The 121,896-nt window shown below is 36.2% G+C and overlaps 2 protein-coding genes across 6 annotated transcripts; both read right to left on the reverse strand.

Moving 5' to 3' along the window:
* Window positions 1-59,644: 59,644 nt before the first annotated feature.
* On the reverse strand, window positions 59,645-98,834 carry LOC131160527 (ultraviolet-B receptor UVR8). 5 transcript variants are annotated; one of them, XM_058116311.1, is made up of 15 exons: window positions 98,382-98,834; window positions 97,456-97,532; window positions 94,244-94,322; window positions 91,983-92,042; window positions 90,640-90,741; window positions 90,418-90,511; window positions 90,189-90,231; window positions 90,045-90,090; window positions 89,910-89,956; window positions 89,696-89,798; window positions 85,700-85,754; window positions 85,504-85,570; window positions 72,796-72,832; window positions 65,047-65,126; window positions 59,645-60,093 (listed from the first exon to the last, which is right to left on the reverse strand). In XM_058116311.1, exons 1-15 carry the CDS (start codon window positions 98,635-98,637, stop codon window positions 59,974-59,976), a joined length of 1,266 nt encoding a protein of 421 aa, XP_057972294.1. In that variant the 5' UTR covers window positions 98,638-98,834; the 3' UTR covers window positions 59,645-59,973. The 5 variants fall into 5 exon arrangements, 3 of the variants coding, with proteins under 3 accessions (XP_057972294.1, XP_057972295.1, XP_057972296.1); XM_058116312.1 differs by having other exon boundaries at window positions 90,418-90,508; window positions 98,382-98,825; XM_058116313.1 differs by having other exon boundaries at window positions 65,047-65,123; window positions 98,382-98,825.
* An 18,591-nt stretch (window positions 98,835-117,425) lies between these two features.
* LOC131160298 (anaphase-promoting complex subunit 8) lies at window positions 117,426-121,696 on the reverse strand. Its single transcript, XM_058115793.1, has 4 exons — window positions 121,451-121,696; window positions 120,963-121,269; window positions 117,883-119,133; window positions 117,426-117,754 (listed from the first exon to the last, which is right to left on the reverse strand). The coding sequence occupies exons 1-4, from the start codon at window positions 121,534-121,536 to the stop codon at window positions 117,665-117,667; spliced, it is 1,734 nt and encodes a 577-aa protein (XP_057971776.1). The 5' UTR covers window positions 121,537-121,696; the 3' UTR covers window positions 117,426-117,664.
* Between the last annotated feature and the right edge of the window lie 200 nt (window positions 121,697-121,896).

Here is a 121,896-nt window from a genome sequence, read left to right on the forward strand (position 1 = left end):
AGGAGCGTCGTGGTGGCTTCAGATCCTCGAACAGGAGGAAATCTGGCCTAAAATTGAAGAGAGAAGGAGGAGGGACCGAAGGGTACGAGAGAGAAGAACTCTGTGTAGAAAATTTCAGCTGAAAATGAACTTTAATCCTATTTAAACCATGGCCTTCGTTGACGAGCCACGTCACCTCGTCGATGAGGTCAATAGAAAATTCATCGATGAACTCTCCCCTTAGTCGATGAAATTCAAAAACCCCAAAGTCATCCCCTCGGTATTTCCTCGTCGATGAGTCACATCACCTCGTCGACGAGTCTTGTAGAAAGTTTGTCTACGAACTCCAACCCTCGTCGACGAGCTCCTATTATAACCTTGTTGACAAGTCCCAAGTATTCGTCGACGAGGAGCTGAAAAATTCTCAGGATTTATCCTTCCATAATGCAACGTCGTCGACTGCCTCCTTCTATTTCCGCTTTTCGTTTCCTTTTCTTTTATTATTTAAATACCATTATTCTTCAGGTCATTATATTCTCCCCTCCTTATAAAATTTTGTCCTCAAGATTTACTATTCATATAACTTATCATCCCTTAACAAGAAAAGGGTTTACTTATTTTATTAGTTACCCTCACTTATGGCAGAGGACAACCGTGGTTACATTCCGAGTCCTTGGAGATTACACATACAAAAGAAAATTCTCCCAAATCTAAAATGTTAGATTAATTAAACCATTACATGTACCTACAAAAGAAATATAACTTAACTACTTAAGTTTCTTGAAATAGTTGTGGGTACTTCTGCTTCATCTGCTCCTCGGACTCCCAAGAAGCCTCTTCTACCGCCTGATTCCTCCACAAAACTTTTACCTGAGGAATCTTCTTGTTACATAGCTCCTGTACTTTCTTATCCAGAATCTGTATTGGTACCTCCTCATACATCAATGAATCACTAAACTCTAATTCATCATAACTGATGATATGAGAAGGATCTGGGACGTATTTCCTCAACATAACAATATGGAATATGTCGTGGATCCTGGACAACACAGGTGGTAAAGCTAGCCTGTAGGCTATCGGCCCTCACTTTATCTAAAATCTCAAATGGACCGATAAACTTAAGACTAAGTTTACCCTTCTTCCCAAATCGCATAACCCCTTTCATTGGAGCTATCTTCAAAGACACATGATTACCCACATCAAATTCCAAATTCCTACAGCGATTATCTACAACTTTTCTGTAAGCTTTGAGATGCATTGATCCTGTCTTTGATAAGTCGAACCTTATCACATGCTTGTTGCACAAGCTCCGGCCCCACGACTCACCGCTCACCCACTTTATCCCAAAACAAGGGAGGTTGACATCTCCTACCGTATAAAACCTCAAATGGTGCCATGCCAATGCTGGTTTGATAACTGTTATTATACGCGAACTCTACCAGCGGCATGAACTGAGTCCAATTACCGCCAAAATCCAGTACGCACCCACGGAGATGAAGAAATTGACTACTTTGGTGTGCTGGACGACATTATAGAGCTTAACTATGGAGCCAACAAACTCGTCCACCTGGTCAAGTGTACCTAGTAGGACATCGCCAATAAAATGACTGGGATAAACACCGATGCCTACTTTACTAGTGTCAATTTTAGCAAGACCTGGTATCAAAATGACCATTTTGTGCTTGTGACGCAGGCAGAACAAGTGTTTTACCTTGAAGACACCAAATTGAAGGGTGAATGACATGTGGCCCAAAAGATTCCTCCTCGAAATTTGTACGCTATTACAGAAGTTGCAGATAGGGAGATGAGTGCCAGTGAGGCTGCATTCCAAGAAGATGAGCCATCTGTCAGTGTAGTAGCACAATCAGCTTTAAATGTTGTTGAAGAAGGCGCCGATGAGTTTATATATAACATAATATTTAACATTTGAAAATCCTTAACATAATTTAATTCTAATCAAACATATGTAAATGTTTAACCCATGAGATTACCCGGGGATAGGGATGATTACCCGCCCATACAAGTAGCACCCCTCTGCTCTGATATTTTTGACAACCCAAAGGTCGCAGCTAAAGCATACTAGGGCACTCACCTTACTCCGTAAGTCCTCAAGTGATAAATTAATCTTGTACTCACACGTTCAACAATAGTTTACCGGCAAATGCCCTAAGAATAGGGAAATCTACCCACCCATACAAGTAGGTTCCCTCTGCCCTAGTACGTTATACAGCTACTGCCACATTTGTAGCTACCAGTGCACTCGCCTTACTCTGCAAGCCCTTAGGCAAAAGGTAGCCTCGCCCAATCGTAACATGTTTTACGTACATACATACTTCTAATATCATAATACATCATTCTTTTCTGTCATTATACATTCATGCACATTCATTCATGTTCATAACTTAACTTTGCATTTCGTTTCACTTTAAGTGACTCTTTCCCATTTACATCATTTTCCTTTGTCGTTTTATTTCATTGTCATTTCATTGCATAACATTTCATTTCATTACTTCGTACTACAGCTGGTCTTTAGCCATCATCAGTTAGTCTACATAGAAACGAATTAGATCTACTAACACAACTCCTTTTAGCTGTCATCAGTTAGTCTACACAGAAGTGTGCTAGATTTGCTAACATGGCTGTCTTTCAGCTGTCTTATATTTGCATGGTTGCATTTAACATACATTTGCAAGCAACATCGTCCATATCATATTTTATTTTCATTGCTTTACTTACTTAGCCTACATCTCATACATTTAACATATATTTGCATAAAATCTCATGCCACACAATTTAGCAATAAAATTCATACACTGTCTATAAAATAAGCCAACCAACATTTAATGTGTATATACTAAAAATATCTTTCATTTCTTACTTAATTATCCTGAAAATATTTCCCATTTTCATCAGTTTATTTTCGCATATACATATATAATAAACAGCCCTAAACTCGAAAAAAATATAATTTAAACGGTTGGCATTTTACCCATACTGAAACATATACACGTACATATAACACAATTTATTTTTTCATTAAATTCATAAAAATTCTGATTTAATATATATTTTTCCCCTTACCTGGTTTCTTGAACTACGCCAATAGGGACTCCGAAAAATACCTGCGGCGCTCACTCGGACCCTAAAATTAAATTCCTAATTTAAATAAATTATTCTTAAATAAAATATTAATTTAATACTTCCTTGGGCCATAATTTCTAAATAAATAATAATACCCTTAAATTTAGCCAAATTCCCAAATCCCACTCTCGCTTTGGAGTAGAGCTTAGAAAATTCTAATTGAAAAATTACCTACACCAAAATGACGATGACGACGACTAGGATCTCGTGGTGGTGTCCGTTCATGAATTTAACCACATATTAACGGAAAAATTGAGAAAATGGGAAAAAATTACCTTTCCCCCGGAGCAATGCCTAAGCCGTTCCATGAAAAATATGCTCCAGTAGAAATGTCGACAGTGGAACCAGGATTCCGATGGCACCTTTCGTTTTCCGATCCGTTGCAAACTCGCCGAGTAATTGAGAGAAGGAGAGAGAAGAAGACGAACGCAGGAAAAAATATTTTATAGGGGGGGCCGTGCAGTTCTTCTCCTACTTCTTCTTTCTTTCTTCTCTTCTTATCTCTTCTGTAAGATACTTTATATATATATATATATATATATATATATATATATATATATATATATATATACATATATATCTAACTATATATATTATAATAACTTACTTATATATATCATTCTAATTAGTTTTTTTTTTTAAAATCTAATGTAAAAATATTTAATTTAATTACTAATTATTTAATTTATTTAATTTATTTTTTTTTCTTTTCCCATGCCATTCTTTTTATTTATTTATCTGTTATTTTATTTATCTTTTTTTTTTTCCAAATATATTTTAATCCTTTTAAATTTTCGGGTCTTTACATTCTTCCCTAAAAAAAAAATTTCGTCTTTGAAATTTGTTACCCGATCTTTCATTTCCATAATTCCATGATTTACCATATCCCACGCCATAATCCCAACAACATAATTATATACTTTAAATTCAATACACATCCTTTAAACTTGGGTCTGGTGCATTATACCTGATCATATCCTCATAAATCATATTCCATAATATACGCAGCAGAAAACATAATCATAATCTCCATATAACATAAAACCAGAGTTTACTAATTCTAACTATAATCCATATTAAATCATCCAACACCTGCATTTCCATAAATCTACATAACTCCCAAAATAATTCAGTATTTTCACAATCATTCCTTACTCAATAGCCTTAAAACATAAAGACATAAAACTTAAATATTTACTTTCTACAAAAACATCATTAAAATGTTTATACCATTTTTCTTATATCTCTGAATAATGCTATAAAAACCTCGAGCTCTCTAAACTCTATCTCGAAGAAATCCTGAAAAAAAAAGATAAATTCATATTCGAGCGAGACACATCTCAGTAAGTGAAGAAACCATATATTTAAACAGTGTGTGGCGAACATGAGTTTATATATAACATAATATTTAACATTTGAAAATCCTTAACATAATTTTCGAAATCATTCCCTGATCCTAATCAAACACATGCAAATGTTTAACCCACGAGATTACCCGGGGATAGGGGTGATGACCCGTCCATACAAGTAACACCCCTCTGCTCTGATATTTTTGACAACCCAAAGGTCGCAGCTAAAGCATACCAGGGCACTCACCTTACTCAGTAAGCCCTCAAGTGATAAATTAATCTTGTACTCACACGTTCAACAATAGTTTACCGACAAATGCCCTAAGAATAGGAAAATCTACCCACCCATACAAGTAGGTTCCATCTACCCTAGTACGTTATGTGGCTACTGCCACATCTGTAGCTACCAGTGCACTCGCCTTACTCAGCAAGCCCTCAGGCGAAAGGTATGTCTCGCCCAATCGTAACATGTTCTACGTACATACATACTTCTAATATCATAATACATCATTCTTTTCTATCATTATACACTCATGCACATTCATTCCTGTTCATAACTTAACTTTGCATTTCGTTTCACTTTAAGTGACTCTTCCCATTTACATCATTTACCTTTGTCATTTCATTTCATTGTCATTTCATCGTCATTTCATTGCATAACATTTCATTTCATTACTTTGTACTATAGTTGGTCTTTAGCCATCATCAGTTAGTCTACGTAAAAATGAGCTAGATCTACTAACACAGCTCCTTTTAGCTATCATCAGTTAGTCTATACAGAAGTGTGCTAGATTTTGCTAACATGGCTGTCTTTCAACTGTCTTACATTTACATGGTTGCATTTAACATACATTTGCGGGCAACATCGTCCATATCATATTTTATTTTCATTACTTTACTTACTTAGCCTACATCTCATACATTTAACATATATTTGCACAAAATCTCATGCTACACAATTTAGCAATAAAATTCATACACTGCCTGTAAAATAAGCCAACCAACATTTAATGTTTGTATACTAAAAATATCTTTCATTTCTTACTTAATTATCCTGAAAATATTTCACACTTTTATCAGTTCATTTTCGCATATACATATAATAAACAGCCCTAAACTTGAAAAAAATATAATTTAAACAGTTGACATTTTACCCATACTGAAACATATACACGTACATATAACATAATTTATTTTTTCATTAAATTCATAAAAATTCTGATTTAGTATATATTTTTCCCCTTACCTAGTTTCTTGAACTACCCCAACAGGGACTCCGAAACTTGCGGCGCTCACCCGGACCCTAAAATTAAATTCCTAGTTCCAATAAATTATTCCTAAATAAAATATTAATTTAATACTTCCTAGGGCCGTAATTCCTAAATAAATAATAATACCCTTAAATTTAGCCCAATTTTCAAATCCCACTCTCGCTTTGGAGTAGGGTCTAGAAAATCCTAACTGAAAAATTACCTACGCCAAAATGACGACGACGACGACTAGGATCCCATGGTGGTGTCCGTTCATCAATTTAACCACATATTAACGACAAAATTGAGAAAATAGGAAAAAATTACCTTTCCCCCGGAGCAGTGCCTAAGCCGTTCCCATAAAAAATCTGCTCCAATAGAAATATCGACAGTGGAACCAGGATTCCAACAGCACCTTCCGTTTCCCGATCCGTCGCAAACTCGCCGAGTAATTGAGAGAAGGAGAGAGACGAAGACGAACGCAGGAAAAAATATTTTACAGGGGGGGGGCGTGCAGTTCTTCTCCTGCTTCTTCTTTCTTTCTTCTCTTCTTATCTCTTCTGTCAGATACTTTATATATATATATATATTATAATAACTTACTTATATATATCATTCTAATTAGTTTTTTTTTTTAAATCCAATGTAAAAATATTTAATTTAATTACTAATTATTGAATTATTTAATTTATCTTAATTTAATTTAATTTCTTTATTTAAATTTTTTTTTTCTTTTCCCACACCATTCCTTTTATTTATTTATCTGTTATTTTATTTATTTTTTTTTCAAATTATTTTAATCCTTTTAAATTTTCGGGTCTTTACAACTATATTATGAATGAAGCATGTTTTCAGGAATATGAAATACACAATACAAAATGATATTGAAAATACATGATAATTGATTTATTATTCAGAATGATATGTATGAAATGTTCGGCACGAGGCCGTATTTATGAAATGTTTGGCACGAGGCCATATTTATGAAATTATAGAAATGCTATCAATCAATTTATGTTAAATGTTATATTATCATGTACTATATGTTACAAGAACTTGGATGTTAGTTTAGTTCAATTTTAGGAGCACAGTATCGTAGCTTATAGATCAGATATCTATGATAAGATTGGTGCTAACCACCCCACGAGGGGGTGAGAGATGGATAGTCGATGTGGTTTTCAGTGTAGAGTGTAAACGTCCAACTGGCAGTCCGAACTAGGGTGTGGCGGGCCCATCATACTTACATACATTTTTGACTCGGCAGTGGTCGGCCAACCATTGTCAAGTCCCTCTTTCGGGCTGCACAACCCGTTATGTGGGGTAATACATAACATCAGCTAGCTATTCATCGTGAGCATGTTTTTAGTATTATTAGCTATACCAGACAGTTATGATTAGTATGATGTATTCGAAATATGAAAGTATACGTTTTTGCAAATATTAAATGATGAATGTTTTCTAGTATGAAGATTGTACTGTATATATATATATATATATATATATATATATATATATATATATATATATCATTAAGTATTCATGTTACCACACAGCTGTATTTAGTTTATTTTCCCTTACTGAGAAGTGTCTCACCCCCGAACATTAAATGATTTTCAGGAAACCCAAAAGGACCGGCAGGTTGTGGCCGCCATTGAGTTTAGTGAGTTATCCCGCTAGAAGGGTAAGTGTTGTGCTAGGATCAATGGTTTTTGTTGTAGGATCCTAGGAAATACTTTTTTTGGAGTTTTTGGGTATTTTTGGAGATTGTATATAAAAACAGAATGTGAAGGATTATAATTAACTCTGGTATTATATATTTTATGGTTTTGAGAATGTGATGTATATTTACTCCTGCGTAGGTTTCCACTGTGAATGACAGGTGTCCCTGTTACCCACGGGTTTGGGTTGGCTATTTTGTTTATTTTAATTATATTATAGAAATTTATAAGCAGGTCATTACAGTTTGGTATCAGAGCCTAGGATAGTAGGTTCTGTAGACTTTAGAGTGCAGCAATAATAATACTATAATACTAGAGTATAGGATAAGGGAATTTGAGGTCTGGTTTTGTAGTCTAGATGCAGGACTTCCATGGTGGTTTGTGTGATTTTCTTGGGGTGACAATTTCAGAAAAGTCATGGTAAACTATCATCGGGTTGGGTATCTAGGTTGTAGGATTGATCCTTGAATTAAGATCAGGAGAGATGAATTAATTAGGAGAATATATTATATGAGTTGGATGATATGTATGGAGAAGGGGGTTTTGAGTTAAGTTATTTATTTTTCAAGATGGACCCTGGTGGCAGTAGTGCCCACGTTAGTGGAAATGAGGGTGCTGGACCCTCAGGCGTTGTTGGCTGTGATTCAAATGTAGTCTTATGCAGTGTGACATAGTAAGTTATGGCTGAAATTTCCAGGAGTTCGAAGGAACAGGGTGGTCCATTGGTAGGCCACAGTAGTTCGATAGAGAAATTCATAAAGATGAATCCTCTAGCTTTCTCACAGGGAACGGATCCTGCAGTCGCTAAAAATTAGGTGCAGGAGATTAAGAAAATATTTGCATTGCTGCAGTGTTAAGAGGAGTAGAAGGTGCTGTTTGCTACCTACAGACTGACTTGGGAGGTTGAGAGACAGTGGTCGGCGATAAAATTATTGGAGCAGCAGAGGACAGTACCTATGGAGATGACATGGGAGCGGTTTAAGGAGACATTCTTCGACAGGTATTTTCCAGCCTCGTCCAGGGAAGCTAAGATAGAGGAGTTTCTGAATTTGAAGCAAAGACAGCAAACCGTATAGCAGTACGCGTCGAGGTTCATCGAATTATCTCGCTTTGACCCGTACATCATACCAGATGAAGCGAAGAAGCTACGACAGCTTAAGAGAGGCCTAAGGAGAGAATTTTATAAGCAGGTGTCCATTCTGAAGTTGCAGGATTTTGCTGAGCTAGTAGATAAAGCTACTATAGCGGAGATTGGGGAGCGGTTGGAGGCTGAGGAGCAAAGACAGAAGAAGGAGTTAACCGTGGTTCATGGAAGAGAGGTGGCTATTACAGAAACCAGAGATAGGAGACCGGGAATCGTGGTTTTTAGGGTGTGCAGCCATCTCCAACTTGCCCGTCTTATGGGAAGAGACACCTGGGGGAGTGTCATGCCAGGCGAGGTGTTTGCTACAGGAGCGGGGTGCCAGGACATATGATGAGGGAGTGTTCGGCACAAATTGGTGCTGTTCTTGCTCCTAGACCTGCTCAAGGAGGCTACCAGGTGCCACGTGGAGGCCAGCAGCGAAATATGGCCCTAGCTAGAGTCTTTGCTTTGACGCTTGGTGATGCTAAGGTAGCCGGCGATGTGGTGACAGGTACGATTAATATGTTTTCATTTAAAGTTATTACCCTTTTTGACTCAGAAGCCACACATTCGTTTGCATCTGTGGAATGTGTTAAATTATGTGGGGCTGAAACACAGACATTAGATGTTAAATTATTAGTAGCTACACTAACTGGGTCAGCAGTGAGGTGTAGTAGGGTACTCCGTGGTTGTCCAGCTGATGTTTAGGGGAGGATTTTATCTGCTGATTTGGTGGTGCTGGATATGCACAGGTTTGACATCATTTTCGGCATGGATTGGCTAGCAGCTAATTCTGCTATTATAGACTGTCGTGCCAAAGAGGTGATATTCAGACCTCCAGGGAAACCAAAATTTAGATTTACAAGGTCACAAGTGCAATCTTTACCTCAGATGGTTTCAACTGTTCAGGCGAGGAGATTGCTCCTGAGTGGTTGCTAGGGATTTGTGGCCTTCGTGAAGGAAACAACAGGGAATGAAGTGAAGCTCACTAGTACCCCAGAAGTAAAGGAGTTTATTGATGTGCTTCCAGATGAATTGCTTGGTTTGCCGCCTGATCATGAGGTGGATTTCCCTATTGATCTACTTCCAGGTACAGCGCCGATCTCTAAAGCACCGTACCGAATGGTGCCAGCAGAGTTGGCAAAATTGAAAGATCAATTGCAAGATTTGCTCGATAAGGGCTTCATACGACCTAGTGTATCTTCGTGGGGAGCTCCAGTGCTGTTCGTGAAGAAGAAGGACGGGTCTATGAGGATGTGCATAGACTACAGGGAGATTAATAAAGTGACTATCAAGAACAAGTATCCTCTACCCCGTATCGATGATTTGTTTAACCAGCTCCAGGGTATACGGGTGTATTCCAAGATTGATCTCAGGTCAAGCTACCATCAGGTAAAGGTGAGAGCAGAAGATGTATCGAAGACAGCTTTCAGGACCAGATATGGGCATTACAAGTTCCTTGTTATGCCATTTGGCCTAATGAATGCTCATGTGATATTTATGGATTTGATGAATAGGATTTTTCATCCATATTTAGATCAGTTTGTTGTTGTTTTTTTTGATGTTGTAATGGTCTATTCGAGGATCTATGAGGAGCACGATATACATTTGAGGCAGGTCTTGCAGATGCTCAGGGAAAAGAAGCTATATGCTAAATTTAGTAAATGCGACTTCTAGCTCGAGAAAGTTGTGTTTTTGGGCATGTTATATCAGGAGATGAAATTTCTATGGATCCTAGTAAGATTGAGGCGATAGTGAATTGGGATAGACCAAGGAACGTCCAGAAGATCAGAAGTTTCTTGGGATTAGCTGGTTATTACCATTGTTTCGTTGAGGGATTCTCACCATTATCAGGGCCTCTAACATGATTGACTAGGAAGAATTCCATATTTGAATGGGACGGAAGATGCGAGCAGTGTTTTCAGGAACTGAAGTAGAGGCTAGTCACAATGCCAGTACTGATCATCCCATTTGGGGGTGAGGGGTATACTATCTACACTGATGCGTCCTTGAAGGGACTTGGCTGTGTATTGATGCAGCATGATATGGTAGTGACATATGCGTCTAGAAAGTTGAAAGAATACCAAAAGAACTACCCTATCCATGATCTTGGATTGGTTGCAGTTGTAATGACCCGAATAAAATGGTATTTAAATAATAAAAGAAAGGGGAATGGAATCCAGAAACAGAAGTAAGCAGTCGACTTCGCATTTGTCGACGACATTGAACTTTGGAAAGAATAACAGAAAAGAGGATTAGCATGGCTTCGTCGATGAATACAGGGGATTTTTTGATGAAGGCTTAAGAAAATTCATCGACGAAGACTGAATTTCGTCAACGAAGGAATACCGAGAGGGGGTTTCGAGCCGACTGAATTTTGTCGACGAAGACTGAATTTCGTCGACAAAATTAATGAGAATTCGTTGACGAAGGACGGGCTCATTGACGAAATCCCATGTTCTATAAATATGAAAATCTGGATTTTTAAACTTCCAAACGAAGCTACCTCTTCTCTCTCTCTCTCTCTCTCTCTCCTCTTCGGTTTTCTCTTTCTCTCTCTCTCTCTCTCTCTCTCTCTCTCTCTCTCTCTCTCTCTCGCTCTCTCTTCGATTTTGGCCCCGCCAGTCACCGGATCGAAGATTTGAGGCTACCACGACGCTCCTGGCGAAGTTCTCTACAAGTTTTCTGGAGCGGATCGTCAGGGAAACGAAGTTGGAAATCATCCCTAAGTTGATATAAGACTTTATACTCAATATTTGGATTTTTGACAGTTGAAGAAAGTGATATACGCGTAAAAATACTGAATTTTAATTCTTCGAGTTTTCATTTTCAGGGTGTTGAGTTGGGAACCCTGCGGGTGCGAGGAAGATTTTCTTAGGGGCTTTTCAGGAATCGGGTAAGGGGATAAACTAAGTTAGTTCTTTTTGAGAAAATGCATGTATAAATATATATGTAGCATCTGGTTTCAAGAAAAATAAATATATTTATATATATGATTTATTTTTGGAAAATACTGTTTAAATGATGATATGTTGAATACGTGAAAAATTTGTTCAGTGTGGCATGAGTATAAAAATGTTGTAAAATACTGTTTTTTAGGAATGTGGATGGTACGAATTTTTATGATGGAAAGCCGGCGTACGAGCCGAGATTTTTTATATGATTTTTCGGCGTATGGGCTGTGCTATGTGACTGTGATTTGCCGGCGTACGGGCCGTGCTATGTGACTGTGATTTGCCAACGTACAGGCTGTGCTATGATTTGCCGGCGTACGTGTCGTGCTATGTGGATGTGATTTGCCAGCGTATGGAATGTGCTATGATTTGTCGACGTATGGGCCGAGCTATGATAAAATGTGTAATATCGGCATACGGGCCGATGATTTTCATGATACACGTATATATGTGAAATGATATGATTGATGTGAAAATAAATGATATGAGATATCTATGTATCACAATTTTAGTATATGTTATATGATATCAGAACCTGGTTGGCTTGGTCTAGGCTAGCACTTGCACGGTACCGTTGCTATGTGTCCATGGTCTTCGTGATCATGATATCTGTGTTAACGTTGCTGTACGGAGTGGTGTGAGATTGGATGGTCGATGTGGTTATTTTAAAGAAGTGTGCTGATCGCTCTTGGTGTACGGACCAGGTCTGGCAAACCCATTGAACCTACAAACTACTGTTTGATTTGGCAATGGTCGGCCAACCATTGTCAGGTCCCGCCTTCGGGCCACACAACCCAGTCATGTGGGGGTAATACATGACAACAGCCAGCTAACCTACCAGGATTGTTTTTATGTTATTATTACGATATGAGATGAGATATGCTTATGAAATGTCGTATGTTCTGCCATGTTTTGATATACATATGTTTTTCCCAGATTTGATAAACAGTACTGAATATGATATGTATGGTATATGTAGAACACAAAATACTCATGTTGCCACACACTGGTATTAGTTTATTTTCCTTACTGAGAGGTGTCTCACCCTTAAATTTCATAAACTTTTCAGGAGCCCCAAATAGGAGAGCGGAAAAAGCCCCGCTGACCTAGTGCTGATTATCTACCCTTTTTGAAGGGTAAGTTTTTGGTAGGGACCGTTAGATTTTGTGGGGAATGTCCCTAGTGATGATTTTTGGGATGTATATACGGAGATAGTGATTGTAATAACTCTGGTGTTGTAATGCATGTTATGATGAGATGTATATGATTATATGCTTTCTGCTGCTTAGGCTTTTGCTGTATGTTCTGATGTGTCCTTGATACCCACGGGTCTAGATGGATTGTGACCTGCTGAGTTGGGATATGAGATGTGTGGTATTGGTTATAATATTTAAAAAAAAATGTGGAAAAATGAGTAGGTCGTCACAGTTTGTTATTAGAGCCTAGGTTGTTAGGTTCTGTAGACTTTAAAGTGCAGCAGAAACAATACTAGAGTTTAGGAAATGATTTGAGGTTTTGTTCTACAGTCTGGAAGCAGGACTTCCGTGGTAGTTTCTGTGTTTTTCCTAGGGTGACGATTTCAGGAAAACCATAGTAAGCTATTATTGGGTTGTGTTCCTAGAATGTAGGACTGGGGATTAGGAATGAGTTAGAAATGTTGAGATAAATGATGAGGATAGGTGGGCAAAATATGAGAATATGATTTCTAAGTTATGTTTGTTGTTTCCAGGACGGATCCAGAGGGAAATAGTGCCCATGCGAGTGGCAGTGATGGAGCAGGACCATCAGGTGCAGCTGGGACCGACTCTGACGCTGTATTGCATAGCGTGGCTCAGTAGGTTATGGCTGAGATCCCTAGGAGCTCGAGGGGAGCTGAGTGGTCCATCTGCAAGCCATGGGTGCACCATAGAAAAGTTTACTAAGATGAATCCTCTGACGTTCTCGGGTGGAGTTGATCTTGCAGCCGCTGCGAATTAGATGCAAGAGACTGAGAAGTTCTTGGCCGTGTTGCAGTGTTTAGAGGAACATAAAGTCCTCTTTGCCACCTATAGACTGATAGGAGAGGCTGAGAGGTGGTGGAATGCAGTGAGACTGCTGGAGCAGTAGAGGGCGACTCCGATAGCCATGACATGGGATCAGTTTAAAGATTTGTTCTTTGATAGGTACTTTCCAGCTACTGTCAGGGAGGCTAAAATAGAAGAGTTCCTAAGTCTGAAGCAGGGACAACTATCCGTCCAGCAGTATGCAGCACGTTTCATCGAGCTCTCTCGTTTCGCCCCATACATTGTTCCTGATGAGGTGAGGAAAGCCAGGCAGTTTGAGAGAGGCTTGAGACGGAGCATATTCAAGCAGGTGGTGGTGCTGCGGATCCAGGACTTTACTGAGTTAGTCGACAGGGCAGCTTTAGCAGAGATTGGTGAGCGTTTTGATGCAGAGGAGCAGGGGCAGAGGAAGAGATTTGCATCTATCGGCTACCAACGAGGTCATAGACCGGGCCAAAGGAGGAGAGGTAATCATGGAAGAGGGTGAAGACAAGAGACAAGAGGGCGTGAGGGGCAGACATGGCAGGGTCCTCCTGTTTGTCAGACTTGTGGTAGGAGGCATTGGGGATAGTGTCGAGCTGGTGGTGTAGTGTGCTATCGCTGCGGTAGATTGAGGCATATAGTGCGAGATTGTCCTACCAAACCAGATGCAGCTTCGATGTGCTATCGCTGCGGTAGATCGGGGCACATGGTATGAGACTGCCATACCCCACCAGATGTAGTTCCATCTCCTAGACCATATTGGGGAGGTTATCAGGCGCCATGTGAGGGCCAGCAGAGGAATACGGCTCCAGGCAGGGTGTTTACTATGACGCCAGGTGAGGTTGAGGCATCAAGTGACATTGTGACAGGTATGGTCATTATGCTTTTTTTTTTTTTAAAGTTATTGCAATATTTGATTCAGGAGCTACGCACTCGTTCGTGTCCTTGGGGTGTGTTAAATTATGTGGGGCTGAAATACAGTCTTTAAAAGTTGAATTGTTGGTATCTACACTGACTGGATCAGTAGTGAGGTGTAGTAGGCTGCTCCGAGGTTGTCCAGTTGATATTCAAGGGAAGGCTTTGTCTATTGATTTGATAGTACTGGACATGCACGGGTTTGATGTTATATTTGGCATGGATTGGCTAGCGGCCAATTTTGCCAGCATAGATTGTCGTGCACGAGAAGTGATATTCAGATCTTTGGGGAAAACATAATTCACGTTCGTAGGGTCGCGAGTGCAATCCTCACCTCAGCTCATTTCAGCTATTCAGGCTAAGAGACTACTACTGAGTGGTTGTCAGGGGTTCGTAGCTGTTGTGAAAGAGATGTCAGATAATGAGTCGAAACTTGCTAGCACCCCTGTAGTAAAGGAGTTTACAAATATTTTTCCATATGAGCTACCAGGCTTGCCACCCAATCGTGAGGTAGATTTTCCTATTGATCTACTTCCAAGTACAGCACCTATTTCTAAAATACCTTATCGAATGGCGCCAGTAGAGTTGGCGGAATTGAAGAATCAGTTGCAAGATCTACTTGATAAGGGCATCATAAGACCCAGTGTATCTCCGTGAGGAGCTCCAGTTTTATTTGTGAAGAAAAAGGATGGGACTATGAGGATGTGTATAGACTACAGGGAGATTAATAAAGTGACCATCAAGAACAAATAACCTCTACCTCGTATTGACGATTTGTTTGACCAGCTCCAGGGTACACATGTGTATTCGAAGATTGACCTTAGATCCAGCTACCATAAAGTGAAAGTGAAAGCAGAAGACGTCTTGAAGATGGCCTTCAGGACCAAGTACGGGGATTACGAGTTTCTTGTTATGCCGTTTAATTTGACGAATGCTCCTGCGGTATTTATGGATTTGATGAACAGAGTCTTCCACCAATACCTAGACCAGTTTGTTGTTGTGTTTATTGATGATGTACTGGTCTATTCGAGGAGCTATGAGGAGCATGAGACACATCTAAGGCAGGTTTTGCAGACACTTTAGGAAAAGAAGTTGTACGCCAAGTTCAGTAAATGTGAATTTTGGCTGGAGAAGGTCGTGTTTTTGGGGCATGTTATATCTAAAGATGGTATTTCTGTGGATCTTAGCAAAATTGATGCGGTAGTGAATTGGGCTAGACCGAGAAATGTCCAAGAGATCAAAAGTTTCTTGGGGCTAGCTGGCTATTATTTCCATTTCGTTGAGGGATTCTCAGCTTTGTCAGGACCTTTGACACGACTGACGAAGAAGAATGTCAGGTTTGAGTGGGACGACAGCTGTGAGTAAAGTTTTTAGGAGCTGAAGTAGAGGTTAGTCACAACGCCAGTGTTGATCATCCCATCTGGGGGTGAGGGGTATACCATTTATAGTGATGCGTCCTTGAAGGGACTTGGCTGTGTATTGATGCAGCATGGCAGGGTAGTGGCGTATGCGTCCAGGCAATTGAAAGAATATAAAAAGAACTATCCTACCCACGATCTTGAATTAGCTGCAGTGGTACATGTGTTGAAAATTTGGAGGCATTACCTATATGGCTAGCAGTGTGAGATTTTCTCCGACCACAAGAGTTTAAAATATTTTTTCATGCAGAAGGAACTGAATATAAAACAGAGAAGGTGGTTGGAGCTGATTAAAGATTTTGATTGTACAATCAGTTATCACCCAGGGAAAACAAACGTGGTAGCTGATGCATTGAGTAGGAAATCCAGGGAACCAGTGTTGGCAGCTATGGAGATCTAGTATCTGATCATGATGGATCTAGAGAGACTTGACATAGAGTTGGTGGAGAGTAATCTTCCAGTGTGTATTACCAACTTAGTAGTACAACCTACTCTGTAGGAAAGAATTAAAGCCGCTCAAAAGGAAGATCCAGAATTAGTAGAGGTGATGGATAGAGTACAGAGTGGTCAGGGGGAGGAATTCAATATTGTAGATGATTCCGTTCCAGATTATGTGTTTCTGCCGATATTGAGATTAGGAAGATTATTTTAAAGGAGGCTCACAGATCTTTGTATACAGTTCATCCCGGTAGTAAGAAGATGTACAGAGATCTGCGAGAGTCATATTGGTGGAGTGGTATGAAGAGGGAGATTGCCGAGTATGTAGCCCAGTGTCTGACGTGTCAGCAGGTAAAGGCTGAGCATCAGAGGTCGGCAGGGCAGTTGCAGCCATTATTTATCCCAAAGTGGAAGTGAGATCATATATCTATGGACTTTGTGTTAGGACTGCCGACGACATTACATGGCCTGAATGCCATCTGGGTGATTGTTGACTGTTTGACGAAGACCGCCCACTTTATTCCCATCAAGATCAGCTACTCCCTTAGCCATTTAGTGCAGATTTACATACAGGAGATAGTTCATTCTCATGGGGTGCCTGTATCTATTGTGTCGGACCGAGACCCACGATTCACATCACGATTTTGGAGGAGTTTGTAGGAGGCTATGAAGTCTCAGTTATCGTTTAGTACGACTTCCATCCTCAGTTAGACGTACAGACTGAGAGGACGATACAGATACTAGAGGATATACTCCGAGCGTGTGTGTTAGATTTGGGGGTAGTTGGACTCAGTTTATGCCGCTGGTAGAGTTCGCGTGTAATAATAGTTACTAGTCCAGCATTGGCATGACACCATTTGCGGCTCTATACGGTAGGAGATGTCAATCTCCTTTGTTTTTGGATGAAGTGGGTGAGCGGCGAGTTGTGGGGCCAGAGCTTGTGTAGCAAGCATGTGATAAGGTTCGGCTTATCAGGGACAGGATCAGTGCAGCTCAGAGCCGACAGAAGAGTTATGCATACCATCGCCGCATAAAATTAGAGTTTGACGTGGGTGATCATGTGTTTTTGAAGATAGCTATGATGAAATGGGTTATGCAATTTAGGAAGAAGGGTAAACTTAGTCCTAGGTTTATTAGTCCATTTGAGATTCTAGATAATATGGGACCGGTAACCTACAAGCTTACTTTGCCACCGGTGTTGTCCAGGATCCACGACATATTCCATGTTGCTATGTTAAGAAAATACGTCTTAGACCCTTCTCATGTCATCAATTACGATGAGTTAGAACTTAGTGATTCACTGGTATATGAGGAGGTACCAGTACAGATTCTGGACAGGAAAGTACAGGAGCTACGTAACAAGAAGATTCCTCAGGTAAAAGTTTTGTGGAGGAATCATGAGGTAGAAGAGGCTTCTTGGGAGTCTGAGGAATAGATGAAGCAGAGGTACCCGCATCTATTCCAAGAAGGTTGATTAGATGAAATATAAGTAGTTAGGTAGATTCTTTTGCAGGTACATGTAATGGTTTGAATAGTGTAGTATTTTAGTTTTGGGAGAATTTTTTTTTTCTTTTGTATATGTAATCTCCTAAGACTCAGATTGTAACCACGGTATTCCTTCGCCATAAGTGAGGATAGGTAATAAAATGAGTAGACCTTTTTCTGATTGAGGGATGACAAGATATGTAAATAGGAAATTTTGAGGACGAAATTTTTATAAGGAGGGGAGGATGTAACGACCCGAATAAAATGGTATTTAAATAATAAAAGAAAGGGGAATAGAAGCAGAAAACAGAAGTAAGTAGTCGACTTCGTCGACGACATTGAACTTTGGAAAGAATAACAGAAAAGAGGATCAGCAGGGCTTCATCGACGAATACAAGGGATTCGTCGACGAAGGCTTAAGAAAATTCGTCGACAAAGGCTGAATTTTGTTGACGAAGGAATACCGAGAGGGGGTTCTGAGCCGACTGAATTTCGTCGACGAAGACTGAATTTTGTCGATGAAATTAATGAGAATTTGTCAATGAAGGACGGGTTCGTTGACGAAATCCCCTTTCTATAAATATGAAAATCCGGATTTTTAAACTTCCAAATGAAGCTACCTCTTCTCTCTTTCTCTTTCTCTCTCTCTCTCTCTCTCTCTCTCCTCTTCGATTTTCTCTCTCTCTCTTTTCGATTTTGGCCCCGCCAGTCGCTGGATCGAAGATTTGAGGCTACCATGACGCTCCTGGCGAAGTTATCTACAAGTTTGCCGGAGCGGATCGTCAAGAAAACGAAGTTGGAAATCATCCCTAAGTTGAGGTAAGGCTTTATACTCAATATTTGGATTTCTGATAGTTGAAGAAAGTGATATACGCGTAAAAATATTAAATTTTAATTCTACGAGTTTTCATTTTTAGGATGTTGAGTTGGGAACCCTACGGGTGTGGGGAAGATTTTCTTAGGAGCTTTTCAGGAATTAGGTAAGGGGATAAACTAAACTAGTTCTTTTTGAGAAAATGCATGTATAAATATATATGTAGCATCTGGTTTCGGGAAAAATAAATATATTTATATATATGATTTATGTTTGGAAAATACTGTTTAAATGATGATATGTTGAATACATGAAAAATTTGTTCAGTGTGGCATGAGTATAAAAATGTTGTGAAATATTGTTTTCTAGGAATGTGGATGGTATGAATTTTTATAATGGAAAATCGGTGTACGGGCCGAGATTTTTTATATGATTTGCCAACTTACGGGCCGTGCTATGTGACTGTGATTTGCCGGCGTACGGGCCGTGCTATGTGGATGTGATTTGCTAGCGAACGGATTGTGCTATGATTTCCCGGCATATGGGCCGAGCTATGATAAAATGCGTATACCGGCATACAGGCCGATGATTTTCATGATACACGTATATATTTGAAATGATATGATTGATGTGAAAATAAATGATATGAGATATCTATGTGTCACAATTTTAGTATATGTTATATAATATCAGAACCTGGTTGGCTTGGTCTAGGCTAGCACTTGCACGGTACCGTTGCTATGTGTCCATGATCTTCGTGATCATGATATCTGTGTTAACGTTGCTGTACGGAGTGGTGTGAGATTGGATGGTCGATGTGGTTATTTTAAAGAAGTGTGCTGATCGCTCTTGGTGTACGGACTAGGTCTGGCAAATCCATTGAACCTACAAACTACTATTTGATTTGGCAATGGTCGGCCAACCATTGTCAGGTCCCGCCTTCGGGCCACACAACCCAGTCATGTGGGGGTAATACATGACAACAGCCAGCTAACCTACCAGGATTGTTTTTATGTTATTATTATGATATGAGATGAGATATGCTTATGAAATGTCGTATATTCTGCCATGTTTTGATATACATATGTTTTTCCCAGATTTGATAAACAGTACTGAATATGATATGTATGGTATATGTAGAACACAAAATACTCATGTTGCCACACACTGGTATTAGTTTATTTTCCTTACTGAGAGGTGTCTCACCCCTAAATTTCATAAACTTTTCAGGAGCCCCTAATATGAGAGCGGAAAAAGCCCCGCTGACCTATTGCTGATTATCTGCCCTTTTTGAAGGGTAAGTTTTCGGTAAGGACCGTTAGATTTTGTGGGGAATGTCCCTAGTGATGATTTTTGGGATGTATATACTGAGATATAGTGATTGTAATAACTCTAGTGTTGTAATACATGTTACGATGAGATGTATATGATTATATGCTTTCTACTGCTTAGGCTTCTACTGTATGTTCTGATGTGTCCCTGGTACCCACGGGTCCAGGTGGATTGTGACCTACTGAGTTGGGATATGAGATGTGTGGTATTGGTTATAATATTTAAAAAAAAATGTGGAAAAATGAGCTCGTCATCATAATAGTGGTACACACATTGAAAATTTGGAGGCATTACCTGTGTGACGAGCAGTGCTAGATTTTCTTTGACCATAAGAGTTTAAATTATTTTTTCACCCAGAAGGAATTGACTATGAGGCAGAGAAGGTGATTAGAGTTAATTAAAGATTTTGATTGCACTATTAGTTATCGCCCAGGGAAAGCAAACGTGGTAACTGATGCACTGAGTAGAAAGTCCGTAGAATCAGCATTGACGGCTATAAAGATCCAGCGTCCGATCATAATGGATCTTAAGAGACTTGGCATTGAACTGATCGAGAGTAATACTTCAGTATGTATTTCCAGCCTAGTGGTACAACCTACTCTACAAGAAAGAATTTAAGTAGCCCAGAAAGAAGACCCAGAATTAGTAGAGGTGATGGACAGAGTGCAAAGTGGTCAGGGGGAGGAATTCAGCATTGCAAACGACAAAACTTTACGGTTGTGATGATCTGCTTAATTTTTCACATTTTTTTAAAAGAAAATCAATATCATAAATCCCAACTTAGCTGATCATAATCCACCTGGACCCGTGAGTACCGGGGATACACCAGAACACAAAACGGAAGCCTAAGCAAAAGAAAACATACAATCACAATATTATAAATATGAAAACATCCATCACATTACTATAAATACCAAAGTTACTATATCCACTGTATTTCCATATATACATCCCAAAATTAAGATTTAGGGACATTTCCCACAAAATCTAACTATTTCTACAAAACTTACCCTTCAAAAAGGGCAGATAAACAACACTAAATTAGCGGGGCTTTTCCCGCTCTCTTATCTGGGGCTCCTGAAAAATTTATAAAATTTAGGGGTGAGACACCTCTCAATAAGGGAAATAAACTAATACCAGTGTGTGGTAACATGAGTATTCCGTGTTCTACATATACCATACATAACATATTAAGTAATTGTTTTGTCACATCTGGGAAAACATATATATATCATTAAAACATGGCAAAACATACCGCATTTTCGTAAATATATCTCATATCATATAATAATAATAACACAAAAACATTCTTGGTAGGTTAGCTGGCTGTTGTCATGTATTACCCCCACATGATTGGGTTGTGTGGCGTGAAGGCGGGACCTGACAATGGTTGGCTGACCACTGCCAAGTCAAAAGTACAGTCTGTAAGTCTGATGGGTCTGCCTGACCTAGTCTGTACACCAGAGGCGATCACACACACTTCTTAAAAACCACATCGACCGTCCAATCTTACACCACTCTGTACAGCGGCGTTAACACAAATATCATGATCACGAAGACTATGGACACCTAGCAACGGTTGCAAGTGCTAGCCTAGACCAAGCCAACCAGGTTCTGATATCATATAATATATACTGAAACTGTGATACATGGATATCTCATATCATTAATTATCAATCAATCATGTCATTTTGCAAATATACGTATATCATGAAAATCATCGACCCATACGCCGGTATTACACATTTTATTATAGCTTGGCCCGTACGCCGGCAAATCATAGCAAAGCCCATACGCTGACAAATCACATCCATAGCTTGGCCCGTACGCCGACAAATCATATCATAGCATAGCCCGTACGCTGGTAAATCATACACATAGCACGGCGCGTACGCCGGCAAATCATATATAAAAATCTCGACCCGTATGCCAATTTTCCATTATAAAAATCTGTACCATTAACACATTTCCAGAAAACAGTATTTCAAAGCAATTTCCACTCATACCACACTAACAGATTTTCCCATATTCAACATACGATCATTTTCAGCAGTATTTTCCCAAATATAAATCATATATAAATATATATATTTCCTGAAACCAAATGCGGTATACATATATATACATTTTCTCAAAAAGACTAGCTTAGTTTATCTCCTTACCTGATTCCTGAAAAGCCCTTAAGAAAATCTGCCCCGCACTCACAGGGTTCTCAACTCAACACCTTGGAAACAATATTCCCCAGAATTAAAGTTCAGTATTTCTAAGCGTATAACATTTTCCTCAACTGTCAGAAATCCAAATATTCAGTAGAAAGCCTTATCCTAGATTTGGGATGGTTTCCACTTTACTTTCACCAACGATCTGCTCCGGCAGATTTGGAGAGAACTTCCCCAGGAACGTCGTGGTGGCTTCGGATTGTCGATCCAGCTTAAATTTAGTTCGAAATCGACGAAAGAGAGAGAGAGAGAGAGAGAGAGAGAGAGAGAGAGAGAGAGAGAGAGAGAGAGAGAGATTTCTTAATTGGAAAGTAGAAATCCAAATTTTTGTATATATATAGAACTGGAATCATCGACGAGCCACGTCATTCGTCGACGAATCCTTCATTAATTTCGTCGATGAAATTCAGTCAGTTGGCTCAAACCTCTCTCGGTATTTTTTCGTCGATAAAATTCAGTCTTCGTTGACGAATTCTATTAAGCCCTCGTCAACAAAGCCTTGATGATTTCCCCTCGGTTATTCCTTACAAAGTGTAATGTCATTGACAAAGTCGATTGCCTCCTTCTATTTTCGGTTTCCATTTCCCTTTCTTTTATTATTCTTCGGGTCGTTACAACAGTTTCGTTCCAGATTATGTGTTCCTACCAATACTGACATTAGGAAGACTATTTTGGAGGAGGCCCACAGATCCTTGTATGTAGTTCATCCCGGTAGTACAAAAATGTACAGGGATCTGCGAGAGTTTTATTAGTGGAGTGGTATGAAGAGAGAGATTGCTGAGTATGTAACCCAGTGCCTGACGTGCCAGCTAGTAAAAGCTTAGCACCAGAGGCCAGCGGGTCAGTTGCAGCCATTATTTATCCCAGAGTGGAAGTGGGATCATATATTTATGGACTTTATTTCAGGGCTGCCGTAGACATCGCATGGCCAGAATGCGATTTGGGTGATAGTAGATTGGTTGACTAAGACCGCCCATTTCCTTCCTATTAAGATTAGTTATCCCCTCAGCCGTTTGGCAGAGATTTAGTCCAGTAGATAATTTGTTCTCATGGGGTGCCAGTATCTATAGTGTCATATTAAGATCCACGTTTCATGTCACGGTTCTGGAGAAGCTTGCAGGAAGCTTTAGGGTCTCAGTTATCTTTCAGCATGACATTTCATCCTCAGTCAGATGGGCAGACTGAGAGGACGATACAGATACTAAAAGATATGCTCCGAGCGTGTGTATTAGATTTTTGGGGTAGTTGGACTCAGTTCATGCCGCTGGTAGAGTTCGCGTATAATAATAGTTATTAGTCCAGTATTGGCATGATACCATTTGAAGCATTGTACGGTAGGAGATGTCGATCTCCTTGATCTCCTTTGTATTGGGATGAGATGGGTGAGCGGCGAGTTGTGGGGCTAGAGCTGGTACAGCAGGTGTACGATAAAGTTCGACTTATTAGAGATAGAATCAGTGCAGCTCAGAGCCGACAGAAAAGTTATGCCGACAACAGCCGCTAAAATTTGGAGTTCGATATGGGTGATCATGTATTTTTGAAAATAGTTCCGTTAAAAGGAGTTATGTAATAACCCCAAAAAGAGTTATAGAAGATTAGTAGAGTGATTCCCAAAAAATAAAAAAATAAAAAAATAATTAATTAATTAATTAATCAGAATTATAAAAAAAAGAAAAAAATTAATTAAATTTATTTTATTTTTATTTTTATTAATAAAATATATTATTATTAATTAAATTTATTATTATTATTATTATTATTATTATTATTATTATAACACTCCTGAAGCTAGAAGCTTCAAGAGGTTTGAATCTTTTTCTTTTTCCTGCGCGTGCTGGTTCTCTCTCTCTCTCTCTCTCTCTCTCTCTCTCTCTCTCTCTCTCTCTCTCTCTCTCCTCTCATTCTCTCTACCTCTCTCCTCGATTTCGTGGTGGATTTTTGCTCGATCAAAAATCAGAAGATACCGCTGGACTCCATTCTCCGCTGCCGTCATTTCTACCGGAGTGGATCAGTGGTAGGTGTGGCGTAGACGTATCTCCTAGGGTAAGCTAATTTATCATTTTTCTTTAATTTCTTACAAATTATAAGTCCAATCGATGAACGGACACCACCATGAGAATCTAAGGATGATTCTCTACAAGTCTAGCGGAACAAAATTCTCGTGGGGTCATCGTGGGCAAAACCCCAAATTTGGGGTATGGGGCTTATTTTTAATTAATTAGGATTAATTTAGAAATGCTAAAATATTGAGCATCTGGGGTTAAAGTAGGATTTTTGAAATTTAGGGCTCGGGTGAGCGCCGCAGGTGTAATTTTGGAACCAACAAGCAAAATTTAGAAAATTAAGTGGGGCTGTTAAATGTTAGTTTAAATATTAATTTGAGGTATATAGAACCTGACGAAGGTTAGATGAGTATTATTTTGGAGAAATAGGTTAATTAATCTTGAAAAAATGCAAATTTGCAGGAGTTGAGTTTCTAGTGCCAAAGGCGTAGAATCTGGGTGTTAATGAGTCTCTCAGTAAGCTAGGTAAGGGGAATAAATTATAACAGTATTTTTAGAATTACTATTTAAATTAATATGTGAAAATGTGCTTATGGTATTTTGTCTGAAAATTATTACGATATAAATATCAAATAAATTGTATGACATTTGAGTGATTTTAAATTGTGATATTTTGGAGTGTGAAAATAATATATTTTGAATATTAGATGAAAACTGTATGGCACATGACATGTGTTGAAAAATGTAAAATATAACGATGGATATTTTCTGAGAAAATTTGAAATGAGAATGATTGATGTGATTAGTGGAAACTAATGAAATGTGGTATTTATATGTGAGTGGAAATTATTTGCATGAGAAATGAGTTTGTACAAATTATTGATTTGAGTATTTTGGGAAAAAGTGAAAAATACGTGAAATATGATATATGTTATTAAGAGATGATGAAATGTGCACAGAAAATGATGAGAAAATTTATATTGAACTGAATTTTGATATACTGAAATATGATTGATGAAATGCCAATACCGCATAATGATTGTGGGTATGTGGTAGTGAACCCTGATGGATGGTGATATTGAGCACGGTACCGTTGCTAGTGGTGTTAATGCAACCACACGGACTCTTGGAGCATGTGGCGTGACAGTCGACTGAGCCATTGTGTAGGGTTGCTGGGCATCCTGAGTTCAGATCAAGGTTATAGGCCAGCTAGTCGTACTACAGATGCGATATGTGATATGATACTTTGATCTAACCGGGTCGGCCAACCACGGTTAGATCCAGCCTTCGGGCCGCACAACCTTGACCAGGGGGGAAGCATGGCGTGGATAGAAAGATCCTCATGGTGGTCATGAGTTACAGACGCGATGTTGGTATTTGGTACCAAGGATACTCATGAGCCGGAAAGTAAAATGGAAATGGAAAGTGAAAGAATGATAAAATTGGCTAAAATGAGAAATGAAAGAAAGAATGGAAATTGAGAAACAGAGAATGATAAAATTGAGAAATGGAACTGTGTGAGTTAATAATATAAATAATTGAGGTAAAGTGAAATTCTCCGCCTGAGGGCTTACTGAGTAAGGTGAGTGCCTTGATAGGTATCAGATGTGGTCATACCTGGCTACATAACGTGTTAGGGTAGAGGGAAGCTACCTGTTTGGGTGGGTAATTTTCCCTATTCTCAGGAACTTCACGGATAATTATGTGTTGGAAATCATTAAATTTGAGAAATAGTTTTAAAGCTTATAAAAGCTTGTGTTGTATATCTATATGATTACGAGAATGTGTATATTAGCGTATTTTCTCAGATGAAACGATGGTCTGAAAAGTAAAGTGTATGATAACTGAACTCATATGACCACACACTGTAAATAATTTATTCCTTCTTATTAGATGTATCTCACCCAAATTATCTAAATTTTTTAGGGTACAAGGATAGGCTAGGTGATAGAGCTCCGTGATCATAGGGAGCTGAGACCTTGACACACAGGGTGAGTTTCTGGACTAGGGGAGGTATAATTCCCCTAGTGTTAAGTAGTTTTTGAGTTTGTGATAATGATGTATATGTGCGTATGTAGATACTCTGGATATTGTATTCTGAATGATATAAATACACTGTCCTCCGCTGTTAGGTTTTATAAATAAAATAACTTTTTACCCAGTACCCAATGCGGGTCGGGTCGTATAAATGATAGTAGGATTGTTGACATGGCCAATTTGTGAATGTTGTGGATGATGAGTGATTAGTTATTTATTATTGAGAAAAAAAATTGTACGAAAATCGGGGCGTCACAAGTTATGAGATTTGGTAGGAAGGGTAAATTTAGCCCTAGGTTTATCGGTCTGTTTGAGATTTTAGAGAAAGTGGGACTGGTTGCCTACAGGCTAGCTTTGCCACCTATACTATCCAGGATGCACGATGTATTCCACATATCTATGTTGAGGAAATACGTCCCAGACCCTTCTCATATTATCAGCTATGGTGAGTTAGAGCTTAGTGATTCACTAATGTATGAGGAGGTGCCAGTACAGATTTTGGATAGGAAAGTGCAGGAGTTACGTAATAAGAAGATTCCTCTAGTAAAGGTTCTATGGAGGAATCATGCAGTAGAAGAAGCTTCTTGGGAGGTCGAGGAGCAAATCAGACAGAAGTACCCGCAGTTGTTCCAAGAAGTTCAGAGGTAATTAGGAAATGTAAGTAAATATGTAATATTTCTTTTGCAGGTACATGTAATACTCTAATAGTAAGTGGTATTTTAGTTTTGGGGAAAATTTTCTTTTAGTTTATGTAATCTCCTAGGACTTGAAATGTAACCACGGTATTCCTCCGCCATAAGTGAGGGTAAGTAATAAAATAAGTAGACCATTTTGCTTATTAAAGGATGATGAATTATATGAATAGTCGATGACAAAATTTTATAAGGAGGGGAGAATGTAATGACTCGAATAATAAAAATGGTATTTAAATAGAGAGGAAGGGAAATGGAAACAGAAACAGAAGGATGTAGCAGATTTCGTCAATGACATTACATTTTGGGTATATTAATCGAGGAAAATCATCAGGTCCTCTTCGACAAAGCCAAGTTTCTTCGATGAGAAGATACTGAGAGAGGGTTTTGGAGAAGTCTGAAATTCGTCGATGAAGGTGTAGGTTCATTGACAAACTCTTTACAGGACTTGTCGACGAATCTAACCCTATAAATAGTAGAAACTTGGATTTTTTACGCAGAAATGAAGAAATCTCTCTCACTCTCTCTCTCTCTTTCTCTCCCTTCAGTTTCTCTCTCCTCTCTCTTCGATTCCGGCTCCGTCACTCGTCGGATCGACGATCTGAGGCCACCACGATGCTTCTGGAGAAGTTCTCTACATATCTACAGAAGCGGATCATCGGTGGAACTTCGTTGAAAATCATCCCTGAGTTGACGTAAGACTTTTTATGCCGAATTTGGTCTTACTGTAGTTATAGGAAATGATATTCACGTGAAAATACTAAAGTTTAGTACTGAAAGTTTTCATTTTTAGGGTATTGATCAGGAAATCCTATGGGTGTGAGTCCAGAATTTATAGGGGCTTTTCTCAGTAGCCAGGTAAGCGAATAAACTAAAGCAGTTATTTTTCATACAAATTATTATTATTTATCAGTAAATCAATTTTCAGGAAAGCCTGTATTATATCTATATATTATGAAAGAAATGTACGTTTGGAAAAATACTGCTATTATGTTGAAATATATATATATATATATATATATATATATATGTATGTATGAGATGCTAGAAATTATGATTTTAGAATATGAAGTATGGTTTTATACAGAAAATGTGTGGCATGGATATTATTTTACGCGAGAAGTATTATGATATGACTATGTTATGAATGAAGCATGTTTTTAGGAATTTGAAATATACAGTACAAAATGATGTTGAAAATACATGATAATTGATTTATTATTTAGAATGATATGTATGAAATGTTCGGCATGAGGCCGTATTTATGAAATTTTCGGCACAAGGCCATATTTATGAAATGTTTGGCACGAGGCCATATTTATGAAATTATAGAAATGCTATCAATCGATTTATGTTAAATGTTATATTATCATGTACTATATGTTACCAAAATCCGGATGTTAGTTTAGTTCAATTTCAGGAGCACGGTACCGTAGCTTATAGATCAGATATCTATAATCAAATTGGTGCTAACCACCCCACGAGGGAGTGGGAGATGGATAGTCGATGTGGCTTTCAGTGTAGAGTGTAGACGTCCACTTGGCAGTCCGGACCAGGGTGTGGCGGGCCCATTGTACTTATAGACATTTTTGACTCCGCAGTGGTCGGCCAGCCATTGTCGGGTCCAGCCTTCGGGCTGCACAACCCATCATGGGGGGTAATACATGACATCAACTAGCTATTCATCCTGGGTATGTTTTTAGTATTATTAGCTATACTAGACAGTTACGATTAGTATGATGTATTCGAAATATGAAAGTATACGTTTTTGCAAATATTAAATGATGAATGTTTTCTGGTATGAAGATTGTACTGTATATATATATAATCATTAAGTATTCATGTTGTCACACAGCTGTATTCAGTTTATTTTCCCTTACTGAGAAGTGTCTCACCCTCTAACATTAAATTATTTTCAGGAAATCTAGAAGGACTGACGGGTCGTGGCCACCATTGAGTTTAGTGAGTTACCCCACTAGAAGAGTACGTGTTGTGTTAGGATCAATGGTTTTTGTTGTAGGATCCTAGGAAATACTTTTTTGAGTTTTTGGGTATTTTTAGAGATTGTATATAAAAACAGAATGTGACGAATTATAATTAACTCTGGTATTATATATTTTATGGTTTTTAGAATGTGATTTATATTTACTGCTGTTTAGGTTTCCGCTGTAAATGACAGGTACCCCCGTTACCCACGAATTCGAGTTGCTATTTTGTTTATTTTAATTATATTATAGAAATTTATAAGTAGGTCGTTACAGGATATTGGTTCTCGTGTGCCTTAAACTGAACTATAAATGACTTTTTTTAATATATCAGGTACAGGTTTATGGAAAAATGTCCAATTTACAGATGGCGTGCTGGAGAAACTTTGTTAAAATTTTTCCAAAAAAAAAAAAACTGTGTACAACAGTAATTATGATAAAATGAATGTTAAAATATTTTTGAAAGGATGAGTGAAAGTTAGGAATCATAAGAAATGAGGCAATGTAGGCTTAATTCATTTAAAGAAGCATTTTTTATATATTTTTGGTCCAGTAAGCCTAAAACATTCATTGCTAAGCCTAAATCATTGAAAATATTAGAAACACTTGACTAAGAATTTGAAATTTTAAAAAAGACATAAGTTGAATATATACATAACTCAGAGGGAGCATCATCTTCATAATTCTTTAAATTAAATGCTTTCATCATCTCATAACGTTTATGTTCAAATGCCTAGATGAATAACAATACTACACTGAACTCAATACTATCCACTTTTCTCTGCTATTTATATTTTGAATTTAATGGATAAATTATATGTTGTGAACTGTTGATTGCTATATGATTGCATGCTAATTTAGAATGCCTCCAACATAGGGGATGCAGTTGATGTATATTGTATGCTGATAGTGGATATAGGTTCTCATGTGCCTTAAACTGAACTACAAATGACTTATTTGAACATATCAGGTACATGTTTTATGGAAAAATATCCAATTTACAGATAACATACTGTCCAAATTTCGTTAAAATCCCCCCCCCCCAAAAAAAAAGAACCATCTACAACGATAATTATGATAAAATGAATGTTAAAATATTTTTGCAAGGATGAGTGAAAGTTAGGAATCATAAGAAATGAGGCAATGTAGGCTTAGTTCATTTAAAGAAGCATTCTTTATATATTTTTGGTTCGATAAGCTTAAAGCATTCATTGTTGAGCCTAAATCATTGAAAATATTATAAACGCTTTCCTAAGGATTTGAAAATTTGAAAAGGCATAAGTTGAATATATACATAACTTAGAAGGAGCATCATCTTCATAATTCTTTAAATTAAATGCTCTCATCATCTCATAACGTTCATGTCCAAATGTCTAGATGAATAACAATACTACATTGAACTCAACGCTATCCACTGTTCTCTACTATTTATATTCTGAATTTAATGGATAGATTATGTGTTGTGAATTGTTGATTGCTATATGATTGCATGCTAGTCTATAATGCCTCTTGCATGGCGGATGCAGTTGATGTGTATTGCATGCTGGTAGTGGATATAGGTTCTCGTGTGCCTTGAACTGAATTATAAATTACTTATTTGAACATATCACGTTTTATGGGAAAATGTCCAATTTACAGACAGCATGCTGCCAAAATTTCATTAAAATTTTTCCCAAAAAAAAAAGACCATGTACAACGATAATTATGATAAAATGAATGTTAAAGTAATAACGATTGGATTGACATCTCCATCAGTCCTAATTAAAATATTGCGCAGATACGGTCAAATTCTAAGTTGAATTCGTCTGACAAGTAGATAGGTAAATGTAATCTGCATATCTTTCAATGATTTTATTTGTAATATGCATTTCTTTCATATGCACATTTTCCCTTCTATTCAACTTATTTGATTTTTCTAAAAACTGTTTTATTTTTTAGGATGACAAACTGATTAAGAAGAATACAAATTAAATAATTAATTAATGTAATTTTTGAAGACTTAATTAAAACCTGCTCGTAATCACCTAAGCTTATCAAAAGGACCACAGAGGACCCACATATTAGACATAAATTTATTTAATTAGAGATTAGGGTAGAAGGACAGACTAACCTCATGTCCTAAAAAATTAATCAACTATTTCAAAGGTCTTAAACGACATCATAGAAAAAAATTATAAAATAATTTTTATGACTAAACATGCCTAAAAGACTTTAAACACTATCACACAAAAAAAAAAAAAGAAAAAAAAAAAGAAGAAGATAAAACAACCTCCATAACTAAAGGTGTCTTAATCTTAAGATAATAATTACACGTATGGTTAATGAAAATTATCAAATTCTCGGTGGCCGATTCAGCTGCTTTGACATTTTCTATTATTGGTGTTCTCTTCAGTTTTTCTATTGATTTGTTGGCTGCTCACTGTTTTTATTGCCTTGTTGGTTTCTTGTTTTGGGTCTACCTGCACTTTTGTATCCTCAGGCCTCTGGCTTGAGCTTTGTTTATTAATGAATTCACTCGGTTTTACCTTTCAAAAAATTAAAAGGTAATTACACATAATATATATATAAGTAGTTGCAAGTATAGTTGTGTGTGTGTCTTCTCATGGTTATTCAAAGACCCTTTCATCCCTTCGACTTTATTGGCTACCTTTCAAGTGTGCAACTTAATGGAAATATGTGAACTCAGTGTTTAACTTTAAATACTGACATTATTTTTTTCATTATTGATTGTACAAATTGTGTAATATGCATGATTATGAAATCTTTGCGAATTTGTTATATTATATAATTATTTTTCTTGATTATATTGAGCGCCAGCTCTCCATTTGTATACTAATTTTTTTTAATGACTCTTAATTTGTAGGATTCGCGGCTGTTATAACATTAGCACGATATCATGCATGCATGCACTACAGTCGTCAGATGTAACTTTTGACTATTTCTTTGTAATTTTTATTATTATTTGAACAAATGGAATTTTTGTATTTTAATTTGAATTCGTACTAGTATTTGTATTTGACTTTTGAATATTTTGAAATAATTTTTGTTATTTGAACATATGCTATTTCTTTATTTTAATTAAATTTGTATTTGAATTTGAAATTTTGAATGATTTATAAATTTTGTAGTAATTATGGTTTCAGTTTATGTATTCGAAAATGTAATTACAGATTTTTATATAAGAATTGACGATTAAAAAAATTAGTATTAAATGTTTTTTAATTTTTCTAATTATTAATGAAGGATTCAAATTTGTCTCTAATAGTAGGGTATTAGTGACAAATTACAAATTAGTGACGAATTTGAATCCTTCACTAATGTCCTAGTATTAGTGACAAATTTGTAATTCGTCACTAATACCCTACTATTAGTAACGAATTTGAATCCTTCACTAATGCCCTGGTATTAGTGAAGAATTTGTAATTCGTCACTAATACCCTACTATTAGTGACGAATTATAGTTGAGCCGTTCTAGAATTTATAGTGATGGTATTAGGGTTTTCGTGACGGTTATAATCTGTAACTAATACTCCACTATTAGTGACGAAATTTTTAATTCGTCACTAAAAGTTAGTAGTAACGGTACATATAGCAACTATTTTAAAACCGTCACTAATACTCATAAATTCATCACTAATACTATTAGTGACGAATTTATGAGTATTAGTGGCAGTTTTGATCTTTCACTAATACCCTTATTGTTTGTAGTGATGCATACTTTCATTCAAACTGTGGTAAAAATCGGCTCGTAACCTCTCGGGTTTACCCTTTTCTCATACTTGGCACGGTACCTAACCGACACATGTTTTCTGCATTTTCTAATAATCACTTGGAACCTTAGTCCCCATAGTTCATATACATACATCTCAAATCAGTATAGATTCAATTTATATCATACATCACACTTATTTGGTCAAATATACATTTCATATAAACTGGTTCGTAAAATATCATTTCTGCTGCAATTAAGAGTTTCAAGTATCTCCTACTTTAGTTAGTGCAAATAAAGTAGTTCAAGAAATTTGGAGATCATATGCCAAAAATCTCATTTTTGCCAAAATCGTGAAAATCGTAAGGATCGACATTATACATGGTAAAACTTTGCAAATAGACACTCAACAAGTACATATAAACATAAGAAACATATCCTGTGTTTTCTTTTTCTAAAAATACTGATGTAAACAAATCCCGCTACCTTAATCCCGAAAATCGAAACACAAGCGAATCAATCCAAAACAACGACACGGGATCCCTGAAACCTAAAAATCGAAGAACAATACGTCACTAAAATATCAACTACTACATATCTATCGAACCAAAAATGAAATTAGATCCTTACCTCGATTTTAGAGAAAAACACGAAACTCCTCAAATCAAAAATTTGATTCGCTATAACTGTAGAGATTCTTCTCCTAATCCACGTAGTGATTTCGGATTGTTGATTCTAGTAACAGAAGGCACAAAATCTTAGAGCGAGAGAGAGAGAGAGAGAGAGAGAGAGAGAGAGAGAGAGAGAGAGAGAGAGAGAGAGCGAATTGAGTTTCTTCCTCATTAAGCAACTAAATGATATTTATAAACAAGGTTGTCCCAGCCAGAATCGTCAACGAGTCGGAGTTCTCGTCAACGAGCCGAAGAAGGTCGCTAATGGCTGAGAAGGTGACCTCTTCGACGAGCTTGAGATTTCAGAATCTCTGAAAACCCCTCGGTATCTTCTCATCGACGAGCCTATGCGTTTTGTTGCCAAGCAACAGAAGAGACTTCGTCGACGAGAAAATGAGCCTCTTCGACGAGCTCTAGTGTTTTATCCTTTTTGATTTCCTTCCTCTTTTCTTTATTTATTTTTTCGGATTCGGGTCCTTACAATCTCCCCTCCTTATAAGAATTTCATCCTCGAAATTCACCAACCGATACCAAGTATACTCTGCCTTACGTCGAAAACCTACAGAAAGTCGACTGCTACCCATAAAGAAGATCTGTCTCGAATTTATTACCTACCCTCACTTATGGCGGAGGAACACCGTGGTTACAACATGATGTTTCAGAAGATTACATACACATACTAAACTCTTCCGAAGACCATACTATTTAATCTAGACCACCTATACTACTATACATACTTACGTACCATCAGAAAATAACAGCGGGTACTTCTTGCGTATTTCTAACTCTAGTTCCCATGAAACTTCTTCCACTATATGGTTACGCCATAATACCTTCACTAGAGGTATTTCCTTAGTCTGTAACTGCTGAACTTTTCGATCGAATACTTGTACTAGTACCTCCTCATATGATAAAGCATCACTGATCTCTAGAGGTTCGTAACTCAGCACGTGTGATGGATCTGACATGTACTTCCTCAACACTGACACATGGAACACGTCATGGACTCTGATGATTCTTGATCATTGTTCCAGGAGCATTCTTGCTGAATAAAGTAGCAGTCTTAGTCATCAAAGATGATCCCACCACCTTTCTTTACTTTTATTCTTGTAAAATGAGAGACAAAACTCTATCAATGGATGACAACAGATTCATGAATAGAATTTGTCCTCAAATGTATGTAAAAGAATCATTTAGACCCATCAAAAATTGAACAACATATTCATTTTTATGTTGCTCAATTACTCTTTTTAAAGCTCCACAAGAACATCTTGGATTACAGGAACAAATGGGAATGGGTTTCACAGTAGAAAATTCATCCCATACAACTTTCAACTTTGTGTGATAAGAACAAAAGATTGATCTTGAACTAATGAAGTAAGATCTTTCTTGAGTTGAAATAAGTTAGGACCATTACCTTGTGTGAATCTGATTTTCAAATTCTTCCAAACTTCTTCAGCAATTGAGGAGCTAATAACACTGGCAGCAATCTCTTGTGTGAGAGAATTCAAAATCCTTGAAAGCACCATATTGTTGCAACGAAACCATAGAATGTACAATGGATCAGCCTGATCTTCAGGCTAAGAAAATGTTCCATCTACAAAGCCTATTTTGTTCTTGGCATTGAGAGTTGTCAACATTGATCCGCTCCTTGTATAATAATTCTCACCATTCAAAAGGCTGAGAAACCAAGATTGAACCAGGACTTTCTCCATAATAGAGATATGGATTGGAAAAATCTTCAATCAAAAAACGAGAACCTTGCTTTGATACCATGACAGAATTGAAAGAAGGAATGTATTGCAAGAATCAAAGAAAAAAAACTGAATCTTTGAGAGAAAACTCAAAACTCCAACTTGCATTTATTTCTTGTATATTATTCATGTACATCATAAACCTCCTATATATTCACGAAGATTCTTAACTAACTAAACAATTAACTGCTAAATTAACAAAAAACAAATACTAAAAAAAAAACATACTTTAACAAAAGGAAACCGTTGATAGTTACAGGGCAAATCGTCGATGGTTTGGTGGCAAAGAGCAAACCGTCAATAAATTCATCTGTAACTATTTACGGTTAGTGCGACAGTTTGTGTCCTGAAGCTGCAGACATCACAAATTTAATACACAATCCTTATTCGATAAACGATTTACCCTCTTAGTTAAAAAAAATCTATTTGACTTTTATTTTGTTCACTTTTGAAGGTTATTAAGTGTTCTTCTCTTTTCTTAAAGCAAGTATTTATTGTAATAAAATCATATGACATGACAAAATCTAAAATCATCTCCCCAGTCTCATTTTTGTTTTCATATCCATATCCTCTATCTCTCATAACCTTCATTATCCCTTCCAACATGTCCATTTAGATTTGCTCGTATGAATATTTTCTCAGTCGCTAATATGTCTTACATAACACTATCCCTTCCTAAAATTGTCTTTTAAGGTTTTATTTTAAACCTACTTGTTAAGCACTAATAACATTTATGATCTCTTGGCTTAAGACCATTTTAATTTTTATAATTCTATGTTCTACTCTTTTGACATCTACAAAACTATCTTTAAAATTTTTGTCTACAAAAATTCTTACCCCATTCTTTTGATTTTTTTTTTTTTCCTACTCTACTAAAATTTAAATCTTGATCTTTCAATTTTTCTAACTTTCTCCCCCACACACTTGGTTTTTTGAAGACGTATTAGATTAGTTGTTCTTCTAATCATTGTGCCTACAATTCCATGTTTTTACCCTTAAGTGTTCCTATATTGTAAGTTGTTAATCTAATTCGAGTTTTTTGAACTAAGTTCTTCCTAATCTCCATTTGGTTTGATAAAAAAAAAAAAAATTAGAAGAAAAATAATATTTTTATAGTTTTATTTGAAAAATATAAAGCAAAAAAAAAAAAGGAAAATCTATAGAACAATTAAAATTTGAATTGAGGGAAAGCCAATAAAAGCTGCAGAGAAAAATACAGTAAAAATCATAAATGAAGAAAGACAAACGAGCGTAGAAGATAAAGGGTTTGGAGCATAAAACATATAAAATATTGCATAGTTCCATAAAAAATAAAATCAATTAATCTGCAAAGGGAAAAAAAAAAAATTAAGAAAAAAAAGATGAAAAGATTGATGCATATATAAGTGAAAAATTCTAAAAATCAACCAAATCACAAAAGAGACAAGAAAATTAGTTCAACAACTTTGCATATAGCGTGTGAAATCAAAAATTATAACTGTAGATAGGCATTAAAGGCCGCTAACAATAGTTGCTTAATTATTTGAGTATAACAAATAAATTTCTAGATAGATCTACTCTTGCATCCTATTTAGCTTATTTTCTTTTATATTTTTTCATAATTAGAACTAGCATGAGGTTGTAGATCCTATTTAGCTTATTTTCTTTTATATTTATATCATATGATGATTAATTTCGTAATAACACGTGGTTTGCGCTGTCTTTTTACATTTCCTTAGAGAATGGCGGCAATTCTAGTTAAGAAAATCGTCTGAAAAGTCAGAATACTTGGGCAAAGCGTGTTACTTGAGGCCTATACAAACTAGGAATATCACGTAGCTAATCGCCTAGGCAACAAAAGCCATGCAACCATTGGGTGAAGTTGATCTCTTAGTCCCCGGGCGAGGCAAAATCATAAGTGGTCACCCAAGTGATTAAGATCACCTAGTCACTAGGCGATAAATTTTATTCAGTCATTTAGGATCCCAATTAGAATCTTCAAGTGACAAGTTGGATAAATATTGAGTAAGTAATGTTTAGTAGTTAAGATGTTCTTAATTTAATATGCTAAGGTTTTATGACTTTAGTTTATATATGATTTGTAACCTTATAATTTATGCAGCTTTGACCCCAAGAAATATAAATAAGGGTACAACTATCTTGTAAGTATCTCTAAATCAATTCAAAACACATAATGCAATAACCCAGTGATAGAACAACCCTAGTGCCTTTTATTCTCCTTATCTCTTTCTCTCGTCCGATCTTAATCTATCCCCTCCTATCTCCTCCCTCTTCCCAATCACCCCCCCCCCCCCCCGGGGCCCCCCCCCCCCCCCCCCCCCCCCCCCCCCCCCCCCCCGCCTTCTAATCTAAGTCCTTTCACCTCTTTGTCAATCTCACCATCACCATCAAGGTGTTTGATTTTTAAACAAATACATGTATTTAAAATAATAAAGAAAATTTTTAAAGACTATATATCAATATTGGAAGGCCCTACAAGGTGTTGAGCTAGACTTAAAGACTCATGCTTTGGATTTCTAAATATTCTTAAAAAAAAAATAGAATACTTTTGTGTTCAATTATGGACTTGGAAGATTAAAAAGTTAATTAAATATCATATTATACTAAAAATGGAAGTGAAAAATTCAAAGACAGGTTGAAAATATCATTTCAACAATAATTGGAAAGCCAGATTCCCAAATAGAAAAAACAAGCTTATAGATTTGATGTTGAAATATTGCAGCACCCGAGTCAATGAAGAAAGAAAGTAGAGTTGAATCAATGAGAGTAGTCTGAACTAGAAGAATTTTAGTGCTTCTAAATTGATTTTCATTTTCATTTTCAGTTTACGGTTTTTTTATTCAATCCATTGCTATTATTGATGGATTTGAATTTAGAATGAAATACCTATTGTGCTCAGTTAATTGTGATGATAATTGTTATAAATTCCTATGAACAATAATAACAACAGCAACAGATCTTAAGTCCCATTAGGTGAAGTTGGTTACATAAATCATTTTTCGTCAATTCACCTGACCGAGACCATTTTCTTGATCTATTAGATTAAAGGCTATTAAATCCTTCTTCACTATCTCATTCTAAGTCATTTTAACGCTACCGCTACTTCTTTTCATGTCAAAAACAGTAACTAACGTACTCACTCCTTCTCATAAGTGTTTTACTAAGTCTGGGTTTCAAATCTCCAAAACCATTTAAGTAGTCCTTCCCTTATCTTGTTTTTAACCGATACCATGTCTAAATTATTGCATATATGCTCATAATCTTTTACTATGTATGAACGAAGAGAGTATATAGTTATTTTTATTGATATGAAATGTAGTTGTTATATATAATATCGTCGATCATATATTATCATTGAAAAAGTTTCAAATGATATTGACGTAAAATTAGATGTTATAGAATCCACGTGAAACCACAAAAAAGAATCGCCATTTTTGGATCACATCAAGCATTCTCAATCTCTAGCTACTATCTGATAATGAATAAGTCTAGTCAAGCCCATCACAATTGAAATCATACAATTGGTTTGAAATTTCCAAATGATGCTCTGATTTTGATTGCATTGGCTAGGATCTAAATTTGATCAATCCAATATAAATATAGAACACCATAAATTCCACTATAGCTGCAAACCTTCTTCTTGATTTTGTTAATTGGCTCACATAGAAAGTGGTGTAGAGTTATAATTTAGTTTAAGATAATGTCATTTTGAAATTTCCTATTATCATAATAGTCATTGGTCATAAACTGCATGTGCAATATATTTTCTTAGATTTCTATTAAGTTAATTAATCATTTACATTTTTTACTTATTTGTTCTATAGTATAATTATATTATTTTTCTACGTCTACCTCTAGCATTCTCTAATCCACTATGAATTAGTTTATGGCGCCGATAAGTAAATATGGTCGAATAATATTCAAGTTTACGGGATACAATAATTACCCTCATTGAGATTTTTTGAAAATAAGTTAGTATGATATGTTTATCCTAAGAACGAACTTGGCATCCCGAATGGTAGGTTAAAGAAATCCTAACATTGAAAATTAGCTGCATTGAGATGGAGATGCAAATATTTATTATGGCATTCATTTCTCTAAATTTCATTTTTATAAAATGAAATAATAAAATGGAAGGCGAATGCGAAATTGCATTGGGTTATTACCTAAGTAAATATTAAAAAAAATTTGAGTCAATGTACCAATGTAATATACATAATTGGAGCAAACTATTATTTCGAGTGGATGTAATCTTTGGATGTCGGGAGTTGTGCCGTAGGAATCATTTGAATCAATTTTCAACTATAGTAAGCATTTTTTATTGATAAAAAAAATTATTCATACTTTAAAATATATTAAAAAGATATTCGAAGTCCTAAGCACTTAAAATATTTTCCCAAAAAATAATTTGCATAGATTCCCAATTGAAAAAGCGATCTCAAATCTTCATGTTGAAATTCTGCAAACGCAAGGGTCAACAAAGAAGAAAATTAAGGGACCCTTTTTTTTTTCTTAGCTAGGCAATGGACATTTGAATGAGAGTAAATAATTAATATGCATGCATGTGATTGCAGGACCTGAATAATTAATTAATAATTAATTTCATGCCACATTAAATTAATAATTTCTTAATTATTTTAAGCACATAATTTAAAAGGCATTTAGTTTGCAAGATTCCATAACATGCCAACCCTAAATGTGTTCAAGTATCTTATATTACGAACTGAATAAAATATTTTTAGATATAAAATTTTTAAGCATCTCATTTCTTAGGGCACCTAAAATATGGTGAACAATATGTACATGAGAGTTAGAAATTAATCATGTTGTGCTCACCTTAAAAGGGTTAGAGAGCAATGTATTTTTTTTTTCTTTTTTAGTAAGCAAATAATTATAGAATTAGAAATACAAAAATGTTGGAACCTTCAACAATGTGTGCAAGGGGTGGTGTATATGATTGCATACCCTTCAATCACGAGATGTCATGTTTGCATTTGGACCCGTAGAAGTAATAGGTATTGCTTAGTGTAGATCCGAATGATGAGGGCCTACATCACTTTAGTAGGATCCTTAAAATAATATCTCGTGATTGGAGAGTTTGAAACTCCACACAGAGGGGAAGCCTCTTATGAGTGAAACCTAGAATGGAATCAGTAGGATTGAGAATCCATTTGAGTAATCTTTGGTATCTCCCAAATTAAGATGCGTCATGTAACCAAATAATTGGGCACACGGCAAATGATAAAGAAAATTAGTCTTGTTGTATTTGTGTGTGTGGCTCTTATACTTGTTGGGGCTCATAAACAAAGTAAGAAGAAAAGCATATGGATTCATTGGTGTTGAGCAGCAGAGACTCGTCGACGAGTGTGTCTCGCTCATCGACGTGTAGATATCGAGAGCCTGAGATTTGCAGAAATTCTGAGATACCGAGAGCAAGAAATCAAAAACTCGAAGACTCGTCGACGAGTGGACACACTAGTCTTCCAGTGACCTCTCTCTCGTCGACAAATGTCTTATTCTCGTCAACGAGTATTATGGATTGCGAGGAAGAATTCAAATTTTCAATTTGAACTTTGGGATGGTTGTGTATTTGGAGGGAAGCCTCCGAGGGGTTGTTAAATTGGTCCTTCTGGGCATATTTTGACAAGAGAGATATCATTGTATAAAGTGTATTATAAACTTTCATTTCATAGTGAAATTCTTGGCCGGATTGCTCCCGTGGATGTAGGCATTGCCGAACCATGTTGTTTCTTTATTTTCTTTCATATATAATGGTTGTGTTGTCTTGGTGTTTCATCATTTGCTACAATTTACAAATTTTGCTATGCATCCTATACTCGATTTCCACAACAAATTGGTATTAGAGTGTTGTTGTCATAGCGTTGGTATCTTCTTCTACAAGATTTGGTGTTGTCAAATTTGATGGAACCAGAAATTTCGGTTTATGGCAGAGGAGAGTTAAGGATATACTTGTGCAACAAGGGATGGTGAAGGCTCTACATGGTGTTCAACCGGATGGAATGGATGAAGAGAATTGGAGAGAATTTGAGGCAAAGGTCGTTTCTACAATACGCTTGTGTTTGGCCGATGAAGTACTCTATCTTGTGATGAAGGAGGATTCTCCAGTGGCTATGTGGAAAAAGTTAGAAAGTCGGTACATGTTTAGAAAGTTATTTCTTAAGCAGCGTCTTTATTGGCTTAAGATGGTTGATGGTTCAAACTTAAATCAACGTATCAATGCTTTTAATCAAATCATAAGCAATTTGATGCGTGTTGGTGTTAAGTTTGATGAAGATGATAAGACTTTGATGTTACTAAACTCCTTGCCAGTGACTCATACTTATGAAAATTTAGTTACCACTCTTACTTGGGGAAAAAAATCTCTTAATTTAGGAGAGGTGACAAGTACCTTACTGAATTTTCATCGAAGATTGAAAATATGTGATGAAAGAGAAGGACTAGTGGTGAAAGGTAATAATGAGTGTGGCAAAGGAAAGTTCAAAAGTAGATCAAGTCAAAAATCTCATTCTCAATCTAAGAAGAAAAAGGATATCCAGTGTTATAATTGTGGTAAAAATGGGCATGTGAAACTGAAGTGTCCGAATTGGAAGAAAGGAAATGTTGAAAAGCATGAAGGGACTTCAAAAACAGTGAATGTGGTTCAAGAAGGAAATTCAGTTTGCAATGATGGTGATGTTCTTTCGATTTTTTTGGGGACGAATCACCTTACAGACTCGTGGATACTTGACTCGGTATGTTCATACCATATGACTCCAAACAAGGAGTGGTTCAGCACCTACAAGTTGGTAAATTTAGGTTTAGTTTTTATGGGTAATGGTGTTTCTTGTAAGATCATTGACATAGGAAATGTTAAAATAAAAATGTTTGATGGTGCTGTGAGAACCTTGAGTAATGTAAGACACATATTGGAGTTAAGTAAGAGCATGATTTTACTTGGTACCTTGGAATGTAATGGTTTCAATTACAAATCCGAAGGTGGGGTTATGAAAGTATGGAAAGGTAATCTGGCAGTGACGAAAGGGCAAAAGTTAGATGAGAATATTTACACACTGCAGGGAACTACTATTGTAGGTGGAGCTACAATCATAGATACTAAATCTAATGTAACTGTCTTGTGGCATATGCAACTCAGGCATATGGGGGAACATGGTATGAAGGAACTACACAAGAGGAAACTCTTGAAAGGTATGAAATCATCTCAGCTAGATTTTTACAAGATTTGTGTTCTTGGAAAGCAAAACGGGGCAAAATTTAAGTCATCTGTACACAAGACGAACGGTATTCTTGATTATGTACGTTTTGATGTTTGGGGTCCGGTTAGAGTAGCATCAAGGGGTGGACATTTGTATTATGTGAGTTTTTTTTACGATTACTCACGGAAAGTTTGGGTATACTTCATGCGGTACAAGTTCGATACGTTTATCAGGTTCAAGTTGTGGAAAGCTGAAGTAGAAAACCAGACGGGGAGGAGAATCAAACGTCTAAGGTTAGACAATGAGACCGAGTACGCTAATTGGAGGTTCATGAAATTTTGTGAGAAGCAGGGCATTAAGAGACACTTTACCATTCACCGGACACCTTAGCAAAATGGTGTGGCTGAAAGGATGAACTGAACTCTGGCTGAAAGAACTCGGTGTCTCAGGCATAATGCAGCGCTACCAAAGAACTTTTGGGCTGAGGTAGTTAGTATGGCTTGTTTTCTGAAAAATTGATCACCAAAAGCATCATTAGAGGGTAAAGTGGTAGAAGAGGTGTGGACGAGAAATGCAGTAGACTACTCTGAATTGAAGGTATTCAGGTGTCCAACCTATGTTCATGTGTCTAGTAAGGAGAGATCAAAGCTTAACCCAAAATCTAGAAGTTGAATCTTTTTGGGATATCAAAAGGGTATGAATGGGTACAAGTTGTGGGATCTAGAGGCAAACAATGTGGTAATCAGTAGAGATGTAGTCTTTGATGAGAAGGTTATGGTGAAGAGTACTCAAGATTGTAATGAATAGGAACAGAAGCTAGAAAATTGGGGCAGAGATGAACATGTTGTGCAAGTAGAGTTGGAAGCTCAGGGCAACGTCAATGATCATGTTCCTTTGGTTGCAAGAAGCTCTAACTCGGAAACCATCAAGTTGACATTCTTCCTATACAAAGATCCAGGCGCACTATCAGACCACCGCCAAGGTATGGATTTGAAGTTAGTGTCTTATGCTTTTCTAACTAGTTGCAATGATCCAACTACATTTTAAGAGGCAGTGCACAATCAGGAGAAAAGTAGGTGGATGGGTGCAATGATTGAGGAGATGGAATCACTATATAAAAATCAAACTTAGGATTTTGTGGAGCTTCTAGATGGGAAGAGATCGATAGGTTGAAAATGAGTATATAGGAAGAAGGAAGCAATTTCAGAGAAGGAAAGAGAAAAATTCAAGGCACGTTAGTGGCAAAAAGGTACTCACAAAAGAAAGGAATAGACTATGATGAGATATTTTCACTTGTGGTCTAACACACTTCTATCAGGATAGTGTTGGGGTTGGTAGCTTATTATGATCTTCATTTGGAACAAATGGATGTGAAGACAGTGTTTCTTCATGGTAACTTGGAGAAATAAAATTTATATGGTACAACCAGAGGGATTCAATGAACCAGGGAAAGAAAACTTAGTTTGCAAGTTTAAGAAATCTCTTTACAAGTTGAAATAGTCTCCAAGGTAATGGTATAAAATATTTTATTTATATATGATAAATATTGGCTACAAAAGATGTGAGTATGACTACTTATGTGTATATGAACAAGCTTGATGATGGTTCTCTTATTTTCTTGTTATTGTATGTCGATGACATGTTGATAGCCACAAAAGATTTAATTGAGGTAAATCAATTAAAGAAACTGTTGCATAAAGAGTTTGACATGAAAGATCTTGGTTTAGCCAAGAAGATACTTGGGATGGAGATTCGCCGGGATAGAACTGCAGGGAGGTTATGGTTGTCTCACGACAATTACATGGAGAAGGTGTTGGATAGGTTTAGCATGGCAGATGCAAAACCGGTATGTGAAGTAGAGACCCTAAAAATAGAAGTAATGAAAAATAATTAAGAAAAGAGGAAATTTGATTTGGTGTGGACCAAACCGTCGACGGTTTTAGATGAGCTTAAAAAACCGTCAACGATTTTGCGTTACTACGGATAGGTAAAGGTAAAATAGTGGAAATGGTTTGGTTAAAAACCAAACCATCGATAGTTTTAGGAAACCGTCAACGGTTTTGCTCAGGGACAGTGGCCTGTAAATAGCACTCAAGTTATTTTTTTTTAGAAAATTAAAATACTTCTACTCTCTTTCTTCAATTTTCTCCCCAATTTTAGCCTAGATCAACAAAGAAACATTATTTCGGGATCCCAGCGTCAATTCTCTGCAGTTTAATCGGAGCACATTAGCTGTTTGGGGATCCTAGGCACCACTCCAAGGTTGAGGTAAGGAAGATATTTGTTAGTTGCTTTTAGAAATTAACTGGTTAATGGGAGTGTGTGAGCCTAGGTATGTTGCAATAGTTATTATCCCAGGAATCAACTGATTAAATTAATATATATGACTATAGTATTTTGAGCTCTATACGCTGCAGGCATCGTTATAGGATCCTTGCAGACACATCTTTAGTAATTAGGTAAGGGGAATAGATTATATCAGACATTTTTATAAAGCCAACTGATTAAATTATAGTATGTGATTTCAGAAACAATATATGTGTTTTCCTAAGTATGCAAACTTGTGAAAATGGGAACTTGAAATGATATATGTATGTTTTTTGAAAATTTGGATAATGAGTTGAGTAAAACCTAGGGATGGTTATACCAATATTTTTAGCAATATATTATAGTATGAATTATCACTTAATCTGTGTGGCATGAGTTTGAATGTTATGTGTAGATAAATTTGTCAATTTCTATGGTAATATATATATACTCAGAGATATGGTCTTACGCAACAGTATAGTATGATAGTGCTTTATACAAAGCTATAGTGTAACAGAGTTATGTACAAATCTATAGTATTACAAAGTTCCATAGAGTACTACAGTACAACATATTATATAGAGTACAGTATTACAATAATTTAAATACAGATTTATAGTATGACAATTTTATACTAAATTGTGAATATGAAATCATGTTATTATATTGTTTTAAAAATCACACTATATGGTTTAGGAACCCTGATGGACCATAGCTAAGCACGGTACCATAACTTCACACATACCAATGCAACCACACTTCTCAGATAGAGTGTTGGTGGTACACAATCGATTTCACTATTGAAGTGTAGAGTTACCCCCTAGAGTCTAAACCAACTGGGTAGGCAAATCATACTCACAGTCACAGTTATAGATACAGATACAGTTGACTTAGTCTGGTTAGGCCAACCATGGCTAAGTCCCGCCTTCGAGCCGCACAACCCGATAATGCGGGGTTAATTCATGTCGATGTATGTTTATCCATCTAAGGTAGTTCTTCTACGCAAATATGCGTATTTACTTATACGAAAATATTTATGTGTCAGAGTATGATCTGAAAGGTTAGTAAGTATTTTGAAATGTATATATATACGAGAGTACAGTTTTACATAATTTCACAAAAGGAAAAAGGTCAATAATGGATGTATATTTGGAACACTAAAACTCATGTTGCCACACACTGATAGTAATCTATTCCTTCTTACTGAGAGGTGTTTTACTCCTTTAATCTTTAACATTTCAGAAAACCCAGGTAACCAGGCTTTGAGCTCTCCAGGGCGGGGTTTGAAAGTATTATACAGGGTAAGTAGTGGTGAGGCAATGTGATGTATATGAAAGTATTTTATGTGTTTTCAGGATGGATTATGGATATGTTTTGGGGATTTGTGTATGTATTTTGGAGATGGTAGTACTTTGGTATTGTTTTGGTCGTGTATATGTTTGTTTCGCTGTGCTATATTACACGAGTTATGAGCAAGTGTATCCAATGCCCCACCTTAGGTATCAGGATACTATAGTGTATAATTTACAGGAGATCAGGTTTGGAGTATAGCACTCTAGGCCCCCCAGGGTTCGAGGTATCATAGATTTGATGGTATCGGAGCATAATTTTATTTATATTTATAATAGCGGTTTTATTTTTGGGGGTGTTACAAAGTTTGGTATCAGAGCTTGGGAAAAAAATGGTAGAAATTTTGGGTCGTAACAAAGTTTGGTATCAAAACCTAGTTTGCTAGGTTCTGCAGACTTCAGTGGATAGCAATACCAGAGTATAGGAATGGATCTTGATTAGGGTAGGAAATAGGTAGATTGGGAATTTAGTGAGTCATTATTGGAAGTTAAGATATAATCTTGGGTTTTGGTTTCGAAGCCTAGAAGTTGGAATCTATTGATGGTCTTTCGTGATTTTCCTACGACGACAGTTTCAGGAAAATTACAGCAAGCCATTGATGGTCTTTATTTCATTAGGTAGACTTCCCTATTCTCGGGAATTATCGGTAAAAATAATTATGTATGTGCATATGTGATTGGGTGACTGAGAAGCTGACGATGGTGTGTTTATTAATGTGTTTACTTGGTTGCTATGAATAGTGGAATACAACTATGTATATATTTTAAATATATATATTAAACACTCCAGCCATATACTGTTATAAATTATTTCTTCCTTACTGAGAGGTGTCTCACCCCGGCAATTATTTAATCTTTTCAGGTTTTCCAGGTGATCGAACTTAGGAAGCTCTAGGGCGGGGTAGTTTTGTGAGTAAATAAAAAGAACAGATATGTATAGTTTTATGTTTAATTATTCAGGTCATGTAATATGGATAATGTGGTTGTACTTTATGGGTTTGCATATGTGAATATAGAATTCTGGTATATCATTGAGGTTATTTAATTTAATTCCGTTGTGTGAATGGTATCAGAGACACGTGATTGATCTCATAACACTCTGGGCCCCACGTAGCAGGTCTAGGGCATTACAACATGGCATATCAGTGTCCATTGTTTCTGATTGGGACCCACGGTTCACATCTCAATTCTGGAAGAGTTTACAAGGAGCTTTGGGTTCTCAATTGACATTCATACAACATTTCATCTTCAGACCGATGGACAGACAGAGAAGACCATACAAATATTGGAAAACATGTTACGGGCTTGTGTGTTAGACTTTGGTGATAGCTGGATCCAGTATTTACCACTGGTCAAATTTACTTATAACAACAACTACCAGGCCAATATTGGGATGGCACCTTACGAAGCGTTGTATGGTCAGAGGTGCCGATCTCCGTTATACTGAGGCGAGATTGGAGAAAAGCATATTTTGGGACTAGAAATAGTACAAAATACTTCTGAGAAAATCAAACTAATCCAAGAAAGAATCAAAATAGCTTAGAGTCAACAGAAAGCTATGTTGATACCCACTAACAAGCATTGGAATTTGGTGTAGGAGATAATGTATAATTGAAAATTGCACTAGTGAAAGGGATAGAAGGGTAAGTTAAGCCCTAGGTATATTGAGCCGTTTGAGATACTGGAGAGAATTGGTCCAGTTGCCTACATGATGGCATTACCTCCAGCTCTGTCTAGGATTCATGACGTATTTCACACTTTTATGTTGAGGAAGTACATCCCAGATCCTTCACACGTGATCAGTTATAAATCACTGGAACTTAAAGATACCCTATCATATGAAGAAGTGTCAGTTCAGATTCTGGACCGAAAGGAACAGGAATTACGTACTAAAAAATCCTATTGGTAAAGGTACTCTAGCGCAATCATGCGGTTGAGGAAGTTTCATGGGATTTAGAAAAGAAAATGCATCAGAGATATCCACACCTGTTCAGCGGAGCCCAACGTTGAACCAATTCAGGTAAAGGTAAATAATTATTTTCGACTATTATCCTGTACAATGTAGGGTAGTTAGTTGAGTTAGTGTTTTTGGTTTTAGGTTATGAATGGTTTTGGGAGGGTTTTCTTATTCATGTGATTGAATGTAATCTCTCAGGATCCTCTATTGTAACCACAGTATTCCTCCTCCATAAGTGAGGGTAATTAATAAAGTTCTAGCGATTTTCCTCAGATGTCAGTACAAGCGCTAGGTAGCAAATTTCGAGGATGAAATTTTTATAAGGAGAGGAGGATGTAGAGACCCAGAAAATAGAAGTAATAAAAATAATTAAGAAAATAGAAATTTGGTTTGGTGTGGACCAAACTGTCGACAATTTTGGATGAGCTCAGAAAATCGACGATTTTGTGGTACTGCGGTTAGGTAAAGGTAAAATAGTAGAAATGGATTGGTTAAAAACCAAACCGTCGACGGTTTCAGGAAATCGTCGACGCTCAAGGACAGTGGCCTATAAATAGCACTCAAGTCATTTTTTTTTAGAAAATTAAAATACTCTCTCTATTCAATTTTCTCCCCAATTTTAGCCTAGATCGGCAGAGAAACATTATTCGGGATTCCGGCGTCGATTCTCTACAGTTTAATTAGAGCATATTAGTTGTTTGGGGATCCTAGGCACCACTCCAAGGTTGAGGTAAGGAAGATGAATTTTTCAATTGTTTTTAGAATTTAACTGGTTAACGGGAGTGTGTAAGCCTAGGTATGTTGCGATAGTTAGTATCCTAGGATTCAACTGATTAAATTAAAATATATGACTACAGGATTTTGAGCTCCGCACGCTACAAGCATCATTATAGGATTTTTGCAGGCACAACTTTAGTAATCAGGTAAGAGGAATAGATTATATCAGACATTTTTACAAAGCCAACTGATTAAACTATAGTATGTGATTTCGAAAACAATATATGTGTTTTCCTAAGTATATACAAACTTGTGAAAATGGGAACTTGAAATGATATATATATGTTTTGAGAAAATTGGGATAATGAGTTGAGTAAAACCTAGAGATGGTTATACCAATATTTTCAGCAATATATTATAGTATGAATTATCATTCAATCTGTGTGGCATAAGTTTGAATGTTATGTATAGATAAATTTGTCAATTTCTATGGTAATATATATATACTCAAAGATATGGTCTTATACAGCAGTATAGTATAATAGTGCTTTATACAAAGTGATGTAGGACAATCCTAGGAACCCTAGTCCTACCAAAGACCCTCTCAAAAATGCACACACCAGATACACTTTAAGATGGGAATTTAATTAACCGCAATGACCAATATAAATTATATGCGAGAACTTCAGGTCGTGGAAAATTCAAAAAGTTATAGGATTCATGTAGACTAGTCCTTAAGGACCTAATCAAGTAGGATAAGATAATTACTTGAAAGATGGTAAATTCAAGCCTTAGAATTAAGCCTAAACATGCAAATTATATATCCTTAGAATAAGACACAATCAAGCATTCAAGTATGAAAATCTTTTGAACTTTGAAGAGTTTGTCTGCAGATATTATTCAAAGACATGCAATGGATATTTTGAAAGACTAATGGAAGGTAAATATCATATTGGCTATCTAGGAGTTATTTTGGAAGTAATTGAAATGAGCTTACTAAAATTATTCGGAATGATGATCACAACACACTCGAACCGTGCTCGATATCTCGAATGGTGATTCTCGACTTTCTTGGGGTTGTGATTGATCTGCTTGACTGTTGAAGTACTAATCTCACAAAATATCGATTGGAATGGTAATATGTAAAATGTATAATGATAATCTCGTGGCCTCTCACCACTCAATCTCCAAAGGAGAAGGGATGTGGTCTCTCACCACTCACTCACAAAGAGGGAACAAGCTTAAAGCTTAAACACAAGGCAATAAATCTTGATTCAATTCAAATACTTGATGTTCCTAATAACTTACATGCCCAGCTATATATAGAGGTGTTGGAACAACCCTCCAACCATAAGTAAATAAAATATAACAAGCTTTGAATGGAAAATGATAAAATGACACCAAAAAGTCAAAAATGTAAAATTTTCAAAACAAGTAGTCTCATTCTTCGGCCTTCTAGACGTTCCATACTTTGAATTAGTTTACCTAACATATACCAAATTAAATATATGGAAGTCTTCTTTGCAACACACTTTGAACCACTCCATTTGGACTTTTCTTGGGAAAGTTATGGCATATTTGGTGAGAGGTGTGCAGCTGTCCATGTGATGCAGAATTTCTGGAAGAATGCCTACTGTTATTGGGCTGCCAATCCGTGCACAATTTGAATTACATGGTTTTCCCTATACCCAAAGAAAGGTATGGGAGTCTTCTTTCTAGCCCAATTGGAATCGGGTTTTTTGGGCCTCTGTAGATGAAGTTATGCATTTTCTTATACAGGTGCGCAGTTGCCTTCATCCCAGCGAATGCATCCACGTGACACCATCTTTGCAAATGTTATGTTTGGGGAATGTTGATCCCCATCACAAAGCTATAGTATGACAAAGTTATGTACAAATTTACAGTATTACAGCATTGTATATAGAACCACAATACAACATATTATATACAGTACAATATTATAGTAATTTAAATATAGATTTATAGTATGACAGTTTTATACTGAATTGTGAATATGAAATCATGTTATTATATTGTTTTAGAAATTGCACTATATGATTTAATAACCATGATGGACCATAGCTAAGCACGGTACCGTAGCTTCACATATACCAGTCCAACCACACTTCTCAGATAGAATGTGTGGCTATTTGTGTGTGTGGCTTTTAGACTTGTTGGGGCTCATAAACAAAGTAAGAAGAAAAATATATGGATTCATTGGTGTTAAGGAGCAGGGACTCGTCGACGAGTGTGTCTCACTTGTGGACGAGTAGATACCAAGAGCCCAAGAATTGTAGAAGTTCTAAGATATCGAGAGCAAGAAATAAAAAACTCGAAGACTCGTCGACGAGTGACCTTCTCTCTCTCTCGTTGACGAGTGCCCTATTCTCGTCGACGAGTGTTCTGGGCTGCGAGGAAGAATTCAAATTTTGAATTTGAATGTTGGGACAGTTGGGTATTTGGAGGAAAGCTTGCAAGTAGTTGTTAAATAGGTCCTTCTGGGCATATTTTGACAAAAGAGAGATCATTGTATGAAATGTATTGTAAACTTTCATTTCATAGTAAAATATTTCGCTGAATCGCTCCAGTGGATGTAGGCATTGCCAAACCACATATAATCTCGTGTTGTTTCTTTATTTGCTTTCATATATACCGGTTGTGTTGTATTGGTGTTTCACCATTTGCTGCAATTTACAAATTCTGTTGTGCATCCTATACTCAATTTCCACAAGAAGTTTCAAAAAAGAAGATGAACAGAGTCACTACAATGAAAATTGAGATTAAAGACAAAGAAGTTTACTTTAATTTGTAATAATAGTCTATCAATTAGAAGCAAATTAAGAATAGTTAAGGCCAAATAACTTTAATAAGAACAAGGAATTGAAAAACTATTTGTAACTCAAAGTTTGATATGGAGAAGAAGAGTATAAATATTTGTTTTGCCTATCTTGTAAGTTACACTTCTCAAAATATTTACATAATGTGATCAATACAACAATTTCAATTTTGGACTTTTTGTTCTCTCTCTCTCTCTCCTCAAAATATTTACATGATGTAATCAATACAACAATTTCAATTTTGGTGATCTCTCTCTCTCCTCAAAATATTTACATGATGTAATCAATACAACAATTTCAATTTTGGTGATCTCTCTCTCTCTCTCTCTCTCTCTCTCTCTCTCTCTCTCTCTCTCTCTCTCTACTTACACACCAAAAATAATTTCAAGTTCCAACTTTGGAAACTATATAATGGGAACCATAAATTTGCACGCTTAGAAAAACACATCTTACTGCCAGTTATCTGGGGCATAGAACGAATTATCAGTATGAACACTTTCACTGATGTTAGTTAGACTCACTAATGCAACTTTGACGGTGATTCGATAACACATTATTGAAGAAAATCTTCATTTAGCCTCAAATAAAATAAAATACATTGAATATTGTCTAAGGCCGAAAGGGAATCATTGGCTTTCAGTTCCCCATCAACTAACCAACCTAGCTACTATAATATCATGGTGATCGGTTAGTATACATGTTTTATTTTTTAATTATTATTGTTATATATATATATATATATTTGTCATTCTCTATGGGTAAGTAGATTGAGCTCCCTAGACCATATGGGCAAGGACCAAAATATGATTCAAACAAATTGACAATTGTCCTCTTTTACAAGTAACAATTACCCTCAAAGTTGGTAATTATCGGGAAGAACATTATTTATATAATCTTTGTGCTACCTCCCAATTAAGATGTGATGTGCAGTCAAATAATCAGCCAAAGAAAATTGACCGTGGAAAGAGAGGTGAGCAAAATCAAATGCAATGAATGTTAATTGAGGTTAAAGACATGATTTACCTTTGTAATAAGAGTATATCAGGAAAAGAATAGTTAAGAATAATTTCAATCGAGACAAAGAATTAAGAAGCTATTTGTAACTCTCCAAGATTAACAAGGAGAAAAGAGGGTATAAATATCTATTTTGTGTATTTTATAAGATACGCCTCATAAAATATTCACACAATGTGACCATTTTTTTTTTTTTTTTTTTTTTTGCCTCTATACCACTTTATGCCCTTCCTTCCTTTTTTTGTCTTTTTTTTTTTTTTTTTTTTCCCTCACTTAAATTACTTCTCCTAATCTATTTTCAATCACCTCCCACGATGAAAAAAAAAAATTTCTAATCCATCGTGAGAACTATTATTAAAAATAGAATCCTAGCCTAACCATTCTCATTCCAACCCAATAAATGGAAATAAACCGCTTCTACTCGTGTTTCGATTAATTTATTTAAGATATATGTTTTTGCTATTTATTATTTGTTATTACAATGAACGACAATTTCAGTGCATAAAAAAACTCATTTCACATGTCATACTTGAAGATAACATGTTGAAAAATTATACCATTTCTTGAATAAATTAGCATTCACATTTTCATATTATTGGTAACTATTACATAGGAGATCCCATAAATAAACTTTTATGTTAAATTCTAGATAACCTTGAACTAGTATTTTAATTTCAAAATTGACAGGATAAAAGGTCATGGACTACACATGGGACATTTAATTTACTACCTGTTAACAAAAGATAGAGAGTAAGTCTCTCATTTCATTTCTTTATTTATGTTCTTAAAAAAATTATATAAATTAATATAAAAATTTTAAACTTTTAAGTTTTTCACTAATGAAATGTCCACTAAAAAGACAAGCATAATAATTATTTTTAACATTTGCTCCAATAAAAACATATATATATATATATATATATATATATATATATGATAGAAATCGATCAATTTTTCTTAATCAACTATCACCCTTTTTTCTTTTTTTCTTTTTTTTTTTTATTATATAGCAACTCCAGCCACCAACAAGTCATTGGAATCCATTGTAATCAACCATCACCCTTCTTGGACGGCGACATCTCTCCAAATATTATTAATTCATTTGTTTAGCCTTTATATTTTATTAATCAAGATAGTTAAAACCCCAAAATTGGCCCTTAAGTCGTTCACCCTTAAAACCCTAGATCTATATATATATATATATATAATTTTAAAAGGAAGGTAAGAAAAGGAAGTAGGGCAACAGTTGGGAGTCCATTATTTGAGGAATAGCCGCGGCAAGAACAGTGCCTTCCGCGAAACACGTCTTGGAGAAGACGGTCGATTAGGGAAGGAGGAGATCGGGGCCGTCCAAGCTGCGGAACGAACGGCCGAGATGCCATGACCCGGAGACCGGAATTGTCGGTGTCAGCGGGAGCCGGGGACGGGGAGAGTCCCGAGGAAAAGGCAGCCCGACTCACGAGGGACAAAAATTAATCGCTGACGTGGACCCGTCGAACCCAACTCAACCCACCATCATCATCATTAATTCCAGGCTACACACCCCCCACAGTCAACCCATCGACGGCTCAGATTCCCCGCTCATCGTACGTTGCTGCAGCACCACCCACGTGATCGCATTTAATGCCCCTCCCCCTGCGCTCCGCACTTAATATTTATTTATTTATTTCATTTCTCAGTTCCCTACGACCGAGGGAGGGTGGTGATCTGGTGCGGGGCCGACCACCGGAGCGCGTTGAGTTCTGGTCAGGTTCTGTACGTGCGGGGCTATGATTGGACCAAATACCCTATTTGGGCCCACCGCGTGGCAATTATACGGTAATGATGGTGAATGGGAGTTGGTTTGAATTTTGAAGCCACAGTGCGATAAATTGGGAATTTCTCGGCATATGGGATGAGACATTCAATGCAATTATGGTATTGCCCATATACATATTGCCACATTCCACATTGTTACATGTGGAATATTTGACACTTTCATGCAACACTAGTTTAAAGCATTTTTTTTTTTTTTCTTATGACGTGTAAACTCCAATCACCAAGAGCCTTTTGGACCCCTAGTGCAATACCAAACCCCTGAGGCAACTACCTTCTCCCCTTATACGTAAATCCGAATGCGGTCACAATTTACTCACAACTAAGTTGGACTTTCGACTAACCCACCTCCTGAGATGTTACCAACTGCAGGACACAGGGCTCCTCCGCATCACCGCTGGCTCCTACTGGATTGTCCAACTCCTTTTCACTGCCATGGGAGCTTAGGTAAAAGCACTCTTATTTTACTATTCAACTCTAACCACCACTGTTTCTTGGTAGGTATAGTTTGAATTCTAAATATGTGAGATATCTTTTAGAATACAAAACTATTGAGGTCAATAAATAAATCAACAATATCTAATTAAAGTCAAGCTCGAAATTGGCACATTTAATATTAGGATTATCCTGAGACCACTACCAACTGAGATCCTACACAAAAGTACTCTAAGACGAGAGACATACATTAGATGGAAGACAACATTACAATTTCATATCAAACATGTATTAGGAAAACCTTGAATTTATAAGAATAATAATTTGGACTCTAAATACGAGAAATGTCTTTTATAGGACATAATTGCGAGTTCAATGAATTAAAACGGATAATATCTTAGTAGAATTAAGCCTGAGACTGACAATTATCATATAATAATTTAGCTTAGCCATGCGTTGATCACATGAACAAGTCAGGTCAAGTTAGTTAAATGGCAAACATGTAACTAGGAACCCCCTACCAAGAGGAAAACATGCGTAGCTAATTATGTGTTAACCAACAAAGGAAAGCAAGGTCAATCACGTACTAAGCAATGGCTAGTAGGCCTCTCGGATACATATTATTATAGAGACAATAACTAGGATTGTCCCAAATGGATGCTACAGATAATGTGAGGGAGGAAAATGGAAAAAATGATGAATTAAAAAACCAGTCTCAAATGGCACAACTGAAACAAACTACAAAGGGAAAAGAGAAGACTGAGACTTTTATAACAATAACAAAGAAGAAGAAAGGGAAGGGTGGGTGCTCAATATAATCCTCTGATTTTTGGTAAGGGGCTAAACCCCCCTCCTAAAACGAAATGAAGGTTGCAAGTTGGAATATCAGGGGTTTTAACAAGCCCCTGAAACAAAACGGGTTATTAACCTCGCTAGGAAAAATAATCTAGACCTGCTTGGTATACTGGAGACCAAATTATCGCAAGATAGCCTGAAAGACTTGATGAAGAAGAAATTTAAAAAATGGGAACAAGTCAACAGCTTTGAGCGTCACCAAGCCAGAAGAATTTTGGTGTTGTGGAATCCTCACAAAATTTGCCTGCAAGTAAATAGCAAGAATGTCCAAGTAATCCACTGCTTTGCTATTTGTTTAGTCTCTGCTAACAGATTCAATGTTAGTTTTGTATACAGTTTTAGTTCTATTTAGGAAAGGAGGCCTTTGTGGCTAGATATTACTCAGACAGGAAGAACTTATGCAAGTCCCTAGCTGTTGTTGGGTGACTTTAACTGTATAATGTCAACTGATGAAAAGGAGAATGGCAGACCAGTTTCCTTATATGATTCTAAGGATATATGTCATTATTTTTTTAACTCAGGGCTTAATAATCTGAACTCTTCTGGATTTCAGTTAACCTGGACAAATGGGAGAGTATAGTGTAAGTTAGACCGTGTGGTGGTAAACCATAGATGGTTTCAAGAAGGTTTTAATGTTTATACTAACTTCATGTTCCATGGTAGTCTATCTGACCACTCAGTCTGTATTGTCTCTTTGTTTGAGAAGGAGCCAAAGGCTGGGAAACCTTTCAAATTCTTCAATATGTGGGCTACTCATCACAGGTTTCGGGAAATAGTGAAGAAGGGTTGGGAGATTCAATTATGGGGCTGTGCACAATTTAAATTTGTGAAGAAGTTGAAATCATTAAAAAGACCTTTAAAGGCTCTAAATTCTACGCACTTTTCTCACATTTCGGCCAGAGCTGAAAGGGCTGAATCTGAATTGATAGAGCTACAGAAGAAACTACATGACTCTCCCTCTAATCCTAGCTTACAAATGGAGCTAAGGGAGAAGAAAGGGGAGGCACAGAGGCTTGCAGAGGCAAATCAACTCTTCTTATCTCAGAAATTTAATTTCTTGAAGAAGAGTGATAGAGGTACAACATTCTTCCACGGTATTCTCAAAAGGAATCTAAACAAAAATCACATCTCAACACTAATCAAAGAAAATGGGGAACAAACAAATTCGATTGCACAAGTTGCTGTAGAATTCCTAAAGTTCTACACTCAGATGCTGGGTGTGTTCAGATATTAAGGAACACTACATTATTAATGGGCCACTACTGGAAGAATCTCACAAACAGAAAATGATCTCTCCCATTTATGATGAAGAGGTGAAGGAGGCCCTATTTGACATTGGAGATGACAAATCTTCAGGACTAGATGGTTTCTTTGCTGGTTTTTTTAAGAAGGCCTGGAATATTGTAGGTAAGGATTTTACTCAAGCAGTGAAAGAATTTTTTGATACTGGACAATTACTGAAACAAATAAACCACACAGTCATAACATTGATTCCCAAATCTACTCATGTATCATCTGTTGGGGACTACAGACCCATAGCCTATTGCAATGTTATAAACAAAGTAATAGCTAAGGTTATTGCCTTAAGAATCAAACCTTGCCTTAATGACATCATATGCCCAGCTCAGTCAGCATTTGTAGAACACAGAAGCATGGTTGAAAATATATACTTAGTACAAGAGTTGGTTAGAAAATATGCAAGGAAGAGGATCTCCCCAAGATGCATGCTAAAAATTGATTTGAGAAATGATTTTGTATCCTGGAGTTTTTTGAGATAGATGCTGGTGAAATTAAAATTTCCAGAGCTAATGATCAAGTGGATCATGGAATGCATTTCTATGACCTCCTTTTCCATTTCATTAATTGGAAGGTATTATGGACTCTTCAAAGGTAGAAAGGGTCTCTATCAAGGGGACCCCCTTTCCCCACTACTCTTTGTGATATGCCTTGAATACCAATCAAGAAGGTTGAGGATGCTAGAAAACAATGCAGATTTTAAATACCATCCCAAATGTGAAGCCTTAAAAATTTCTCACCTGACATTCGTAGATGATCTTATACTCTTCTCATGAGGGGATTACAAATCAGTCCAAAGCCTCATGGAATGTGTTAATGATTTTTCAGCTTGCTCGGGGCTTGTAGCGAACCCCCTTAAGTCTAATCTATACCATGCTGGAGTTAAAGAGGAAGTGTTGGAAGGGATTTTGCAGATGACCGGGTTCAATACTAGGGAATTTCCTTTTTGTTACTTGGGAATTCCACTTGCAGCCTCCAGGTTGAATTCTTGTCATTACTCTCTTTTGATCAATAAAATTGCAAATCTATTTATGAGCTGGCCTGGAAATACTTTATCATATGCAAGCAAATTGGAGATTATAAACTCTATAATCCAGGGAATTGGATGTTTTTGGTTTGCGATATTCCCCATACCGAATAATGTTCTAGATCACATTGTGAAATTGTGCAGAGTTTTCCTTTGGGCTAGGAGGAGGAAACCACTAGTGGCATGGAAAGAGGTATGCATACCAAAAGATGAGGGGGGCTTAGGAGTCTTTGATCTAAAAGCTTGGAACGTGACACTCCTTTCAAAAACTTTGTGGAATGTTCAAGCCAAAAAAGACTCTCTATGGTCCAGATGGGTTTACCATGTGTACTTGAGAGGTGTTAATCTATGGGATGCCTCTTCAAAGCATGATGACTCCCCGTTGTTTAAGAAGATGATAATTATCAAGAACTAGATTTTGATGAAATGTGACAATCAACTTGACATAGCAAAAAAACTGGTAGAAGAGTGGGATCTTGAACACAAAAGTTCTACACAATGTTACAATTTCTAGAGGCATAAAGCCTGCAGGGTGCCCTAGTATAATGTGGTTTGGAAGAGTGGGAGCACTCCAAAACATGCCTTCACTTTGTGGCTTGGTATTAAAGGTAAACTCCCCACGTGTGACAACCTAGCTGGGTTTGACGGTAAACCTAAAATGTGACTTTTGCAAGGAACTGGATGAGAGTATTGATCACATTTTCTTCAAATGCAAATATTCCTCCCGTGTTTGGGACTACATCAAGGGTTGGCTTGAAATATCAAGGAGTATGACGTCCTTAAAAGCGGCTGTAAAATGGCTACACAGGGAAGCAAAAGGGAAAGGAGTAAAGGCTAGTGGGAGTAAAATTGTGTTGGCTACAACAATTTACTTCCTTTGGCACTTTAGAAATAGAAAGAGATTTAAAGACAAATCCATTACTCCAGAAGAGCTGATAGGGGTAATTCGGAGACATACTTTCAAAGTGACTTTTGAAAAATTCGGAATACATTCCAAGTAAATATCCATGTGATTAGACATTGTGAATTTACAGACTATGAGTTAATGCTTTAAACTTTAGATTTTATCTTTTGATGTAATGTCATGCATTAGTGATGGGGCAAATGTGCCCCCTATGCCTGAGAATGCCCAGTGTAATTGTAAACATACACTTTGACCAATACATTTACCTTAACGATCAAAAAAAAAAAAAACTAGGATTATCCATATGGTCCGAAAATAACAAAAGCTACAAGTCCTCTCACCAAAATGTGAAAGAAACATCGATCTTGATTAAGGACGACTGAGAGTTAGCTGATGAGTGGTTGACATATAGTGCAAAACTCAACTCCCTATGCTCCTGAATGTATTAGATTTCAATCAAATTGTCATAAGTGCCAAAAAATAAAAATTCCTTGCGCATTAATGTGAAGTAGATTATAGCATCATTTATGAATCTACAAGATTGCAAGATGCCTTCTCGCAAGAAGGAATATTTTAGATCAAACTTCAAACAATTAGATTCAACACAACCCAGTGTATACACACAGAAAGCTCGAGACAAGATGGCTTCCCGGGCGTGTTGATGGTGGCAAACAATCTAAACTGTAGTTGACACCTCTCCCTCTATGCCCTATGATAATGACGCCTTTGGCATTGAGACATTTACCACAAGGTGCTGACCATGGATCAAGTTATTTCGTGAATTGAATTTTATTCTTTGGACTTGAATCTCCAATTGTGATTTCTTAATGACATAAGAAAATCAACAGTGGATATGCTTGGGGAGTTAAAAATGAACAGAGATCTAAAGATTTTTGAGAGGAGAACATAAAAACAATTTACCTTCAAGTTATTGAAGATTTTATTGCTTATACAAGTGTACACATTTGTTTGTAGTCAATATACAAGGACAATTTACAAGTTAAAACAACTTCATTAAGTATATTACTCCACTCCTTGTGCCTTTTGAAATATAAAATTGTACTGCTTTCAGAATTGAGGACTAAAAGAGAGACAGGAAAAATGAAGTTGCTTTGAACCGTTTTTGCACATGAGAAAAGGAGAATGCCATCTCGAAATCATACCCGGAAGCTTAGGTGTATTCAAGTATGGCTCCTGTGTGATTGAATCCACATGACACTTGTAATGACTAGGCATTTAGGTGTATTCAAGTATGGCTCCTGTGTGATTGAATCCACATGACACTTGTAATGCCTTGGCATTCTTTCCAAAGTTAACCACTGTGGGTTCGTAGTAATCGACATCATTTCCCTGACCCTGTACAGAAAATCAAATATTTCCATTTGTTAAACTAGGCTTCACAAAGTAACGAGAAAAATAAAATAAAATTTAGTATATTAAACAAGAATGAGAAGCAATGAACAGTGTGCATTATCATCACTCTGATAACAATGGAATATCTTACATGAATCCAACCTTGCCAAATAGTGAGCATCAGAGTAGAAAATTTTATATTAAAATATTTTTTCTTTCACATTCCAATGCAAACCAATACATAAATTCACTAATCATCTCATGGAAATAATAGAACTCTGGCTTCAGCACAATCACCCTATCAAATTATATGCAGGCAACAAACTGTTTTTGGAATATATAAAGCGTATTGATTGGGACTGGATTCTATTCTCCTGAACCCCTCAGCATCTCTATCTTACCAACAAATGCCTTTTTTCTCACATGGAAAAACAGTTTTCAAGCATTACGCTGCAGCAAAACAATATTGCATTGCTTGCAATCTAGGATGCTGGGTTAACAGAAATAGAGCTGCATCTGTTCAGAGTCAATTTGGGACACCTTCTCCCAACAGAGTTATTTTCAGGATAATGTATTTGTTACATGCTTGTGGAGAGAGTTTAATAGGATATGGCAGTGTATCTTCTCTTAGATTACAATTGGTTCACAAAATGAAATAAAGTGGGAATGGAATAGAATAGTACAAGATGATAACTGACATGAAGGTCAAATTCAAAAGTTAGTGATATTTTATCAAACATAAAATAAGATAATAATATACATTCCATGGTGAAATTTGAGAATAGACATTTCTTATTAATTGCATGTTATAGATGAAAAATTTATACATTGTCATTTGCTTTATAACGACAAGAAGTTTTCTTTTGTAAGATATCAAATCCCTAAATATGACCATTCTTTTCTGTAGACATTCTGAAAATCAAGTGTAACCTTAGTCTGCAGCCTACAATTCAGCAACCTAGCCCCTTAGGAGCCACTCACTGTGGCATTTGACGGGGCTTAGAAAGTAAAGCTAAACTGGCCTGAGACTGCCTTTGCAGGAACAGTGATTCTTATTTTATTTTAAGTCAACAAGAGAGAAAAAGGAAGAGAGGAATAGAAGTGGCTACAAATAAAATTGATCACATTTAGAGCATTTTAGTGCTCTGATACCAGGTTAAAAATCAGAAATATATTGGAATTTCATGAAGAAAATGCAGCCCTTAAGGCTAGAGGGGAGAAGAGAAGAAGAGATTATAAGAAGAGCCAGCCAGCAAATAGTCCCTCAAGCTTACACAATTAATAATAAAAGGATGTGATGGACAGTAACACCTCCCACCCACCCAATTACTAAAATAACAAAAGTTTCTTTTTAACAGTAAGAAAAATAAAAATAAATAATAAATAAATAAAATAAATAAATAAATAACCTAGTGTTTGAGAATTAAGGGGCTAATTGGTATCATTTCTGTTTCCTATTTTTGTTTCTAGAAAGTTCAAAAGCAGATTATGACAATACTTTTTTTTTTTTTTTTAAATTGCTATTTTTCTATTCTTGTTGTCAATTTTCAGCTATTTGGAAAAAATTGGAAATCATATTGAAGGGTTTGTTTGGTATCATTTCTGTTTTCTTTTTGACATTGCATTTTTTTTCATTGCCAGTTTTGTTTTCCTGTGGTCAATTTTAAGCAATTTTCGAAAAAATTCAAAACCAAATGTAATGGTTTTTAATTGTTTTGGCAACTTGCACCATAAGACTTAATATTCAGAATTAAATTTTGTGAACTAAATAATTCATTTTATGCATAATTTTTCATTGAAAATTAAAATAAAATGATTATGTGAATTTAAAATATAATTAAAATAAAAGTATTCATAAAATTTCTAATAATTTGAAGAAAAAAAAATAAGTCATTTAAAAAATAACATTTTAACTGTTTTTCAATTTTTAAGTAGTATAAGATTGTTTTTGTAGCACTAAAAAGTGAGCTCTGAATATAATTACGACATTTATTATAGTATTTTTTAACTTGTATTTTTTGTATATTAGTAATTTAAATTTTCTAATTATGATTTGATTCAAGGAAAAAAATGAGCATTTGTTCAATCAAGTTCTCAATTTGTTTAGTCTTATAATTATAAATCACATAGGTTGCTTGTTTTTAATTTTTAATTTTTGTTTCTAGTTTTCAGTTTTCATTTATGGCTATCATTTTCACAATTTGTAACAATGATATCAAACAAACACTACGTTTTTCAGTTATTTTGGCAGCTTGCAGCCAACATACTTTAATATTTAAAACCAAGTTTTGTGAATTAAATAGTACATTTTATAAATTATTTTTAATTAGACTAAAATGACCATGTGAATTCAAAATATAACTAAAATAAAAATATCCATAAATTTTCCAAAATTTTGAAATAAAAATCATTTTAAAAATATATTTACTATTTTTCAATTTTCATGTATGAATCATGATAAGATTGTTCTTGTAGCAATAAAAAGTGAGCTCTAAAATATAATAATTACATAAAAATTATAATAATTTCTACTTTTCTTTTGTAATTTTTTTATTTTAATCATATTTTTAATTGCTAGTTGATTCAGGGACAAAAATTAGCATTAGTTGTTCAATCAAGTTTTTAAATTGTTTTAACTTCATACAATTTTTGGTTTTTGTTTCTAATTTTTTTTTCATAATTTTTTACACTAATACCAAATGGCCCCTAAGTTACAAATTGAGAACATTAATGGACCTTGTAAAATACTCATTAAGCACCCCGATTTGCATTTTAGTCTTCTTTTTGTCAAATTGTTCTATCCTAAATGCACAATAATTATAATCATAAAACATTTCAATTCATCACATCTAATCTAAACAAACAAGGAGCATCTATTTAAATCATGCTTAGACAATCAAAAGACATGCTTTAAATCAATGTAAACACAATAGAGCCTAATTATTAAGAAGCATGCAAGTAAAAACTTATGAAGAATTGATATAAATCACAACTAGATGCCTATGCCTAAGTTGAGCATGAGGGCGAGCATAAACTTAATGATCAAAATAACTAAAATTAATTAACCAAAGAAAAGCACCCAAGAAATTGTTTTGATTGTGGATTTGAGCTTAGGATGAACCCAAGTTGCCTACCTATACCTATTGTGAATGGAGAATGAAATCCCTAATACTTCATTCTTTTAATGAAGAAGGCGATTGATTCATTCACATGCGCATGAAGAAGAGTTTTCATGCATCATCATATAGCATGAACACACAAATGGAACCAAGCAAGAGGAATTCTTTTCTAGAAACTCAAATCACGACACATGATTCCCTATTGTAATGCCATCTACTCAATGCAAACGTAGTCCAAGAGAAATAGTGAATGAAGGCAACCCGCATACATGCGACCTAGCATCATTAGATAGAGTTCAAGTAATCACAAGCTTAACTCTAGAATAAGTTCCTATAAATTTATTCATGTTGATACTAAAAAATTAATGAAAGTATCTCATTAACAATACTTCTCATGAACTTTAAGATGGACAATAATGCCTCTTGATTTGAGCATGCAGGAATGAGGATTAACTTCAAGAGTTTTTCATTTCTCTCATTTATCTTCACAAGCCCTCTCCAATTTCTCTCACAACTCCTCAATATCCTCACACCTCACTAATTCTTGGTACCCCCCTCTCTTCCCCAATTATCATTTGATCAAGCTCAAACTGCACAAAATGACCAAAGACAGACACCATGCGTGGTGTGGCTGCTATAGACAACTGTCTCTTCAGAGAGAGGTGAGCTCTGCTCTGTGACACATGCTCCATGGATTTGACCTTTTTTCTTGCCCTTCTCTTCCTCCTTGTTCCTATTTTGGGCTTTAGCGGGATAGGACCACATTCAATCATTAAATTCACCATCTTTGGCCTCCAAAATGACCAAAGAAACTCCCATTTAATTACCAATATGCAACTCTCAACAATTTGTGGCTCCCAATTTTGATAAATTGCAGCTGGGACCCAAGAATTTATGAAATTTACAAAAAAGATTTTAGGGTCAAAATGAGGTCTCTAAAGGTGGATTCTTGAAGTTTTCAGTTTTTGCTGGCTGCTAATTCAAGTTGGATTTTTGGTTGTTCACAATTGCTGAAAGTGTGTAGAAAATTGCAAGCATAGTACCTTTTTTGCAGTGTGTTTATTGGTAAGTTTGTGAGAATTCAGCATGTAGGAAAACAAGTACAACCAAGGAAAATAAAGATCACATGGAGCAATGGAAAAAAAAAAAAAAAGAGCATGCCCAGGCCACAAGGCTCCCTGCTTTGCAAGGTTAGGAGGAAGATTGTCAGTGTACACACTACACAGCCTTACCCCTGCTTTTATGAGATTGTTTCCTTGGGCTCAAACCCGTGACCAACCAACCGGTCACAAAGGAGCAGCCTTACCGTTGATCCATGGCCCGCCCTCATGGAAACAACTTACGAAAATAAAATAATAATAAAAAAATCTACAACACAGCTCCAGTGAAGCAAAATACTCCCTCTCTACAGTCCTTAGCGAAACATTTCTAGAAAAGCCATTTGCAGGACACCGTAGCTACACAAAAAAAATCAGTCTGCTCCGACTCCAAACCAAATGATGAGACGTAACAACACCCTTAAAAAATTGCCATTCCTCTCTAACCAAATTTACATAATAAAAAATACAAACTAAATAACACCAAAGCAAAAAAGTAAAAACTCCAAACTCTTACATGCAAATCAAATAATTAATTTGTAACTATGAAATCACAAAGCTGCATTGCTTTAGAACAAACCAAATATAGGATGTGTATAATTTTTACATTATGCAAAGTTCACCAACCAGTTCTTTAGCATTGAAGCATTATGCAAATATCAACATAACATGTTTAGAAATACATTCTAGTATCACATGCAATTAGAAAATAACTCTAAATAAAGGAGATGCACACAAACCAGTTGTCCACCCGACGAGTGTCCATCTTCAGAAAATGTTCCATGTGAACCTCCCCAGCCCCATGTAAATATTTTGCCTTCTGGATGTCAGTCAATTAGTGAAGGTTCATTATGATATTTATTAATTGTACGATATATATATATATATATATATATATATATATCAACACAGGACAACAAATATTGATCAAAGGTAAACACAGATTATAAAGTGTTGAACAAAGTGTTCTCATTTTTACTTTTTATTAGTGTGCAGACAGAGGAGAAACAGAGTTTGGTCTACATGAGCAGGCTACAAGCAAAAATTTGAATAAAAGAATACACATTATAAGAAAAAGAACAATGATGTCTACGAAGATAATAAAGATTTATTGGCAAACTTAGCACGTCAAATACAATCATGATTGCTTAAGGTGCCTTTCACTTATCTGGTGATAAATAATTGACAGGAGAGCAATACAAAAATTTGATTTGGTCCCATGTTGCCTCATTAAGCATAAGAGAGTGACCTAGAATCCTGAACTCATTTGATTGGCCCTTTTGTTACTAGTAACCCATTGTAAATATTTTAAGGTTGGATATTATCAAACACCTGGCCTACTTGGAATTGATTGGCTCTCTTATGGGGGGAAAATTATTGAAATAAAAAAATAGATATTTTTGTTCATGCTTTTATAGATGGAGTAAAGTGGTAGGATAACACAGATATTGAGAAAAATATCAATAAAGAGAGCATTCTTGCTTCTAGAATATAAATACAGTTTCATGTCTTATTAAAGCATCAATAAGCAAGATAGCCCCACAAATCATACACCTAAGGGTTCCCATTAGGGGTGGTCAACCCATGTGACAGAACTAGCTATATTCAGAAAAGGCAGTTTTTCACAATACTACATTGTTTTCGAGGAAAAAAGGAAAAATCTGAATTAACACCCAGTTGTTTTGTGGTTAATTATGTCAACTTATTGGGGCATCATGACCCACTTTAAAAGGGCAGAGGCCTTTATCAAATTAGGACATCATGCCCCACATCATGCTCAACATTATGCCAACTCTCTCTCTCCCTAGTTACACAAACACAAGTGCTGTCACTCATTTGCTTGGAAAAAAATACCCTCAGGACTTATATGCCCACCTGGACTTACTTTCCTGGATATCTTATGCACAGGAACGTGATTTTATCTAGCCAGGATATTTTTGTCTGGTTCACACTCTAAAATGGCTGAAAATAAAGATCATTGTTTTGCTTCAACATGGGAATCTTGGTGATATTTCAACAAGATTACCAAAATGACCTGAAACATACAAACTCATGTGTAATTACAAAACCATGTTCAAAGCTAAAATTACAATAATATGTAAATTCTGGTAATTTACATCTTACAAATAATTATTACAATAAACAAGAACACCAACAACAACAGCCTTTTTTTTTTGGGGAGGGGGGGGGGAGGGGGTGGGTTGCTCAAAAGGAAAGGACAATTTCATCTCAATAAGATGAATAGAAGGGAAACTTTTGTCCTGATCATTTGAATTTGAATAGGAATTTTTTTTAAAAATTGAAATTAGAATTGCAAAAATAAAAATAAAAAATGGAGAGAGAGTTAGTGGCCAAAAAGAGGGAAAATTGGTTACTTAGTTGTGATAACCACTCCCTTTAAGTCATGGTAAATTTAATTTAATTTCATGCAGGGTTGTTTGCATTTCCTTTTGTGTTGAATGAATTTATGTTAAGCACATTGCACATTATTTAAGTGAAAATTAGTGTATGCTCTTTAAAAGGGCAAAGGGCTTTATCAAATTAGGGGGCTAGATTAAAATATATTTTTTTAACACAAACAGCTAACCAAATAGGAGGCTCAATTAGAAATAGGAAATGCTTTTTGTCAAAGTTCTCTCTCTCTCTCTCTCTCTCTCTCTCTCACACACACACACACACACACAAACATGCATACAAGAACTGTAAACATTTGCTTGGACAAAACTACCGTCAGGGGCTGTTTATTTTGAGCTTAGAATTATCCTATATGCCCTCCTGCTTTTACTTTCCTGGGAATCTTATGCACAGGAACATGATTATTGTCTCATTGGAATCTTTTGTTTCGTTGACACTCTAAAATGCCTGAAAATATAGGCTCAAAAGACAAGAAGGGCAATTCCAGCTTTTTCTTTATCTCCTTGATGTACTTCTATGTTTTTGTTATTCTTTCTGTAGTTGCTCTGCATCTCCTTGATGCCCTGCTTTTTTAGAAACATATTTTTCTGATAAAAAAAAAAAAAATGAACAGCAGGGATATTTTTTGTCCTGGTAATTTGAATTCCAAAAGGAACTCAAGATAAACTGAGGGAGAGATGGGTTTAGAAACCCATGTTTTGGGCAACTCTCATTAACTCTTAGCAAGAATTGTAAGAACTAAGACTGCAACAAGTTAATATGAGTTGAATAGGCATGCCGAATTACACACTGTAAGGTTTTGCAATAAAAATTTAAAAATTGGAGGGGAGAGAGAGAGAGAGAGAGAGAGAGAGAGAGGGAAGAACTGGTTACTTAGCTGTAATAATCATATCCTTTAAATCATGGTAAATTTAGTCTAATTTCTTTCATGCAAGGTTATTTGCATGTCCTTTTGTGTTGAACGAATTTATGTTAAACATATTGTGCATTATTTAATGGAAATTAGTGTGTTGTTTAAAGTTAATGGAAAGAGGACCTTTATTAAATTTAATGATGGAATGGGCTTTGATGAGATGAAATTAAGAGAGTACATGTTAAATACAAGAGTTTGGAGAAAAATGTAAAAAAGCATAAGGGTTAGGCACTGCTGAAGAGAGGAATGGACACGTGGCTGAACATGGCAGCACACTTACAGCTCACTAACAGTGAGTAGCTGCTGTCTGGTTTTACTGCTTCCAGCGACAACAATACCAGAAACACTACAGAGAATACCTGTTAGCCCATTATATTGCTGTAAACCTAGTTCTATAAAAAGAAGAAAAGAAGAGAGAAAGAGAAGATGGCGAGAGGAAATTCTGCAGAAGTCAAGAAAATTAAGGGGGAAATCACTTTGTTGGTTTTGGCAAGGAAAAAAGGAAAGGTCACTAGGGCAGCACTCTGGACATGTGCTTTTCTTTGCAATATTCTGGGGGTTCTGGATGGAGCGTAATGCATGCATTTTTCTAGGGAAGAATCTATAACATTTTTGGTTTGGGATACATTATTTGGCTTCTCTTTGGTGTGTGGGGCAGGGGAATTTTAAGGGGGTGAGATTTTCTGATATTCAGCGAGATTAGAATTATGTGTTGGCTGTTAGTTCGTGCTGGTTTTATTTTTCTTTTTTCAGTTTTCCAATTTTTTTCTTTGTTTTTATCTGGATTTTTCCAGACTCTGTCAAGGGAATGTCTTAATCTCCTGGCTGTATTCTTAATCCGCTAATGAAATTCTTTGTTTACTATAAAAAAAGGGCGTAATCAGGACAAGTACAGAGAATTCAGAGGAGCATCAAAATAAATTGGAGAAGCTAATAATCAAGGTAAATTTCTTTAATACTCATTTATTCATCTAAGGATTTTGAGTAAAAATGGAATTCAGATAGGAACTTGTATGTGATTAAATCCTGTTAGGGAAGGATTTGTAAATTTGTTTATTTCCTAATTAATATATACAGCAGCATATGTGTTCTCCTTGTTCTTCACAACTGCATATTTTTTAAGCAGTTGGGAAATTTATTGGCTATAGCTATTGGTTTTCTAAGGAAGATGGTTGCTGTTAATTCACTGTGGAGTGAAAGAGAGGACCAAGACCCACAAAAACTCCTTTAAGGGATGAGAATTAAGAGTATTTTAGGAAAACAGTTGAAGGTGGTTGTTATTCTTAAAGACTTGAGTGGAAAAAAGTGCAAAAAGAGCTGCCCGTATTTTTAAAGATCCAAAAAGGAGTTTTCGTAGTGTTATTTTTCAAAATGAAAACAAGGAATTGTATCATGTATTTTTCAAACTCAAAAATGCATGTGGTTAATGATTTTTGATATTGTTCCCGGAAATAAAAACAATGGAACTGCATTTGGTTAAAGCTTATCCAAGTGGCAATTGTTAATTTTAGATTACCACTTTGCCTAAAAGCAAGCTTAAGCTGTTGAGTTCAGGGCCAACAATGCATATCAAGCCTTGACACTCCCTGGCAACTAACCAAATTGGCACTAAGCTACCTTTTTGAATTATGAAGGGGTTAAGAGCGATAAAAGAGGTAAATGAGTTTCAAGAGATGCGAGAAAGAAGAGACTTTAGAGAAATTTTGAATAGCCATACCCCAGATATTGTTTTACTTCAAGAAACTAAGTAGAAAAGATGATTTTTCATTTTATTTTATTTTTTTGGGTGAGGAGGTGGAGTTGGAAGGGTTGTGTTGGTCCATTATGGAAGCATAGCTGTAAGGAGTAAGGTTCTTCCTTGTTCTTATTATGAGGGATACTCGCTTTATTTTCAAACTTGGTAGCCTTGTGGATTTCCTTCCTTGTCGATTGTTTTAAAAGTTGAAGGCAACATTGGTGGTAGTTTTCATTGATCTATGGTCCTATTAGGCCTGCTCACAGGCCCTATTTTTGGGATAAGTTATATGTTGTTTATGGGTTTTGCTATCGATTTTGATGAGGTGAGATACCTATGGAGAAAGGAGGAAGGAGGTAAGATTAGAAAAGTGGAATACAGAAGTTTTTGGGATATTAGGGTTAAGAAGAATAGCATTCTTCATGAGCTTAAGAAGAAGGGGACCTTTTGGAGTGTGATAAGTCTAAGAGGGTGTCACTGAAAAATGAGTTTGAGGGGAATTGATCTTTAGGGAAATGAAGAGTTGGAGATAGAAACTAAATTTAAATGGGTTAGGGAGGATGATTGTGAATCAAAATTCTTCCATAGGTTTGCTGACAACCAGAGGAGAAAGAACATGACTAGGGAATTGGAAATAAGATGGGGTGAGATTACTACTAATTCTTGATGAGGTTATAGATTTGTTTGCTAAATTTTTCAAAGGAAGATGTGCAAATGTCTACGTTTGATAGGTTTGAGTGGAGTCCTAATACTAGAGATCAGGTAATTTGAATGGAAAGGACTTTAGAGGATAGTGAGGTGAAGGCGGTTGTGTTTGGGATGGAAAGGGATAAGGTGCCCTGTCCAAAATGAGTTTACTAGACCATTCTTTCAGGAATGTTTGGAGGTAGTTAGGGGTAATTAAGGGAAGATTTTTAATGAGTTCTATTTTAGAGGGAGTTTGGGCAAGAGTATTGAGGGTGAGTTTGGACCCCCTTTTTTGCCTTAACTTCTCCTTTTTAAAAGCAAAAGCTAGGTGTAACGTGTTTGGTAAACAGCTTTTCCAACTTCTAAAAGCTAGCTTTTAACCTTTTTGGAAAACTTTTAAAGTTACAAATTTGAAGCTTTTAAAAGCTAAACAATTATGTTTCTCCAAAAAATTATTATGTTCCATTATTGCCCTTAATTTTTTTTTTTTTTCAAATATTACAAAACTATCAATGCATTAATTATATTTCCTAAAAGTACATATCAATTTTAGTCATTTAAATACTTTTAGGCACCTTAGAACTTTTTCACCAAACACTCAAAACACAACTTTTTCTTTCTAACGGCTCCTTTTTGCCCCAAGTGAAACATTTTTAAAACAATTTCAATAGGCTCCTTTTCATCAGCTCCTTTTTAAAAGGTCCTTCTAAAAAGCTGAAAGAGGGGCAGATTTTCAGCCTATTTGTCTAGTTACTAGTGCATAGGATTACTGAGGCTGAATTTTGGGATAGGTGACACTATTTCTGAGACTCAAAAGTGCTTTTTTGACACAGATAGATTGTGGACGCTATTTTAGTATCTAATGAGGCAGTGAAGGATGGTCTAGCAAGGGAGGTGTTTAAAGAGGGTTTTGAGGAGGCTTATGACCAAGTTATTTGGAATTTTCTAGATAAAGTCTTTGTGTGAAAGGAGCTCATTGAGAGGTGGCAGGGTTGAATGAGGGGGGCATTCTCTAGTACATTTTGAGCTTTTGACCCAAGAAAACTCAGAATTTGAAAGGCCAAAGTCACCTCTAAGATTAAAGATCTGATATGGTTTCTTCTTAAAAGAGTTAATGGAGTTTCCTTGATCACATTATTTCTTCCTTTTTGGTTTTGGAGGGTCATACGCCTTAGGAACTTCCATTTCGTAGATCTCTATATGACAGGGAGACTCTTTGTTCATGATGTTGGAGAATTGTTGTCCTTCCTTTGGAGCAGATCGTTGTTCTTGGTCCTTGGATAGATCTTTGGGGGTTTATTCTAGTAGATCTTTCTTTCATTGTTTGACTAGAGCTAATTTCTCTTTTCTGCTCCAGAAAATAGTTTGGAGGGCCAAAGATCCATAAAAATTAAAGCTTCTATCTTGGTTGTTGTTAATAGAGTTAACACCAACAATACTTTGCACAGTAGAACTTTGAAGGCACTTTCTCACACGCTCATTATGTTTTAACAATGCAGAAACAGCTTCCCATCTGTTTCAGCACTGTGATTTTGCTTGGAAGATGTTAAGATATTTGGTCTATTGGGAGAAAGTTGAGTTTGTCCGGAATTGGTGGTAGGATCAGTTGGCCATTTCTTTTTCTGGTTAAAGCTGCAATTGCTTTATAGAGATGTAAGGTTTTATCCAGTAGGGATTATGGCTGGAAAACAATGTTCATACATTTATGGGCAGAAAAGTCAAATCTCTCTTTGTTATGAGATGAGATTCATTATTGGCATCACCTTGGTTTGCTGGTGCTTTAAAGGAGTGAGATTGTCTTACATCCAATGGGATAGGTTGGCAATGTTGGTTCCGTTGTTGATTTATCAGTTTTTTTTTCTTTCTTTATTTTTTTTCCCTCCTGTTTAGGAGGATTTCTTATTCTCCCTTTTGTACATTCTTCCTGATCTACTGAAATCATCTTCATTTGTTATAAAGATCAAAAAATAAACACTAGCAATCTGTTCCAGAGTAGGAGACATTTTACAGCTTTACCTCTGGATGTATGGTCATTGTGTTTTGTTAGCTAAGAATCAGCTTCTCACATGTTCCTTCAATGTTTTTTTTTCTCTGAGGGTCTGAAAGAAATTATTTGGAGTATTTGCAGAGGTGTCCACATTCGTTTGTTATCTATCTCTTTTAAAGAATTTGGAGGGACTAAAGGTGGTTCAGCTTTGGAGGTGCAGGGTTTTGTGGGGTATCTGGTTGGAGAGGAATGCTTGTATTTTCATGGGAAGAATATATACTGCTCTATGTTCTGGGAGAGGATTGGTATTTGGCATCAATATGGGCTTTTGCAGCCAGTTGCTTTAAAAGGTTGTCCTTTTCTTAGCATGATTGGGTGGCAGCACTGTTTTAATGTTTTCTCTGTATTTTCATTTTGGCTTTCATCTCTTTGGAGGATTTTTCATGCTCCTTTGCATTTTTTCTCCTCTTCAATAAAATTTCTTCTTTTTCAATCCCAAAAAAAAAAAAAGAATTACCATATTTTTGACATATTTGAAGTTTGATAAATAAGAAATATTAAGTGCACAAAAGGCTGCAATGCATGCACCCGTCAGTCCCCCAGCCAAGCTCTGGAAGAGCCTGATGCACTGGGCTACACTTTTGATATACAAGCATACATACTTGAGTGTGTGTGCGCACATGCATCGCAAAGAAATGTCAAATGCAAAAACTATATTCCCAAATTTAATTTTACTTCTGAACCAATCTTACCAGAAATTGCAGCTGTATGCTTCCAACCGCAAGATACCTGCGAAGGCAAACATTTTTAATAGAAACAAGTAAAATCTAAAAATTGTATAAGAACTAGAAATTCACTTCAAGTCAAAATCTTCATGCATGGTTTATTGGTTTTAAATTTTCAGGAAATAAACGAAATTTCCATCAAATTCCACCACCTTCATAATTGCAGAGGGTTTCTGTTTATAAATTTACTTTGAAATTTCCTATCACAGGAATTTTGTTGATATTTTAGTACAAATTAAAATTTCTTTGAGAATGAAATTTTGAGTTTCAAAACCCTCAAATAATAAAAAGTAGCATTTCATAAAACCTTGACAGAAATTTTGAGGTTTCAAATAATATGGGCATGAAACTATGACAAAATCAAAGAGCTTTATTAACAAACTCTTGATCTAGGTGGAATTTAAGCACTGGAATTTTGAATGCAGAGTTAAGAATTTTAAGAAAAATTCAACTGTATTACTACTATTTCAAAGTCCAAGTAAAATAAAAGCTGTTCTTTTTAGTTCTAGGTTCCCTGAAACTGTTTTCATTCGTTTGACACCTCAACCATATTGAGATATAATTTATTTTTTTTAATGATAAAATAAGATATATTAGGAGAAGAAAAAAAATTACAATTTGAAAGAGGACAAGCAATCCTCAAGAAAAAGGTGAAGAAGATATGAAAAATTGTTGTAAAGTTAGAGATGGAGAGAAAAAGAGAAAAAGAAAGGAAAGAACTGAGCAGCAGTTTCCTGGAGCGTAAGTAAGGCTCCAGGTCTTGTATAATACTATAAAGTCTTAAGGACAAATATACTCCCATTAACACAACCTAATTATTAAAATAACATATTATCTTCACACTCCCCCTCAAGCTGGAGGTGTATAAATATCACCTAACCCCAGCTTGCAACATTAGACAAGGCGGGCTTAAATAAAGGCTTCATAAAAACATCGCCTAACTGATTGACAGATTTCACAAAGGGAGTCCCCATAACCTTCTTCAACACAGCATCCCTCAAAAAATGACAATCAACTTCTATGTGCTTCGTCTCTCTGGACTGGACTGCTAGCAATATAGATGACAGCTTGATTATCACAAAACACATCTATTGGCTTTGTTACCAAGAATCCCATCTCTGACATAAGAGACTTCAACCACATAAGCCTGCTCACAGTATATAAGCTATAGCTTGATATTCCACTTCAGCACTAGATCTTGCTACAACAGTTTATTTCTTGCTATGCCAAGTAACAAATTACCTCCTGCAAATATACAATATCCAATAGTAGACTTTCGATTATCGACAGATCCAGCCAAATCCGCATTAGTGCATCCCATAATCTCACAATTTGTATTACATTAATATATCAAACCTTTGCTAGGAGAGCCTTTGAGATACTGCAAAATCCTACAAACAGCACCCCAATGTGGCTGTTTGGGATTTTCCATAAACTGAATCACGACCACCACTACCAAAGATATGTCAGGTCTAGTGACAGTCAAATAGATCAACTTGCCAACCAACTGCCTATATCAAAGTTTGTCTTCAAAGTCCGGTCCACATTCCTAGTCAACTTCACATTGGGGTCCATAGGAGAATTAACTGGTTTAGCTCCCAACAAACCAGTCCCACTTAGCAAGTCCAACATAGATTATCGTTGAGAAAGATTCACCCTTTCCTACACCAAACAATCTCAATACCACAAAAGCAAAGCAGAATACCCAAGTCCTTGATTTTAAGTTTTTCTTTAAGGCCCTGTGTTAGGGTGTGACAATGTAATGGGGAAAATGGGGGAGTGAGATACTACTATAATTGTATTCTTCAGGGATTCGGAATGAATATATGAATATCTGTGTTATCGCTTGTATGGTGATTCTCTTGTAGATGAATAATACAAGTAGTTCTTTTCATTGTGGTGTTCTGTTGCCTTGGATTATGATGTCTCTGATTGTTATAGTCTTATTCGGTGTATAAGAATATATTGCTCATGTGAAATCCTATTGTTTCTTATTTTCCTTGAGTATTGAGACTCACCTGGTGCTCGTGCTTGCAGGCTTGAACGTGTGAGAGTTGGCTGACTTGTCGAGGGAGAGCTCTCAACGAGTGCCACACGGCCCTTGCTTGAGTCCTATTTTGGGGGTCTGTGACAGTTGGTATCAGAGCACAGTGTGTGCGAGCACCATGCGTGGGATTAGGAGAAATAAGTCAGGAAGAGTGAAGCGCATTGAGGCGCTTGAGACAAAACTCGCAACCCTAGAGACAACGTGCGGTGACCTCCAAGGGTTGGTGGCAACATTGATAAAAGAGAAAGGCGGGTCAACAGAGCTTGAGGCCGCCGAAGAAAACCCTAGAGAAAATCTCTATGGGGTATCAAAAGTCATAGAGAGACTTGAGGAACTTGAAAAATTCATTCCAAGTGTGAAATCCCTGGAGAAACGGCCAAGAGAGCTTGAGGCCTTCCAGAAGAGTATCGAGCAGTTGGAAGCCTTTGAGAGTAGGCTACAACATATTGAGGGCATATTGCCATCTCTTTCGTCCCAACGGGGAGAGCCAATAGAGCTTGAGGCCTCCTTACGGGAGCTAACGGATAATCTTGATTTCCTTACAGAAGATGTTAAAGTGTCCATTACTGCTTTGAAGGGAGATTTGAAGGAGATGGGCAATGTCCAAAGTGCGGTGGTCCAAGTCCAGAAGGATTTACAAGAGATCACTGCGAAAGTGAATGCAGTGGCATAGTTAGCCCGATGGCCAGTTGCACATCCAAATGAGACTTCTCGATGGAAGGTACCGGAACCTAAAAGTTTTGGGGGTACACGAGATGCAAAGGAGCTAGACAATTTCTTCTTTGATATGGAACACTACTTCACGTGCTCCCGAGTGGATTTAGAAGTGGACCGGGTCAATATGGCAACGGTATACCTGGTTAGGGATGCAAAATTGTGGTGGAGAACTAAATGGAATGATATTCAGCACAATAGATGTGTCATTAACACATGGGAGGGGTTGAAATAGGCGTTGAAGGCCCAATTCTATCCAGAAAATGTGGAGTATATAGCAAAGTGCAAAGTAATGGAATTGCAACAGATGGGCTCGTTAAGGAGTTATGTAAGGGAATACCAAGCCTTGATGTTGGACATTGTAGACATGACTGAATCGGATAAACTGATTCATTTTCTTCGGGGTTTGAAGACATGGCCAAGAAATGAAATACGTCGGCAAGGTGCTGGTGATCTCTCTTCTGCCCTCGCTGCTGCTGAACGGTTGGATGATTTTTCAGATACTTCTGGGAAGCGAAATTTCCCTATATCCGCCAATAATGATTCCCGTCCCAACAAAGTGTATAAGCCCACAAATGGGGGAAGGGATAAGGAGACAAATAGTTCTTGGAAAGATAAAAGAGCGCCCATGAATAGGGAGTGGAGGGGCGGACGAACAGGGGGTGGAGAGCGTCGACCGATCTCTTGTTTTCTTTGCAGTGGACCACATCGAGTGGCGGAGTGCCCCGATCGTAAGGCTTTGAATGCTATGAAGGCCCTTCGAGGGGAAACCGAAACCTCGACAGCAATTCCAGAAGAACAACCAAATATGGTGGGAGCCTTGAGATTTTTGGGGGCATTAGAGCGTCAAGTAATTCACAACAAGTCTCAGGAGAAGGGACTAATGTATGTGGATCTACTTTTGAATGGAAAGAAAATCAGGGCCATGATTGATACAGGGGCCACCCATAATTTCATTGCTGATTCTGAAGCTCAATGGTTAGAATTGCAAGTAGATAAAGATGTGGGCAAGATAAAAGCAGTGAAATCTCCAGCATTAACCACGGTGGGGGTGGTACCTAAAGTGGCATGCCAAATGGGATCATGTTCTGGAACAGTTGATTTCACTGTGGCACCCCTTGACGACTTTGATGTGGTATTGGGGATGGATTTTCTTAAAGTGACACGCTCAATGCCGATCCCAGCTGCGAATTGTCATGTGATAATGGGAAGTGCACCTTGTGCGGTCCCCGCAGCCTACAACAATTTTGATGAGAGGAAGTTGCTCTCAGCCCTCCAATTCAAAAAAGGAGTAAAAATGGGAGAATCTTCTTTCGTGGTTCTACCAATAATCTCAGAAGATGCAGAAGTAGGGAAATATCCACTTGAGATTAAGGAAGTTTTAGAAGAGTTCAAGGAGGTGATCCCGGAACAGCTACCCAGGGTTTTACCACCTCGACGACAGATTGACCACGAAATTGAACTTTTTCCAGGAGTAAAGCCGCCAGCACGTGCCCCTTATCGAATGGCGCCGCCTGAGTTAGCTGAACTTAGAAGGCAACTGAATAATCTTATTGCAGCAGGGTTCATCCGGCCTTCAAAAGCACCTTTTGGGGCCCCAATGTTATTTCAGAAGAAACAAGATGGTAGTTTGCGCTTGTGTATAGATTATCGGCCTCTTAATAAGGTGACCGTGCGCAACAAGTATCCTATTCCACTGATTGCTGATATTTTTGACCAGTTAAGTACAGCTAGATATTTCACGAAACTGGACTTGAGGTCGGGATATCATCAAGTGCGCATTGTTGAGGGAGATGAACCGAAGACCACTTGTGTCACACGGTATGGAGCATTTGAATTCCTTGTCATGCCTTTTGGGCTAACAAATGCACCCGCCACCTTTTGTTCTCTAATGAATCAGGTTTTTCGAGACTACCTTGATCAGTTTGTGGTTGTTTACCTTGATGACATACTGGTTCTCAGCGCATCCTTAGAAGAACATAAAGATCATCTTCGAAAGGTTTTTCAAAAACTCAAAGAAAATCAGTTATATGTAAAAGGGGAGAAGTGTGCTTTCGCTCAAAAGCGTATTAAATTCTTGGGGCATATCATTGAGGAGGGCCAGATTCGGATGGATTCAGCTAAAGTAAAAACTATCAAGGAGTGGCGAGTACCTACATCTGTTAGAGAACTGCGATCTTTCTTGGATCTAGCCAACTACTACCGAAAGTTTATAGAGGGGTACTCTAGAAGAGTTGTATTGTTAACGAATTTATTGAGGAAAGGGGTACCATGGGGGTGGTCAGAAGAGTGCCAATCAGCATTTGTTGAATTAAAGGAAAAGATTGTAGGAAATCCTGTCCTAATCTTTCCTGATGTGACAAAACCGTTTGAAGTGCAAGTAGATGCCTCAGACTTTGCATTAGGGGGAGTTCTCTTGCAGGAAGGGCATCCAGTTGCTTTTGAAAGTAGAAAATTGTCAGGTGCTGAACGAAACTATACAGCACAAGAAAAGGAGCTTCTCGCAGTGGTACATTGTCTTCGGGTGTGGAGGCACTATCTTTTGGGGTCCAAATTTGTGGTAAAAACCGATAATGTAGCAGTTACTCATTTTTTGTCATAACCTGGACTAACGTCAAAACAAGCCCGTTGGCAGGAGAAGCTAGCTAAATTTGATTTTGCTTTTGAATATAAAGTGGGGAAGACGAATGAAGTGGCCGATGCTTTAAGTAGAAAAACTGAATTGGCAGCATTGAAAATCATCAATCATCTATCAACTAGTAGGGTGACGCTACCTTTGAAGAATCTTATCAAGGAACATTTAAGTACAGACCAGCAGGCGCAGTCACTAAGCAAACTAATAAACGAAGGGAAGACACGACAATTCTGGGTAGAAGATGGACTGATAATGACTAAAGGCAGGAGAGTCTATGTGCCTAAAGCTGGAAACTTGAGGAAAACCTTACTGAAAGAGTGTCATGATACGTTGTGGGCTGGTCATCCGAGATGGCGAAGAACTCATGCTTTGATTACACAGGGGTACTATTGGCCAAATATGCAAGATGATGTGATGAGTTATACTAAAACGTGCTTGATCTGTCAACAAGACAAGGTAGAAAGAAAGAAGACCGCAGGTTTATTGGAGCCATTGCTAGTTCCTGCTAGGCCATGGGAGAGTGTCTCTTTGGATTTTATTTCCTCGTTGCCAAAAGTAGAGGAGTTTGACACAATTTTGGTGGTGATTGACCGGTTCTCAAAGTATGCAACTTTCGTACCAGTCTCGAAGCCGTGTTCAGCAGAGAAGACAGCTCAGTTATTCTTCAAGCATGTGGTGAAATATTGGGGTGTTCCAGAAAGCTTAATTAGTGATAGGGATGTTAGATTCACGGGGGGATTTTGGGGTGAACTCTTTCGCTTGATGGGTTCAAACCTTAATCTTTCCACGAGCTATCACCCACAAACAGATGGTCAAACTGAACGTTTTAATGGGATGCTGGAAGAATACTTGCGACATTTTGTTCACTCCAATCAGAAGAATTGGGTTACTTTACTAGACACGGCACAATTATGTTTTAACTCTATGAAATCTTCTGCAACTAATAAAAGCCCTTTTGAGATTGTGACAGGTCAACAATCGACTCTTCCACACACTCTGGATGGTCCATACAAAGGAAATTGCCCAAAAGCCTACCAATTCACGAAAAATTGGTTGCAAAACATCGAAGTCACCCGAGCTCAGTTAGAAAAAGCATCCAAGCTCATGAAGAAATGGGCTGACAAAGGGAGACGACCACAACAATTTGAAGCTGGAGATCTGGTTCTTGTAAAAGTGCCACCGGAGACATTTCGCTTTCTTCGTGGCAAGGATAAAAGGCTGTTACGTCGTTACGAAGGTCCAATCAGAGTAATCGAAAAGGTGGGACATGCATCTTATCGGCTTGAGCAACCCGAGTGGATGAAAAGCCACAGACGTCCAGTTCATCCCGTGTTTCATGTAAGCAATTTAAAGCCATTCCACACAGATGAAGCAGATCCGCACCGACAAAAATTAAGGAGATCAACAATTTCCAGAAGGCATCCTGTCACCAAAGAAGTCCAGGAGATCATTGCAGACAGAGTCGTCAATCTAGAAGGTCGTCAACAACAACAATTTCTGGTTCAGTGGTTAGGACTGGGGGAAGAAGAGAATAGTTGGGAAACAGCAGACAACCTTCAGCATGTCATACAGAAGATTGAAGATTTCAGAAATTCGTAGTCAACAACATCTACATCGACATCAGAAGAGTGAGAAGGCCGTCTACAACACATCGACGAGGACGTCGATAAATTGAGTGGGGGAGGATGTTAGGGTATGACAATGTAATGGGGAAAATGGGGGAGTGAGATACTACTATAATTGTATTCTTCAGGGATTCGGAATGAATATATGAATATCTGTGTTATCGCTTGTATGGTGATTCTCTTGTAGATGAATAATACAAGTAGTTCTTTTCATTGTGGTGTTCTGTTGCCTTGGATTATGATGTCTCTGATTGTTATAGTCTTATTCGGTGTATAAGAATATATTGCTCATGTGAAATCCTATTGTTTCTTATTTTCCTTGAGTATTGAGACTCACCTGGTGCTCGTGCTTGCAGGCTTGAACGTGTAAGAGTTGGCTGACTTGTCGAGGGAGAGCTCTCAACGAGTGCCACACGGCCCTTGCTTGAGTCCCATTTTGGGGGTCCGTGACACCCTGCTTAACATCTGCAGTCCCACTATGGTCACTGCCAGTGATGATGATATCATTAACATAAACTACTAGAAGTACCACACCTATCTATGTTTTGTAGACAAAAACCAAATGATCAGAGTAACACTAAAGCCAAATGCAGAAACTACAACTAAATTTGTCAAACCAGGCTTGAGGAGACTACTTAAGACCATAAATGGCCCTATGCAGCTTGCATACTTTACCATCCTACCCTTGAGCAACATACCCAAGAGGTTGCTCCATGTATACCTCCTTCTACAAATCTTTGTACAAGAAGGCATTCTTCACACAAATAATAGAAGGGCCAATCAAAAACTGCCAATGAGATCAATACACGAACAGAATGTAATCGAGCAACTGGGGAGAAGGTCACAAAATAATCAATACCATATGTTTGGGTCTACCCCTTGGCAACCAACCGAGCCTTAAGTCATTTGATAGAGCTGTAAAGAAGATATTTGATGGTCTAGACCCAACAACACCTAACCAACTCTTTACCAGAATGAAGATCCACCAAGCCCCATATCCCCCAAGTGGTCAAGGCATCCATTTCTACATCCATTGCTTGCTTCCACCAAGGTTAGCAAGTGCATCAACATGCGAGGAAAGGACAAAAATTGAGGAAATAGACGAGGCAAAAGAATGCATAGGACTAGGAAGGTGAAGAACTGAAACATAATGAGCAATAGGATAAGCAACTAAGGATTGTAAACACATGTTTCAGTGCCTTTCTAGTGAGCAATTAGCGAATCTAGGTCACAATGGGATGGATCTCCGGAACCAGAAGTCGAAATAGCATGGTTTTAAATCATGGTAACATGTAATGTTGCGCAATGGTTGCGGAACGCGGGAGACGCGGGTGCTACATAATGGGAAGTGGGTGTAATAGTCGTGAACATTTCTCACGCATGCACAACCATGCCAGAAATGGAGAAAAAAAATACGCATGAAATCCATTAATGCATGATTTTTAATGAATTTTGACTGCTTTTATTCAACCAGCAAATGCTTGTTAATAGGCAATATGACTTTTATATTATTTTAGTGCGCATTTTACTAAAAAAAAAAATCTCACTTGTTTATATTTTGCACTACTTTAATGGGTAAAAAAAAATGTAGGAATTTAATTAAAATGAAGAATCAATTAATTAGAGACATAAATTACTAAAAATGAGTTAATACTCAATATACATATACATGAAATTGAAAAATGATTGGTATCAATAGTTGGATATATGAATACAATATTACAAATTTACAACATAGCACACGTCACCACCAAAAAGAATGACGTGGAGGGACTTCATAATCTGCATCCCTATTTTTTTCTTATTTTATGACTCTTATTTTATTAATAGTCATAATTTTAAATATTTATTACATAAACTAAAATATAATCTTTGGTTAAAAATAATTAGTAGTATTTATTTAAAATGTTTAAATAATTAAAACTTCAAAATATTAGATATTTCATCTATTAATAAAATAAGTCATAAAATAAGAAAAACTATTAATTATTTATATATAATATATTTATTTTAAGATCATTAAACTTAGTTCTCAAATCTTAGCAATTAGGAATTTAGGATTTTAGGTATTTATTCAGCCTAATTTAATTATTAAACTGCCTAAGCCAATCCTATCCCTAAACCTAATATAATATATAAATAACTACTTAAATAACTAAAGCTAAACCTAATATAATATATAAACAATATAAAATAAAAATAAATACTAGCTTAAGAGTTTCAGTAAATAAGAAACAAAAGAGAGAAAAAAAATAAAAAATAAAATAAAGGAACTTGAAGATTCAAAGAATTAAGAGAGAGACAAAGAGTGCACTGGAGGAGTCGTCTCAAAGAGTCCACTCCAAGACTGGAATTCTCGAAGACCAAAAGGGAAGCTGCTGCAGAGGGTCCGCTCCAAGACACTGGAATTCTCGAAGACCAAAAGGGGAGCTGCTGCAGAGGGTCTGCTCCAAGACTGGAACTCTTGAAGACCAAAAGGGAAGCTGCTACAGTGCTAGCAGCGACTTGCGGAGCTGCTGCAGGGCTAGCTGCGACTTCCAAACAGGCTAGGACAGGGCTTCGAGCCTTCAACTGCTCCGGGGGGGGGGGGGGTGATTCTAGGCCTTCGACAGTTCAACTGCTCGAGGGGGGGGGAGATCTTAGCCTTCGAACTCGAAAAAATGGAAGAAATGGAGGAGGGGTAGTGTTGGCCGACTACAAACAAAGGGTTCCCTTTTATTTTTCAGCTTCAAACGATAAATCAAAGGTACTATTTCTTGATTTCAGTCTTTCGAATGGTAGATCTGCCAAGGACGAGTGGTTGGGAGAGGGGGAAGGCAGAAAGTTGGGTGGATTTGAAGGAGAAAATCCGAATCGAAGTGTTGGATGCTATAACGGTCCGTAACAGACTGTAACAGTGTGTAATAGATCGTAACGGCCATTACAAACCACTATGGCCGTGAATTTTTCTCCCCCCCATAATATTGGTCCGTAATGGTTTTGGTGTCTCAATTTTCCGTTATGTAACATTCGTTATGCTACGTAACAGCCATTATTTAAAACCATGGGTTCAAGATAAATTTAGGCACATATAACACAAATAAAATAGAAATAGAAGGAATTAAGAGAATAATGCCAGAACCAGAAACTGGTGTAACCACCGTAACCTAACTATCAGCAGAGTAACCTTAGAGTGTAAAATTGTGTGGTTCAATGACTAAAAAAAATTAGGATTTAGGACTACTGGTCATATGAGAGAGCCAATAGAATCTATAACCCAAGGTGAGAAGGATGAAGAGGCAAGAAGTCCAGTTGTATCAGAATGGGCCATTGTAGCACTAGATGTAAAAGACCCTGGAGTTGTTGAACCATGCAAAAATGATTGTTAAAATCCTCTCAGGACAAGATGGATGATGTACTCAGTTACCCAGTGGAGTGGCTAGGTGCATTTGAAGTGCCAATTGTAGAATCGCCTTTCATAAGAGACTTAATGGCGCAAGCTGGTTTCCCAAGGAGATCTCAACAGTAATTAATGATACAATTTTCCTTGCTAAAATGTGTGCAAATACAAGCATTGCAAACTCCTCGCCGTATTACACAACCGCTGCCACAAACATAATTCAAACCTCGTCCTCATCTTCCAAAACTTTCTTGACTATAGTTAGAGGTACTATCCATGGCTGACTTATAGCAAGAAGGAGATTGAGTAGTCAGGCAGCACACACTAACACAAACAGTACTCTCAGGACTTCAAAAGAAACAGAATTTACAAACTTCAAACTCTCCAAAACCCAGAAAATCGAGAACTTCAATAGGCAGCTATGACTACAGAACTGAGCTTACAATATCCTAGGACGAATTACTCAACCACCAAAAATAAGGCAGACAACAGCAAGGTACTGCAGGCATGTAATATACAACCTGGCAGCAGCTGCAGGCATTACGGCTGGCAGCAACTGGAAACAAATGCAAAGAAGAACAAGAAATAAATATTTGAACACCAATCGAAACAAACCAGAAATCGGTATAAAATTGCAAGCAATCAATCACGAATACTCGTCATCAAAACATAATCATCAGTAAAAAACAGTGACAGACGAACAGCAGCAGCAGCAGCAGCATACAAGAAACAGAATATAACTGAGTTCACATCAGTAAATCACCATGAAAACACACGGCTTCCTGCCAAGGATGCTACACAAACTAACCCTTAGTGGGGGTGTCCTTAAACGACTCTCAATCCAACCAGAAAATCAGATTTGAGAACGACTAGGGGAGGAAAAGGGGAAAAATGAAAAACAGAGTATCAAAACCAAATTCAGATGAACCAGGCTTGAAGGAGATCAATGCTCTGATACCATGTTGTAAAGTTAGAGACGTAGGAAAGAAGAAGAAAAGGAGAGAAGAGAAGAGAAGAAGAGAAAAAGAGAGGAAAGAACTGAGCAGCAGTTTCCTGGAATCTACATACAACTCCAGGTCTGCCCTCTTATATTATATTAAAAGTCTAAAGAACAAAATACCTCGATTAACACAACCTAATTATTAAAATAACATATTCTCTTCTAACAAAGACAGATAAGAAAAAATTAAAGAATTCCAAGCTTTTTCAAATCGAAGTTAAAATTTCCATAGAAATTTTTGTACTTCTGGAGCTTCAAATTTTCAGTCAAAAACGAAATTTAGGACCCTGGTTGAGAGTGGCCCAAGTCAAATTCGTATTTTTCACAAAATTCATCCAATAACAAAAGACCATCAAAGCCCAAAGGAGCAACTACCAACTTGATGCCTCCATTCCAGGAGGACGAATGGAATGATTTCATCCACTCTCCTGAATCTCTCGAGGCACATGACGTGGCACCATTCATTCGCAAGTGGTTTCAGGCTTAGAGATCCCTCTTCAACCCTCAGGAATAGTCCCCCTACACTCATCTCTAACCCGCACCACAAGGTCCAGTCTAGAACAGCTTTGCATGTCTTGATACCCAATTACCAACCAAACTTTTCATTGCTCAGCACTACGACAGATGTCCATATTCCTGCAAATTCTAAAATACATAGTGCTACATTTTCCAAACAATCAATATTAATAGTTCCATCTGCTCTATATGAGAGATGAAAAACCATATTTAACACTAACGAATGCTTCTTGGAGATATCACCAAACATAACAACATAGGACTACTTACTTTGTTCATAGCAGTTCTCCTCTCTCTCCCATTTTTGAGTCAGTAATTTACCAAAATGAGATCAATGAATATGTGCTAATGATCACCACACTTCTGCTTCCCCATGGAGCACTATTTCAGTAGCCAAAGCATGCTCTCTCCGATACCACATCTTTGCCATAGCTCTAAATTATGCATTATTAATTTATTATATCTCTTTACAATTTCCAAAGTTTCATTAAAAAATGCATTTAACAACTAATTTCCATTATTTTTAAGATTAAAATTGACCTAAAAATAAAAATTTTCATTGAAATTTCCTTATTTTTGAAGCCTTGAAATTTTAGTCAAAATCGAGAATTTAAATCTTGGTTCCATGGTAATTTTCTGTCACTACAACTTTTTTTCCTCTACGCTTTTCTCACTACAACAAAATAATGTGAAACACCAGTTAGAAAATATTTTAACACTCATATCTAAATGGTCTACAATGTGGTTCAGAGCACAAACCTTGCAAACAGGATATTTCAAGAATGGACCTTGAACTCTTTCAGGTGAATGAATGACATCTGTACAACTAAAAACAAGAAATGAATCAACTAAAGAAAATATAAAAATGCTAAAAAACCTAATACTATGAAATAAAAAACAAAAAAAAACAGTCCAAAATGCCGCCTTTAAATAAAATATTTGAGAAGAAAAATACCCGATACCAAGACAGCCATTGTCATTTGAACCCCACGTATATAGCTCTCCACCATCTATATATAAGAAACATGGTTTAAAAAAATTGCGCAAGTCTTAAGAGGCAAGCACCGACAATGCTACAAAGAAAAAAAAATAATGAAGCAAAACGAGCTCCAAGAAGTGTACGACAACATTGAATGGTTGCAAAACTCACATTTTCATACAACCTATTGCAAGTGAAACAGGAAGAAACGTGACAAAATGAGACTTTCTAAACATGGTCTAAAACTTTTAGATATTAAGCTATTTGTTCCAAAAGTAGAAGCTACTCCTTTAACTTGGATTGCTCTTATACCACACTGGTTGGAGTCCTTTGGCCACCAGCGAGCTTGCCATAACTTGCTTTTGTATAGTTAAACTGCCATGCGTGCAGTGATGAACATCCATCAGTCTTTAAGATTTTTTTTTCTTGCTCCTAGAAGGGGCTTATCACTCACCCAATCAATTTAGAAAAGAGATGATAGTCAAAGGCAAACCATTTATGCTTGCTCAAAGTGTATTACAAAATTTGCCAGGTTGGCACTTCCTCGGATTTTAAATGGAAGTAAAACCTGGAATGTGATTTGAAGGGTTTATGAATATCTGACAATTTACCTCTATAGATGATCTTATTAAAATTTAAAACATCTATAATAATTTTTATTCCTGTGCAGATGGTCGGGGATCAATATTAAGGTTGCCAGCATAATATGCTGCTAGATATTACTAAATGATGGAGACGCTTTTCAATCACAGGCAGAGACCTACATAATTCAGGACTCCAACAACTTAATTCTCCATTTAAATCTCAATAAAATGAAATAGGATTGTATGAATAAACAAATCATGGAGGTACAACTAACAAAATTATATGGGATCATAAAAACAAATGGTTGGGGATCGAATTCCAATTTTGGGGCATTCACTATTTCCTGCAGTGGTTCTTCAATCTCAATAGCAGCATCCTCAACTACCTCCTTTTTCTGACTACCTCTTATTGAATGGGCTGAAAGGAACATCTCTCTTCTAATTCACAATGTTAGGAACAAAGAATGATATAAGGGTGCAAGGCATAGTGTTGAAGCTTGACATACATAGTTGTCCCACAACCAAACAGCTTAAGCTTTTAGGTAAAGTGGTAATCTAACACATAGAATCAAGCTTGATCATCCTATCATCAAACTTTTACAAGACCAATTCAAGTGTCAATTATTTTGGCTCTCTCGCAGGTTGGGGCAGTTTGACTGACCTGGTTTGATTTGATTTAACTGAACTGGCTTTAAAAGTTAGCTCACTGAATGCAAGGGCCAGCTTCTTCTGAAGCTTTGACAGTTTGAATGGCATTAAAGTTTCAATAGGGCAGCCAATGACAACATGGCTGCCAGGTAGCCTCAATTAATAGAAACTATGACAATGATAATGTTTCAACCACAGTAAGGACCAGCTTCTCATTTGGTTTTGCACAGCTTGTTAGCTTGGAATATATGGAATCAGCTTTTGGTCTTTTGGGAGAAAATTGGGTTTGTCCAGGGTGGGTGGAGTATTTTCTAGCCACTTTTTCTGGTTTTGGTAAAGGACAGATGTTCATGCTTTGGGGATGTGTGTCGTTTTCTGCAGCTCTGTGGGGTTTATGGGAGAAGATTCATTATTTGGCCTCACTTTGGAGTGCTTCTGCTGGTCATTTTAAAGGAGTGAGGTCTTCCGATATCCTACGGGGTTGGTTCGCTTTGTTAGTCCTTTTCTTTTTAATAGCAAAAGAAAAGCTTTCATTAATATACAACAACATCATCATCAAGCCTCAAGTCTCACTAGGTGGAGTTGGCTAATTGCTATATGAGAAGAATTTTTCTATCAAAAAAAAATACAAGAAGAATTTATGAAAAGGAGAATAAGAATATTGTTAGTCTAATTGTTGAGTTTTGTATTATTGTTTCTTTTTTTACTTTCTTTCTTTTGTTATTGAGGATTAAGAATTCTCCTTTTTGAACATTATTCTTACTCTAATCAATTCATCTCCTTTTGCTATCAAAAAATTAAAAGTAAAAATAAAAAAAATAACCAACTTGCGTGTACCCTTAATGTTGATGAAGACTATGGAGATGAGCTCAACAACAGCTATGCCCTGGGGCTTTCATCCGATGACCAGGAGGCTTAATCAGTCCAGCAGCAATGACGTGGCATGATGTTGAGATGACGAAGCTCTATTAAGTTCAGCTATGACAACAGTGGCTCATGAACAAAGGTTAACAATGTTGCACTGTGGCTAATCAAAGGCAAGATGAAACACAGTTGCTTCAAGACTTTGATAGATCTGCAGCAGGGGATTCAAATAGTGTGGGCTGGGGTTGGCTCACTTAGGGAGTTAGGGTTAGAGGGAATCTGGCAATGTACCACATTTTTTCTTTTCTTTTCTTTTCTTTTTTTTTTTCGGTTGATTCAGATCTGATGTGTGGTTGGAATATTTTTTTTTTTTTTCAAAATATCCTTGTGGCTGGTTGGAAGTGGTGGAGGGACTGGAGAGCTCGGCAACAAAATGGTGATGGTGGTGGAGTCAAAGCCGGCAAAGGCAAGTTAAGTCAAAATCATGAACCCTACGAGTTCTAAGTAGAACCTCACAAACAACCCTCTCAAACACTGGTAACTATGACGATTTGAGTTGAAATCGAATACCCAGTAAAAAATAATGACACTTATGTCCAATGAGAGTCTACTCTGGCACCACTCTGACAACTTAATTCTCCATTCAAATCTCAATTGAAACTAATACATAGGGGCATTTTTTGTAGGCTCACAATTCTTGGAAGATAAGGAAAACGAAAAAAAAAAACACTAATCAAGAAAACCTAAATAAACTAAAGAATTGTGCTATTCATCATGGGGAAGGGGCAGCACAGGTATCACCGCTCACAGGAGACAGAAAGGAGAACAGGTGAGGTACACACAAGGTCTTAAATTTCAATTTCGACTCAAATTTCAAAGCTCCAAATGTACGGAAATTTTGATTTCGATGTCAATTTCGATTTCGATTTGAAAAAATAATGGAAACTAGTAGTAAAGCATGAAATTATTTGTGAAACTTTAGAAATGGTTAACAAACATAATAATATAAGTTTTAAGACTAATATTATTACAAATTAAATACATCTATGTTTTGTATGAAGTGGAAAAGTCGTAAAATAGTATGTGCATCAAACATGCTTGTAAGATAATGTACATTAAACATGTTCAGTTAATGCAAATGAAATTCATAAATCATTTAAAAATTATTTATTATAAAAATATTGATAATTTGTACATGAATGGTTAAATAAAATATTACTATAAGTTTATTTTTTCATATAATTTCAAAAGCACTTGTGATAACCTTTTGTTTCAATAAAATAAATTAAAGAGAAATTTCACTTCACTCTTGATTCCCTCATTTGAATTTCGACAAAATTTCATTGCATAGTTAAAATTTCGAGGTTTCGATAAATTTCAGATGATTCATTGAGATTTCGACGAAAATTATGCAAGACGGAAATTGACTGCCATTTCGATTTCGAGGGTGACGGAAATCGGAAATTTCAACAATTTCGTGGAAATTTAAGACCATGGGTACACACACCCATGATTGCCCCACAATGCTCCTCTCCCACGATGAACAGCATTTTTCTAAACTAAAATGCTAGTTCTTAAACAATTAAACCCTAGAATCATGAAGATATAATTGGAAAATAAAAAAAAAATGAAAATAATATAAAATTAGGAAAGTGAAATATGTATTGATTGCAGGCAGCTACACCACTTAGAAAGCTACGGCATCTTTGAAAAGATACCTTCAGAACTATGCGATGTTCATGACGCAAACTTTTATGCCCCTAGTCTGAGAAGTTTTTCTGCCTTTTCCATTCTATGATATACATTATAACTTTTATATTAAATATGTGCATACCAAATGGAAAAATTCGAGAGAAAAACGAACATTAAGAATTACTTGTTATGATACATGTGTGATAACCACCACATGCAACTTCCTCAGAAAATGGAAATCCTCCAATCATCGATGGCATTGATGCATTACTTCCCTCTCCAAATCCCTAGAATTTTTTTCATTCCAAGAACTATCAATATTCAAATGAATAATCATTTATCAATGACCAAAATGAGCAAATGATCTATAAAAATTGAAAATAAATTCAGGCACTTACAAGTTTATTCACTGTTTTTTCACCAAATATGAAGACAGATCCATTTTCTGCAATTTCAGACGAGACAACTAAATTATATAAATGCTGAAGAGACATGCCTCAGAAAATGATCAACCATAAGAAAGATCAACAAACCGTCAAGGCATGCTGTATGTAGCAACCCAGCAGCAACATTTTTAACCTAAATTTACATACAATTTGATCCCAAAAACACCAGAAGAAAAAATAAGTGAGATATCATTGGGCATATCATTTTGAATAAGTTTGCCAATACAGTACCTTGAATTCCTCAAGTTTTTTTACAAGCCTTGGTGTGTACTCACTGCCAGGAAAAAAATAAAAAATAAAAAAAGGCAGAAATATCCAAAGTCAATGCTAAAGAAAAATTGTGGTAAATTCCAAGAACAAATCAGGAGAGTGATAAAAACATAACTGACAAAAAATATTTGTTCTTCTTAAGTTCTAATATGTTATCTGTCAGTAAAACTGTAAAACCATCAGACACAACCTGCTGCTTTTTAGAAACCCAAAAAAACCCGATTCATGACCATGACCAAGTCTTCCAATTCCTCCTCCCCCCCAACTTAGAACCTTGCCTTCTTCTGGAAAAATAAAAGTAAGCATTGGGATTGATCACTCAATTCCTTGGCACTTATACATTATGATGAATAGCTACAACTTTTTGTGATTAAAAGTTAAAACTAAAGTATATATCATAAGGCAAGAAGACCTGTGATAGCAACTGAGTGCTCTGAACCCAAAGCTGTCATTTTGACAGTGATCCCAATCAAGCAGTCAACTTTACTTGGTACCGGAACCACTTTAGCAGCCTCTACAGATCAGTACAAGCATCATTTTATAGCAAATATCATCATATAATTTCTTAAAATGATAATTTCAACAGCTGGAGGGAAAATAAAGAAAAAATATTATTAAAGTTAAGGATAGAAAAAATATTGTAGGTTGACAGTGAAGACAGTAAAGTTAACAGAGAATACAAGCCACTAAATAGCAGAAAGAAATTCATGTTTCCATCAACATAGGAAAATTTTCAGCTATTGTGATGTTTAGGACTAACATTACAGCTGAAACTTAAAGAAGAAAAAAATTCCTATTGTATAAGGAGAACACTTCAAATTGACAGAAGTCAATTCATGGTACATTCTGTGATGAACACAGCAATGACAGCATTATTTTCTGGACTCTTAATAGTTTAAATGACACCATCTAACACAACAAGTTACATGAATCAAATGGAATCAAAAACATTATATTCTTCACAAGTAATTGAATTAACTTAATTACCAATCTGAAATGAAAAGTATCATTACATGAAATGTAATGTATGTAACTAGTGCAACACTATAATAACAACATTTTACAATGAACAAAATAGTTCAGAGATATATAAAAGTCATGGCGGGTTATATGCTCAGCAAATTCAGAATTCTTTCCTGCACGGACCAAAACAGTACTACTATTAAGGCTTAAGGCATATTGTTAGCTCACAAACTTACATCATAACTTTTTTGGTCAAGTGGTGAGCTAACACTGTATGAGAGCCATGGAAATTAGAGGTCCTAGGCTTAATTCTTGTCACCAGCACTCATCTTCTCTTTATTAAATTATTCCATCTTGAATGTTGTCAATCCCTCTTTCTTATAATAAAAAATATATTATCAGAAATTAGGAAGTACAATACAAGGAAATCAAAATGTCCTCCAAAAAAAAAAAACCAAAACAAAAGAATAGCATTATCAATTACAAAAGAGCTGTCCTCCAATCTCTTCAAATGTTATCATTCCCTCAGTGGATGTTATTCATTATTTGTCGTTAAAATTTACCTATCCAAATGTGACCAGCTCACTCAAATGTGACAGCTATTGTTAAGGTTTCAAACATACATATCACCTAACAGCTTGGGGTCATATGGTTACATACTACAAAAATCTGAATCAGCATGAGTTTCAAAAGGGCACATTTGTATTAAAAAAAATGAAAACATCAAAAAATTCCATCAATTATATGGCTATCTATAACAAAATGAATCAGATGCATTCGCATAATAGTTACTTTTTCCAAGGCCAAGCTGCCCATTTGAGTTCTTTCCCCACATATATAGTTCCCCATCAACTGCGCCAAGATACATGAAGAGCCATAAGAAAAAATCTAGAGAAATAAATTCAAACACTTATGAGCACATAAATGCAACTCAATTGAAGAAAAGAAAATTAAAACGTAGGGAGAGCAATATACATCTCAATAAACCACAATGACGAATTTAAACTAATTCCTTGAATTTAAATTTAATGCAAAATGTATGCATGTAGATCAAATATCTTCCAACTAAAAAAGTGCATGCAAGAAATAAATCAAGGCAAATATTAGTTTCAAGAATAGAAAGATAGGCTATAAGGGTCATGGTTTCCAATGTTTTACAGTTTGTTCTAACCTAAACTTGTCTAAGAAACAAACTCAATGCTATTAGAATCACAAGACTCAAGAAATCACAATGCATATTTGCAATTAAAGACATCAAAGTTATAAATGGCATTTTCAAACAATTTCGTCTTTATCATCTTTTAATCTCCCAGACAAAACTCATAAACCATCAAATTTTCTTTGGTAACCAACATGAGGTGAACAACAACAAAAGCAAAGCTTAAGACCCACAATGTGGGACTAGCAATCTTTTCTATCATTCTGCACAATCTGTACCAACGTCCTCAAAAAGTGGGAGTGTTGTCAATCCTTTCTTACTACTTCTGTCCCAGTTGTTCTATGCCTACCCCTCCTCCTATAGCCTTCAATGTCAACTCAATCTCATTGCAGAATTAGTTGACCTACAATGAATATGCCCAAATTATCTTAACTACACTTCCCTTATCTTCTGCAAGTGCTGCTCCCAGTTTCATATAAATGCATTGAAAGTGCAAATTAACTTTCTCATTTGGACACTTCATCTTAACATTCTCAAGTTAACTACATTCACGTTAACTGCATTGTAAACTGCCAACATTCCAATCGAGACAATGTAGGTGTTTTCTCCCAGCTCATAAGTATTTAGCTATAGAAACTAAATAGGTGCAATTGACAGCTAAATCAAAAGAGGAATTAAAATAGATTTTTTAGGCACATATTGTAGCAAGAAGATCAAATGTGCATAGTTAAACTTTATGTAAAATGTCTCAACATCTCAGGCCACAGTAAATGTGGAGCTGCTTTGTCTAATATTGTTAGGTTACCATTTTACCCAAAAGCTTAAGCTGTTAGGTTATGAACCAACAAAGTATATCAAGCTTTAACATTCTCCCACATGTGCAGCCCGATAACACGTGGAGAGATAAAAACAAGATAAATAAAACCCATTACAAGGAACACAACAATTTTTTAAACACCACACAGTAAAAGCGGACAACAAGAGTAGAACCCAGGACTTCCTAGTAACTAGCTCTAATACCATGTTCGATTACCACTTCAGGTAAAAGCTTAAGCTGTTGGCTTGTGGACCAACAATGTATTTCAAGCTTTAACAAAAATAAAAAAATTTAATGTAATATCTTGTTGAGAGGATTTGACTTGCTACAAGAAAAGAGCCAAAGCTTAACGGTTCACAAAATAACCATAAAACAATAAAACCCAGAGGGGGTTTTGGGGGGAGTGCAAGGGCACTTTTAAATGCTTCCAGAGTAAATAACTAACTACAATCCATTTCCAAAACCCCCTTCTCCCCCCCCCCCCCCCCCCCAGGGAGGAGGAGGGAGAAAAAAGTAAGCAGAAAAAGGAAAAACAGTTTATCCAAATTCTACAACAACAGTTGGGACCCATTCAAATTACCCTATCCTCATGTTCACATAACATACTGAGGGCATCATCACGCTGTATTCAGCTGTCAGGTTTACATTCATCATTTCATCAAAATATTTTCACTAAGTTTTCTTTCTTATAATGCAAAGCAAAAATTTACCAAAGATGAGAAAATGAAAGGGATCTACCGATAAACAAGGAAAAAGGAAAAGAACAGTATAAACTATAAAGACTAATCAACAGGAGATGACCAAAGATAAAAGTAAAGTTGAAAGTACTGGGCAATCAAAACTCAAAAGTAGAAGATTAACATTTTATCCCTAGCATCAAAATGATTCAGAGAAAAGAGAAAAGAATCAGAAGCATAACACTAAGAGGTCAAAGAAAACAGTAAAATTTCAAGGACCAATATCCTCACAGACAGCAAGATCCAATGATATAGTTGTTTTCATGATTTAATGAAACAAGTAAATGATCAATTTTTTCTCTTAGGAATCAAGCATCAAACAGAGGGTCCATTTCCAAACCTGTAACAGCGGAAGAGTGATAATAACCAGCTGAAATTTGAATTATTTCCTTGGAAAGCCCAGAGACTTCCACAGGCTCCTACATATAGGGTAAGTGAAACTTTGTAAAAGGAATTTTCCACAATGTAATATGTACGCATAGATGGGTAAACAACCACAAAGAAATTTCACTTCAGCAATTTTTTTATCACAATAAAATAACATAAAAACACTTCAATAAATGAAAGCACAGCAGTAGAGATGAACAAGATATAATGGGAATAAAAAGTTGATATTCTTGTGTGTTCACATGAACATATGTGTGTTGACCAAAGCAACAACAAATGGCAAAATCCAGTCTACCCATCACAGAGTGATCAGGAACATCAGCACAAGATAAAAGGAGCCCCTTTTGGCAGGGCATGCTTAAATCCAGTTGCATATTTTTACTTGTTGAATTTATACAAGAATTGTGTTGAAATTTTTTGTAAACCAAGCAGAAGGCTTAAACTTAGAATTGACAAATAAGGAAAAAGTTTTTTCACAAAATTAGAGTTGATGAATTTAAGTTGACATTAAAGAAGATGAAAAATGGAAAATCTATAGGACTAGATAGCATCCCAATTGAAGTTAGAAATGCCTGGGTGATAGGGAATTATATGGTTAACTAATTTATGTAACACAGTTATAAAAACTAAGAAAATATCAAACAAGTGAAGGAAATACACTTTTTGTTACCTATATACAAAAATAAAGGAGGTATTCAAAATTGTAACAACTATCTTGGAATTAAACTTATGAGTCGATGTGGGAAAAGGTGACTAAACAAAGACTAGTCTTAGAAAATAAATTTGGTTTTTTATATCTGAGAGATGGACTACACAAGTCATATATCTTTTAAGAAGATTAATAGAAAAGTTTAGGGAAAACAATGGGGGTTGACATATAGTTTTTATTAATTTAGAGAATGTCAACAACAAGGAACCTAGGGGAGTTCTATAGTAGGTTTTATTAATTTAAAAAATAAATAAATAAAAGAAGAAGTATATAGCAAGTATATTGATGTCATTAAGTATATGTATGATATAATCATGACTAGTGTTAGGACTAAATGTGGATAGTCTAGAGAAATTTCATTTACAATAGGTGTACATCAAGGATTTGCTTTGAGCTCTTATCTTTGTGCACTAGTTATGGATGAACTTATTTGGAGTACCCAAAACGAGGTTCCATGTTGAATGTTGATTGCAAAGGATATTGTCTTGATTGTATAACTAGGGATGGAGTAGACTATAAGTCAAAATTATGGAAAGAGCTTTAGAATCTATAGGTTTTAGGATAAGTAGAAATAAGACAAAATATATGAAATGTAATTTTAGTCATGGTAGGAAAAATATTAGAGAAAAGATTAAACATGATGGTCAAAAAACTAATAGCACTACTAGATTTCATTACCTTGGATAAATTATGCAAGCTGAAGGAGAAGTTGAATGACATGTTGGGTGAGTAAAATGGAGAAGTGCTTGGGGGATGTTGTGTAATCATTGAATACCCTTAAAATTAAAAGAACTTATAGTATGGCTGTAAGACCAGCTATACTATATGGATTAAAATATTGGGCAACTAAAAAGCAACATATCCAACAAGTGAAAGTTGCCAAAATGAGAATGCTAAGGTGGATGAGTAGTATAACATTAAAAGATAAAATAAGGAATGAACATATACACAATAAGTTATCCATAGCACCAGTAGACGATAATATAAGGAAAGGGTGTCTTAGATGGCTTGGGCACCTACAATGTAGGCCAAATTGTCCCCCCGAAAGGAGTGAACTAGTTACTTTGAGTGACAACAAACGGGTATGGGTAGACTTAAAGTAACTTGAAATGAGATAATAATGTTAAATGCAGAAATTTACGAAGGCTTTACTTAAGGTTTGGTTTGTTGTTGTTGCTGTGGTGATATAACAATGTTAAATGCAGAAATTTACTAAGGCTTTCGGCTGGGAACAATTTCCTGAACCTTACAACAAGGTGGTCAAGGTAGACATCCATGCTGCAGCTTGTGGTAGTGCATTAAGAGTCATAAGAAGGGCATTTTCTGTACCGACACTTGAGGCTCATATCTTTGTGCTTAAGGCACATGCTTGATGTCAATCTAAGTTTCAAGGGGAAAAGGTTACTCTTTTTCCTTACCACAATCTTAAATTTCCAGAAATTCACCGAAATTTCAGTTTAGATTAGGAGGATTCAAAAGGAAATTGGGTTTTAATTCCATTTTACAAAATATTGACCAAAATCAGGAATTTTGACCAAAATTTTGGAAGTATAGGTGAAATTTCAGAATTTAAAAGAGAAACAGAACAAAAAGGAGAAACTTTTGGTGTCAAAACCAAAATTTCCAACAAGATCGTATTTCTATCAAAACTTCTATAGATTGAAACCCTTGAAATTTTTGTCAAGATTGAAATTCTAGACCTTGTTTGTCACTAGGCACATGTTTGTATAGGCAATGAGATTTGGTAAAGGGATGTATATGGATTTCGGGAGCAGTAGTCTTTTAGACCATTTGGGGTAATAGTCAGGAGGGAATTTGTCCCGTAGGGTAGATTACAGGAAGTAAGTGGAGTTTGTAATATCTCCCACCCCTGACTGCATAGAACCTACCCCAAATATACATAACAGATAAGATGCCGTTGAAATTGGTCACCCTAAGTGGGCAGGAAATTAGATTTAGCAATGGGATGGAGAATCATAGAAGGAAGAAGAAATGGAGAAGGGAGTTAGACATTTAAAGAATTTGAAAATTTTAAGATAAGCATTGAAGATGAGGTTCCTGAACAAGCATTGTTGATTTTTATATTTCTCTTCTTCAATTTTTAATTTTTAATTTTTAGTTTTTAAAAGACTCCTTGTCCTTATCTAGGTTGTACCTTCTAATAATAATTCCTTTTCTATTCAAAATGATCTAAACAAACAGTGTCATACTTCTAATGAAGTGGTTACTATGTCATACTTTAGAAGAAAACATTCATGTAAATGAAATCCCACACTTTAAAAAATACATTCAAGTATCAAAAATGAAAAGCCCTAAATTTTAATATGCACACACACACAGTCTCAAGTATCAATTTCAGACCAACAGCTCAAAATATATTTAATTCTTCTCCATGTCAATAAGACGTCAAAAATATTATTTTAAAAAAGATAAAAAATAAGATAACAACATCATACAGTTGTATAACTTTTTTCATCTGATATGCCGAGCTGCCCAAAATCATTGAGGCCAGTGGAATAAACACGCCCAGTCTCTGCCAAAGAACAATGATTAAGCTGTAAGCCTCAACAAGAAGAATGGCAATTTAAATGATTTTCTTCAGTTGAAGTTGTTGAACAATGTAGATTACACAAAGACAAACATAATTCTTCATAAAAACTAACTAGACAATGCAACAAAAACATGAAGGTTAAGATTTTTAAGATAAATTAGCAAAGGAAGTGCAAACAGAAGAATTAAATCTTCTAGGACAATACAAGTCACAAATAGTATCCAATGATGAAAATTTGATATGTATGGTCTTGACCATATGCCGTATGCTTCACAAATACGACAAGTAATGCTTATACAAGGTAAACATATGTCAAACAGGAACTACTTGATGATATGTACAAAGTGCTGTTCACCAGCAGGTACGCAGAAGCAAACGAGTTCAGGTAGCAGCAAAGCTAGAGCTAGTCAATACAATTTCATAGCCGTAATTGCAACAGTATGGCTCATGCAGTGCCAAGACCGAACTATAAATAAAATGAAAATTTGATTAAAAATCCCCGAGTTATTCAGAAAATTAAAAGTTTAAAACTACTATCAATCCAGAAGCACACTGTTCTCATAAAATTCAACTTAAAATGAACAAATATTTAATATTTAGATGGAAAAAGAGGGGGGGGGGGGGGGGGGAGAGAGAGAGAGAGAGAGAGAGAGAGAAAAGCAACCCAATAATCCAAGGCATCAGTTCGTTGGATTTCTAAAATCAAAATTCACCACCATTTCAGCTCTAAAAAGAAGAAGAGCTTTTTCACAACTAGCCAACCAAAAGCTAATTATAATATCAGATATTGCCGTATCATGCGATCAATCAGGAAAACAGCAAGATAAAAACCTGTAAGAAACAATGTGTGAGCACCGCCGCAAGCAATGGCTCGAAGGCTCTCATCGCCAAATGCAGAGCAAACCGCAGGCCTCCACTGAGACTCCAGACCTCTCAACCCCAATCTCCCGTAATCACCGTTTCCCCACAGCGCTGCAAACGTCTTTCCCGAATGCCGGTTCGATGTCGACCTCCCAAAAAACCGGAACCCTAGTTCAGTTCTGAGAGTGCATTTCTTCAGGAATTGAGCACCAATTCTACTCCACATTTTGATATTGCAAACCGATCATGAAGATGGAGAGAATATTGGATGCTGCGAAGATTTGATGATGATCGTGGTTCAACCGTGAAAGGATTTGATGACTTGGAAGAATGGTTTGGGGAAAATGAACGGAAAAGCAGCTGAAGTGATGGCTCACAACACTGCAACGTCTCTGCTTGCTGAACTGAGAGACTCCAACTTTCAATACCAGCTAGAAGTTGGTGGAATTTTATTTCTTCTCTTTCTCACTCCTCCTCTTTTTTTAAAAAAAAAATATTATAAATAATATTAAATATGTGAATAAAATACAACTGATATTTAAGTATATATATATATATATATATATATATATATATAAAAATTATAAAGTAACAAAAAATTAATATACCTAAGATTTTGACTTGTTGAGTCACTTAAATAGCTCATCTCAAAATATAATCAAATCGAATCATGTTATGAGTGAGTAGTTGAATTAGTTAGTTCTCAAGTTATCTCGATTCATTTATAATTGACTCATATATATCGATTTTCCTTTTCTTTCATTGAGCCAACCCCACAGAGTGCGACTAAGGCTTAGTTTTGTTGTTGTTTGTTGATATATCGATTTTCTCTTTCTTTCATTGATTTTTCACCTCATAGTTTTTATTTTTTACTGTTGTTGTTGTTGTGTATTGATACAATTTTTAGTTGAAGAGAGTAGACAGCCAAGGGAGTTGGAGAAATTATATGAGCGAAGAAAGAGAAAAAGGTGTGATAAGAAAAAAAAAAAAAAAGATGAATTTATAGAGAGCCTCGATGTCTCTTTTTATTCTTGCATCTTAATTCCAGTAAAATTAAATAAAGTTATAACTTTAATCTACACAATAATTTAAATTTCACCTAAATAATTTAGTAGCGGTAGACACAAAAAAGAAAAAGAAAAAGAAAAATTACCTAGAAATTGCTAGGGTATGCAAACTTTGAGTTCAGCTCAACTAACATAATCAACATAAAAACCAATCTCAACCGTTCAATTTTACATAGATGGTTCAAGTTTGAATTGAATGTTTATAATTTTTGGTTCTTCAATTTAGACTTAGTTTTTTCTCTTGAAAAACTAACCAAATTGAAAAATGGATTTTTTTTTTCTTTAAAATTGCCATGAATAAATGAAATATATGTTGTATCTTATTGAGCTCTCCCATTGATGGGGATCAACATGTCATACCCCTTTCTTTTGTTGATTTGGTGACACATGGGTGACCTCCCAATGTCCCCTCCTTTACTGACATAGTAACACGTGGATGACCTCTAGATGTCTACCATCATTAAATTTGTTTTGTAGGAACACATGGGATTAATGGAAAATCATATTTAAAGATCATCTAACTATTTGGATGAAAGACCTGTTTTCGAAGAATTTGTTATTTGTATTGATTTATATTGTGCTTGGATATATTATTTCAAGAATAGTAGGTACTTGAAGACTTTCGGCACGAAAAGACCCCAAGTGAAGTATTGAAGCAAAAAGACCTATATGGGCCCCGCACGAGCTTGTGGGCCCCACATGGCTCCATGGGCCCCGCACGGATTTAGCTTTTCTTTGACTTTTATTTAATGTGTAACATTGCAAGACAACCAAGTTTGCAAGTGTGTGTTTAGTGACTTGTAAGAGTCTACTAAGTTGTGTAGTAGTTAATGTGTCTTGTAAGTTGTCATATTTATTAGCTTGTCTCTCATGCTTGTATAGGGAGTGTTAGCTAATTAAAGTCTTGTTTCCCATGCTAGTTTAGTTAGTTAATGCTTTGTCTTTTCCTTCCCCTTACTCAGTCTATATATGTCTTGAATCATTGTAAGAAAGAAGCAGAGTTTTAATATATTGTATATTGAAGAAATTTCCTTTGTTGAAACTTGTTAGCTTGTCAAATTGTTTCGAATGTGTAGTGTAAGGCTACGTGTTCTCTCCAAAGATCAGGTGGTGAGAGATCACTATCTATCCAGCGACTCCATCTCCATCACCTCCCTCTTACCCCACAAGACCTCTATCCAAATACACCCACAAGGCTAGCACCTTCATATCCCCACATGGCCACCATCACTCCATTGCATTGTTGCGTTCGTTGGTATTTCAAAGCTTGTACAAAGAACTTAAGGTGTGGACTACTTGTGTTGAAAAGCGTCAAAATCATCCAAACAACTCTCTTGGTAATTTCAACACTTATTTGAACCATTATTTTATATTGTAAGCCTTTGTTGGAAATCTGAAATTCCATATTTGATAAGCCCTTTGAATCCATAGATTGCAATATTGATACTTACTAGTTTAAATCAATTGTGGGAATTTTGCTTGCTAACAATAGAACTTAAATTCTTGAAACTTTGAAGAACATCTTTGTTTCATATTACTTGATTCTTTTGTGAAAGAACTCTTGGAACTTATTTCTGAACAGCATCATACACCATTTAAAAATTCAACAACATATGAAAATGAAGCTTGATTTATTGTGTTTATGTTTAGTTAATTGAGTGTATTGAGTGTATGTGCTTGTGAGGGTTGAACCGTAGGACTAGGTCGATCATTCCTTTAATGTCCTGCTTTACTTATCACATAATAAACATAAATAATAATAACATCAACCTGAACCCGTGGGTAGCGGGGATAGCCTGACATAGACAACGGAAACCTAAGCAGCAGTAAAAATAATTTACATCCATCAAACCATTAATTACATAATACCAGAGTCTACTATATTCCCAAAATACAGTATTTGAATACAATCTCCAAAACATCAAAATAGACCTAGGATCTTACAACAAAAGCTCCTGATCCTAGATCAAATCTTACCCTTCTAGCAGGGAAGCTCAACTCACTCAACGGCGGCCACGACCTACCGGTCTCTCATGGTCTTCTGAAAAATTAATTAAGTTCGGGGGTGAGACACAGCTCAGTAAGGGAAAATAAACTAAATGCAGTTGTGTGGCAACATGAATATATATGCTATTATACATATACAATACATTTCATATATCTGTAAACATTCGTCATAACATACTGAATCATCATATACTTTCATATTTTTCTAGTAACTCATATCATTTATAAATTGTCTGTTATATCTGATAATACTGAAAATATACTCAGGATGAATAGCTAGCTGATGTCATGTATTACCTCCCATGACGGATTGTGCAGCCCGAAGGCGGGACCCAATAATGGCTAGCCAACCACTGCTGAGTCAAAAATGTCTATAAGTACGATGGGCCCGCTACACCCTGGTCCGAACTACCAGGTGGAAGTTTACAACTCTACACTGAAAGCCACATCGACTATCCATCTCCCACCCCCTCGTGGGATGGTTAGCGCTAATCTGATCATAGATATCTGATCTATAAGCTACAGTACTGTGCTCCTGAACTGAACCAAACTAACATTCGGGTTCTAATAACATATAATACATGATAATATAGCATCTTTCATAATTTCATAAATACACTCTCGTGCCGAAATCATTTCATAAATATGGCCTCGCGCCAAACATTTCATAAATACGGCCTCGCGCCGAACATTTTATAAATACAGCCTCGCGCTGAACATTTTATAAATACGACCTCGTGCTGAAATCATACGTAAAACATGGCCTTGCACCGAATATCTTATACATATAATTTTGAAAATAAATCAATTATCATGTATTTTCAAAGCTATAATGTACTGCATCATTTCATAATTCCTGTAAACATGCTTTACTCGTAAAATCTTCCATATCATAATACTTTTCATAAAAAATAACATTCATGCCACACAAAACTGGGTAAATCATACATTTCATTCTAAAATCATAATTCCCGTACAATAGCAGTATTTTCCCAAATATGCATTTATTCCATAATATTCAAATATTGTACATATTTTTCATAAAATCTATTTGCTCACAAATAAAAGTAATTTGCATGAAAAATAATTGTTTTAGTTTATTCCCTTACCTGACTACTGAGAAAGCCCCTAAAATATCATAGTCTAACACCCGTAGGGTTTCCTAATCAAAGCCCTAAAAACGACACCCCCTAGAACCAAACATCAGTATTTCTTCGTAAATAACCTTTCTTATAACTACGGAAAGACCAAATTTGGCATAAAAAGTATTACCTCAACTTAGGGACGAATTTCAACTCAGCTCCGCTGACGATCCGCTCTGGCAGATATGGAGAGAACTTCTCCAGGAGCGTTGTAGTGACTTCAGATCATCGAACCGACGAAATCCGGCCCAAAATCGAAGAGAGAAGGAGAGGGAGCCGAAGGGGGGAGAAAAATGGAGTTTTTACGCTGAATTTAATCAAAAATCCGAGTTTTTCACTATTTATAGGGCTAGATTCGTCGATGAGCCATGTCATCTCGTATTTCCTCGTCGACGAGACATGTCACCTCGTCGACGTGGCCTACTGCCTCCTTCTCTTCTTGTTTCCATTCTCCACCCTCTTAATCATTATTTAAATACTATTATTCTTAGGGTCATTACAATTCTCATCCTACATCATTTTTGGTATCAGAGCTTAGGTCAAATTAGGCGAGCCCTCTAAGTCCCAACATCTTCAATTTTCTGCCGCAAAATTGATATGTGATTTTCTCTATCAAAACCTTCCCATATTCAAAAATATTGAACAAAAAACTTGTGGGAAATTCTCTTAACTTTCTTTGATACCAAGATCGCCTTATTTGGAGATCTCTAGAAAAAGTTATGTCCCAAATACTGAAGGTCGTTCATAGGTAAAATTGCACATCCATTAGCAGCTTGCAGTATTTCAATACTATCTGAAACAGTCAACGATTTGGCCCTAACAGTCGACGGTTTTGACCAGAACAGCCCACCTATCTTTTGAGTTTTGGATATCTAGATGTTAGCTTAGGTTTACATTTGAGCCTACTTTGTGTGATCAAACACCATTCCAAAGGACTACCCTAGTGTTGTTCAAGTCCTTCCCCAACCCCTAAGATGTCTACTCAAGTTGGGAATCCTTATCTAGGTCATAGGATTGATAGAAAAAGACCTTCCCTCCCTCCACAAAGGCGAGTGAATCGCCAAGATGACTTTGCTAGGAGACCCCTAGGTCATGAGCCCATACCCAACATTGGGATGATAAGGACTATGACGTTGATAACCTTCACGTTAGGAGATCTTACCGAAGGGACCATCGTGATCCTTACAAGGATTTAATGTGTAATAACTCGGAAAAAAAAAATGAAGAAGATGAAAGCATCTTCAGGAAGCCTTCCTGAAACAACAACGCCTCCCCTTTCTTTGTAATTCTCATGATCTCACTCTCGTCTCCGTCTCCACCTCCCTCTCTCTCTTCAATTTCGTCGGCCTAATGAGCACCGATCGAGAAATGGAAGGTGCTATTGGATTCATAACCCCGAGACCAACATTTCTGCTGGAACGGATTTGTTGTGGGAGCGGCATAGGCACAATTCCTAGGGTAAGTCAACTTTCCCCTAATTTGTCAATTTCTTATTAAATTTGCTATTGAATCAACGATCAGGCACCACCATGGGTTCCTAGTCGTGATCGTCGTCATTTTGACACAAGTAAAGTTCCAATTGGGGTTTTTTAGGCCCCACTCCAAAGCGAGGTGGGATTTGGGAAATTTGGTAATTTGGCTATGTTAGCCCCGTCAGCTACACTATCTTAGTTTATATGTTTTGATGATATTAACCTATTTGTTATTTTTAGTATTTTCCATCCTTGCAGATCTTATCTAGTATAGGTACGAAGTGTCGGATACACAGAGGTACCAAATCAGAAGCAAAGATCGGACCTAGTAGACATCAAATAGAAAAGATTGGAAGGACACTGACTCAGAAACATCAAAGCATATCCAGGAGTTTTTATTGTGTATAAATTAATTGTAATAAGGGTTGTGTGAGTGAGTGCGTATTATAACTCTTGCGGTGTGTGTCTTGCATGAGTAAGAGTTAAGCCGTTGCATAAGCATACTAGGACACATGAGCATATAGGATCTGCACAAAAGTAACAAACTCACAATTCATAGTTTTCAAGGTAAAAACAAAGAGGTTGTCAAAATAATCCTATACTCAATTAAGTTTTCAAAATGGGATAAGTGTTAAGTAATATATGAGTTATAAACATTTTCACAACTTGGTCCCGATTTTACAAAACTAGCTCTACGTCCTAAAGTCCTAAAAGTCAAGCATATTTTCAATAAAGGACATACTAAGCATATAAGATATCGAAACGAGTTTTCAAATATGTTTTCATAAAACAAGATATCTTATATTTATGGGGAAACTCACTTGGACAAGTTTTAATCTTCATTAGACTCAATATATTTCATATAATTTTGTCTAAAAATGTTTTAAGTCATTAAAACGCTTTTTGACAAGAAAAAGCAAAGCAATCGTCACTACCGTAGTGCAACCTTGAGTCCTGAACACCTTTCAGTATTTTGTTCATAACTTTTGACAAAAAAAGTCCAAATGGGAAGATCTTAGTGTCCCTGGAAAGCTAAGACAAAATTCCACAACTTTCATTTTGATGACTTTTTCTTATTCCGGGACCTCGTCGACGAACACGGGGGATTCGTCGACGAATCCAACGGGTAGAATGACGCTAACGGGCGGAAAACGGCTAGTTTGCCAAATAAAATATCTTTTCTTCTCCCCAACGGCTAGTTATTGGCTCCTAAGGCTCTTGGGCTATAAATACAAGCTATTAGACTTGTATTAACATGGTTTTGAGCATTGTTGATCATATTTGTGAAAAATATCATTTTATCTAAAACCTAAGCACTTTACACTTTGTATTTTAGGTATTCTTCACAAGTGCTCAATCCTCTCTTGCTCACTTATCTTGTAAGATTCATTCCTTGAGAGAATAGAGTAAGGATTTGGTTGTGTTTCATATTGGCTCATTTAAGAAGCATTAAATTGTATTTCCAATCTCTTGTAAGATTCTTTGTGAACCATTGTTGTAAGGTTCTTTGTGAACCGAAGCGAAGGCTCTTGGTGAGTGCGGTAGGGGTTTGTTCCCGAGTGTAGGGATTTGTTCTCGAGTTGTAAGACTTCTCCGCTAGTGAAGGAGTATCTTTAGTGGATTGTGGAATCCTTGGCTTGGTGCTAAGGCGTGGATGTAGGCTTGGTGCCGAACCACGTAAAAATACCGGTATTGTTCTTTCTCTCCTTTACACTCTTTATTTTATATCTTGTGCATGATTTATATTTATATTGCGACATAATTTCTTGTATCTTGCCAAGAGTTTTTATTTTGTAGAAAAATACGTATTTCGCGAAAAGAGTCTATTCACCCCCCCTCTAGACTATATACTCCGAGTTGGGACTTCCAACAGGCTATATTTAAGGGTATATTTATTTATTTAGAATTTATGGGTTTAGGAAATATTAAAATAATATTTTATTCAGGATTAATTACATGGAACTAGAATTTTTAATTTCAAAGTTCGGGTGAGTGCCGCAGGCATCTTTTTGGGGTCCCTATTAGCGTAGTTCAAGAAACCAGGTAAGGGGAAAAATATATAGTAAGCCAGAATTTTTATGAATTTAATGAAAAAATAAATTGTATTATATATACATGTATATGTTTCAATATGGGTAAAATGTCAACTGTTTAAATTATATTTTTTCGACTGTAAGGTTATTTATTAGATATGTATATGCGAAAATGAACTGATGAAAGTGGGAAATATTTTCAGGATAATTATGTAAGAAATGAAAGGTATTTTAAGTATATAAACATTAAATGTTGGTTGACTTATTTTACAGGCAATGTATAAATTTTATTGTTAAACTGTGTGACATGAGATTCTGTGCAAATATATGTTAAATGTATTAGATGCAGGTTAAGTAAATAATGCATTGTGAATAAAACATGATATGGACTATGCTGCTTGTGTGTGTTAATGCAACCATGTAAACAGCTGAAAAATGTTGGGTAAACAGTTAAAAAATGTTGGGTAAAACAGTTGAAAGATGTTGGGTAAATGTGTCACAACTAAAAAATATTGGGTAAAACAGCTGAAAGATATTGAGTAAATGTATGACAGCTGAAAAATGCTGAGTAAAATAGTTAAAAGATGCTGGGTAAAACAGTTGAAAGATACTGAATATGAAATGAAATGAAATGAAAAAGGAAATAAATGGAATGAAAATGAAATGTGAAATGTGAACAATGTAAAATGGGAAAGAGTTACTTAAAGTAAAATGAAATGCAATGTTTAAGTTATGAACATGAACGGATGTGTATGATTAAATAATGACAGAAAAGAATAATGTATTATGATATTAGAAGTATTTATGTATGCGGAACATGTTACGTTTGGGCAGGTCGCACTCTTCGCCTGAGGGCTTGCTGAGTAAGGCGAGTGCACTAGTAGTTTCAGGTGTGGCAGTAGCTGCATAACGTACTAGGGCAGAGGGACCCTGCTTGTATGGGCGGGTAGATTTCCCTATCCTTAGGGCCTTTGCCGGTAAGCTATTGTTGAACGATGTGAGTACGAGATCAATTTAACACTTGAGGGCTTACTGAATAAGGTGAGTGCCTTGGTATACTTTATTAGTGACCTTAAGGTTACTTAAATATCAGAGTAGAGGGGTGCTACTTGTATGGACGGGCAATCATCCTTATCCTCGGGTAATCTCGTGGGTTAAATCTTTTGCATGTGTTTGATTAAGATCAAAGAATGGTTTCAAAAATTGTGTTAACGATTTTTAAATGTTAAATATTATGTTGTTATATACCTCATGTTAGCCACACGCTGTGTTTAATATATGCTTTCTTCCCTTACTGAGATGTGTTTCACCCGAATATGAATTTATCTTTTTCAGGATTTCCTCGAGATCGAGCTTTGAGAGCTCGAGGTTTTTATAGCATTATTGGGAAATAGAAAAATAAAATGGTATATTTCTATGTTAACTTTGGGGAATGTAAATATTTATGTTTTATGTCTTTATGTTTTAAGTCAGTTATGAAAGGAATGATTGTGAAAATACTGAAATGTTTTGAGAGTTATGTAAATTTATGAAAATGCAGGTGATGGATGATTTATTATGGATTATAGTTAGAATTAATAAACTCTAGTATTATGTTATATGGAGATTATATTTATGTTTTCCGCTTCGTATATGTTGATTATGGATTATCAGGGATTTTATCAGGTATAACGCGTCGGACCCGGGTTTAAGGGTTTGGGGCGTTACATAATGAGAATAGAAGCACCAACTTATGATGTAATAACCCGAAAAAAAAAAGTTATTAAATATTATTAATTAATTAAAATTATTAATCAATTAATTCGTTAAACATTATTAAATTAATGTATTAAATAAACAAATAAAGGAACTAGAAAAAAAGAAGAAGAAAGAATTAAATTAAATTAAAATTATTTATTAGTAATTAGTTAGTTCAACTTTATTAACTTAAATTAATTAAGTTAAGTAAAATGGTGATTATATATATATAAGTTAAGTTAAAGTAAGTAAAAGAAAAAAAAAGAAAGAAAGATAAAAGGAAAATAAAGGAAGCTTACCTGAAGCTTCCTGCGTCTATCTTCTTCTCTCTGTCTGTTCGTCACCTCTTCGTCTTCGACTCTCTCTCTCTCTCCCCTCATTTTTCGACGGATATTCGACCGATTGGGAAATAGAAGGTGTCGTTGGATTCCTAACTCTACCACCGACATTTCTACTAAAGCAAATTTGTCGTGGGAGCGGCGTAGGCACCACTCCTAGGGAAAGGTATATTTTCCCTAATTTCTCAATTTTCGTTAAATCTGCTATTAAATCGATGATCAGGCACCATCACGGGGACCTAGTCGTGATCGTCATCATTTTAACATAAGTAAATTTTCAATCGAGGGTTTTTAGATCCTACTCCAAAGCGAGAGTGAGATTTGGGAAAATTGGCAAATTGGTTATATTTGAGAGTATAACTATTTATTTGGTATTTAAGAGTTTAGGAAATATTAAAATAATATTTTATTTAGGATTAATTTAATGGAATTAGGATTTTTGATTTAAGGTCCGGGTGAGCGCTGCAGATATTTTTCGGGGTCCTTGTTGGCATAGTTCAAGAAATCAGGTAAGAAGAAATTATATATTACATCAGATTTTATGAAATTAAAGGTAATAATTTATGTTATATTATATATATGTTTTGGTGTGAATTATTAAAATGCCAACCATGTAAAACTATGTTTTCTGAGCTTAGGATTGTCGATATAGTTATGTGTATGTGAAAGTAAACAAATGAAAGTGAAAGGAATTTTCTAAGGAATTAAATAAGAAATGAAATGTATTTACAACGTATAAATGTTAATTATGGGTTGACTTATTTTGTAAGGAATGTATATGAATTTTACTGTTAAATTGTGTGGCATGAGATTCTGTGCAAATATATCTTAAATATATGAGATGCAGGTTAAGTAAGAAAAGTATTGAAAATAAAATATGTTATGGACTATGTTGCTTATGTATGCTAAATGTAACCGTGTAAATGTAAGACAGCTGAAAGATAACCATGTTAGCAGATTCTAGCGCATTTATATGTAGACTAACTGTTAGCAGATTTTAGCGCATTTCTATGTGGACTAACTGATGATGGCTAAAGACCAGCTGTGATACGAAGGAATAAAATGAAAACGTTATGCAATGAAATGACAATGCAATGAAATGAAATGTAAAATGTGAACGATACAAATGGAAAAGAGTCACTTAAAGTGAAATGCAATGCAATGTTAAGCTATGAACATGAATGGATGTGTATGATTAAATAAAGACAGAAAGAATGATGTATTATGATATTAGAAGTATTTATGTACGAAGAACATGCTATGATTTGGGCGGGGCGTATTTTTTGCCTGAGGGCTTGCTGAGAAAGGCGAGTGCACTAGTAGCTTTAGATGTGACAGTAGCCGCATAACGTACTAGGGTAGAGGGAACCTACTGGTATGAGCGGGTAGATTTCCTTATCCTTAGAGCATTTGTCGGTAAATTATTGTTAAACTATGTGAGTACAAGATCAATCTAACACTTGAGAGTTTACTGAGTAAGGTGAGTGCCCTGGTATGCTTTAATTATGATCTTAGGGTTGCCTAGGTATCAGGGTAGAGGGGTGCTACTTGTATGGGCGGGTAATCACCCCTATCATTGGGTAATCTCGTGGGTTAAATATTTGCATGTGATTGTTTAGGTTTAGAAACCAATTTCAATGTTATGATAATGATTTGTAAATGTATTTAAAATGATATCTTTATACCTCATGTTAGCCACACATTGTTTTAATATATATGTTTCTTTCCTTACTGAGATGTGTCTCACCCGAATATGAATTTATCTTTTTCAAGATTTCCTCGAGATTGAGTTTTGAGAGCTCGAGGTTTTTATAGTATTATTGGGAAATAGAAAAAGAAAAGGGTATATTTCTATGTTAATTTTGGGGAATGTAAATATTTATGTTTTATATCTTTATGTTTTAAGGCTGTTGAATAAGGAATGATTGTGAAAATACTGAAATGTTTTTGGGAGTTATGTAGATTTATGGAAATGCTGGTGATAGATGATTTATTATGGATTATAGTTAGAATTAGTAAAATCTGGTATTATGTTATATGGAGATTATGTTTATGTTTTTCGCTGCGTATATCATGAATTATGGATTATCAGGGATTTTATCACGTATAACGCGCCGGAACTGGGTTTAAGGGTTTGGGGTGTTACATATGATGGGCAGATGAACCCTAAAGTTTTCCAAGATTAGTTGACTGGGATGGATTCTTATTTTGATTGGTATAAGATGACTGACCCTCATCAGGTTAAGTTTGCAAAAATAAGGTTAACGGGGCAAGCCAAGCTCCATTGTATGAATGTCAAGAGGTAAGAAGCAAGGTTAAATCATAGACCCATTGAGGATTGGGATCTAATGAAGGATAGTTTAAGGGAGAAGTATGAACCCCTTAGCTATAGAGAGCGTCTTATGGATCAACTTTACAACTTCGCCAGGGTAACATGACTGTTTCAGAATACATGAGTCAATTCGATGAGTTGTTTATAAAATGTGGTGTCTATGAGACTGTTAGCCAATAGATCTCCCGATTTCGCATAGGATTAAAGTTTGAACTAAGGAGAGAATTGTTTCCCCATCACATTGAGTCCCTTGAACAAGCCTATAATCTAGCTCATGATTTTGAGCAAATGAATAAAGGGCCTCTAGTAAAACGGTTTAGCCCCCATTCAAATGAGCCACACTCTCAAAGGGTACAGAGCTATAACAAGTCTCGACCAGTGCAATCAGGTCAAGTCGCCTTCCAAGGGAGCAATCCCATAGTCCAACAACCTATGGAAAAAAGAAAAGCACCCATAACTGGATCCTTTCACCAAAGTTCTGACAATGTAGTGTACTTCAAGTGCCATAAACAAAGACACTTTTCCAAAAAAATGTCCCACCATAAACTTGGTGCTTGATAGGGAAGATGATGAGAAAAATAAGAAAGAAAAGAAAGAAACTAGTGGGAAATCCTTGAATATCATAAGTAAAAAGTTGTGTGAGCAGAAAAGTCAAGATACATAGGTAGTGTTGGAGGTTGTTACTAAGGAGATTGAAATACCCCTTCATGAGAAAGAAACACCATTGGACGTATCATCCTTACCTTCTGAGTTTAAGGATGTCATCTCTAAGCCACCTAGTGAGTCATCTCCCATGAGAGACAATCAACATGCCAATGACCTTGTTTTTTATTCTTCTTTGCCTTATTTACTACATCATAGAGTTAACCAGATAGGACATGATGAGTTGACGAAACAAGAGAATGAACTAAGAGAATATGACTTTATTTAGAAGAGTTTTGGTCCACTTGCCTACCCTACTTTCCCTAATCCCAAGGAAGATAACACTTTGAGCACATGCATTGATAATAGAGCAACCAACAAGATTGTCATCGAGAATAGACTTCTCATAACCATTGTTTCCAATAGAGATGTACAACTCATAGGATACTTCTTGAAAGCCTTGTGGACTATGTTAGGCTCATATGTTAGTGCCTATCATCTGCAGATTGATTGGCAAGTTGAAGTAGTGAATAGGAGCCTTAGGGACCTACTGAGATGTAAGGTAGTTGAGAATATCCTAGCTTGGGATTTATGCCTTCCTATGGCCAATTTTGCATTCAGTAGTTTAGTGAAAAAGACCACATACCTTAGCCCATTTCAAATTGTCACCGGATATAGTCCTAGAAAACATGTAGATCTTATTCCACCACCACTTAAGTTCAAATTGAGTGAGCCAACTTATGCTTTTGCAAAGCATATACACAATCTACACTCTAAAATAAGAATGAAGGTTAATTTGAATATTGAACATTATAAATCTCGTGCTAATATACATTGCATGTTGAAATAATTTTCAAAGAGTGATATGGTTGTAGTCCGTATTCGTCCTAAATAGATTCCTGTTGGAAAGGTGAGGAAGTTACATGCTAACAAGATGGATCATTTCAAAATCTTAAAGAAAACTGGTTTTAATGCTTACAGGCTTAATATTCCTGTTGATTTTAGCATAAGCAATGTTTTTAATGTTGAAAATCTAACCCCATTTCTTGTAGCATCTTCTTTTGTAGAACCTTCAAATTCTAACCTTGCAGGTGACCCCACTCCATTTCCCACTCCTTTTGAACCTGAAAAATCAAAATTTCCTTTGTCTCTACCCTTACCCATGCCTAAGAACCTTGATGCAATCTTGGATGACAAGCCAAAGTTCACACAAGTAGGATCATACCGAAAGTTCTTGGTTAAGTGGAGAGGTAAGCCACTTCCCGAGAGGAGCTCGAATTTTACAGAAGACCTCCTTCGTCTTAACCCGAAGTTGTATTCCTTGTACACCACTTTTAATTCTTTGAAGAAGAATTCTTTTGGGCTTGGGAGAGATGATGGGGATCAACATGCCATACCCCTTTCTTTTGTTGATTTGGTGACACGTGGACGACCTCCCGATGTCCACTCCTTTATTAACATGGTAACACGTGGATGACCTCCAGATGTCCACCATCATTAAATCTATTTTATAGGAACACATGAGATTAATGGAAAATCATACTTGAAGACCATCCAATTATTTGGATGGAAGACCTGTTTTGGAAGACTTTGTTATTTGTACAGATTTATATTGTGCTTGGATATATTATTTCAAGAATATTAGGTACTTGAAGACTTTCGGTATGAGAAGACCCCGAGTGAAGTACTGAAATAAGAAGACCCATGTGGGCCCCACACGGCTCCATGGGCCACACACGGATTGAGCCTTTCTTTGAATTTTATTTAATGTGTAATATTACAAGACAGCCAAGCTTGCAAGTGTGTGTGTGTTTAGTAACTTGTAAGAGTCTTGTAAGTTGTGTAGTAGTTAATGTGTCTTATAAGGTGTCATATTTATTAGCTTGTTTCCCATGCTTGTATGGGGAGTGTTAGCTAATTAAAGTCTTGTCCCCCAAGCTAGCTTGCTAGTTAATGCTTTGTCTTCCCCTTTCCCTTGCTAAGTCTATATATGTCTCGAATCATTGCAAGAAAGAACCAGAGTTTCAATATATTGAATATTGAAGAAATTTCCTTTGTTGAAGCTTGTTAGCTTTGTCCAATCGTTTCGATTGTGTAGTATGAGGCTACGCGTTCTCTCCGGAGATCAGGTGGTGAGAGACCACTATCTATCCAGCAACTCCATCTCCATCACCTCCCTCTTACCCCACACGACCTCCACCCATATACACCCACACGACCAGCACCCTCATATCCCCACACGGCCACCATCACTCTATTGCATTACTGCATTCGTTGGTATTTCAAAGCTTCTACGAAGAACTTAAGGCGTGGAGTACTTATGTTGAAAAGCGTTAAAATCATCCAAACAACTCTCTTAGTAATCTCAGCACTTATTTGAACCCTTATTTTATATTATAAGCTTCTGATGGAAATATGAAATTCCATATTTGGTAAGCCCTTTGAATCCATAGATTGCAATATTGATACTTGTTAGTTTAAAATCAATTGTGGGAATATTGCTTACTAACTATAGATCTTAAATTCTTGAAATTTTGAATATCATCTTTATTGCATATAACTTGATTCCTTTGTGAATGAACTCTTGGGACTTATTTCTGAACAACATCATACATCGTTTAAAAATCCAATGACACGTGAAATAAATCTTGATTTTATTGCGTTTATGTTTAATTGATTGAGTTCTTAATTTAAAGTGTATTGAGTGTATGTGCTTGTGAAGGTTGAACTGTAGGACTAGATCGATCATTCCCGTCCCTACATCACCATGGTTTGATTCTAATTTTCTAATGTTGAACTGTATGTGCTTGTGAAGGTTTAACAGAGTGACTCTTATTTTCTAATGTTGCAAAGCAGAATCATTACGTGCTCCACTATATGCCACTGTTTAGATTTTGCATTTTTTTTGGTCTTAATTTACATTGCAGTTGCTCAAGGCCTTAGAAGTATTTTAATGCATTCTTTTTCACGAGTTCTTGTGGCTTGAGATTTAGATTCAAACCCCTAATCAATCCCCTAAGAATACCAGGCTAAAAGCCTAAAGATCACCCATAAAGTGCATCTACAAAGGTTTGAAAACTTTTTAAGAATGTCATAACTAATGCCTAGTAATGCAATGGTTTTGAATAAAAGTGCACCAATAAAGAGTTTGGAGGTGGTCAAGTCTAAATTATCATTGGAGTATGCTTCATAGTAAAAAGGAATTAGATGAGAATAATTTTGGGGCTTTAGGGTATTGCCATCAATTTGGTTGGTTAGATTTTTAAAGGTGTTAAACAGGCGAAGTCATTTGGTTTGATTTCAATCAAACATACAAAGTTCAATTGGTTCAATTTTCCTTTGCGATACGCAAAAAATTTTAGGCTTACAAATTATTTAGTCGAATCAACCAATTGCATACCCATATTTTTGACTTAAAATCAAGTGCCAATGTAGGAATTGAGGCAATTGCCACCAAATGAACACCTCAAGGCATCATAGCACAATCGAGAACTACACATTTAAACAAGAAGTTAGCTTACAAACAAGAAAGAACAATTCAAAAGATAGCGAACAAAATTTTACATATAGCTATAATGTTTTCTCTTTTAAAAGGAATCATCTTGAAGAAGACAATGGAGGTTCCATAAACCAAGAACAAAAAGAAGAACTACATGGTCAAAGGCCTAGTTTGATACGTCTAATTTATTGTTGGGAACCATGAAAGTCTCCTACTAATTCTAAAAATGAGTCGCTTGGGAACATTTTTTTAAAAAAAGAAAAGAAACCAACCAAAATTTACACATCTTAGCATGCATCCTTGTTAGCAATGACCTCCACTATATAGCCTTCATAGAAAAGCAGCTAGAACAAGCTTCATCCAAAGCAACTGAGGGTGGCAAACAAAGTTAGGGCATAAGGCTTTATGCCTCACAGTTATAAGGTCTTAAGCAATAAGAAATATGCTTATGAAGGCAGAGAGTTGAATCATTGACCTCTTTTGTGCATTTTAAGTGAAGTCCAAAAATTTGTGATTACCAATTGAAAGAATAGAAAAAGGCATAACATCCAAACTAGCCATGTGAAGAGAAGGATGTGAACCACTACTCAAACAAGGGAGCATAGCTGGACTTCAAAACAAGTGGTCTTAAAGAATTGGACAACACAACATTAAGGTTGCATGGACGGGACATGCCCTTAAAAGGTGCCAAAACAAGGAAAATGAAAAGTATGCCATTGTTTGAAGAAGCTAGAAGGTTCCACTAATGAAAAAAAGAAAAAGAAGAAATGGAGCCCTCCTTAGGAATAAAAAAAATATAGATTACTATAAAGCAAAGGAGGTAAATGAGTTTGATAGCTAAGATGAGTAATAGAAGTTTACTAATCTCTTCAATGTTGTACAAAACACAAATTTGTAGAACCATCTCCAAGGGAATGCACAGTAGTCCCATTTTGAAACATAAAATATCTAACTTTTACCATTTTATGGTTAAGAAAGATGGTGTAAACCAAATTGTAGGGAGACATATTGAAGAAAGGATCCTTTGACATGAGATTAGGGCATGAAATTATGTCTTGTAGAGAGGTTAGGCACATAATGGTTGCAATAGAAATGGAATGGAAGCCTTCATTAAAGCAAAATCGTTCACGATAGCTATGCAAAAAAGGATGGTAAAATGGCAAATAGATTAAATTTTAGAGGGTCAAATGTTTAGAGAGGAGAAGGAAACTTGAAAAATCTCTACATACACCACAGTTCTAGCTGTCGAAGTTGCCTTGCAATTTATCCATTGCACCAACCAATATAGGAATTCCAATGGGACTAATCAATTGGGAATTACTAATACCTAAGGGGGATTCTCAATGTTGCAAGAACAAATTTGCTACACATCTTGAGGGTAATAGTCATAAAAACAAGACTTTGACTATCGTACATTTGGCCAAAAGAAGGACACATAAAGTTGTTGAAACGAACAAAGATACAAGGCAATACTTGTTTGAGCTCGAGTGGTCCATGATACAATCATTATGCTCTAATCTTGTGGGATCTAGAGGCCTCAAAGGCAACTACAAGGGAAGGGCTAAGAGAATAAAATAAATATAAACTTAGGTTCATAAAGAGTTTGAGGTTTTGGATTGAGACTCGTTTGTTTGTTATAGCTTTTAAAAGTAAAATAACAATATTATTGAGTTTTTTGAGTCATTATTCTTTACAAGATAGTGGAACTTGAGACTTATTATTAGAATTTGATGAATTGCTTGTCACTTAGTCACAAAATTTCTCTCTAATATTCTCAGTGAATACTATCTCTTTCGGTGATTTCTCTTTCATTTTTTGCAAGTTGAACAATTACATTAATGTATAAATAGTTTAATAAAATCAAACTTTATAACAACAACCACTAACAAAGAAATTGAAAAACAAAAAAATGGAAAATCTTACAAATTTTTAGTAACTAGAGATCGCTAAATGAACTTAATAGTTGAAAATATTCTCACATGTGAAGAGTACTAAGAGTGAAATGGAATCTTTAGACCTTTAAGTGGCAAATATAGATCGCAACAAAGACCTACTGCATATTAATTAAATTAATAAATGAATATTATGTTGTGTGAATAAAATGAAAGGTATTGAAGCAATTTCCAAACTTCAACCCGAGACTTGCATCAATTAAGATTAAATGAATAAATTGAATAAAATGTAAGTGAAAATTTCAATGACTAAAATTGCTACTAGCTTTCTTTTTGGTCCCTACTATTAGGAAGGGGCAATTTTCAGGCTGAAAATTTTTTCCCACATTTTTCCCAAAATGCCCTTCTACAAGTTCAAAAAGAAATACAATTACCAAATAATTGATAACTAGTAAATTTATATTTATTGAAGAACTACTCCCAACTTCTCCTTATCTCAATTCTCCATCTACCTAAAATTAAAAATTAAGGGTTGTGGAATGCTTGCCCACAACTAGGTAAATACTATAAACATGGTCATTTTGAAGACCAAGTGAGGAAAAGAATGGAAGGGACCCAAAAAAAAAAAAACAAGAAACAAACAGGTGAAAAATTAACAGTGTAAAAATCAAGCACTGCTTGACTAGCCCAGCCCACTTTCTGTTGTGATTCATTGAGAGCCATCTTTAACACTAGCACCTTCATGGCTTGTGTACATGCTGCAAACATAACAAAGCAACTGAAAATTCATGCTGGAAAAAAAAAAAAAAAAACAAAAATGAAACAGAAACAGAAAATATACAGTTCTCAAGCTAAGAAACAAGATTATCAGACTGAAACTAAATTTTCTGCCAATTCTTGATAAAACAATATAACTCATTATATTGACAAAATGCACCGATATCCTCCACACTGGAATAGTATAGGATATGTTGACTCTTAAAATTTGATCTGCCCAAATTTTATGTCATTCGTTCCCTTTCCAAAGGCAGAAACTGGGGAAAGGCAGACCGGTTTCAAAGTTACAACAGCTCTTCAGCAAGAATGGGAAATTTAGGGCGGAAAATGCTCAACATCCATTGAAGGAAAACCAGACTCTGCTATTCTCATTGCTCGAAGTAAATTCTTAGCTGTTTCCTTCTCCTGTAATCATTGCCAAATAAGTAGAAGTCAATAAAAACTATCTGAAAGAAGTTTGTGCATTCATTTGTCAAATGGGTATTTAATTAATCATTATCAAAAGGAACATAGAAGAACATAATGCAACTTACTGGGCCAGTATAATCTAGAAGACGGGTACAATACACTTCCGATTCTTCAAATCTCTTCTGGCCTTTGCAATATGTAGCAAGAAAAAGCAGAGCTTCAACCATATTCGGCCCTTCCCTCTCTTCAGATTCCATTCTCTCTAAATCTTTTTTGTAGTAAAATGCTGCCTCTTCAGGGCGCTCAAGCTCACTATGCAGCTTTGCCAACTGATGCAAAGCGATTGCTTCACTGTCATTAGAGTTCACAGCCCTTTTGTAACACTTGATAGCCTCCTCGAGCATGTGAAGCTGATCAGTCTGGTAACACTGAGCCATGGCAATCCACAACCGAGAATCATTTGGCTGCAAATATTCTGCTTTCCGAAAATAATGAAGAGCATAAAAAGGCATACTCATCATCTCATATGCTTGTCCTAACCCATACCAAGCTCTATAATCACATGGATTTATATCTACAGCTCGCCGATAGGCATCAATAGCGGCTGGGGTGTTCTTCATCTCAACATACTCATGACCCATTAATGTCCAAGCAGATAAATAATTTTTGTTTAACTTCAGTGCCCTCCTAAAATACATGACTGACTTCTCATGCTGCCCCTTTAAACTGTAATAATTCCCTATAATGCAACATGATTCTGGCCGGTATTTATCAGTCAGAAATACCCTGTGTGCTAGATAACTAAGGGCAGAGAAACACTCTTTCGCATAGAGCACGTTTGAGTACATATCTGTGTCCTCAACTCGATATGGATCATTTCTTAGAATTTCATCAAAAATCATTTCTACTTGCTCAAATTGTCTTAGACTGTATCGGGCTTTTGCAATTTGAGCCTGGATGAAGTTGCTGAAACTAAAAATCCCTTGCAGATATTCATATTTTGACAAAGATTCATTGTGCATCCTGAGTTCTTGGTAAGCAGCGGCAAGAAAGAAGTCTTTCATCCAATGATTGTTGAGAGTAAGGCTGTTCAAGGTGTCACTTGTAGTACATAAGGACTGCAGCTCTGACCAGGCACTCCAGTTCCAAGGGTAGCTATTCACAGATTCCACAAGGACTGCACGGGCAAGATTCTCACTGCCCTTCTCTTTGAGCACAAGACCATACAAGTACAGTCCAAAGGGATCAATAGTGCCATTTTTGTGGAGTGTTGACAACTCCCTCTCAAGAGAGACTAGTTCCTGGTTCACAGCATCACTCTTACCCAAGGGTCCTTCAAGTTCTATCATTTCTTCTTCTCTACGCTTTTCCCCAGCCTTCATGAATGTATACAATGAAAACAATTGAATAAAAACTTACAGGTACTCATATGATCATATCATAGAACCATAATGCTGAATCTAATCAATTAAATTGTCATACCACCCGCATCAAAGTACCTTTCAAGCTACAATATCATGTATTGTCAGCATAACATTTGAACAATTACAAACTCTCCTACAGTTGGTATTGGAATTTCACAATATTTGCAACCTCCCACGTGCCCGGAAAATCAATCATTAATGCTGACTGATTTCCAAAATAATTGGATGTACCACTGTTGATACAGAGGAGTTCATAGAAAAAATGCAGGTATATAGGTTGATGTAATATTTATAGTTCCTCTTTTCCCATCACTTTGTCGAGTAAAATTAAGGGCCAATAATGAAATCTCAACACAAGAAATACAAGAGGAAAAACAGAATAGGTTTGTTACATTCCAGAAGACAACTACATATTTTGCCGACTTACATGCAAGGATAACAATATAACATGATAGCTCAGTTTTTCCTAGCAGCTGGTTTGCCATCTACTCCAATAATCTCCCAACAAAACTCCAAATAGTAGGAATTGGCTAACTAAACAGTTGGTTAATTCACCCAAGTCAACCTAATTGGTAAATCAGTAGAGATTGACTTTGAATATTCAATTCCCTTCTCCCCTTCCAGTGCAAAGTTGAGTGACTTTGAGATTGTGGAGGTTGATAGTATCGTACTTGTTCAGTCATAGACAAACTATGCTCGGCAACTAGGGCTTATGCCCAGGCCATACATAACGTAGCTTCAGAAAACATTAAACTTAAAAGGTATAAGTATGTCATCTACCCTAACTTGTGAAGCTTAACAATGGCAAGGGCACAAACAAGAAGCTACCAGTTGGTGGGATAGCTGGAGGGTTTTGAAAAGTGGGGGCTATCACTGACTGGAATTTTTGCACATAACTAGGACGCAAACAAAAAATTTCAAGGATTAGCATGAATCATCTGAGCTACCAAATCCCAAAAAGCATCCCAAAAAAATATGGGATGAACTGCAAAAACTGCGTAGTAAAATCAACTAAAATGTGGTTGTGTAATGAAAACTTAGTAATGACCATATACCCATAAAAAGGATGGAAGGAAGAGAGAGGTTCAAGTTGAAAAATCTACGACGACAACCAAATGCCAAAATAGACAACAGGTTCATGTACAACAAAGAGATATGGGAGCTAAAAAAATTAAAGAAACCATGGTTCTAGACAATGAATATCAGGAGAGGTCAATGTCCTTTGTTGAGTGCTAGGGGGAGGTATGCTTCTTCTTGAAATGTCTCAGGAGATGTCTTCTCCCTTAGCTACTTGAGTTAGTTCATAACTGACTCAACCAACCATCACAAATACCAACTGAAATGAAAATATAATCTTCAATATTCTGATAATAACTTCAGAAGAGAAGGGGATGATTGGGGGGGGGGGGGGGGGGAGCCAGTTCATCAAACAACAGAAACATTTCTTCTCATTTTTTTTTTTTTTTTTTGAAGGGGGGAAAAAATCAAATTCTAAAGAATCATGCCAACTTCATTCACTATTGATGACAGTTCTCCTCAGCAATGATGACTCAATAACCCCAAAATCCACTTGAATCCACCAAATCAGGGTCATTCAACTCTTGTGAGAAGACAACTACACTGCTCTACTCTTCTGCAAGAGCCAGCACTCCAAAGAGAAACATTCCAAAGAGAAAATAAAATGTACTTCCCAACACATCTATGCATGTCATAGCATAATCGAGACGAGCAGACACAACATGGAAATCCATAATGCAGTGAAAGTTGAGGTTGCGACAAACCAAATAAAGCGCATAGCAGCGCAAGAACACAGCATGCTTGCTAGTCTGGTCACGAAGCGCGTGAGCAGCTCTCCGGTATTCCCGGCAATCGAAGTAAGACTTGGCGAGAAGGTAGAAGTCATTGTCAACGGCGTCATCTTCCTCCGGCAAAGGAGGGGAGGCGCAAGACACACCAGCAGTCGGCGTCGAAACGACGTCGGCCGGGCGAAACCTGCGGCGAATGCTGGAGCTTCCCCGCTGGAATCTAGTGTTGGCAGGCGTGAACTTCGTCGGGTCTTGTTCGATTCCAACTAGCTGCTCTGCTGCCCTGCAAACAACAATCGAACCAAAATCAAAGCATAAATCGAAAACAAAATCAATCAGAGACCAAATCAAACGGCTACAAATCCGACAAACTGATGCGGTTAACATCAGCTGTTCAAGATGCAATTTTTGAAATTTGAGTGGACAGAGGGAGAAGGAGGGAGAAGTAGGGTTTTGGTAAGTACCATTTGGAGGCAGAGTAGAGGCATCGATCGCTTAGCTGACGGATTGCAGTTCGGAGTTCGCATCTGCAACTCTCCTTTGAACCCATAAATGCTTCTTTGCTTGCTCCACTGCGATGCTCGCGCTCTCGCCGCTCGCCTCAAGAACTCCAAATTAAATGCTCACATATCTAATGTGCGCCGGTAGTGGTGTACGCTCATCTCCCGGTCCTCCGCCCTTTGAAGAGCGAGCGTTTATTTGAATTGGACATTTTACTTGAAAAAAACCGTTAAAATTTTATACCCCAATAATATATATATATATATATATATATATATATATATATATATGTATATTATCTAAATGTGTAATAATCATTTCTTACTATTGACAAAATATTATTTGATTTTTAAATGCTAAAAAAATTTAGTAATCATTCATAAATTTTATTCGATAGTTTATTGTAAAA

Source organism: Malania oleifera, chromosome 7 (genome assembly GCF_029873635.1).
Source record: "Malania oleifera isolate guangnan ecotype guangnan chromosome 7, ASM2987363v1, whole genome shotgun sequence".
In the NCBI taxonomy this organism is placed as follows: Eukaryota; Viridiplantae; Streptophyta; class Magnoliopsida; order Santalales; family Ximeniaceae; genus Malania; species Malania oleifera.

What these genes read in the sequence shown, in the direction of transcription:
- LOC131160527 (XM_058116311.1), bottom strand. Translation starts at nt 98,637, where the DNA reads ATGTGGAGTAGAATTGGTGCTCAATTCCTGAAGAAATGCACTCTCAGA. An exon ending in ATGAAAAAAGTTATACAACT is followed by an intron (nt 94,323 to 97,455) that starts GTATGATGTTGT and finishes CCCTATATGTAG; the next exon opens with GAGCCTGTGGAAGTCTCTGG. An exon ending in TCACTCTTCCGCTGTTACAG is followed by an intron (nt 92,043 to 94,243) that starts GTTTGGAAATGG and finishes ATCTTGGCGCAG; the next exon opens with TTGATGGGGAACTATATATG.
- LOC131160298 (XM_058115793.1), bottom strand. Translation starts at nt 121,536, where the DNA reads ATGGGTTCAAAGGAGAGTTGCAGATGCGAACTCCGAACTGCAATCCGT. An exon ending in CTCTACTCTGCCTCCAAATG is followed by an intron (nt 121,270 to 121,450) that starts GTACTTACCAAA and finishes TGTTGTTTGCAG; the next exon opens with GGCAGCAGAGCAGCTAGTTG. An exon ending in GCTGCTATGCGCTTTATTTG is followed by an intron (nt 119,134 to 120,962) that starts GTTTGTCGCAAC and finishes ACATTCATGAAG; the next exon opens with GCTGGGGAAAAGCGTAGAGA.